Genomic DNA, 144,179 nt, shown 5'->3' with positions numbered 1-144,179 from the left:
CCTGTTGGGAAAGATAACTTTTGAGTTCACTTAACATGAAGGAGGGACCCTGATCAGAGTGGATGAAATTAGCCATGTCATTGATACATGCTAGTGGGTAGGCATCCAGGTCGGTATACTGGTTAATAGTTTGCGAGTAATCGATGCAAAGACGTTTCTTGTGTTGCTTCAGAGGATTTTTAACAATGACGACTTGAGCCCACCAGGAAGATGAAGATGGCTCAATGATACCATCAGCTAGAAGGCGAGAGATCTCTGCCTCGATAAAGGATAGATCATCTTGGCTGAAACGTCGTGATTTAGTGACTATGGGCTTACTTCGGTGGGAAAGATTGGCAAACAAGGAGGGCTTGTCGAGCGAAGCTGCCGAAAGCGCACAAAACGGTACTTTGGAAATAGTAAGCTCCGGCTTTGACCCTCCAAACTCGAAAGTGAGTCTTGTGTGTTGTTTCTGGAAATCCTGTCCCAGGAGCACATCACATCATAGGTTTTTTAGCACCCCAAGCCAGGTGGAAAAATAAGTGCGGCCATTGAGAATAAGGTTGACAAGACAAAAGCTGGAAGAGTTGGTGGTCAGTGTCGTCAGAGCCATTGCAATTTCCCTGTCCGAGGGGTAAATATGCAGTTTTAACTTACTGACAGCCTGCTCACTGATGAAGCTGTCAGAGCTACATGAGTCGATTAATGCACTCAAAATGTGTCCATTTACCGAAACCCTCGTGGCTGCATGGGACAGGCTTTGGGGAAAAACAGCTGTAACACTAGTAGTGGCTCTTGGGGGAGGAGCAGTTTTATAGATAGCAGCTGTAACACTAGTAGTGGCTCTTGGGGGAGGAGCAGTTTTATAGAGAGCAGCTGTAACACTAGTAGTGGCTCTTGGGGGAGGAACAGTTTTATATATAACAGCTGCAACACTAGTAGAGGTTCTTGACCGGCATACTTTAGAAAAGTGACCTTTCTGCAATGATTGCAGGTTGCATTACGAGCAGGACAAAATTTCCTATAATGGAATGCACCTCCACAGAAGAAACACTTTTTAAATTGCCAAGATGCCGCTAGGGTAGGGTCATCATCAGTGAGGGCTTCCTCCTGAGGCTTACCGGGGGAGTCACTAAAAGTGGTAGCAGCAGTCCGTGCATTTGGTAAAAAATAGGCATCTGAATTTTTTTGAGCTAAGTCCAGAGAATATGCCTGGTTATAGGCAGCTTGTAACCCGAGGGTTTTATTTTCCAACAGACGCTGGCGTATGAGGGGAGAAGCAATTCCGTTAATTGGGCAACTGGTAGAAGTGTTAGTAGGAGAGAATTTTGGTGACAGTGACCATAATTCGGTGAGAATTAAGGTAGTCATGGAAAAGGACAAAGATGGATCGGAAATAATAAAGGTTCTAAATTGGGGGAAGGCCGATTTTAATATGATAAGGCAGGATCTGGCCAAAGTGGACTGGGATCAGCTACTTGTAGGAAAATCCACATCAGAGCAGTGGGAATCTTTCAGAAAGGAAATAGAGAGAGTACAATGGCAACATGTTCCCGTAAAGGTCAAGGGTGGGACCAACAAGCCCAGAGAACCCTGGATGTCAAGGGATATACGAAAATGGATTAGGAAAAAAAGGGAGGCTTTTGGCAGATACAAAGGATTAAAAACAGTGGAAGCCCTAGAGGAGTATAGAAAGTGCAGGGGGGTACTTAAAAAAGAAATTAGGAGAGCGAAGAGGGGGCATGAAATAACACTGGCGGGCAAAATAAAGCAAAATCCCAAGGTGTTTTATAAGTATATTAAGGGCAAGAGGATAACCAGGGAAAGAGTAGGGCCCATTAGGGACCAAAGTAGCAATCTGTGTGTAGAGCCAGAAGATGTGGGTGAGGTTTTAAATGAATATTTTGCATCTGTGTTAACTATGGAGAAGGTCGATGTAGGCATAGAAATCAGGCAGGGGGATTGTGATATACTTGAACAAATTAGTATTGAGAGGGAGGAGGTACTAGTGGGTTTTAGCGGGCTTAAAAGTGGATAAATCTCCAGGGCCAGACGAGATGTATCCCAGACTGCTGTGTGAGGCAAGGGAGGAGATTGCAGGGGCTCTGACACAAATTTTCAGAACCTCTCTGGCCACAGGAGAGGTGCCAGAGTACTGGAGAACAGCTAATGTAGTACCATTATTCAAGAATTGTAGTAGGGATAAACCAGGGAATTACAGGCCAGTGAGCCTAACATCAATGGTAGGGAGATTATTGGAAAAAATTCTGAGGGACAGAATTAGTCTCCAATTGGAGAGGCAAGGATTAATCAAGGATAGTCAGCATGGCTTTGTCAGGGGGAGATCATGTCTGACCAATTTGATTGAATTTTTCGAGGGGGTGACTAGTTGTGTGGATGAGGGTAGTGCAGTTGATGTGGTCTACATGTACTTCAGTAAGGCTTTTGACAAAGTCCCGCATGGGGGACTGGTCAAGAAGGTTAGAGCTCATGGGATCCAGGGCAACTTGGCACATTGGATCCAAAATTGACTTAGTGGCAGGAGGCAGAGGGTGATGGTCAAAGGTTGTTTTTGTGACTGGAAGCCTCTGTCCAGTGGGGATCGCTACTGGGTCCTTTGCTGCTTGTAGTGTACGTTAATGATTTAGATATGAATGTAGGAGGTATGATCAATAAGTTCGCAGATGACACGAAAATTGGTGGAGTGGTAAATAGCGAGGAGGGAAATCTCAGGCTACAGGACGATATAGACGGGTTGGTCAGATGGGCAGAACAGTGGCAAATGGAATTTAACCCTGAAAAGTGTGAGGTGATGCATTTTGGGAGGACTAACAAGGCAAGGGAATACACAATGACTGGTAGGACCTAGGAAGGACAGAGGATCAGAGGGACCTTGGTGTGCATGTACATAGATCCCTGAAGGCAGTAGGACAGGTAGATAAGGTGGTTAAAAAGGCATATGGGATACTTGCCTTCATTAGCCGAGGCATAGAATATGAGAGCAGGGAGGTTATGATGGAACTGTACAGAACGCTAGTTAGGCCACAGCTGGAATACTGTGTGCAGTTCTGGTCGCCACATTATAGGAAGGATGTGATTGCATTGGAGAGGGTGCAGAGGAGATTCACCAGGATGTTACCTGGGCTGCAGTGCTTCAGCTATGAAAAGAGACTGGACAGGCTGGGGTTGTTTTCCTTAGAGCAGAGAAGGCTGAGGGGGGACCTGATTGAGGTGTACAAAATTATGAGGGGCATAGATAGGGTAGATAGAAAGGAACTTTTCCCCTTAGTAGAGGGGTCAATAACCAGGGGGCATAGTTTCAAGGTAAGGGGCAGGAGGTTTAGAGGGGATTTGAGGAAAATCTTTTTCACCCAGAGGGTGGTTGGAATCTGGAACTCACTGCCTGAAAGGGTGGTAGAGGCAGGAACCCTCACAACATTCAAGGAGCATTTAGATGAGCACTTGAAATGCCATAGCATACAAGGCTACGGACCAAGTGCTGGAAAATGGGATTAGAATAGACAGGGCTTGATGGCCGGCGCAGACACGATGGGCTGAAGGGCCTCTTTCTGTGCTGTATAACTCTATGACTCTATATTCTCTAGAGTTTAGAAGAATGAGAGGTGATCTCATTGAAACATACAAAATTCTTAAAGGGCTTGACAGAGTAGATGCAGGGAGGATGTTTCCCCTGGCTGGGGTGTCTAGAACCAGGGGTCACAGTCTCAGAATAAGGGGTCGGTCATTTAGGACTGAGATGAGGAGAAATTTCTTCACTCAGAGGGCGGTGAATCTTTGGAATTCTCTACCCCAGAGGGCTGTGGAGGCCCAGTCGTTGAATATATTCAACAACAACTTGTATTTATATAGCGCCTTTAACATAGTAAACGTCCCACGGCGCTGCACGGGAGTAGCTTAACACAAAAAAATTTGACACCAATCCACATAAGGATTAAATTAGGGCAGGTGACCAAAAGCTTGGTCAAAGAGGTAGGTTTTAAGGAGCGTCTTAAAGGAGGAAAGAGGTAGCGAGGCGGACAGGTTTAGGCAGGGAATTCCAGAGCTTAGGGCTTTGGCAACAGAAGGCACGGCCACCAAAGGTTGAGCGATTATAATCAGCGATCCTCAAGAGGGCAGAATTAGAGGAGATTGATAGATTTTTGAATATTAAGGGAATCAAGGGATATGGGGATAGTGCAGGAAAGTGGAGATGAGGTACAATGTCAGTCATAATCTTATTGAATAGCAGAGCAGGCTCGAAAGGCCAAATGGCCAACTCCTGCTCCTATTTCTTATGTTCTTACAACAGGTTACTGTCAGAGGAACGGAGGTTACTGAGACGGGAAGGAGTGAGGCTATGAAAGGATTTCAGCGCACAAACAGCTCCAGCTTCCACCTTTAATCTACATATTGACTGGGCAAATCAAATTACCACTAATGGTGTGGAGGATGAATTCTTGGAATGCATGCGAGATGGTTTCCTGGATCAGTATGTGGAGGAACCAACCAGGGAACAGGCTATTCTGGATCTGGTACTGTGTAATGAGAAAGGGCTAATCAATAATCTTGTGGTAAAAGGGCCTTTAGGGATAAGTGACCATAATATGATTGAGTTTTACATTAAGTTTGAAAGTGATGTAGTCCAATCTGAAACTAAGGTCTTCAATCTAAACAGAGGAAACTACAAGGGTATGAGGGACAAGTTGGCCATGGTAGATTGGGAGACTACACTAAAAGGTATGAAGGTGGACATACAATGGCTAACATTCAAGGAAATAATGCATAATTTGCAACAAACATATATTCCTCTAGGACATAAAAACCCAAAAGGAAAAGTGATCCAGCCATGGCTAACAAAAGAAATTAAAGCTAGTATTAAGTCAAAGGAGGAAGCTTATAAAGTTGCCAGAAAAAGCGGTCAGCCTGAGGATTGGGATCTTTTTAGAAATCAGCAAAGGGGGACCAAGAAATTGATAAAGAAAGGGAAAATGGAATATGAGCACAAACTAGCGAAAAATATAAAAACGGATTGTAAAACCTTCTATAGGTATGTGAAAAGGAAAAGATTAGCGAAGGTAAATGTAGGTCCTCTACAGTCAGAGATGGGAGAATTTATGGAACCTGTGGAATTCTCTACCACAGAAGGCAGTAGAGGCCAATTCATTAAATATATTCAAGAAGGAGTTGGATATATTTCTTAAGGCTAAAGGGCTCAAGGGGTATGGGGAGAAAGCAGGGACAGGGTACTGAATTTGGATGATCAGCCATGATCGCATTGAATGGTGGAGCAGGCTCGAGGGGCCGAATGGCCTACTCCTGCTCCTATCTTCTATGTTTCTATGTTATAGTGAGGAAATGGTATGGAAATTAAATAAATACTTTGTTTCTGTCTTCACGGAGGAAGACACAATAAACCTCCCAGAAATACGAGAAAACCAAGGGTGTGATGAGAATGAGGAACTTAAAGAAATTATCATTAGTAAAAAAACAGTACTAGCAAAATTAATGGGACTAAAAGTCGATAAATCCCAAGGACCGGATGACCTACATCCTAGGGTTTTGAAAGAGGTGGCCATTAGAATAGTGGACGCATTGGTTGTCATCTTCCAAAATTCTATAGATTCTGGAACGGTTCCTGCAGATTGGAGGATAGCAAATGTAACCCCGCTATTTAAGAAAGGAGGGAGAGAGAAAACGGGGAACTACAGACCTGTTAGCCTCACATCAGTAGTTGGGAAAATGCTGGAATCTATTATAAAGGATGCAATAACTGGGCACTTAGAAACTAATAGTAAGATTGGGCAGAGTCAACATGGATTTATGAAAGGGAAATCCTGTTTGACAAACCTATTGGAGTTCTTTGAGGATGTAACTAGTGGAGTAGACAAAGGGGAACTGGTAGATGTGGTGTATCTGGATTTTCAAAAGGCCTTCAATAAGGTCCCACACAAGAGGTTGGTGAACAAAATTAGGGCACATGGAATTGGGGGTAATATACTAGCATGGATTGAGAATTGGTTAACAGACAGGAAACAAAGTGTAGGGAGAAACGGGTCTTTTCAGGATGGCAGGCTGTGACTAGTGGAGTACCGCAATGATCGGTGCTTGGGCCCCAGTTATTCACAATCTATATCAATGATTTGGATGAGGGGACTAAATGTAACATTTCCAAATTTGCTGATGATACAAAGCTAGGTGGCAGTGTCAGTTGCGAAGAGGATGTGAAGAGGCTTCAAGGGGATCTCGACAGGCTCAGTGAGTAGGCGAGAACATGGCAGATGGAGTATAATGTGGATAAATGTGAAGTTATCCACTTTGGTAGAAAAAACAGAAAGGCAGAGTATTTCCTAAATGGTGAAAGATTGGGGAATGCAGATGCTCAAAGGGACCTGGGTGTCCTTGTACATGAGTCACTGAATGTGAATGCGCAGGTGCAGCAAGCCATTAGGAAGGCAAATGGTATGCTGGCCTTCATTACAAGAGGATTTGAGTACAGGAGTAAAGAAGTCTTACTCCAATTATATAGGGCCTTGGTGAGACCACACCCAGAGTACTGTGTACAATTTTGGTCTCCTTACCTAAGGAAGGATATACTTGCCATAGAGGGAGTGCAACAAAGGTTCACGAGATTGATTCCTGGGATGGCGGGACTGTCGTATGAGAAGAGATTGAGTAAACTAGGTCTGTATTCTCTTGAATTCAGAAGAATCAGAGGGGATCTCATTGAAGCATACAAAATTATTACAGGGCTTGATAGGGTGGATGCTGGGAGAATGTTTCCCTTGGCTGGGGAGTCTAGAACCAGGGGCCACAGCCTCAGGGTAAAGGGAAGGCCATTCAGGACTGATGAGAAGACATTTCTTCACACAGAGGGTGGTGAATCTTTGGAATTCTCTATCCCAGAGGGCTGTGGAGACTCAGTCATTGGGTATATTCAAAACAGAAGTTGATAGATTTTTGACTAGTAAGGGCATCAAGGGATATGGCAATAGGGCCGGTGAATGGAGTTGACGCAGATCAGCCATGATCTTATTGAATGGCGGAGCAGGCTTGAAGGGCCGAATGGCCTACTCCTGCTCCTATTTCTTATGTTCATCCCCAGTCTGTGCTGATGTCAGCTGGGAGGGGGTGGGTACAAGAATTTAGCGAAGCGGGTACAGGCACGGAGTGAGTGAGTGATGTTGCCTCCTTCTGCACTGTAACTTCTGTTTTCTGCAGATTGGCACCTTTGTCCCTGGTTAAAAGTAAGAAGTCACACAACACCAGGTTATAGTCCAACAGCTTTATTTGAAATCACAAGCTTTCGGAGCGCCGAAGGAGCAGCGCTCCGAAAGCTTGTGATTTCAAATAAAGCTGTTGGACTATAACCTGGTGTTGTGTGACTTCTTACATTTGTCCACCCCAGTCCAACTCCGGCATCTCCACACCTGGTTAAAAGGGAAGAGGGGTCCTGATCGTGATCAAGTGTGGCCCCTACTGCAAAGTGCATGTGTGGATGTCAGTTGAGGGCAGGATTATTGTCAGCTGTGAAGTCCTCCAAAGTTGAATAGCCCAAAGACAGTAGGCTCCCAATAAATACATAAGCAGTGGTTGACTCTTAATGCCCTTGGGGCAACTAGGGATGGGCACTAAATGCTGCCTTACCAGAGTTGCCCACATGCCAAGAGCAAATCTTGGGAAAAAGGTTTCGCAGGGCTATGGGAAAGAGCAGAGCAGTGGGCCTAATTGTGTAACTCTTTCAAAGAGCCGACACAGGCATGAAGGGCTGAATGGCCTCCTGTCCTGTATGATTCTATGAAATAAAACAAAGTTGGTTACATACCGACAAGCATCTAGGTCTCGAGAACCAGACAGCAGTGAGACATCACTGCATTAAAGAGCAGACGGGAGGAGATAAACTGGCAGAAAAACTATGTACTATATCCCGCCTCAGAGGAGCCAGGGCGTAGGCTGAGCTGCTGGAGGCAGCTTTCAGTTCTCCGGTTCCCACAAAGGCCCCACAGTTTGCCTCGGAGGCTCTGGCTCACCTGGCAGGCTGAGGTCCCACCCCTTCCGACAAGCTGCGGTTTCCTTCAGGGCCTTGAAGCGATCTGATCCAGCTTTCCAGCCTGTGGGTGCTGTCAGTCAGCAGCTGGGAGAGCCTTAGGTCTGTGAAAGGCAAAACCAGAGACGAGCTCCGTGCTGTTTCTGTATCTGAAGCTGTTCACAGAAACCCCACAGTGCAGATAGAGGCCATTTCGGCCCATCGAGCCTGCACCAACACATATCCCACCCGATCCCTGTAACCCCTACACCAACACATATCCCACCCTATCCCCATGAATTAATCCCCCTAACACTAAGGGTCAATTTATCATAGCCAATCAACCTAACTCGCACATCTTTGGACTGTGGGAGGAAACCGGAGCAAACCCACACAAACATGGGGAGAATGTGCAAACTCCACACAGACAGTCACCCGAGGCCGGATTCGACCCCGGGTCCCTGGCGCTGTGAGGCAACAGTGCTAACCACTATGCCACCGTGCCGTTGGGTTTGATAGTGTAGTGGTTCTGTTACTGCACTAGTAATCCAGAGGCCTGGACTAGTAATCCGGGTGAATGTTTAAATGCCACCAGTGCAGCCTGAGAATTTGAGTTCAGTTTAAAAAAATCTGCAAATAAAAAGCTGGTGTCAGTAAAAGTGACCATGAAGCTGTTGGATTGTCGTAAAAACCCAACTGGTTCACGAAAGTCCTTTAGGGAAGGAAACCTGCCGTCCTTACCCAGTTTGGTCTATATGTGACTCCAGTCCCACACCAATGTAGTTGAGTCTTAAGTGCCCTCTGAAGTGGCCGAGCGAGCCCCTCAGTTGTATGAAACTACTACGAAAAATTACCAACTGCCACTGCTAGGGTTGCAAAGGGGTGGAAAGTTTCCGGTAAATTTCCGGAAATTTTCCACGGGAAGTTTAGCTTGGGAATTTTGGGAACTTTGCTTAAAAAAGCACATGCTAGCATAATATTGTTTTTTTTGTATTTCTTTCTTTTTTTTTCCACAGGTCCTCTCTTAAAATTACTAACAGAGATGGAATCTTAATTATTAAGGAATTTCTTAATCAATATATGTTTATCTTCTTACTTGGCTTGTTTTAATAATTACAAGTTTTGTGTGTGACTGTGAACAAATGTGTCCTGATTGGGTGGATGAGTGATTAGCTCCCTCTATTTGTAATATTTGCATATCGAATTGTGATTGGCCTGCAGGCATCTGTAAGACTGCTATAGTTTTTTTAAGATCCAGGTTAGGGGTCCTGAGGGAAGTCATTTTGTTTTCTGCTGATGTTGTGATGATGCAGTAAGTAAATCAGACTTTATACCAAATAAACCAGTTACTTGTTGAACTCTGTTGTCCTTCAATTTAAAATATACAAAATAATACACTATTGGTGATGTAGCGTCGTGTGTGTACAGGTCATGCTTCCATCACATGGAGCATCAGCAAAAATGTACTCACCCTGTTGCAATCGTGCTGATCGACCGCAGTTCGACACAGAGATGAATGCCCTTTATTTCTCTGCATAGAACAATGCCACGTTTACCGTCGGATGTGTGGAAGCATTTTACCCCAGGCATTAAAGATGGAAAGACTGTGTACATGTGCAAACACTGTAGAAAGCCATATGTAAAGAATGCCACAAAGATGCAGCAGCATTTATCCAACGATCTTGGATCACAAAAGGTCTTTGCAGTAGTTACTGACAATGCTGCGAATATGAAGGCTGCTTGGGCTCAAGTGGAGGAGGCCTACCCTCATATTACGTCTATTGGGTGCGCAGCTCATGGGCTTAACCTGCTCCTCAAGGACATCATGGGTTTGAGAACCATGGAAGCACTGTACAAGAGAGCCAAGCAAGTTGTTAAGTATGTCAGGGGAAAACAGGTAGTTGCAGCAACCTACAACTCCAAGCAAATGACAAAGAACAAGAACACCACACTGAAGCTGCCCAACACTAGATGGGGTGGTGTTGTCATAATGTACAACAGCCTTCTGGAGGGTAAGGAGTCGCTGCAAGAAATGGCAATATCCCAGTCTGGGGATATGGAAACCACCATCAAGAAAATACTGCTGGATGATGTGTTTTGGGAGAGAGTGGTTAGCAGCCTTAAACTACTCTCACCAGTAGCATCTGCAATTGCTCAGATTGAAGGAGATGACGCTGTCTTGTCAGATGTTCTCAGGCTTTTTACTGATTTAAAAGAACAAATCAGCATTGCCCTACCCACATCCCTGCTGCTCAAAGCAGAGGAGAAGGCAATTGTTCAATTCATACAGACGCGTCAAGAATTTTGTGTCAAGCCGATTCATGCTGCAGCATACATGCTGGACCCAAAGCATGTTGGGAGACCAATACTTTCTGGAGAACAGATCAACAGCGCTTACAGTGTGATTTCTACCCTCTCACACCATCTCAATCTGGATGTGGGCAAAGTTCTGGGAAGTCTGGCAAAGTTCTCTACCAAGCAAGGTCTTTGGAATGGGGATGGGATATGGGAATCATGCAAGCATATCAGTGCACATACCTGGTGGAAGGGAATTTGTGCATCTGAGGCCCTGTCACCTATTGCATCGGTGATACTCCAAATCCCACCTTCATCAGCGGCCTCTGAACGAAACTGGTCACTTTTTGGGAATACGCATACAAAGGTGCGCAACAGGCTGACTAACAAGAGAGTGGAGAAACTGGTGGCTATCCGGGCGAACCTACAACTTATTGAGCCAGATACAGAAGTGTCCACCACACAGCTAGACACTGACACAGAGGAGGAAATGGACACGTCAGAGCCAGAGTCAGAGAATCAGGAGGAGCAATGAGGAGTAGAAGACTCAGAAGACTCATGAGTAGAAGACTCAAAGGGACAAAATAAGGACAAATTACAGGCTAAATAAGCTGACGCTCTTTTTATTTTATTTTAGATGGGTCTTTTTTGTGGGGGTTCAATAAAGTTCAAAATTATAACCTAAATAAAGTTTTGAAAGCCTGTTTTTATTTGTATGGAACAGTATGTCTATTTTGACGACAAAGATAATATAAGGGTCAGAGACAAAAACTATCAGTGTGCAAAAAAACTCAAAATTCCCATAAATTCCCAAAAATTCCCATGGAAAGTTTCCTCTTTTAAAAATTCCCAGAATTTTGCAACCCTAGCCACTGCAGTAGTTCAAGAAGAAGGCCATCATATTCTCTTTCACAATCTGACAGCTTCATGGTCACTTTTACTAATACCAGCTTTTTACTTCCAGATTTTTTAAACCAAATATAAATTCTCAAACTGCAAGGTGTGACTGGAACACCTTGTCTCTGTTGACAAATCATTCCATCGCCTCCCACCCATTTAATCTCCTACAGCCCATGTACACTCTACCCTCAGGCCTTTTGCAGCAGGATCTGGAGTGGGGCGATTCTCCTGGTGTGTGGGTTGCTCCAGCTGTTGCAGTGCTGAGTCATTCAGATCAAGAAGAAGGTTCCAGGTTTGCTCTCTGATTAGTGCCGAGTAAACCGAGCTCACTTGAATAATATTAGGGCCGCTACAATTGGCCTGAGCACATCTGGCTTCGGGTGGGGAAGTCGGCCAGGGTTCCCAGTCCTGGTCACCATCAAAGTGATCCCTACTGGACAGTGTGCGCGGACGTGGTGAAGACCTGATCATCTCAACTGTGACGCCCTTCACAGTCAAATAGCCTGCCCGCACTCACCGTCTAGGCCACTTGGGTGAGGTACCAGACGGGGTGCGGAGTCAACAGGGGCGGTAAAAAGAAAATAATGTGGGTCGATTGCCCTCGGCATTCCTTACTAATCCCGCAATGAACTGGACTCGGACACTTATGCTGAGACTGGGGTAGATCCGGGGGGTGGGGGGCATCTGATTGTTGTAGGTGGGCGTGGAGCTTAGGGCAACATTTCTCTTGTGGAGCTTGCATGGGCACTCCTGCTCTTCCTGGCCCCTGCAAAAATAATTCTGAACTGACTGTGTTTGCTCCACCGCCTGGTGCAACCGGGCAGAGGGTTGCTACGTCTACCCTATCAAACCCTTTCATAATCTTGCAGACCTCTATCAGGTCACCCTTCAATCTTCTCTTTTCTAGAGGAAAGAGTGCCAGCCTTTTCAATCTCTCCTGATAGGTATAACGTCTCAGCTCTAGCAAATATTTTTTGCTCCTTCTCCAGTGCCTCTGTATCCTTTTTATAATATGGGGACCTGAACTGTTCACAGTACTTCAAGTGTGGTCTAACCAAGGTTCTATACACGTTTAACAGAACCTCCCTGTTTTTCAATTCTATCCCTCCAGAAATGAACCCCAGTGCTTTGTTTGCTTTTTTTTATGGCCTTATTAACCTGCGTCGCTACTTTTATTGATTTGTGTATCTGTACCCCCCAGATCTCTTTGCTCCTCTACCCCATGTAGATTCTTATTTTCCAAGAGTATGTGACCTCCTTATCCTTCCTACTAAAATGCACTACCTCAAATTTCTCTAATATAAAAACAGAAAATGCTGGAAATATTCAGCAGGTCAGGCAGCATCTGTGGAGAGAGAAACAGAGTTAACGGTTCAGGTCGATGACCCTTCGTCAGAACCGGAAAAAGCTGGAGATGGAACAGGTTTTTAAGCAAGAGCAGGGGCCGGGAAAGGGGGAAGGGGCGGGAAGAACTTCTCTATATTGAAGTTCATTTGCCAATTACATGCCCATTCTGCAAGTTTATTAATGTCTTCCTGTCTTTTGTTGCAGTTCTCCTCTGTATTAACTACACCCCCATATTTGGTGTCATCCACAAATTTTGAAATTGTATTTCCGATTCCTGAGTCCAAATCGTTTATGTAAATGGTGAACAGCAGTGGTCCCAGCACCAATCCTTGTGTAACACCACTTCTCACCGTTTGCCAATCTGAGGAACTACCTTTAACCCCCACTCTCTGTTTCCTGTTTTGTAGCCAGCTCGCTCTCCATTCTGCTACTTGTCCCCTGACTCCACATGTTCTGACCTTAGTCATGAGTCTACTCTGAGGTAACTTATCAAAGGCTTTTGGAAATCCAAATATATTACATCTACTGCATTACTCTTACCTACCCTTTCTGTTACTTCAAAGAATTTAATAAGGTTGGTCAAATCTTTATTATATTTTCAGTTTCTAGATGTTTTATATGACATAATTGAGTAAGGATTTCATTATCTTTCCTACCACCGACATTAAGCTAATTGGTGTATAATTCCCTGAACTTGTTCTAACTCCCTTTGTAAATATAGGAATCACATTAGCTGTCCGCCAGTCCTCTGGCACTATTCCCTTTTCTAATGAATTTTTATATATATGATATAGTGCCTCTGCTGTCTCTACTCTAACTTCGATTAATATGCGTGGATGCAATCCATCTGGACCAGGGTTTTAGCCTCTCTAAGTTTGAGTAATTTATCAAGTATCTCACCCCTTTCTATCTTAAATGTCTTAATGGCCCAGAAATTCGGGTCTCCACGGGTGAGTACGCACGGGGTACTCACCCATAGGCCGAATGGAAGTGCCGGTTTTCTGCATGCACTGCGCATGCACGGGAAACCGGCACTTCCAATCCTCTGAACGAAGGGGTTCAGAGGTCAAACGCGCGCGCAGGAGAGGCTGCGCGTGCGCTTTGAACTTACATTTTTTTTGTAGGTTTTCCCGGGATCGTAAGCCTGCAGGATTTAGACATGTAAAAAGCAGGCGTAAGGCCTGCTTTTTACAAGGTAAGTGGTCAATTAATTAAAATTAAAGCATTTTTTCCACAGGTTTATTATTTTTAAATACTTTAAAGCAAGGTAAGTTTATTTTTAGCCCCGTTAGAATATAAAATTATTTTTTTCAAAAATTTAAATTATTGTTTAAAATAGTTATTTAATGTAATTTATAGTTTATATTTAAAAAGTGTGATTTAAAAAAAAAAATTATTTGAAGGTTTACTGCTATTTTGGGGCCGTAGTATTTATAAGTTTTGACAGGTCTTCCTGTCAAGGCTTATGAATGGGCTTTTCCCTCCTCTGATTGGCTGCCCATGGCTCACGTGATCCCAGGGGACGCATCGCACTAACTGCGCCCCTGGGATATGCAAGCACTGCGCGCCGGCAGCTGGGCCAGGCCCCGGAGTGGAATTCCACAGGGGCCCACAGCTCAACGGCCGGCGCGCAAGATAAGTGCAGGTCGGGGGCTTACACCCGCGGGAAGCCCCCAACCCGAATTTCTGGGCCATTATCTTTTTTAACCACTTCTTCGAGTGTCATGTAAACCATGTTGGTCTCCCTGGTAAACACTGAGGCAAAGTAATTACTTAATATTTCTGCCATTTCGCTGCGAGTTTATCATGTGTATCCCTAAGTGGCCCTATCCCTATCTTGATTTCGATTTGCTATTTATGTGTCTGTAAAATACTTCACTATTTCTTTTTATATCCCTTGCCATTCCTTCCTCGTTACTGGGTTAAAGTCCTGGAACTCCCTCCCTTCTCCACACGGACTGCAACGGTTCAAGAAGGTGGCTCTCCACCACCCTCTCAAGGGCAATTAGGGATGGGCAATAAATGCTGGCCTTGCCACTTCCACAACCCCGACGATCTCCGAAACTCTTCCGGCCCCCTCATCTCTCCGCGATCTCCAAACCCCGTACGATCTTCCCCGACCTTCTGTAATCTTTCACCACCCAGCAATCACCCCCCGACCCTCCCACCCACACTCTTCCACCCCCATCCCCCCTTCCCCCTCCCGCGATCTCTACCCCTAATAACCATGAAACTTATCTGGCCCTCAGATGTGGCCTTTTCTGAAGAACATTCCCTGCCCGACAGGCAGCCTAGCCTGTCAATGAGGCTGGCTTCCGGCTGGGGAATCTGCTTAAAAAGAAACAAACACACCATGGAATCAAAACTCCACGGCGTTCGGGGAAACCCGCTCTTCCAGGCCATGACTCCTCCCACCCCGCTCCGAATCTCCGTCTCAGTGAATATTGGGGCCAGTGTTTCCGTGAAACGGTGTGGGGGCTGGATGGGGTAAAGTGTGTGTGTGAGAGGGTGGGGGTTGGATGGGGTACAGTGTGTGTGAGGGTGGGGAGTTGGATGGGGTACAGTGTGTGTGAGGGTGGGGAGTTGGATGGGGTACAGTGTGTGTGTGAGGGTGGGGAGTTGGATGGGGTACAGTGTGTGTGAGGGTGGGGAGTTGGATGGGGTACAGTGTGTGTGAGGGTGGGGAGTTGGATGGGGTACAGTGTGTGTGAGGGTGGGGAGTTGGATGGGGTACAGTGTGTGTGAGGGTGGGGAGTTGGAAGGGGTACAGTGTGTGTGAGGGTGGGGAGTTGGATGGGGTACAGTGTGTGTGAGGGTGGGGAGTTGGATGGGGTACAGTGTGTGTGAGGGTGGGGAGTTGGATGGGGTACAGTGTGTGTGAGGGTGGGGAGTTGGATGGGGTACAGTGTGTGTGAGGGTGGGGAGTTGGATGGGGTACAGTGTGTGTGAGGGTGGGGAGTTGGATGGGGTACAGTGTGTGTGAGGGTGGGGAGTTGGTTGGGGTACAGTGTGTGTGAGGGTGGGGAGTTGGATGGGGTACAGTGTGTGTGAGGGTGGGGAGTTGGATGTGGTACAGTGTGTGTGAGGGTGGGGAGTTGGATGGGGTACAGTGTGTGTGAGGGTGGGGAGTTGGATGGGGTACAGTGTGTGTGAGGGTGGGGAGTTGGAAGGGGTACAGTGTGTGTGAGGGTGGGGAGTTGGATGGGGTACAGTGTGTGTGAGGGTGGGGAGTTGGATGGGGTACAGTGTGTGTGAGGGTGGGGAGTTGGATGGGGTACAGTGTGTGTGAGGGTGGGGAGTTGGATGGGATACAGTGTGGGTGAGGGTGGGGAGTTGGATGGGGTACAGTGTGTGTGAGGGTGGGGAGTTGGATGGGGTACAGTGTGTGTGAGGGTGGGGAGTTGGATTGGGTACAGTGTGTGTGAGGGTGGGGAGTTGGATGGGGTACAGTGTGTGTGAGGGTGGGGAGTTGGATGGGATACAGTGTGTGTGAGGGTGGGGAGTTGGATGGGGTACAGTGTGTGTGAGGGTGGGGAGTTGGATGGGGTACAGTGTGTGTGTGAGGGTGGGGAGTTGGATGGGGTACCGTGTGTGTGAGGGTGGGGAGTTGGATGCAATTACTATCCCACATCCAACCCCTCATCCCATCAGTACAGAGACACTGTACCCCATCCGACTCTCCACCCTCACACACACTGTACCCCATCCAACTCCCCACCCTCACACACACTGTACCCCATCCAGCTCCCCACCCGCACACACACTGTACCCCATCCAACTCCCCACCCTCACACACACTGTACCCCATCCAACTCCCCACCCTCACACACACTGTACCCCATCCAACTCCCCACCCTCACACACACTGTACCCCATCCAACTCCCCACCCTCTCACACACTGTACCCCATCCAACTCCCCACCCTCACACACACTGTACCCCATCCAACTCCCCACCCTCACACACACTGTACCCCATCCAACTCCCCACCCTCACACACACTGTACCCCATCCAACTCCCCACTCTCACACACACTGTACCCCATCCAACTCCCCACCCTCACACACACTGTACCCCATCCAACTCCCCACCCTCACACACACTGTACCCCATCCAACTCCCCACCCTCACACACACTGTACCCCATCCAACTCCCCACCCTCACACTCACTGTACCCCATCCAACTCCCCACCCTCACACACACACTGTGCCCCATCCAACTCCCCACCCTCACACACACTGTACCCCATCCAACTCCCCACCCTCACACACATACTGTACCCCATCCAACTCCCCACCCTCACACACACTGCACCACATCCAACTCCCCACCCTCACACACATACTGTACCCCATCCAACTCCCCACCTTCACACACACTGTACCACATCCAACTCCCCACCCTCACACACACTGTACCCCATCCAACTCCCCACCCTCACACACACTGTACCCCATCCAACTCCCCACCCTCACACACACACTGTACCCCATCCAACTCCCCACCCTCACACACACTGTACCCCATCCAACTCCCCACCCTCACACACACTGTACCCCATCCAACTCCCCACCCTCACACACACTGTACCCCATCCAACTCCCCACCCTCACACACACTGTGCCCCATCCAACTCCCCACCCTCACACACACTGTGCCCCATCCAACTCCCCACCCTCACACACACACTGTGCCCCATCCAACTTCCCACCCACACACACACTGTACCCCATCCAACTCCCCACCCTCACACACTCTGTACCCCATCCAACTCCCCACCCTTACACACACTGTACCCCATCCAACTCCCCACCCTCACACACACACTGTACCCCATCCAACTTCCCACCCACACACACACTGTGCCCCATCCAACTCCCCACCCTCACACACACTGTGCCCCATCCAACTCCCCACCCTCACACACACTGTACCCCATCCAACTCCCCACCCTCACACACACTGTACCCCATCCAACTCCCCACCCTCACACACACTGTACCCCATCCAACTCCCCACCCTCACACACACTGTACCCCATCCAACTCCCCACCCTCACACACACTGTGCCCCATCCAACTCCCCAACCTCACACACACTGTGCCCCATCCAACTCCCCACCCTCACACACACTGGAGCACATCCAACTCCCCACCCTCACACACACTGTACCCCATCCAACTCCCCACCCTCACACACACACTGTACCCCATCCAACTCCCCACCCTCACACACACACTGTGCCCCATCCAACACCCCACCCTCACACACACACTGTGCCCCATCCAACTCCCCACCCTCTCACACACTGTACCCCATCCAACTCCCCACCCTCACACACACTTTACCCCATCCAACTCCCCACCCTCACACACACTGTACCCCATCCAACTCCCCACCCTCTCACACACTGTACCCCATCCAACTCCCCACCCTCACACACACTTTACCCCATCCAACTCCCCACCCTCACACACACTGTACCCCATCCAACTCCCCACCCTCACACACACTGTACCCCATCCAATTCCCCACCCTCACACACACTGTACCCCACCCAACTCCCCACCCTCACACACACTGTACCCCACCCAACTCCCCACCCTCACACACACTTTACCCCATCCAACTCCCCAGCCTCACACACACTGTACCCCATCCAACTCCCCACCCTCACACACACTGTACCCCATCCAACTCCCCACCCTCACACACACTGTACCCCATCCAACTCCCCACCCTCATACACACTGTACCCCATCCAACTCCCCACCCTCACACACACTGTACCCCATCCAACTCCCCACCCTCACACACACTGTACCCCATCCAATTCCCCACCCTCACACACACTGTACCCCATCCAACTCCCCACCCTCACACACACTGTACCCCATCCAACTCCCCACCCTCACACACACTGTACCCCATCCAACTCCCCACCCTCACACACACTGTACCCCATCCAACTCCCCACCCTCACACACACTGTACCCCATCCAACTCCCCACCCTCACACACACTGTACCCCATCCAACTCCCCACCCTCACACACACTGTACCCCATCCAACTCCCCACCCTCACACACACTGTACCCCATCCAACTCCCCACCCTCACACACACTGTACCCCATCCAACTCCCCACCCTCACACACACTGTACCCCATCCAACTCCCCACCCTCACACACACTGTACCCCTTCCAACTCCCCACCCTCACACACACTGTACCCCATCCAACTCCCCACCCTCACACACACTGTACCCCATCCAACTCCCCACCCTCACACACACTGTACCACATCCAACTCCCCACCCTCACACACACTGTACCCCATCCAACTCCCCACCCTCACACACACTGTACCCCAACCAACTCCCCACCCTCACACACACTGTACCCCATCCAACTCCCCACCCTCACACACACTGTACCCCATCCAACTCCCCACCCTCACACACACTGTACCCCATCCAACTCCCCACCCTCACACACACTGTACCCCATCCAACTCCCCACCCTCACACACACTGTACCCCATCCAACTCCCCACCCTCACACACACTGTACCCCATCCAACTCCCCACCCTCACACACACTGTACCCCTTCCAACTCCCCACCCTCACACACACTGTACCCCATCCAACTCCCCACCCTCACACACACTGTACCCCATCCAACTCCCCACCCTCACACACACACTGTACCCCATCCAACTCCCCACCCTCACACACACTGTACCCCATCCAACTCCCCACCCTCACACACACTGTACCCCATCCAACTCCCCACCCTCACACACACTGTACCCCATCCAACTCCCCACCCTCACACACACTGTACCCCATCCAACTCCCCACCCTCCCACACACTGTACCCCATCCAACTCCCCACCCTCACACACACTGTACCCCATCCAACTCCCCACCTGTTAGATCCGTGATTCTGAGAGTATGATGTTTTTCAATAACCACACGGATGCTGTAACTTAACAATCAACAGGTATTTACTGGAGGAGGGTAGTCTCAAGACTGGGGTACAGAGGCATGCTCAAGGCTTATATACAGGTGTGGTCACTGCCGGTACTTACAGTATACAGGAGCTGTAAAAGTAGTTCTCTCTTAAAGGTACATACACTACAATTCCTCCCTTTTATATTAGTAGTACCCATAATATTCAAATAACAATTAACACTTTAACATGTACATTAAACAACAATAGTCCATTTATAAATTCAGTCTTTGGGGCGGCTTCCTGATCCTTTCGGGATAGCGCCTTTCCTGAGGTTCTTGTTCTTGGTGCGGAAGCGATTCTGGCCCCTTTTCGTCGGTTAGTTCATCGGGTTCCACTGCTACTGTTTCTGAGGTAGATGCTACCGGTATGTCGGGTTCATCCCCAGGTACACAAGACATGGGGTTGACTCGTTCCTTTGACGCTAAGATCTGATCAACGTGGCGTCTCACAATGTTCTCCCCGACATCCACTGTATACATTAATGGCCCCTGCCGTGTGCATATCGTTCCGGGTAGCCATTTCTCTGTTCGGTAGTCACGGGCCAAGACTGGTTGTCCTACATTGAAGCTCCTTGTCAGCTTCTCATTGATGTGCTGGAATTGTTTATCCTCAACATTTTTTCGCACATTTGGTCTAAGTAAGTCCAGACGAGATCGCAACCTTCGGTTAAAGAACATCATGGCCGGGGTCTGGTTGGTAACTGCATGTGTCGCGTTTCGGTAGGCTAATAAGAAATTGTCCACCTTATGCTGTAGTGGAATTTCATCGTCGCACATGGCCTTTATCGCCTTCTTAAAGGTTTGTACGAACCTCTCAGCCAATCCATTTGTGGCTGGACGATACGGGGCGGATGTGTAATGCCTTACCCCATTCCTTCTCATAAATTTTCAAAACTCTTCGGACACAAACTGTGGTCCATTATCAGAGCAAATCTGCTCTGGCAAGCCGTTTCTGGCAAATATGGTCCGTAGGACTGCAATCGTTTTCTCTGTAGTGGTTGAGGACATTTTTATCACCTCAGGCCACTTCGAATGAGCATCCACTGCTATTAAGAACATTGAGTCCATGAATGGACCAGCAAAATCAATATGCACCCGTTGCCATGGAGAGGAGGGCCACTCCCATGGGTGTAGAGGGGCACGTGGTGGTGCATTTTGGACCTTCTGGCATCCTGAGCAGCTCTTGGTTAGGTCTTCGATTTGTTGATCGATTCCCGGCCACCACACATAAGCCCTAGCAAGGCTTTTCATTTTCACTCCCCCCAGATGACCTTCATGTAGCTCATTTAGCACTCTCTCCCTTAACTTGGGTGGAATCACTACTCTGGATCCACACATCACTGTCCCCTGGCATACTGACAGCTGTTCTCTTCTGGATGAGAATGCTGGCAACAGTGAGTCGCCATGTGTTGGCCATCCCCTCACCGTCAAATCATATACCCGAGACAGCATCGGATCTTTGCGGGTCTCCTTCTCTATATCCGCGTTCGTTACTGGCAATCGTTCAATTATTGACGAATAAAATATCTCGATAGGGTCCACTGCTGGTGCTTCCTGCACAGTAGGCAGCGGCAGGCGCGATAGCCCATCAGCGTTTCCATGCTGTTTCGTGCCTTTATATTCTATTTCATATTGATTCGCCCCTAGAAACAGGGACCATCTTTGTAACCGTTGTGCCGTCATCACTGGAACGCCCTTCTTAGGATTAAAGATGGAGACAAGTGGTTGGTGGTCAGTCAGCAAGGTGAACTTCTGCCCATGCAAATAGTGGTTGAATTTTTTTATTCCCCATACTAGGCTGAGGGCCTCCCTGTCAATCTGGGCGTAGTTGCGCTCGGCTGAGGTTAGTGACCGAGACGCAAAGGCTACTGGCCTCTCCAACCCATCTGGGAATTTGTGCGACAGCACCGCTCCAATACCATAGGGTGATGCATCACATGCCAAACGAATTGGTAGTGCTGGGTTGAAATGGGCCAACACCTCTTTTGATGTGATCAATTCTTTACACTTCTGAAAAGCTCGTCTACGTTCGTCATTCCACTTCCATGGTACCCCTGTTTGCAGTAGGGTGTTCAATGGGTGTAATACCGTGGACAAATTTGGTAAGAACTTATGGTAGTAGTTTACCAGCCTGAGGAACGACCTCAGTTGTGACATTTTCCGGTGCTGGAGCCTTGACTACTGCCTCAATCTTTTCAGGGGACTTATGTAAATCCTCTTCATCGATGACGTGGCCACAATACGAGATCTACTTCTGGAAAAACTCGCACTTGTGGCGATTAGCTCGTAGCCCATATTCCTTTAATCTGGTGAGCACCTTCTCCAAGTTGGCGAGGTGATCACTGTCATTTTCGCCCGTGACCAGGATGTCGTCCAAATAACACTGGGTCCCTGGAATCCCTTGCAGGACTTGATCCATCGCCCTTTGCCAAATAGCCAGAGCCGATGCTACCCCGAACACCAGCCGGTTGTATTGATAAAGACCTTTATGAGTGTTAATCGTAAGGTATTGTTTCAAGGCTTCTTCTACCTCCATTTGCAAGTACGCCTGGGCTAGATCAATTTTGGTGAAACGTTTACCTCCAGATAGCGAAGCAAAAATATCCTCAATTCGTGGAAGCGGATATTGTACCGTGTGAAGGACTGGGTTCACTGTCACCTTAAAATCCCCACAGATGCGGACCTTCTTTGGTTCCCCAGGCATATTACTCAGCGACCTCTTCATTACAGGAACGATGGGTGTAGCCCACTCGCTCCAGTCCACTTTGGACAGTACTCCTGAACGTTCCAACCCTTCCAGCTCTGCTTCGACAGCTGGTCTAATCACATAAGGCACTGGTCTGGCCTTAAGAAACTTTGGGCTTGCATTTTCCTCTATTTTAATCATTGCTGTTATGCCTTTTAGTGTTCCTAGTCCCTCCTGGAACACTTCTTTTGCGTCAGTTAGCATTTTTGACAGTCGTCCAGGTGTGACATCGTCATCCTTTTTGGCCTCAACCTTCAGTGCCTGTATGGAATGCCAATCTAATTGTATCTTCCGGATCCATTCATGTCCTAGCAGTGGTGGTCCTCCATCTGGCAATACATATATATCCATTTTAGGTATTTCCTGGCCTTTATATATCACTTTCACCCTTATTTTTCCTTTGGGGTAGACTTTTTGCCCCGTGTACGTCTTCAAGACAATCTCTGTAGCTTTCAAGGGTATATGTGAAAATAGCCGCTTGTAGTCCCTTTGGTTTATGACTGTTAGGGCTGATCCAGTGTCCAATTCCATTTTCACTTGGACTCCGTCTATCTTGAGTGTAACCCAGATAGTCTGGTGATCCTCCATTTTGGTTACCTTATGTAGTTTCAGACAACCCAGCTCCTTGCTTCCGGAGTCTGTGTCACTTTTCTGTTGGTCTGAACTACTGTCCATTACCTGGTGTACCTTTTTGTACTTCTCCTGTGGAGATTTCTTACTGTTGGTTTTCTTCCCAGACCTGCAGACTCTTGCTATGTGTCCTGCTCTTCCACACTGTCTGCACACTTGGTCCTTGAACCAACAATCCTTCTGGTCATGTATTGTTCTGCCGCAGCGATAGCACTTCCCTGTTCCATAGAACATTTCATTGGTGCCATATTCTTGCGGTCTCTGCAGCACCCCTTGCGGCTGCTTCGTGTGATACTGCCATACTGAAAGCCTTGTCCAGCGTAAGATCCTTTTCTGATAGAAGCCGTTTCTGGGTTCCTTCACTTTGCAGCCCACACACAAACTTGTCCCTTAACGTATCTGCTAGTCCCGCTCCAAACTGGCAGTGTTTCGATAGCTTGCGCAGTTCCGTTAGGTACTTAGCATTGCTTTCATCTTTGTGTTGGTTCCTTTTATGGAACTTAAATTGTTCTGCTATCAGCAGCGGTGTGGGGTTTAAGTGGTCCTGTAGGATTTCTACTATGCTTTCGAAATTCTTGTTCACAGGCTTCTCTGGGGTTATTAGGTTTCGCAGTAACCCATAAGTTTCTGCACCCATGGAATTTAACAAAACCAGTGCTTTCCTAGCATCTGGCACTTCATTCGCCCTGCAGTACACCTCAATACGTTCCACATATGTCGCCCAATCTTCGACTTCATTGTCGAACGTAGAGATACTGCCACTCTTCGGCATCCCTGGGTGTGATTTAACTGTCAAAAATGGCGTCTCCCGCGCTTCCCCTTCTTCTCCGCTGGCACAAAATGGCGTCTCCCGCGCTTTCCTTCCTTCCCGCGCTTGCCCTTCTTCTCCGCTGCGGCTGCTAAAAATGGCGTCTCCCGCGCTCTTCCTTCTTCGCCGCGGCTCAATGGCGTCTCCCGCGCTCTCCCTTCTTCTCCCCGCGGACACTGTTCAGCCCTTGAGCCCTGGCTGTGCTCTGCGTGTTTTGTTTTTTTTGAGCGCCTTTCCCGTTTCCGCCGCTCGGTCCTGAACCCGGCTGTTGCTTTACCCTCTCGCTCTCCGTTTTGTTTTTCCTCGATGCTGCTCGGTTTTCAACCCCCGGCTGCGCCCTGTGCGCTTCACCCTCTGTCTTACCCCGTCGACGCTGCTCGGCTTTCTCTCCGCCGCCGGTCGGCTCCAGCCGCCGCTGTCCGGGAAGGGTCTGCGCTGTACCTGTCATCAGTCTATTGCTGATCGTCGTGGCTGGGGAACCAAGCCCGGCTCTCCACAGCCTCCCCTGCGATGTTCACTCTCTGCCGGACGACTGGGCGGTTGCTCGTGGTTGACGCCCGTGTTTCTGGCCTCGACTTTCTTACACCGCCCTCCCGGAGCGAATCCTCAAAGGGAAATGCAGAGTTGCAGGTAGATTCGAATCGCCACTCGTTGCCACTGTTAGATCCGTAATTCTGAGATTATGATGTTTTTCAATAACCACACGGATGCTGTAACTTAACAATCAACAGGTATTTACTGGAGGAGGATAGTCTCAAGACTGGGGTACAGAGGCATGCTCAAGGCTTATATACAGGTGTGGTCACTGCCGGTACTACAGTATACAGGAGCTGTAAAAGTAGTTCTCTCTTAAAGGTACATACACTACACCACCCTCACACACACACTGTACCCCATCCAACTCCCCACCCTCACACACACTGTACCCCATCCAACTCCCCACCCTCACACACACTGTACCCCATCCAACTCCCCACCCTCACACACACTGTACCCCATCCAACTCCCCACCCTCACACACACTGTACCCCATCCAACTCCCCACCCTCACACACACTGTACCCCATCCAACTCCCCACCCTCACACACACTGTACCCCATCCAACTCCCCACCCTCACACACACTGTACCCCATCCAACTCCCCACCCTCACACACACTGTACCCCATCCAACTCCCCACCCTCACACACACTGTACCCCATCCAACTCCCCACCCTCACACACACTGTACCCCATCCAACTCCCCACCCTCACACACACTGTACCCCATCCAACTCCCCACCCTCACACACACTGTACCCCATCCAACTCCCCACCCTCACACACACTGTACCCCATCCAACTCCCCACCCTCACACACACTGTACCCCATCCAACTCCCCACCCTCACACACACTGTACCCCATCCAACTCCCCACCCTCACACACACTGTACCCCATCCAACTCCCCACCCTCACACACACTGTACCCCATCCAACTCCCCACCCTCACACACACTGTGCCCCATCCAACTCCCCACCCTCACACACACTGTACCCCATCCAACTCCCCACCCTCACACACACTGTACCCCATCCAACTCCCCACCCTTTCACAGACTCCTCCTCCTCCTGTTAGCTGGCAGGCTGGGAATCTCTTTACGGAATATGAAAAGTTGTCCACTGTGGAGCGATGGGCGACCCAGCGACAGCAATTGACCAATCGCATGTCTAGATTCATACGCCACCGACCTTTGACTGCCAAATGCTCTTGCTCCAGATTAGGCTCTCAGTGCTTTGCACAGATCCCATTGCTAGCTTTGGTTCCTTAGACTCTTTCATTTCAGACCTTCAGATTAAAAATCCATAAATTAAGGAAATTAACTGATGGGCCCCAGGGCACTTCTGTAAACCATTTAAATCTTGGTTTGAGTTACTACCTCCTCTGCATATTTTATGCAATTGAACTAACTTCACAGTCGTGCTCCTTTCTGAATGAGAGAATGACACTTTTTGTATTTTCTCCCCCTCCTAGTTTAAAGACTCGAACTCTTGCTGAGTTCCATCAGCACTGACTGCCCTCGGGCACTGCCCCTCATGTGTGGGGTTAGACAGAGACTGCTGCAAGTCTGTTTGACCCTGGGGTCCACCACAGAGGACTCTAAACCTGTCCTCACCACATGCACCTTCCAGCAGGTTTCACTGGAGAAGAGCCCTGACTGATTCCCCCCCCCGCCAGGTGCTGAGGCCAACTATAGCGCGCCAATTCTGCTTTGGCTGGCAGCTCACTCAGCATCTACCAAGGGTCAAACCAGGCTGTACAGCTCCAGTGCTACTTCAACCATTAGGCACTCGAGGTGTGGGGAGGCAGGAGGTGTTTTTAGAAGCTGGCTATAGTGTCAGCTGTGGCTCAGTGGGTAGCTCTCTTGCCTCTGAGTCAGAAGGTTTAAGCCCCACTCCAGAGACTTGAGCACAAAATCCAGGCTGACACTTCCAGTGCAGTACTGAGAGACGGCTGTCGGAGGGTCAGTACTGAGGGAGTGCCACACTGTCGGAGGTGCCGTCTATCGGATGAGATGTTAAACCGGGGCCCCGTCTGCTCTCTCAGGTGGATCTCACATCACTATTTTGAAGAAGAGCAGGGGCATTAGAACAGTGAATACACTTCAAAAAAGTTCTGACGGAAGGTCATCGACCTGAAACGTTAACTCTGTTTCTCTCTCCACGGATGTTGCCTGGCCTGCTGAGTTTTTCCAGCGTTTTCTGTGGTTATTTCAAAAAGTACTTCATTGGTTGTAAAGCACTTTGGGGTGTCCTGAAGTTGTGAAAGGCGCTATGTAAATACGAGTTCTTTCTTTCTTTCTGAGGCACAAAATACAGAGTTTGTTATGAAGTGTGAATTGTTACAGTTCTAACTGACTGCTCGTTTGCACTGAGTTTGCTTATGGTCTGAATGCGGTTCTCAGGGAAAGATATTCTGATTGTGCTCCTACCTTGTACAGTATAAAGAATAAATTGCATATCCCATTTTTTTTATTCAGTCATGGGATGTGGGCACTTATTGCCCATCCCTAGTTGCCCCTTGAGAAGGTGGTGGTGAGCCACTGCCTTGAACCGCTGCAGTCCGTGTGGTGAAGGTGCTCCCACAGCGCTGTGAGGGAGGGAGTTCCAGGATTTTGACCCAGCAACGATGAAGGTATTTCCAAGCCAGGAAGGTGTGTGACATGGAGAGGAACTTAGAGGTGGTGGTGTTCCCATGCGCCTGCTGCCCGTCCTGGGTTGTAGAGGTCGCGGGTTTTGGAGATATAAAGCACTTATCAGACAGTAACAGTGACTACATTGAATAGGTACACTCCTTTATCATGCAATTCTCTAATTTAGACTTTGAGGAGAAAAATTCAAACATAGTAAAATGTAAATAGTCTATCTTCCAATCTTGGGTTTTTTAACTCTTTTTTTAAACGCTTAAGGATATTGAAATAAAAAATGGTTGTGTTCTTTTACTTAAATTGAATTAACCCAGGTCCCCTGCACGAGTGCCTTGACTCACTTATCGAAATGTTTAACATAACAAGACACTCAGTTGTATCCAACTGGCACCAGCAGTTCAGGAAGACCAGCCCAGCACCACCTTCTCAGGGCACTTAGGGCTGGGCAATAAATGCTGGCCTTGACAGGGACGCCCACATCCCAGGAACGAATATAAAAAACATTCCAAGTCTCCTTTTTTAATTGAGGTAATAATCCTTTAAAATAAATGTATTCACACTTTCACCAACAGAGGAAAGGTCAAAAAAACTTGCAATAATATGACACAATTTTAGAGTTATGGTAAATGACACGTTACTGTGTGGCGCCCAATCTTAACCATTCCACGTAAAAGTTACACTTGCATGAATATCAAGCTAGTTGGCGCCAAAGATCAATTTTAAAAACATAACGAGAGAGAAAGAAAGTACAGGAATTTGAGCTGCAGGTAACTGGGATTGCTTTCTGTACAGCACAACTCAGGAACAAACTTGTTCCACTTTTACACAATGCGCGGGGAGAAGGAGGGGAGGCGAAATCATTCATTAAATAGCGTGGCAACCTTTGCAAAAACAGGGTTTTTTTTGGGGTGGAGTGGGGGAGCTTTACATTTTTTTAAATTCCAATTTGCAATGTCATTACTTCGAATGCAAAGTTATTATAATAGAGTGTAGAAGGGACGCGAAAAGTGGGAGGAAAAGTTTTATTTTTTTGCAAATATATGAAGACGAGAAAACATTAACAATAATATATATATATAGAGAGAGAGAGAGAGAGCGAGAGGGGAGAAGAAAAATCTTTGTGTCTAGTTTTTAAAAGAAACAAAGCAATTGAGGCCAATCGCCGGCGGAGCTCCCTGAGAAATGTTGGAGGCAGACATCGAGCTATAATTGAAATGGCGCTTGCCGCCGGGGGCAAGTTGCGAGGGCGCTTTTTACAATAGAAGAATGCATGAGGATTCACGTCATTGGGATTTAATGGCCGGCAGGAAATTTGGCATTGCAGATATTAGAAAAATGCACACAGACATTTATATATATATATATTAATAAAACTGCAGATGCAACCCCCCCACAGCAAGTCCCCACTATTCCTGTGAACCAAGCTGGGTAAAGATTGCAGGAAATGTGTCCTGTGTTACTTATTTCCCTCAGAACTGAAAATTTATGCCTAGTTGAAAGTGCCTGGGGGAATATTACATCAGAAGGAATGACAATGATTAAAATCAGCTCTATTTTTTGGGAGGGGGGGGGGGTTGGTTGGTGGTTGTAAAATGTATTAAGAGTCTGTGACAGAAGCATCTGATTAAAACCGTTATCCCGGGCAGTGTGTGGAGGAGGGGGCAGAACCGTTAGCAAGAGAAAGGGGCAACAATAATCATCCCAGCACCGAGGGCTCGGGCTGCAGACTGTTTCAGTAGGACAGGAAAAAAAATCTCTTGGATTTTCATCTGGAAATGAGGCAGGGAGCGATTTAATCGGAGCCCTGTCCTTGCCCGGCGGCTGTTGCACAGCCCGGAGGCACAATTCAGCTGGTTTTTTTCCTTTTTCGCCTCCCTGTGTTATTTAGAGACTGATTATTGGTTTTCTGTCTCTCTCTCTCTCTCTCCTCTCTTATCCTGCAACAGATCCCAATCTGCTTTTAACACAGAAACAAGCCAGCCAGAGAGAGAGAGACAGAGGAACCCACAAATTGCATCGATTGGATTCCGGGAAGAAGAGAAGAAAAAAAGAGAGAAAAAGGAGAGAAAGAAGGAGGTTTGATGTTCACGGTAAGATTTTCCTGGTATGTGTCACGGTGTCTGACCAGTCTCTGCATCTTTTATTCATTCATCATCAGCCTAACTTGCAGCGTCCAGGCTGTTGATACTTTGGGAATGTTGGTGTTCCAGCCCCCGGTACCGACTCCGGCTCTCCTCCCCCGGTACCGACTCCGGCTCTCCTCCCCCGGTCCCGGTACCGACTCCGGCTCTCCTCCCCCGGTACCGACTCCGGCTCTCCTCCCCCGGTCCCGGTACCGGCTCTCCTCCCCCGGTACCGGCTCCGGCTCTCCGCCCCCGGTCCCGGCTCTCTCCTCCTCCAGCTCCGGCACCGATCCTGGCTCCAGCCCCCGGTACCGGCTCTCTCCTCCCCCGGTCCCGACTCCAGCTCCGGCTCTCCTCTCCCCCGGTCCCGGCTCTCCTCTCCCCCGGTCCCGGCTCTCCTCTCCCCCGGTCCCGGCTCTCTCCTCCCCCGGTCCCGGTCCCGGCTCTCCTCTCCCCCGGTCCCGGCTCTCTCCTCCCCCGGTCCCGGCTCTCTCCTCCCCCGGTCCCGGCTCTCTCCTCCCCCGGTCCCGGCTCTCTCCTCCCCCGGTCCCGGTCCCGGCTCTCCTCTCCCCCGGTCCCGGCTCTCTCCTCCCCCGGTCCCGGCTCTCTCCTCCCCCGGTCCCGGCTCTCCTCTCCCCCGGTCCCGACTCCAGCTCCGGCTCTCCTCCCCCGGTCCCGGTCCCGGCTCTCTCCTCCCCCGGTCCCAGCTCCGGCTCTCCTCTCCCCCGGTCCCGGTCCCGGCTCTCTCCTCCCCCGGTCCCGGCTCCAGCTCCGGCTCTCCTCTCCCCCGGTCCCGGCTCCAGCTCCGGCTCTCCTCCCCCAGCTCCAGCTCCGGCACCGATCCTGGCTCCAGCCCCCGGTACCGGCTCTCCTCTCCCCCGGTCCCGGCTCTCTCCTCTCCCCCGGTCCCGGCTCTCCTCTCCCCCGGTCCCGGCTCCAGCTCCGGCTCTCCTCCCCCGGTACGGAGCCCCGCTCTTCTTCCTTCCCCGGTCCCGACTCTCTCCCTCCCACGGCACTGATCCGGGATCTCTCCCGGGCCCGAGCCCCGCTCTCCCCGGGTTACTCCGTGTTATTTGGTTGGTTTCTGTTGCCAGGGGCCACAGCAGCTCCCACGCCCAGACCAGAGCGTAGGAGCCCGGGGAGAGGGAGCAGGGCGAGCCGCTGAAACCCTGCCTGGAAACTCCCTTTTAAACACAATCTGCTCTTGTCTTAGTGGATTGTTTTTTTGAAAGCTGAGTTTATTATTCTGCTGTTATTGGGTTGTGTAAACATATTGCTGCACCTCGATGGCCCCGGGCAGAAGCTTTGGGTGTGAGATTGGAGGAGAAAGGGGAAAAGTTCGGTGTGGGGATTGAAGGAGTGTCGCTTTGTTTAAAGTTGGAATGAATGGACGGGGCTCCGGGAGAAGTTAAAACAAGTTCACAGAGCATCCACAAGCAAACTGGAAGGTTTGCATTACAAGAGGAATAATTATTGGGGAAATCTAACTCCCCAAACGGCCTGTGATCTGGTTCCCGTCTCCCCGCGGCTTATCAGACCCGCTCCAACTGGTCCAGGTCCAGGTCCAGGTCCCCTTGCTGGCTGTGGGACTCCGCGCAGGTGTCCACCACCAACATCTTCACTAGTTCAACAGCGACCAACATCTTCACTAGTTCAACAGCGATTGTGACAATCATCTTGTAAACCAAAAGGAATCCGTTTTACCTATCTATCAGATTATCACTAAAAATAGCGATGCTGGTTAATAAGGCCATTAAAAAAAAACAAAGCACTGGGGTTCGTTTCTAGAGGGATAGAATTGAAAAGCAGAGGTTATGTTAAACGTGTACAGAACCTTGGTTAGACCACACTTGGAGTACTGTGCAAAGTTCTGGTCTGGACATAGAGGCGCTGGAGAAGGTGCAAAAAATTATTTATTAGAATGACAATGGAACTGAGAGGTTATACCCATCAGGAAAGATTGAACATGCTGGGGCTCTTTTCTCTGGAAAAGAGAAGGCTGAGGGGTGACCCGATGGAGGTCCGTAAGATTATGAAGGGGGTTTGATAGGGTAAGCGTAGAGAAAATGTTTCCACTCGTGGGGAGACCTGAACTAGGGGCCATAAATATAAGATAGTTGCTAATAAATCCAGTGGGGAATTCAGGAGAAACTTCTTTACCCAGAGAGCGGTGAGAATGTGGAACTCGCTCCCACAGGGAGTGGTTGAGGCGAATAGTATCGATACATTCCAGGGGAAGCTCGATAAACACATGAGGGAGAAAGGAATAGAAGGATATGTTGATAGGGTTTAATGAGGTAGGGTGGGAGGAGGCTCGTGTGGAACATAAACACCGGCACGGACCAGTTGGCCCGAATGGCCTGTCTGTGCTATAAATACTGTGTAATTATCTATTAGCTGTGTCAGCTGTGGCTCAGTGGGCAGCACCTTCGCCACTGAGTCAGAAGGTCGTGGGTTCATAGTCCCACTCCAGAGACTTGAGGACAAAAATCTAGGCTGACACTCCAGTGCAGTACTGAGGGAGTGCTGCACTGTCGATAGGTGCTGTCTTTCAGATGAGACGTTAAACTGAGGCCCCGTCTGCTCTCTCAGGTGGATGTAAAATATCTCACGGCCACTATTTGGAAGAAGAGCAGGGGAGTTCTCCCCGGTGTCCTGACCAATATTTATCCCTCACTCAACATCACTAAAAAAAACAAGTATCCGGTCATTATCACATTGCTGTCTGTGGGAGCTTGCTGTGCGCAAATTGGCTGTCGCGTTTCCTACATTACAACAGTGACTACACTTCAAAAGTACTTAATTGGTTGTAAAAGCCTTTTGAACATCTTGAGGTCATGAAAGGTGCTATACAAATGCAAATCTATTATTTGTCAGATTATCTACTAAATTAGACTTTTTAATAGACCACCTGTCAATCACATTATCAGATTGCTTGGCTATCATATTATTTATGAGATCTGTTTATCAGATGATCTGTCAGATTACCTCTCAGATTACGTGTTTACCAGGTTATTTATCAGATTATCCATGTACTGGTTGTGTATCTACCTGTCTATCTACCAACCTATCATTTTTCAGTTTCTATCTATCTCCCTGTCTGTACCTCATTTTGCCCATCTATCCATTGTCTGCCCTCCATCTGTCTATTGATCTCTCCAATGTTGTAGGCAAGGGCTGAGGCTGTGGAATGGATGGTGCCTCTTTCAACCCAACTGCTTCACGCTCAGAATGTTACCCGGAGTCCATTATTAAGCAGCTGCCAGTTACGCAAGTCATTAACCCATTTCTGCCTCCAGCACTTGTGTCTCAGTGAACAGAACTGGACATGGTGCTCAAGGTGGGTCTGACCAGAACTGGACACACTGCTCAAGGTGGGTCTGACCAGAACTGGACACAGTGCTCAAGGTGGGTCTGACCAGAACTGGACACAGTGCTCAAGGTGGGACTGACCAGAACTGGACACAGTGCTCAAGGTGGGTCTGACCAGAACTGGACACAGTGCTCAAGGTGGGTCTGACCAGAACTGGACACCGTGCTCAAGGTGGGACTGACCAGAACTGGACACAGTGCTCAAGGTGGGACTGACCAGAACTGGACACAGTGCTCAAGGTGGGACTGACCAGAACTGGACACAGTGCTCAAGGTGCGGTCTGACCAGAACTGGACACAGTGCTCAAGGTGGGTCTGACCAGAACTGGACACTGTGCTCAAGGTGGGTCTGACCAGAACTGGACACAGTGCTCAAGGTGGGTCTGACCAGAACTGGACACCGTGCTCAAGGTGGGTCTGACCAGAACTGGACACAGTGCTCAAGGTGAGTCTGACAAGAACTGGACACTGTGCTCAAGGTGGGACTGACCAGAACTGGACACAGTGCTCAAGGTGCGATCGGACCAGGACTGGACACAGTGCTCAAGGTGGAACTGACCAGAACTGGACACAGTGCTCAAGGTGCGGTCGGACCAGAACTGGACACTGTGCTCAAGGTGGGACTGACCAGAACTGGACACAGTGCTCAAGGTGCGATCGGACCAGAACTGGACACAGTGCTCAAGGTGAGTCTGACCAGAACTGGACACAGTGCTCAAGGTGGGTCTGACCAGAACTGGGCACAGTGCTCAAGGTGGGACTGACCAGAACTGGACACAGTGCTCAAGGTGGGTCTGACCAGAACTGGACACAGTGCTCAAGGTGGGTCTGACCAGAACTGGACACAGTGCTCAAGGTGGGTCTGACCAGAACTGGACACAGTGCTCAAGGTGGGTCTGACCAGAACTGGACACAGTGCTCAAGGTGGATCCTGACCAGAACTGGACACGGTGCTCAAGGTGGGTCTGACCAGCACTCTATACAGTTTGAGTGTGACTTCCGCTGGCTTATAGTCTACTGTTTTGGCCATGTAGCTCAACATTCTATTGGCTTTATTAATCGCTGCTATGCACTGGGTGGCAATTTTGAGTGTCAAGTCTACTAAAACACCTAAGTCTCCACATTCTACTCTGTACCTAATCCGTGCTGTATCTGCCCTGGGAGTGTTTGATGGGACAGTGTAGATGGAGTTTTACTCTGTATCTAACCTGTGCTGTACCTGCCCTAGGAGTGTTTGATGGGACAGTGTAGAGGGAGCTTTATTATGTATCTAACCCGTGCTGTACCTGCCCTGGGAGTGTTTGATGGGACAGTGTAGAAGGAGCTTTACTCAGTATCGAACCCGTGCTGTACCTGCCCTGGGAGTGTTTGATGGGACAGTGTAGATGGAGTTTTACTCTGTATCTAACCTGTGCTGTACCTGCCCTAGGAGTGTTTGATGGGACAGTGTAGAAGGAGCTTTACTCTGTATCTAACCCGTGCTGTACCTGCCCTGGGAGTGTTTGATGGGACAGTGTAGAGGGAGCTTTACTCAGTATCGAACCCGTGCTGTACCTGCCCTGGGAGTGTTTGATGGGACAGTGTAGAGGGAGCTTTACTCAGTATCGAACCCGTGCTGTACCTGCCCTGGGAGTGTTTGATGGGACAGTGTAGAGGGAGCTTTACTCAGTATCTAACCCGTGCTGTACCTGTTGTATCCGTGTGTTAATGGAGACACGGAATGCAGGAGTTGGTTTCACAGGTGTTTACTGAACAAAGTCTGGAGGTGAACTAACAGATACAAGACACTATACAGGCTTATATAGCCCGAGTGGCCATTACCGGCATTACAGTACACAGGGGGCTCTTAAAGGCACATACACCACAATTCCTCCCCTTTTAGACAACCAGTACATAACATTTTAAGTAATCATTAATTAACATGTTACAAGAACAATAATCTACACATTTGCTGCAGTTAATCAATTATAAGTCAGTCTCTCTGGAGGCTTCCTGACTCGGTCCAGATAACGCCTTGGTGGTGTAGTAGTTTTTGGTGGTGTAGTAGGTTCTTTTGGCAAGGCTGATTCGGCTTGAATGCCAGTGTCGGGTTCATCTGGTTCCAGTATCACCGGATCGGAGGTAGATACTATGGGTATCTCTGCTTCCTCATTAGGTGTATAGAGTTGTGGTGTAGGTTGTCCCTTTTCGGATGACTCTATGATCTGGTCAGCATGGCGCCTTATTATGCTTTCTCCAATGTCCACGGTATACATCAGCGGTCCTAGTCGTGTGCAAATAGTTCCAGGCTGCCATTTCTCGGTACGGTAGTCCCGGGCCAAAACTTGTTGACCTATCTGGAAGGTTCTAGTTGGCCTTTCATTCATGCCTTGAAATTGCCGGTTCTCCACGTCCCTTCTGATGTTTGGCTTGATCAAATCCAGCCGGCATCTTAGGCTTCTATTGAAGAACATCATGGCGGGAGTTTGGTTTGTAACCACATGTGTTGCATTCCTGTATGCAAACAAGAAGTTATCTACCTTATGCTGTAGATTTATGTCTTCATTACCCATGGCCTTTATGGCCTTCTTGAAGGTCTGGACAAACCTTTCAGCCAATCCATTGGTGGCGGGATGGTATGGGGCGGACGTGTAGTGCTTAACCCCATTGTTTTTTAAGAACTTCCTGAATTCTTCGGACACAAATTGCGGTCCATTATCAGAACAGATCTGTTCAGGCAGCCCATTCCTGGCAAATATGGTCCTTAATACTGTGATGGTTTTTTCCGTGGTGGTGGAGGACATCTTTATTACCTCCGGCCACTTGGAGTGTGCATCAACCGCGATTAAGAACATTGAGTCCATAAATGGACCAGCAAAGTCGATGTGTACCCTTTGCCATGGAGATGAGGGCCACTCCCATGGATGTAGAGGGGCTTGTGGTGGGGCGTTTTGGACCTTCTGGCATCCTAGGTAGATCTTGGTCATTTCTTCGATGTCTCCATCGATACCTGGCCACCACACAAACGCTCTGGCTAGGTTCTTCATTTTCACTCCACCCAGATGCCCCTCGTGAAGCTCCTTTAGCACTTTATCCTGGAGTTTGGGTGGAATCACCACTCTGGATCCACACATTAAGGTTCCTCAGCACACTGACAGCTGTTCTCTTCTTTGCGAGAATGCTGGCAACAGTGGTTCGCCATGTGCTGGCCATCCCTTCACCGTTAAATCGTAGACTCGTGAGAGAGTCGGGTCATTTCTCGTTTCCTTCTCAATGGCAGAATTTGTTACTGGTAGACATTCCACTATGGTTGAGTGGAACATCTCCACTGGGTCCACTGTAGGTGCCTCTTCTACCGTCGGCAACGGTAGGCGCGATAAACCGTCAGCATTCCCATGCTGTTTTGATCCTTTGTATTCTATGTCATATTGGTGTGCCCCTAGGAAAAGGGACCACCTCTGTAGCCTTTGCGCTGTCATAATGGGAACACCCTTTTTAGGGTTGAATATGGAGACGAGGGGTTGATGGTCAGTCAACAAGGTAAATTTTTGTCCGTGTAGGTAATGGTTGAATTTCTTCACTCCCCATACCAGGCTGAGTGCTTCCCTGTCGATCTGGGCATAGTTACGCTCAGCTGAGTTCAATGAGCGTGACACAAAAGCTATCGGCGCTCCGAGCCATCAGGGAATCTATGCGATAATACCACTCCTACGCCGTAAGGGGATGCATCGCACACCAGTCTGATTGGCAGTGATGGGTTGTAATGAGCCAAAACTTCCTTGGACGTGATCAAGCCTTTGCATTTATGGAAGGCACGTTTACAGTCTTCGCTCCATTTCCAAATTACTCCCGTTTGTAGCAGTTCATTAAGAGGGTGCAGAAGAGTTGACAAGTTTGGTAAAAATTTATGATAGTAATTTATCAATCCCAGGAACGACCTTAATTGTGAGACATTTTCAGGTGCTGGGGCTTTTATGACTGCTTCAATTTTTTCAGGTGACTTATGCAACCCTTCCTCGTTAATTATGTGGCCACAATATGATATTTGTTTCTGGAAAAATTCGCACTTGGGGCGATTTGCTCGTAGGCCCCGTTCTCTCAGCCTAGTGAGCACCTGCTCCAAATTGGCAAGGTGCTCGTTGTCGTTTTCTCCTGTTACAAGGATGTCGTCTAGGTAGCATTGAGTCCCCGGAATCCCTTGGAGGACTTGCTCCATAGCTCTTTGCCAGATAGCTGGAGCGGATGCTACTCCGAAAACTAGTCGATTGTACTGGTACAGGCCTTTGTGTGTATTTATCATGAGATACTTTTTAGAGGCCTCTTCAACCTCCATCTGTAGATATGCCTGTGCCAAGTCAATTTTGGTGAAACGTTTCCCTCCGGATAGTGAGGCGAAAATATCTTCTATCCTCGGAAGAGGATACTGTACCGTGTGAAGGACCGGGTTTACAGTCACCTTGAAGTCACCACAGATGCGAATTTTTCTCTGTTCTTCAGGTTTATCATTATTCAACGTTTTCTTCATGACCGGGACGATGTGTGTTGCCCACTCGCTCCAATCTATCTTGGATAATACGCCTGCCTTTTCCAAATTCTCCAGCTCTGCCTTGACTGCTGGACGAATTGCGTATGGCACCGGCCTTGCCTTAAAAGACTTGGGAATTGCCGCATCTTCCACTTTTATTGAGGCGGTGACGCCTTTAAAGGTTCCTAGTTCCTGTTGAAACACTTCCTTGGCGTTGGCCAAGATGTCTTTTAATCGTTCAGGTATGACGTCATCATCATTTTTTTTCTTACTGGTCACCATCAGTGCCTGAATGGAGTGCCAGTCTAAACGTATCTTCCTGATCCATTCACGTCCCAACAGCGGTGGACCACCATCTTGCAGAACGTATAAATACAACTTCTGTATTTCCTTGCCGTTGTATACAACAGGCACCCTTATTTTCCCTGTGGGGTATACTTTCTGCCCCGTATATGTTTTCAAGATAATGGATGTGTCTTTCAAAGGTATATGCGGAAATAGCCGCTCGTAATCCCGTCGACTTATGATGGTCAGAGCTGATCCTGTATCTAGCTCCATTTTAACTGGGGACCCCGCTATCGTGAGGGTAACCCAAATGGTCTGGTAATCTTCTTTGGCAATTACATTATGTAATTTGAGACAACTTAGTCTCTTGTTTCCGGAGTCGCTATCGCTCTTCTGGTCTTTGGAGCTACTGTCCGTCATCATTTGTACCTTTCTGTACTTTTCCTTATTGATTTTTTTCCTGTCCGTGGATTTTTTGTTTCCAGATCGGCATACACGTGCAATGTGTCCAATCTTTCCGCATTGCCTGCATGCTTTGTCCTTGAACCAGCAGTCCCTCTGGTCATGGGTGGATCTGCCGCAGCGATAACATCTCTCGAAACCCTGTGTCATTTCATGGGCGCCGAAGTCCTGTGGCTTTTGCTGTATCTCTGCAGCTCCTCTTGCGGCTGCTTCGTATGATACAGCCACACTGAAAGCCTTGTCCAGTGTCAAATCTTTCTCAGAAAGTAGCCTTTTCTGTGTTCCTTCACTTAGGAGACCACAGACGAATTTGTCTCGAAGAGAATCTGCCAGTCCGGCCCCGAATTGGCAGTGCTTTGACAGCTTCCTTAATTCGGTGAGGTAATCAGCGTTACTTTCATTCTTGTGCTGATTCCTCCAGAAGAATTTGAATCGTTCCGCTATCAGCAGCGGTGTTGGGTTTAAATGCTCCTGTAGGGTATCAACAATCTCCTTAAAATTCTTGTCCTTCGGTTTGGCTGGAGTGATTAAGTTTCGTAACAGCCTGTATGTCCTTGCGCCCATTGGATTTAGAAGTACTGATGCCTTTTTATCATCCTCTATTTCATTTGCTGTGCAATATACCTCCACTCTTTCCACATATGTGGTCCAATCCTCTATATCACTATCGAAAGCAGTAATATTGCCAGTCTTAGGCATCTTGAAAAAAAAATGGCGCCTCCCGCACTTTCCTTTCTTCCCCGCAGAAAAAAATGGCGCCTCCCGCGCTTTCCCACCGCTGCCACTGGTGACAACGCTGTTCTCCGCGGTTTTTATTTACATAAGTATTTTTAATAGGTGGAGACTCGTTCCCGCCGGACTCTCTGGGACTTTTCCCTCCCTCTGCTTGGTCCGAACGCCGACCTGCTTTGCAGCACCAGCCGTCTCCCGAGTGCTCCACCCTCTGTCTCTGTTTGCCTCCGCCTTCCGACTCGCTGCTCGGCCCCGCTGCAGAGCCAGTCGATGGAGCCCCAGCCCGCCGCCCAGGAAGGATTATTGCAGTACCTGCCACCAGCTCGGCTAGCTGGTGAAACCACAGTTTTTTTTTTTTCTTTCTTGTTTTTCTTTGACTTTCGTCTGAGGAATCGATCTCCTTGAGGTGCTGCCGAATTGCAGGTAAGTCCGTTTGCAATTCGTCGCCACTGTTGTATCCGTGTGTTAATGGAGACACGGAATGCAGGAGTTGGTTTCACAGGTGTTTACTGAACAAAGTCTGGAGGTGAACTAACAGATACAAGACACTATACAGGCTTATATAGCCCGAGTGGCCATTACCGGCATTACAGTACACAGGGGGCTCTCAAAGGCACATACACCACAGTACCTGCCCTGGGAGTGTTTGATGGGACAGTGTAGAGGGAGCTTTACTCTGTATCTAACCCGTGCTGTACCTGCCCTGGGAGTGTTTGATGGGACAGTGTAGAGGGAGCTTTACTCTGTATCTAGCCTGTGCTGTACTTGCCCTGGGAGTGTTTGATGGGACAGTGTAGAGGGGGCTTTACTCTGTATCTAGCCTGTGCTGTACTTGCCCTGGGAGTGTTTGATGGGACAGTGTAGAGGGGGCTTTACTCTGTATCTAGCCCGTGCTGTACTTGCCCTGGGAGTGTTTGATGGGACAGTGTAGAGGGAGCTTTACTCTGTATCTAACCCGTGCTGTACCTGCCCTGGGAGTGTTTGATGGGACAGTGTAGAGGGAGCTTTACTCTGTATCTAACCCGTGCTGTACCTGCCCTGGGAGTGTTTGATGGGACAGTGTAGAGGGAGCTTTACTCTGTATCTAACCCGTGCTGTCCCTGCCCTGGGAGTGTTTGATGTCACTCAGTAATCCCTCCCCACTGAGGCCAATAATAGCAGCCTAAGCGCTGATCCAGCTGAGACCAGCTAACTCCGTACAGACCAGGACTGAAGTGTGGATGGACCAGCCTGTGCAGCTCAGTACCACAGCCCGTGGTACAGTTCCCTACTGACCTGTGGTCCCTAGCACTGAATGGGCTCATTTAAAATTATGAAAGCGTTCAATAGGGTAGACGTAGAGAAGATATTTACACTTGTGGGGGAATGCAAAACCAGTGGCCATCATTAAGATAGTCACTAATAAATCAAATAGGAAATTCAGGAGAAACTTCTTCACCCAGAGAGTGGTGAGAATGTGGAACTCGCTACCACAGGGAGTGGTTAAGGTGAATAGCATAGATACATTTAAGAACAAGCTAGATAAACACATGAGGGAGAAAGGAATAGAAGGCGTTAGATGAAGTAGGGTGGGAGGAGGCTCGCGTTGAGCATAAACACCGGCACGGACCAGTTGGGCCGAATGGCCTGTTTCTGTGCTGTAAATTCTATGTAATTTGGAGAAAAAGTCACTGGGAATTTTTTGTACTTCCAAAAAATTTCCAAGTCGGGGGGGGGTGTCGGGTGGGGGAGGGGGGTAAAGCAATAAAAAGGTATTCTGTTTTTGGAAACAACGTAATATATTAAAAATTGATTATACCTACCTGCTAGTAGTACAGGCACCTAGTGGGCTGTGTTCGCTTTGAAGCATTTAGTTGAATATTATATCGCCATCTGTGTACTCCTTTGCTGTGTTATTACATTCTTGCCTTGAGTCAAGATCTGGTTTTATTGGACGAAGTTCCTGCGAGGTGGGGGAAGAGTTGAACGTTTTTCCACTTTAAAAAGAAAAGACGAGGGAACTAGATGTAATATCTCCAAGTTTGCAGACGACACAAAGCTGGGTGGGCGTGTGTGCTGTGAGGAGGATGCAGAGAAACTCCAGTATAATTTGGACAGGTTGGGCGATTGGGCAGATGTATGGCAGATGCAGTATAATGTGGATAAATGTGCGGTTATCCACGTCGGTGGCAAAAACAGGAAGGCAGGTTATTATCTGAACAGCAATAGATTGGGAAAAGGGGAAGTGCAACGAGACCTGGGTGTCCTTGTGCACCAGTCGCTGAAGGTAAGCATGCAGGTGCAGCAGGCGGTTAAGAAGGCAAATGGTATGTTGGCCTTCATAGCGAGAGGATTCGAGTACAGGAACAAGGATGTCTTGCTGCAGTTGTACAGGGCCTTGGTGAGACCACATCTTGAGTATTGTGTGCAGTTTTGGTCGCCTTATCTGAGGAAGGATGTTCTTGCCATGGAGGGAGTGCAGCGAAGATTCACCAGGCTGATACCTGGGATGGCAGGAATGACGTACCAGGAGAGATTGGGTCGATTAGGCTTATATTTGCTAGAGTTTAGAAGAATGAGAGGGGATCTCATTGAAACTTATAAAATTCTAACAGGACTGGACAGACTAGATGCAGGAAGAATGTTCCCGATGGTCGGGGAGTCTAGAACCAGGGGTCACAGTCTAAGGATAAGGGGTAATCCATTTAGGACAGAAATGAGGAGGAATTTCTTCACCCAGAGAGTGGTGAACCTGTGGAATTCTCTACCACAGAAGGCAGTTGAGGCCAATTCATTAAATATATTCAAGAAGGAGTTGGATATATTTCTTAAGGCTAAAGGGATCAAGGGATATGGGGAGAAAGCAGGGACAGGGTACTGAGTTTGGATGATCAGCCATGATCTCATTGAATGGCGGAGCAGGCTCGAGGGGCCGAATGGCCGACTCCTGCTCCTATCTTCTATGTTTCTGTGTTAAAAAGAAAGATTTGCATTTCTATAACGCCTTTCACCACCTCCAGACATTCCAAAACACCTCACAGCCAATAGAGTAGTTTTGAAGTGTAGTCACTGTTATAATATAGGAAACGTGGCAGCAATCTGCGCACAGCAATATGATAATGACTGGATAATCCGTTGGTTGAGGGATCAATGTTGGCAAGAACACGCTGCGTCCATAGTCACCTCTCCTGAAGGATGGGGGTGCCCCACTGCTGCTCTCACCAAGCGCTGAGCAGCAGTTTCCTGCTTTGAGAGCAAGTCGGTGGTTCTGGTCTGCATTGCAAATCTGGGTCGCGGCAATCAGTCGTTTGTCCGTTAGCGCCAGTGTTTCCCAATCCCTATCTCATCTGTCGTTGGGTTCAGGAAGGGGAGAGTTGGCCGCCGTTCCTGTTGTGAATCACAGACCAACGGAAAGTGCGTGTGCCCAATCACCGGGTGTGGTCAGGATTGGATCCGATTGTGAAGTCTTGCCCCACTGTGGTAGAATAGTCTGCCCACAGTCAAATTCTACGCTCATGTGTTAGGGCATCCCCACTGAGTTGGGCGAGGAGGATGTTGTGGTTGATCGTGTTAAATACTACGGAGAGTTCGAGGAAGTTCAAGCGGTAGTGCACCACGTTTACAATCACAAAGAATGCCCTTCGCGATCGTGTCAGAGGCTATGCAAAGGGTGAAGGTCGGGCTGGAGGGGTCCAGTTTCCTGATATCTGCTCCCAGCTGCGAACATACATTGATAAAATCTGCCCTTTGCAGAATGGCCTCTTGGGTAAGATACTGGAGGATCTCCAGAGCTCAGGAGAGTCAGTGCCCGTGGAACAGTTCCCCAACGAGAGTCCGCATCTTCAGGAACTGTACCCCAGTGAGAGTCAGCACCTTCAGGAACTGTACCCCAGTGAGAGTCGGCACCTTCAGGAACTGTACCCCAGTGAGAGTCAGCACCTTCAGGAACTGTACCCCAGTTAGAGTCAGCACCTTCAGGAACTGTACCCCAACGAGAGTCGGCACCTTCAGGAACTGTACTCCAGTGAGAGTCAGCACCTTCAGGAACTGTACCCCAGTGAGAGCACCTTCAGGAACTGTACCCCAGTGAGAGTCGGCACCTTCAGGAACTGTACCCCAGTGAGAGTCAGCACCTTCAGGAACTGTACCCCGGTGAGAGTCAGCACCTTCAGGAACTGTACCCCAGTGAGAGTCAGCACCTTCAGGAACTGTACCCCAGTGAGAGTCAGCACCTTCAGGAACTGTACCCCAGTGAGAGTCAGCACCTTCAGGAACTGTACCCCAGTGAGAGTCAGCACCTTCAGGAACTGTACCCCAGTGAGGGTCAGCACCTTCAGGGACTGTACCCCAGTGAGAGTCAGCACCTTCAGGAACTGTACCCCAGTGAGAGTCAGCACCTTCAGGAACTGAACCCCAGTGAGAGTCAGCACCTTCAGGAACTGTACCCCAGTGAGAGTCGGCACCTTCAGGAACTGTACCCCAGTGAGAGTCAGCACCTTCAGGAACTGTACCCCAGTGAGAGTCAGCACCTTCAGGAACTGTACCCCAGTGAGAGTCAGCACCTTCAGGAACTGTACCCCAGTGAGAGTCAGCACCTTCAGGAACTGTACCCCAGTGAGAGTCAGCACCTTCAGGAACTGTACCCCAGTGAGAGTCAGCACCTTCAGGGACTGTACCCCAGTGAGAGTCAGCACCTTCAGGAACTGTACCCCAGTGAGAGTCAGCACCTTCAGGAACTGTACCCCAGTGAGAGTCGGCACCTTCAGGAACTGTACCCCAGTGAGAGTCAGCACCTTCAGGAACTGTACCCCAGTGAGAGTCAGCACCTTCAGGAACTGTACCCCAGTGAGAGTCAGCACCTTCAGGAACTGTACCCCAGTGAGAGTCAGCACCTTCAGGAACTGTACCCCAGTGAGAGTCAGCACCTTCAGGAACTGTACCCCAGTGAGAGTCAGCACCTTCAGGAACTGAACCCCAGTGAGAGTCGGCACCTTCAGGAACTGTACCCCAGTGAGAGTCAGCACCTTCAGGAACTGAACCCCAGTGAGAGTCGGCACCTTCAGGAACTGAACCCCAGTGAGAGTCGGCACCTTCAGGAACTGTACCCCAGTGAGAGTCGGCACCTTCAGGAACTGTACCCCAGTGAGAGTCAGCACCTTCAGGAACTGTACCCCAGTGAGAGTCAGCACCTTCAGGAACTGTACCCCAGTGAGAGTCAGCACCTTCAGGAACTGAACCCCAGTGAGAGTCAGCACCTTCAGGAACTGTACCCCAGTGAGAGTCAGCACCTTCAGGAACTGTACCCCAGAGAGAGTCAGCACCCTCAGGAACTGTACCCCAGTGAGAGTCAGCACCTTCAGGAACTGTACCCCAGTGAGAGTCAGCACCTTCAGGAACTGTACCCCAGTGAGAGTCAGCACCTTCAGGAACTGAACCCCAGTGAGAGTCAGCACCTTCAGCAACTGTACCCCAGTGAGAGTCAGCACCTTCAGGAACTGTACCCCAGTGAGAGTCAGCACCTTCAGGAACTGTACCCCAGTGAGAGTCAGCACCTTCAGGAACTGAACCCCAGTGAGAGTCAGCACCTTCAGGAACTGAACCCCAGTGAGAGTCGGCACCTTCAGGAACTGAACCCCAGTGAGAGTCAGCACCTTCAGGAACTGTACCCCAGTGAGAGTCAGCACCTTCAGGAACTGTACCCCAGTGAGAGTCAGCACCTTCAGGAACTGTACCTCAGTGAGAGTCAGCACCTTCAGGAACTGTACCCCAGTGAGAGTCAGCACCTTCAGGAGCTGTACCCCAGTGAGAGTCAGCACCTTCAGGAACTGTACCTCAGTGAGAGTCAGCACCTTCAGGAACTGAACCCCAGTGAGAGTCAGCACCTTCAGGAACTGTACCCCAGTGAGAGTCAGCACCTTCAGGAACTGTACCCCAGTGAGAGTCAGCACCATCAGGAACTGTACCCCAGTGAGAGTCAGCACCTTCAGGAACTGTACCTCAGTGAGAGTCAGCACCTTCAGGAACTGAACCCCAGTGAGAGTCAGCACCTTCAGGAACTGTACCCCAGTGAGAGTCAGCACCTTCAGGAACTGTACCCCAGTGAGAGTCAGCACCTTCAGGAACTGTACCTCAGTGAGAGTCAGCACCTTCAGGAACTGAACCCCAGTGAGAGTCAGCACCTTCAGGAACTGTACCCCAGTGAGAGTCAGCACCTTCAGGAACTGTACCTCAGTGAGAGTCAGCACCTTCAGGAACTGTACCCCAGGGAGAATCAGCACCTTCAGGAACTGTACCCCAGTGAGAGTCAGCACCTTCAGGAACTGTACCCCAGTGAGAGTCAGCACCTTCAGGATCTGTACCCCAGGGAGAATCAGCACCTTCAGGAACTGTACCCCAGTTAGAGTCAGCACCTTCAGGAACTGAACCCCAGTGAGAGTCAGCACCTTCAGGAACTGTACCCCAGTGAGAGTCAGCACCTTCAGGAACTGTACCCCAGGGAGAATCAGCACCTTCAGGAACTGTACCCCAGTTAGAGTCAGCACCTTCAGGAACTGAACCCCAGTGAGAGTCAGCACCTTCAGGAACTGTACCCCAGTGAGAGTCAGCACCTTCTGGAACTGTACCCCAGTGAGGGTCAGCACCTTCAGGAACTGTACCCCAGTGAGAGTCGGCACCTTCAGGAACTGAACCCCAGTGAGAGTCAGCACCTTCAGGAACTGAACCCCAGTGAGAGTCAGCACCTTCAGGAACTGTACCCCAGTTAGAGTCAGCACCTTCAGGAACTGTACCCCAGTGAGAGTCAGCACCTTCAGGAACTGAACCCCAGTGAGAGTCAGCACCTTCAGGAACTGAACCCCAGTGAGAGTCAGCACCTTCAGGAACTGAACCCCAGTGAGAGTCAGCACCTTCAGGAACTGTACCCCAGTGAGAGTCAGCACCTTCAGGAACTGTACCCCAGTGAGAGTCAGCACCTTCAGGAACTGTACCCCAGTGAGAGTCAGCACCTTCAGGAACTGAACCCCAGTGAGAGTCAGCACCCTCAGGAACTGTACCCCAGTGAGAGTCAGCACCTTCAGGAACTGTACCCCAGTGAGAGTCAGCACCTTCAGGAACTGCACCCCAGTGAGAGTCAGCACCTTCAGGAACTGAACCCCAGTGAGAGTCGGCACCTTCAGGAACTGTACCTCAGTGAGAGTCAGCACCTTCAGGAACTGTACCCCAGTGAGAGTCAGCACCTTCAGGAACTGTACCCCAGTGAGAGTCAGCACCTTCTGGAACTGTACCTCAGTGAGAGTCAGCACCTTCAGGAACTGTACCTCAGTGAGAGTCAGCACCTTCAGGAACTGTACCCCAGTGAGAGTCAGCACCTTCAGGAACTGTACCCCAGTGAGAGTCAGCACCTTCTGGAACTGTACCTCAGTGAGAGTCAGCACCATCAGGAACTGTACCCCAGTGAGAGTCAGCACCTTCAGGAACTGAACCCCAGTGAGAGTCAGCACCTTCAGGAACTGTACCCCAGTGAGAGTCAGCACCTTCAGGAACTGTACCCCAGTGAGAGTCAGCACCTTCAGGAACTGTACCCCAGTGAGAGTCAGCACCTTCAGGAACTGTACCCCAGTGAGAGTCAGCACCTTCAGGAACTGTACCCCAGTGAGAGTCGGCACCTTCAGGAACTGAACCCCAGTGAGAGTCAGCACCTTCAGGAACTGTACCCCAGTGAGAGTCAGCACCTTCAGGAACTGTACCCCAGTGAGAGTCAGCACCTTCAGGAACTGAACCCCAGTGAGAGTCAGCACCTTCAGCAACTGTACCCCAGTGAGAGTCAGCACCTTCAGGAACTGTACCCCAGTGAGAGTCAGCACCTTCAGGAACTGTACCCCAGTGAGAGTCAGCACCTTCAGGAACTGTACCCCAGTGAGAGTCGGCACCTTCAGGAACTGAACCCCAGTGAGAGTCAGCACCTTCAGGAACTGTACCCCAGTGAGAGTCAGCACCTTCAGGAACTGTACCCCAGGGAGAATCAGCACCTTCAGGAACTGTACCCCAGTTAGAGTCAGCACCTTCAGGAACTGAACCCCAGTGAGAGTCAGCACCTTCAGGAACTGAACCCCAGTGAGAGTCAGCACCTTCAGGAACTGTACCCCAGTGAGAGTCGGCACCTTCAGGAACTGAACCCCAGTGAGAGTCAGCACCTTCAGGAACTGAACCCCAGTGAGAGTCAGCACCTTCAGGAACTGTACCCCAGTTAGAGTCAGCACCTTCAGGAACTGTACCCCAGTGAGAGTCAGCACCTTCAGTAACTGAACCCCAGTGAGAGTCAGCACCTTCAGGAACTGAACCCCAGTGAGAGTCAGCACCTTCAGGAACTGAACCCCAGTGAGAGTCGGCACCTTCAGGAACTGAACCCCAGTGAGAGTCGGCACCTTCAGGAACTGTACCCCAGTGAGAGTCAGCACCTTCAGGAACTGCACCCCAGTGAGAGTCAGCACCTTCAGGAACTGAACCCCAGTGAGAGTCGGCACCTTCAGGAACTGTACCTCAGTGAGAGTCAGCACCTTCAGGAACTGTACCCCAGTGAGAGTCAGCACCTTCAGGAACTGTACCCCAGTGAGAGTCAGCACCTTCAGGAACTGTACCCCAGTGAGAGTCAGCACCTTCAGGAACTGTACCTCAGTGAGAGTCAGCACCTTCAGGAACTGTACCTCAGTGAGAGTCAGCACCTTCAGGAACTGAACCCCAGTGAGAGTCAGCACCTTCAGGAACTGCACCCCAGTGAGAGTCAGCACCTTCAGGAACTGTACCCCAGGGAGAGTCAGCACCTTCAGGAACTGTACCTCAGTGAGAGTCAGCACCTTCAGGAACTGAACCCCAGTGAGAGTCAGCACCTTCAGGAACTGCACCCCAGTGAGAGTCAGCACCTTCAGGAACTGTACCCGAGGGAGAGTCAGCACCTTCAGGAACTGTACCCCAGTGAGAGTCAGCACCTTCAGGAACTGTACCCCAGTGAGAGTCAGCACCTTCAGGAACTGTACCCCAGTGAGAGTCAGCACCTTCAGGAACTGTACCCCAGTGAGAGTCGGCACCTTCAGGAACTGTACCCCAGTGAGAGTCAACACCTTCAGGAACTGTACCCCAGTGAGAGTCAACACCTTCAGGAACTGTACCCCAGTGAGAGTCAACACCTTCAGGAACTGTACCCCAGTGAGAGTCAGCACCTTCAGGAACTGTACCCCAGTGAGAGTCAGCACCTTCAGGAACTGTACCCCAGTGAGAGTCAGCACCTTCTGGAACTGTACCCCAGTGAGAGTCAGCACCTTCAGGAACTGTACCTCAGTGAGAGTCAGCACCTTCAGGAACTGTACCCCAGTGAGAGTCAGCACCTTCAGGAACTGTACCCCAGTGAGAGTCAGCACCTTCAGGAACTGTACCCCAGTGAGAGTCAGCACCTTCAGGAACTGTACCCCAGTGAGAGTCAACACCTTCTGGAACTGTACCCCAGTGAGAGTCAGCGCCTGTGGAACTGTACCCCAGTGAAAGTCAGCACCTTCAGGAACTGTACCCCAGTGAGAGTCAACACCTTCTGGAACTGTACCCCAGTGAGAGTCAGCGCCTGTGGAACTGTACCCCAGTGAAAGTCAGCACCTTCAGGAACTGTACCCCAGTGAGAGTCAGCACCTTCAGGAACTGTACCCCAGTGAGAGTCAACACCTTCTGGAACTGTACCCCAGTGAGAGTCAGCACCTTCAGGAACTGTACCCCAGTGAGAGTCAGCGCCTGTGGAACTGTACCCCAGTGAGAGTCAACACCTTCAGGAACTGTACCCCAGTGAGAGTCAGCACCTTCAGGAACTGTACCCCAGTGAGAGTCAGCACCTTCAGGAACTGTACCCCAGTGAGAGTCAGCGCCTGTGGAACTGTACCCCAGTGAGAGTCAGCACCTTCAGGAACTGTACCCCAGTGAGAGTCAGCACCTTCAGGAACTGAACCCCAGTGAGAGTCAGCGCCTGTGGAACTGTACCCCAGTGAGAGTCAGCACCTTCAGGAACTGTACCCCAGTGAGAGTCAGCGCCTGTGGAACTGTACCCCAGTGAGAGTCAGCACCTTCAGGAACTGTACCCCAGTGAGAGTCAACACCTTCAGGAACTGTACCCCAGTGAGAGTCAGCACCTTCAGGAACTGTACCTCAGTGAGAGTCAGCACCTTCAGGAACTGAACCCCAGTGAGAGTCAGCACCTTCAGGAACTGAACCCCAGTGAGAGTCAGCACCTTCAGGAACTGTACCTCAGTGAGAGTCAGCGCCTGTGGAACTGTATCTGGGATTTGTTTCTCCCTGCCTACAAAGGCCGTTCAGAGTGGTGCAGGAAACGTGTCATCAAAGTCTCTGAGTCACAGTGAGTTTCATCACTGCAAAAATGCAGCACTCCCAGCTCAAGGCTCCGAGCCCCAGGCAGCAACTCCCAGCAGCAACTGCCTTTGTTCGTTGGATTATGGTTAGAATAACAGGCGGAGAAGGAGTCGGCTTCACTGTACTTGGCACCGCGGTGACCCAGTGAGACTGTACTCGGCTGCAGGGCTGGTATCAGTGAAACAACAGCTGGGCGAAAAATCTGCAACAAATAGAAAAGCCATGCGCCTATGCCCCCCTGACCACATCTCCCTCAGCACCCCCGACCGCATCTCCCTCAGCACCCCCGACCACATCCTCTCCGCCCCCCCCCCACGTCCACCCTAAAACTTCCCCCAGCGTCCCTCACCACATCCCCCAAGGCAGTGCCCCCCCCCACCGCATCTCTCCCCACCCCCATCGCTTCCCCCCACTGATTCCCCCCCCCACAGCCCCGCGCACCCCACTGCATCCCCCAGCGCAAAACCCCCGCCCACCCCCTGCAACTATCTGACTCAGTGAGGAGAGTGCTACCCACTGAGCCAAGCTGACATGTGAGAGAGCAGTGATAATGTTTATAACCCCACACATTTCCCTACATTACAACAGCGACCACACTTCAAATGCACTTCATTGGCTGTGTAGTGCTTTGGGATGTCCTGAGGTTGTGAAAAGTGCTATATAAATGCAAGTCTTTCTTTCTTTCACACATTCTCGTGGGTACATAATGGGCGTGAAAGGGCAGTAATACTGTCTACAGCATGTGTCTTATTGCGTGCACATTAACTAAGAACTGATGCACGTGACCGTGATGGCAATAACTGAGTACCACACGGAACATTTTTCCTTGTGATGCTTCTGTGGTTTCAAATGTAGGAGAGAGAGATTCCTTCAGCCAATCTCCAAGGAATTAGTTCAAATCCCCAAATTACCAAAAAACAAGTTATTGTTCTCATTGTGTTCATTTGAAAGACTAGAGAAACTGGGGTCGTTCTCCTCAGTGCAGGGAGATGGAAGTGTTCAAAATCATTCCGTTCCCTAGCCACCGACTCCATCCCTCTCACTAGCATCTGTCTGAGGCTGAACCACACTGTTTGCAACCTTGGTGTCATATTTGACCCTGAAATGAGCTTCCGACCACATATCCGCAGCATAACTAAGACCGCCTATTTCCACCTCCGTAACATCGCCCGTCTCCGCCCCTGCCTCAGCTCATCCGCTGCTGAAACCCTCATCCATGCCTTTGTTACCTCTAGACTTGACTATTCCAACGCACACTTGGCTGGCCTCCCATATTCCACCCTACGTAAACTTGAAGTCATCCAAAACACGGCTGCCCGCGTCCTAACTCGCACCAAGTCCCGTTCACCCATCACCCCTGTGTTCGCTGACCTACATTGACTCCTGGTTAAGCAACGCCTCGATTTCAAAATTCTCATCCTTGTTTTCAAATCCCTCCATGGCCTCGCCCCTCCCTATCTCTGTAACCTCCTCCAGCCCCACAGCCCCCCGAGATATCTGCGCTCCTCTAATTCTGCCCTCTTGAGCATCCCTGATTATAATCACTCCACCATTGGTGGCCGTGCCTTCTGTTGCCTGGGCCCTATGCTCTGGAATTCCCTGCCTAAACCTTTCTGCCTCACTACCTCTCTTTCCTACTTCTTTGACCAAGCTTTTGGTCACTTGCCCATATTTCTCCTTATGTGGTGCCAAATTTTTTGCCTTAAAATACTCCTGTGAAGCGCCTTGGGGCGTTTTACTATGTTAAAGGCGCTATATAAATACAAGTTGTTGTTGTTGAACCGTTTTGATAGAGTAAATAAGGGGAAACTGTTTCTAGTGGCTGAAGGGTCAGTAACCAGAGGACACAGATTTAAGGTACTTGGCAAAAGAACCAGAGGTGACATGAGGAAAAAAAACTTGCACAGCGAGTTGTTGTGATCTGGAATGCGCTGTCTGAAAGGGCGGTGGAAGCAGATTCAACAGTAACTTTCAAAAGGGAATTGGATAAATATTTGATGTGGAAACATTTGCAGGGCTACGGGGAAAGAGCAGGCCAGTGAGACTAATTGGAGAGCTCTACCGAAGAGCTGTCACTGACATGATGGGTCAAATGGCCTCCTTCTAATGCTGTATCATTCTATGATTCTAAGTATCACAGAAACATTTGTCTGTATGGTTGAAGTCTTGCACCGAGTGGGTCCTAGGGTGTCACACCTCCCAAAGCTGTCAGGTGTCTATAGGGCAATAAATTATGATTGGCTCAAATAAGCACCGTCTGTTAAATTGGTTGAGAGGAGTGTTGGGAGTGTCCAGGGTGCAAAGGATCAGGAATGAAATAATATGAAACTGACTCGGACAAGAAACAGCACTTATACAGAAGATCCAAGAAAGAAGACTGCGATGGTTTTGGGGAACTTTTGAAGAATGGAACGAGCTAGAAGGGTGTAAAGATAAACCCAGTAACTACAGGCCAGTCAGTTTAACCTCGGTAGTGGGGAAGCTTTTAGAAACAATAATCGGGGACAAAATTAACAGTCACTTGGACAAGTGTGGATTAATTAAGGAAAGCTAGCACGGATTTGTTAATAGCAAATCGTGTTTAACCAATTTGATTGAGTTTTTGGATGAGGTAACATAGAGGGCTGATGAGGGCAATGCGGTTGATGTGGTGTACATAGATTTCCAAAAGTCTTTTGACAAAAGTGCCACATAATAGGTTTGCCAGTAAAGTTGAAGCCCATGGAATAAAAGGGACAGTGGCAGCATGGATACGAAATTGGCTAAGTGACAGGAAACAGAGAGTAGTGGTGAACGGTTGTTTTCCGGACTGGAGGAAGGTATACAGTGGTGTTCCCCAGGGGTCGGTTCTAGGACCACTGCTTTTCTTGATATATATTAATGACTTGGACGTGGGTGTACAGGGCACAATTTCAAAATCTGCAGATGACACAAAACTTGGAAGTATAGTGAACAGTGAGGAGGATAGTGATAGACTTCAGGAAGACATAGACAGGCTGGTGGAATGGGCGGACACGTGGCAGATGAAATTTAACGCAGAAAAGTGTGAAGTGATACATTTCGGTAAAAAGAATGAAGCGAGGAAATATAAACTAAAGGGTACAATCCTAAACAGAGAGACTTGGGGGTATATGTGCACAAATCGGTGAAGGTGGCAGGGCAGGTTGAGAAAGCAATTAAAAAGGCTTACGGGATCCTGCACTTCATGAACAGAGGTATAAAGTACAAAATGTGGAAATTATGATGAACCTGTATAAAACACTGGTTTGGCCTCAACTGGAGTATTGTGTCCAATTCTGGGCACCGCACTTTAGGAAGGATGGGAAGGCCTTAGAGAGGGGCAGAAAAGATTGACGAGAATCATTCCAGGGATGAGGGACGTCAGTTACGTGGATAGACTGGAGAAGCTGGGGTTGTTCTCCTTGGAGCAGAGAAGGTTGAGAGGAGATTTGATAGAGGTGTTCAAAATCATGAGGGGGCTAGACAGAGTAGATAGAGAGAAACTGTTCCCATTGGCGGAAGGGTCGTGAACCAGAGGACACAGATTTAAGGTGATTGGCAGAAGAACCAAAGGCGACATGAGGAAAAACTTTTTTACTCAGCGAGTGGTTAGGATTCAATTGTGGCTTTCAAAAGGGAGTTGGATAACTACCTGAAGGAAAGAAATGTTCAGGGCTACGAGGGAAAGGTGGGGTAGTGGGACTAGCTGAAGTTCTCTTGCAGAGAGCTGGCACAGGCTCGAATAGCTGCCTTCCGTGCTGTAACCATTCTATGATTCTAAGCCCTTTCTTGGCACAGAGGAACATGGAACAAGAGGCTGAGGAAGACCAAGGAAGCGCTGGACAGACAATGTCAAGAGTGACTGGTCGCAGAAAGGGATACAGGGGACTGAGATGGCCAGGCTAGTCCAGGACCGACAACAGTGGAGTGAATTCACTTGGCCCTATCGTCGCTGCTGAGCTGGCGGATGGGAATTTAGTCATAGTAGTGAAGTAAGAAAGTGTAATCGCTGTTGTAATGTAGGAAACATGGCAGCCAATTTGTGCACAGCAAGCTCCCACAAACAGCAATGTGATAATTACTAGATAATCTGTTTTTACTGATGTTGGTTGAAGGATAAATATCAGCCAGTATACCGGGGAGAACTCCCCTGCTCTTCTTTGAAATACTGCCATGGGATCTTTACGAGAGGGCAGACAGGGCCTCGGTTTAACGTCTCATCCAAAAGACAGCCCCTCCGACAGTGCAGCACTCCCTCAGTACTGCCCCTCCAACAGTGCGGCGCTCCCTCAGTACTGCCCCTCCGACAGTGCGGCGCTCCCTCAGTACTGCCCCTCCGACAGTGCGGCGCTCCCTCAGTACTGCCCCTCCGACAGTGCGGCGCTCCCACAGTACTGCCCCTCCGACAGTGCGGCGCTCCCTCAGTACTGCCCCTCCGACAGTGCGGCGCTCCCTCAGTACTGCCCCTCCGACAGTGCGGCGCTCCCTCAGTACTGCCCCTCCGACAGTGCGGCGCTCCCTCAGTACTGCCCCTCCGACAGTGCGGCGCTCCCTCAGTACTGCCCCTCCGACAGTGCGGCGCTCCCTCAGTACTGCCCCTCCGACAGTGTGGCGCTCCCTCAGTACTGCCCCTCCGACAGTGCGGCGCTCCCTCAGTACTGCCCCTCCGACAGTGCGGCGCTCCCTCAGTACTGCCCCTCCGACAGTGCGGCGCTCCCTCAGTACTGCCCCTCCGACAGTGCGGCGCTCCCTCAGTACTGCCCCTCCGACAGTGCGGCGCTCCCTCTGTATTGCACTGGAGGGTCAACCTGGATTATAGTAGTAAAGTTGACTTTTATGATTGATCTCAGTTTATCTAATGTGATATCTGAGACATTGAAAAATCCATTTCCAGCCACTCCAGAGGTAAGGAAAGCTGCCAGTCACAATGATCAAAACCCTTTCAAACTGCTTGTTCTCTTTTCAGTGTTATTTTCGAACTAGCTGGTGCCACAAATTGCTGAACCAATTGACTTCAAGCCCCTCCTCGTGGCCACGTTTATAGCATAAGTAATGCATCAAAAATGTCATAAATCTAGGAAAAATCTTACCTATTAGGTTAGCCATCATATGTTAGAAATAAGCAGAGATAGCGCCTAATGACAAATGCTGTCTGGGAGTGAGAGGGAGTGAGCGAGAGAGAATGAGAGTGAGATGATGGGAGCTGTAGTTCCTGCCTTATACCTGAGAAACTACAGTGACCAGAACAATTAGAAAGGCTAATGGGATGCTGGCTTTATGTCAAGGGGGCTGGAATACAAAGGAAGTGATGTTTCAGCTGTACAGAGCCTCGGTCAAAGCCCATCTGGAGTAACTGGGTTCAGTTCTGGGCACCGCCCCTCAGGAAGGATATACTAGCCTTGGAGGGGGTGCAGCGCAGATTCACCAGAATGATACCGGGGCTTAAAGAGTTAAATTCTTCTTCTTCTTCTTAGGCAGTCCCTTGGAACCGAGGATGACTTGCTTCCACATTAAAAATGAGTTCTCAGGTGACTGATGAGTCCAATGCGGGACCTACAGTCTCTGTCACAGGTGGGGCAGACAGTGGTTGAAGGGGCGGGTGGGTGGGGTGCTTGGGTTGATGTGCGCTCCTTGCGCTGCCTGTGCTTGGCTTCCGCTTGCTCCTGGCGAAGAGACTCGAGGTGTTCGGCGCCTTCCCGGATGCTTCTCCTCCACTTTGTGCGGTCTTGGGCCAGGGATTCCCAGGTGTCGGTGGGGATGTTACACATTTTCAAGGAGGCTTTGAGGGTGTCCTTGAAGCATTTCCTCTGCCCACCTGGGGCTCTCTTGCCGTGCCGGATTAAATTATGAGGACACTTGTACCACAAGCTGACATAGTGAAAGGTTCACCAAACAATTTTCCCCAGGAATAACTGTTGCTGTTTAATTTATAAATCAGATAGACAATTCTGTGTGTGTATATATATTATACACAGCAGATAGATTATCCCGTTTCCTTTTTTAAAAAATTAATTCCCGAGTTGTGGACATCACCGGCAAGGCCGCCATTTATTGCCCATCCCTAGTTGCCCCTTGAGAAGGTGGTGGTGAGCTGCCTTCTTGAACCGCTGCAGTCCGTGTGGTGAAGGTGCTCCCATGGTGCTGCTAGGGAGGGAGTTCCAGGATTTTGACCCAGCGACGATGAAGGAACGGCCGATATATTTCCAAGTCAGGATGGTGTGTGACTTGGAGGTGGTGGTGTTCCGACGCGCCTGCTGCCCTTGTCCTTCTAGGTGGAAGAGGTCGTGGGTTTGGGAGGTGCTGTCGAAGAAGCCTTGGCGAGTTGCTGCAGTGCATCTTGTAGATGGTACACACTGCAGCCACGGTGTGCCGGTGGTGGAGGGAGTGAATGTTTAAGGTGATGGATGGGGTGCCGATCAAGCGGGCTGCTTTGTCCTGGATGGTGTCGAGCTTCCTGAGTGTTGTTGGAGCTGCACTCAAGGCAAGTGGAGAGTCTGGTGCTGATGCCTTAGTTAATTTGAAAAAGTGCTTGGAAGTTGAATTGCTAGATTTATATTAGCTGGAGAAGGTATTTGTCACACCGTAAGAAATTTAGTATCTGTGGCCATTCATTAGAATTCTTTACATTGCTGGTTTGGCCCTCACCACGTATGTTGTTTTTTGACTTTGTAATTCCAATAAGCAGTTCTTCTTTTCTCTCTTTGAGGTGTTTTGTAGTAAGACAGCTGGATTCAAATGCCCTTAATTACAGCTGTGTCAGCCTCAATGTGTTTCCTGAATATTCGGGCGGACACTTGTGTCTCAGAGGCTACATCAGCACCTGACGATCGCAGCTGTCAGTGACGATTAACCGCTCTGGAGCTGCCGAGATGTAAAGTTCAGGTTCCTCAAATGAAATCAGAATTACCCTCTCAATTTTCCAAGGTAATATACCTTCTGCCTTCCAGTGTTCTTCCCATCATCTCCTGACTCATTGCTGGGGTCCAAGGCGTTGGACATCTTCCTCTTGCCGTGAGCCCAATCAAGGACCAGGGTTGGATGTATTTCTGGAGGCCTCCAACTGCCCCGGCCCCACACTCCCGCCATTGGTCGCCCAACGCGCCCATCTTTGCAACACCCTATCTTCCCACACCAAGTGTAAAGTGAAAAGACGCTTTGTTACTCGATTAGATGATTCGTGACTGTCAGTCAAACAGCCAATTTCCCCATCTCCAATATTTTTATGACTAATAAATGAAAGTGTTTGAAACATAGAAACATAGAAGATAGGAGCAGGAGTAGGCCATTCGGCCCCTCGAGCCTGCTCCGCCATTCAATGAGATCATGGCTGATCATCCAAACTCAGTACCCTGTCCCTGCTTTCTCCCCATATCCCTTGATCCCTTTAGCCTTAAGAAATATATCCAACTCCTTCTTGAATATATTTAATGAATTGGCCTCAACTGCCTTCTGTGGTAGAGAATTCCACAGGTTCACTACTCTCTGGATGAAGAAATTTAACATAAGAACATAACATAAGAAATAGGAGCAGGAGTAGGCCAATCGGCCCCTCGAGCCTGCTCCGCCATTCAATAAGATCATGGCTGATCTGATCCTAACCGCCAATCTACTATCACAGAACCATCTCCTGAATCTAACAGAATTAGACACACGAAATAGGAGCAGGATCAGGCTACACGGCCCCTGGGCCCGCTCCGCTACCCACAGGGCCATGTCCGATCCGAACCTAGACTCATGTCCAAATTCCTGCCCGCTCCCCGTAACCCTTAATTCCCTTTACTTCTAGGAAACTGTCTATTTCTGTTTTAAATTTATGTAATGATGTAGCTTCTCCTCATCTCAGTCCTAAATGGCTTACCCCTTATCTTTAGACTGTGACCCCTGGTTCTGGATTACCCGGCCATCGGGAACATCCTTCCTGCATCTAGTCTGTCTAGTCCTGTTAGAATTTTATAAGTTTCAATGAGATCCCCTCTCATTCTTCTAAACTCCAGCGAATATAAGCCCAATCGACCCAATCTCTCCTCATACGTCATTCCTGCCGTCCCAGGTATCAGTCTGGTGAATCTTCGCTGCACTCCCTCCATGGCAAGAACATCCTTCCTCAGATAAGGCGACCAAAACTGTACACAATACTCAAGGTGTGGTCTCACCAAGGCCTTGTACAACTGCAGCAAGACATCCTTGCTCCTGTACTCAAATCCTCTCGCTATGAAGGCCAACATACCATTTGCCTTCTTAACCGCCTGCTGCACCTGCATGCTTACCTTCAGCGACTGGTGCACAAGGACACCCAGGTCTCGTTGCACTTCCCCTTCTCCCAATCTATTGCTGTTCAGATAATAAACTGCCTTCCTGTTTTTGACACCAAAGTGGATAACCTCACATTTATCCACATTATACTGCATCTGCCATGCATCTGCCCAATCACCCAACCTGTCCAAATCATACTGGAGTTTCTTGGCATCCTCCTCACAGCACACACGCCCACCCAGCTTTGTGTCGTCTGCAAACTTGGAGATATTACATCTAGTTCCCTCGTCTAGCTCATTAATATATATTGTGAATAGCTGGGGTCCTAGGACCGATCCCTGCGGTACCCCACTAGTCACTGCCTGCCACTCAGAAAAAAAAACGTTTATTCCAACTCTTTGCTTCCTGTCTGCCAACCAGTTCTCTATCCAAGTCAGTACCTTACCCCCAATCCCATGTGCCTTAACTTTACACGCTAATCTCTTATGCGGGACCTTATCGAAAGCCTTCTGAAAGTCCACTGGTTCTCCCTTATCTATTCTACCAGTTACATCCTCAAAAAATTCCAGTAGAGTAGTCAAGCACGATTTACCTTTTGTAAATCCATGTTGAATTTGTCCGATCCTGTCACTGTTTTCCAAGTGCTCTGCTATTACATCTTTTATAATGGACTCTAGCATTTTCCCCACTACCAATGTCAGGCTTATAATTCCCCGTTTTCTCTCTACCACCTTTTTTGAATACTGGGGTTACATTCCAATCCATGGGTACTGTTCCAGAGTCTATAGAATTTTGGAAGATGACCAGCAATGCATCTATTATTTCTAGGGCCACTTCCTTAAGCACCCTAGGATGTAGATTATCAGGCCCTGGGGATTTATCGGCCTTCAATCCCGTCAATTTCCCTAACACCATTTCCCTACAAATACGGATTTCATTCAGTTCCTCTCATTAGACCCTATGTTCCCCGACATCTCTGGGAGGTTATTTGTGTCCTCCTTTGTGAAGACAGAACCAAAGTATATATTTAATTGGTCTGCCATTTCTTTGTTCCCCATTATAAATTCCCCTGATTCTGACTGCAAGGGACCTACGCTTGACTTCACCAATCCTTTTCTCTTCACATATCTATAGAAGCTTTTACAGTCAGTTTTTATGTTCCCTACAAGCTTACTCTAATACTCTATTTCCCCCTCTTAATTAATCCCTTTGTCCTCCTTTGTTGAATCCTAAACTGCTCCCAATCCTCAGGTTTGCTGCTTTTTCTGGCCAATTTATATGTTCTCTCCTTGGATCTTATGCTATCCCTAATTTCCCTTGTTAGCCACGGTTGAGTCATCTTTTTTGTTTTATTTTTATGCCAAACATGAAGAAAATTAAAAGAACATACAATTTATCTGGCAGCTGTGTCCTGGAGACTAATCTTCAATTCTTGGAGACTCCAGGGCAATCCTGAAGTGTTGGCAACCTGTTTGACTCAGGAATGTATTGTAGCCGAGTCTGATCCTGTCTTCTCCCAATGTCCACCTACACCTTCCAGGAGAGATCACAGGATAGCTGAAAGGATCAGGGACCCTCCATAGCAGAGTTTTGTAGGTCAGTTGAGGTCAGTGTGATCACCACAGATTGGGTATTGAATCTGGAGTGACCCAGTCTTTATAGCTCAACACTGTACCGGGCAGTGTCGTTATCAACAATGCCACTGCGTTTCTCTAAAGTAGTATAATATTGAGATTATACTGGTGGACTTCCCGCGATGTTCTTTGCACAATGAATGTTATATTATGGTGTGCACAATGTATTATTCTGCTACGGTGGAGCTGATTCTGTTTAAGGTCACAAAATCTAACTTGTTGGGAAAACAGAAGCTGAGATCTCTCAAAATAGTTGTTTGGTCATGGAGTTAGCAGATTCTAATGTCCCTGTCCATTTGACACTGCAGCTCAGAAGCACTTAGCGTTTAGCGTCTGCAACAAAGTGTGACATTAGTATCTGTTACTGCGAGATCTCCCGTGACACTGTCGGGAAAGTCAGGGGATAGCCTGATCTCGGGCAGGAATGTTATACCAAGTATTTTCCAACATGATAAACTGGTACCAGACTGCATGTGTGTATTCCTTTAGCATTACAAGGTGTAATTACTGTGAATTTTTAAAATCAATAGTGGGGTCAATTACAGGGTCAGGCTGGTTTTCTTTTTCTATTGATGGCCACGAAGTCTACTTGTTAAGTAAACAAGAGAATCCGAGTTTAATTGTTGATTGGTCAGGGAATTGTGCAGATTGGAAAGTTCTCGTCAACATCAAGTGAGGAGTGTGACACCTGAGGTGTGACGTCTTTGTGTTTCTCTTTCTCTTTAAAATCTTATCATTTTCTAACCATGAACAAAACACCGCTGATGGTAATCAGAGCCTTTTTGTTTGCCTGAGAACTTTTCAAAACTCAACTCATTTGTGGGAAAAGAGAAAAAGAACTAAAATGAGGATGAAGAGACTGCCTGGGAATTTCCTGCTGGTGATGGGACGACGGCGGTGCGGAGTGTCCAGTCCTGATCCTCCGGCCGGCCATCATGAGGTGTGGGGCAGGCTTGAAGGACCAGCTGGTCTTTTCCTGCCCGTCATTTTCATATGTCCGTAACATCACCAGGTGCATGCTGTGTAATCGGAGTTACCGACACACTTGCGGCCAAGTTATGGCACCAGAACCTTCGTTACTCGATTGCATGGTTCTTGACTGTCAGTCAAATCCGCCTTTTTTGCAATTTCCATATTCTTATAACTAATAGAAAGAAAAGAAAGACTTGCATTTATACAGTGCCTTTCACGACCAGTGAATGTCCCAAAGTGCTTCACAGCCAATGATGTAATTTTTTGAAGTGTAGTCACTGTTGTAATGTAGGAAACGCGGCAGCCAATTTGCGCACAGCAAGCTCCCACAAACAGCAATGAAATAAATGACCGAATAATTTTTTTTTTTAGTGATGTTGGTTGAGGGATAAATATTGGCCAGGACACCAGGGATAACGCCCCTGCTCTTCTTCAAATTAGTGCCATGGGATCTTTTATGTCCACCTTAGAGAGCAGACGGGGCCTCGATTTAAGGTCTCACCCAAAAGACGGCACTTCCGACAGTGCAGCATTTCCTCAGTACTGCACTGGAGTGTCAGCCTGGATTTTGTGCTCAAGTCTCCGGAGTGGGACTTGAACCCACAACCTTCTGACTCAGAGAATAAATAAAAGTGTTCAAAGAAAATGGGGAAAACCCCACTCTTTTTTAAACACCCCTATGATTTCTCTCCCGGGTTTTTGCTCGCAGCAGTGTCCTGCAGATTAACCTTTAATTCCTGGAGACCCCAGGACAATGTGGGAGTGTTGGTCACCCCTAACTGGGATCCACGTTCCCACTGATCAGCTGGATGGCTGGTCAAACGCCAGCTCCTGAAAGCCCCGAGAGAGAGAGTGGAATTTGCTGCCCCAGAAAGCTGTGGAAGCTACATCATTAAATAAATTTAAAACAGAAATAGATAGTTTCCTAGAAGTAAAGGGAATTAAGGGTTACGGGGAGCGGGAAGGAAATTGGACATGAGTCTAGGTTCGGAATGGTCATGGCCCTGTGGGTGGTGGAGCGGGCCCAGGGGCCGTGTAGCCTGGTTCTGCTCCTACTTCTTGTGTTCTAATTCTGTGTTAGATTTCAGGAGATGGTTTTATTCCTGTTCCTGGCTGGGGTGGAGATCGCCTTTACAGAAGGTAAGTACTGTAGAAAATATAGGGACAGAGTGATCTCCTGGATGAGTTTCGATCGCCTAGATGGGTCGGAGAGGAATTTCCCAGATTTTTTCTCCCAAATTGGCCATTGGGTCTTTTATCTGGTTTTTCGCCTCTCCCGGGAGATCACATGGGTTCGGGTGGATGGAGAGTGATAGAAGATTTGAGGTTAGGATCAGATCAGCCATGATCTTATTGAATGGTGGAGCAGGCTCGAGGGGCCGATTGGCCTACTCCTGCTCCTATTTCTTATGTTCTTAGAGTGGCCTGCATCGCGAGTGTCAGCGTCTGGAATGCAGGCTTCTGTCTGTCTCTCCACCCACTGCCACCAGAGCCGCAGTCTGTGCTGCCGTGGGGATGGAGGCACTGACTAGACTGGGACCTCTTGTTAGCTGGGAGTCTGCAGAAGATTCCAATGAAGCAGCCACACAATCCAATGATGTTTGCAATAAGCTTCACCAATGTGGCCGCAATTGCGAGCTGTAGACTCCTGAGTCATGCCTGCAGTTGCCACACATCCTCGGAGCCTGCACGAAGCTACAATGTTCCCAGTATTTCTCATTGGAGTACTTACTGACCCATGCCATTTTGTTTCCTATGCCCCTTTGTCTCAATGTGTGGCCAAGGTTCTCTGATAAGCAGGCAGGCCAATACTCGAACAGAAAATAATGTCTTTGTTATTTTTATTCTGCCTGTGTTTTGTTTCCAGGAAGGAAGAACAATGTCGCGCCTCTCTCTGACCCGCTCCCCTGTGTCTCCGGTGACGTGTCAGGGCATCCCACTGCCAGCTCAGCTCACCAAGTCCAACGCTCCTGTTCACATTGATGTCGGAGGACACATGTACACCAGCAGCCTAGCGACCTTAACAAAATACACCGACTCCCGGTAAGAGCGTAACTGGATCAGCACAACACACACACTCAACGTCAGCAGAGTCAAAGCTTCGAACACGGACAGGGTTTCAAACCAGCTCTCACTGATGGTCAGCATCCATCTCCTCCCACTGATGGGATGACATGCCCGTCTCACTACAAATCTCACTCAGAAAGACTGGGAAATGGAGATGGCAGACTGACATAGGAGAGGGCACAACTCAGAGTTGAGTTTGCCATTTGGGAAGTGCTTCCAGCTTCTGCATCTGCCCTGGGAGTGTTTGATGGGGCAGAGTAGAGGGAGCTTTACTCTGTATCTAACCCATACTGTACCTGCTCTGGGAGTGTTTGATGGGACAGTGTAGAGGGAGCTTTACTCTGTATCTAACCTGTGCTGTACCTGCCCTGGGGGTGTTTGATGGGACGGTGTAGAGGGAGCCTTACTCTGTATCTAACCCGTACTGTACTAGCCCTGGGAGTGTTTGATGGGACAGAGTAGAGGCAGCTTTACTCTGTATCTAACCCGTGCTGTACCTGCCCTGGGAGTGTTTGATGGGGCAAAGTAGAGGGAGCTTTACTCTGTATCTAACCCGTACTGTACTAGCCCTGGGAGTGTTTGATGGGACAGTGTAGAGGGAGCTTTACTCTGTATCTAACCCGTGCTGTACCTGCCCTAGGAGTGTTTGATGGGGCAGTGTAGAGTGAGCTTTACTCTGTATCTAACCCGTGCTGTACCTGCCCTGGGAGTGTTTGATGGGGACAGTGTAGAGGGAGCTTTACTCTGTATCTAACCCGTGCTGTACCTGCCCTGGGAGTGTTTGATGGGACAGTGTAGAGGGAGCTTTATTCGGTATCTAACCGGTACTGTACCTGCCCTGGGAGTGTTTGATGGGACAGTGTAGAGGGGGCTTTACTCTATATCTAATCCATGCTGTACCTGCCCTGGGAGTGTTTGATGGGACAGTGTAGAGGGGGCTTTACTCTATATCTAATCCATGCTGTACCTGCCCTGGGAGTGTTTGATGGGACAGTGTAGAGGGAGCTTTACTCTGTATCTAACCCGTGCTGTACTTGCCCTGGGAGTGTTTGATATGAGTGTAGAGGGAGCTTTACTCTGTATCTAACCCGTGCTGTACCTGCCCTGGGAGTGTTTGATGGGACAGTGTAGAGGGAGCTTTACTCTGTATCTAACCCGCGCTGTACCTGCCCTGGGAGTGTTTGATGGGACAGTGTAGAGGGAGCTTTACTCTGTATCTAACCCGTGCTGTACCTGCCCTGGGAGTGTTTGATGGGGCAGTGTAGAGGGAGCTTTACTCTGTATCTAACCTGGGCTGTACCTGCCCTGGGAGTGTTTGATGGGACAGTGTAGAGGGAGCTTTACTCTGTATCTAACCCGTGCTGTACCTGCCCTGGGAGTGTTTGATGGGACAGTGTAGAGGGAGCTTTACTCTGTATCTAACCCGTGCTGTACCTGCCCTGGGAGTGTTTGATGGGACAGTGTAGAGGGAGCTTTACTCTGTATCTAACCCGTGCTGTACCTGCCCTGGGAGTGTTTGATGGGACAGTGTAGAGGGAGCTTTACTCTGTATCTAACCCGTGCTGTACCTGCCCTGGGAGAGTTTGATGGGACAGTGTAGAGGGAGCTTTACTCTGTATCTAACCCGTGCTGTACCTGCCCTGGGAGTGTTTGATGGGACAGTGTAGAGGGACAGGATGTGGGGTGTGGGCTTGTCTGTACTGCCCCTCCCTCCGTCTCACTGGGGGACGGGTTCATGAACCCCAATCACCTACTAGTCCCTCACCCCATGGATGTTCTTCACCTGTCAGTCTGGACAGTGAGTGTCCACAAAATGCCTGCTCTGATCTTTAGCACCGTGCCTGTGCTTTTTATTCAGTGTCTGGTGGTATTGGGAGCGACACAGAGACAAAGCAGGAATATAAAACCCCAGGCATATAAGGGGCTGCTTATTGATTGCGTAAAGTGTTTAGCATCGATTTCTCAGAGTCCTTGCATCTCTGGAGAAATGTTCCTCTGGTCAGACACTATTGCCTGTAAAGTACCAGCCCCTGGTGTAGAGAGGCAGCAAGGCCATTAACTCCCACTGGACTCATTGTGGCTACAGTTTTAAATGAGATATTGGATTTAATCAGGGCCCCTGCATGATGTGGTTGTCATGGTTTCAGCCCCATGCTCTGTGTTGGGTTTATATAGGATATTGTCATATAAGCCTATTCCCTGGTGTGGAGGTATTATAGGATTACATAGAATTTACAGCACGGAAACAGGCCATTCGCTCTAACTGGTCTGTGCCGGTGTTTATGCTCCACACGAGCCTCCTCCCACCCTTCTTCATCTCACCCCATCCACATATCCTTCTATTTCCTTCTCCCTCATATGCTTCTCTAGCTTCCCCTTAAATGTATCGATACTATTCGCCTCAGCCACTCCCTGTGGTAGCGAGTTCCACATTCTCACCACTCTCTGGGTAAAGAAGTTTCTCCTGAATTCCCGATTGGATTTATTAGTGACTATCTTATATTGATGGCCCCTAGTTCTGGTCTCTCCCCCACAAGTGGAAACATCTTCTCTATGTCTACCCTATCGAACTGTTTCATAATTTTAAAGACCTCGATCAGGTCACCCCTCAGCCTTCTCTTTTCTAGAGAAAAGAGCCCCCGCCTGTTCAGTCTTTCCTGATAGTTAGAACCTCTCAGTTCTGGTATCATCCTTGTAGATATTTTTTGTACCTTCTCCAGAGCCTCTATATCATTGTTGTATTATGGAGACCAGAAGAGTTCACAGTACTCCATGTGTGAAATTGTCAAACATCCTTTACCTCAAATACGTTTGAAGACTAGGAAACACGGAAGCGCCTGGTTAATACTTTTTACTAAATCAAGTCAATGAGATAATGAAACACAATCCCTTAGATCGGTATTGTCACTCACATACCAAGGACTCCTTTAGGAGGTCGCAAGTGTGTCGTTTTGACCGCTTACGCTAATTTCAGCAAGACTAGATTGAAATTCCCCAGGAGCTGCAGTGTGTTTCTTTTATAGGTTTAATTAGGTAGGACTGATGTGGGTACAGTATGTTGTCACATTCTGTGTGTATACTGTTGACGCGTAAGCTCATTTAGTGTTAAGGTTAGCTGTTACCATTTGTTGTGCAGGTCTTTGGTTGTTTATTAAACTCCGGCCATTCCACATGAGTGCTCGTTAGTTCTTTGTAGCATTCAAAGTCTCATATAGCCATTGCAGAATGAGTTACAATACGTGGTTATATATTTTTTGTACACTTATTATGGCAATCCTACCTGGTACACCTGTACTTACACTCTGTTCTCAGGATAGGACGCCTTTTCAATGGGATGGAGCCCATCGTCCTGGACAGTTTAAAGCAGCACTACTTCATCGACCGGGACGGAGAGATTTTCCGATACATCCTAAGTTTCCTCAGGACGTCGAAGCTCCTGCTTCCGGAGGATTTCAAGGTGAGGGCGCAACATAAGAACATAAGAAATAGGAGCAGGAGTCGGCCATTCGGCCCTTCGAGCCTGCTCCGCAATTCAATAAGATCATGGCTGATCTTCTGCCTCAACTCCATTCACTGGCCCTATCGCCATATCCCTTGATGCCTTTACTGGTCAGAAATCTATCGACTTCTGTTTTGAATATACCCAATGACTGAGCCTCCACAGCCCTCTGGGGTAGAGAATTCCAAAGATTCACCACCCTCTGTGTGAAGAAATTTCTTCTCATCTCAGTCCTGAATGGCCTACCCTTTATCCTGAGGCTGTGGCCCCTGGTTCTAGACTCCCCAGCCAAGGGAAACATTCTCCCAGCATCTACCTTATCAAGCCCTGTAATAATTTTGTATGCTTCAATGAGATCCCCTCTCATTCTTCTGAATTCAAGAGAATACAGGCCTAGTTTACTCAATCTCTTCTCATACAACAGTCCGCCATCCCAGGAATCAATCTCGTGAACCTTCGTTGCACTCCCTCTATGGCAAGTATATCCTTCCTTAGGTAAGGAGACCAAAATTGTACACAGTACTCCAGGTGTGGTCTCACCAAGGCCCTATATAATTGGAGTAAGATTTCTTTACTCCTGTACTCAAATCCTCTTGTAATGAAGGCCAGCATACCATTTGCCTTCCTAATGGCTTGCTGCACCTGCACATTCACTTTCAGTGACTCATGTACAAGGACACCCAGGTCCCTTTGAGCATCTGCATTCCCCAATCTTTCACCATTTAGGAAATACTCTGCCTTTCTGTTTTTTCTACGAAAGTGGATAACTTCACATTTATCCACATTATATTCCATCTGCCATGTTCTCGCCCACTCACTGAGCCTGTCGAGATCCCCTTGAAGCCTCTTCACAACTGACATGATACGCAACGATATTTAATTAATTAATTTCCCTTTCTCGCTTATTTCTCTGTTGTTTCCAATTGGTGATCTGCTCAAAGTTGCTGCCTCGTGCTGGGATGTGGATTCCACAAAAAAAGAAAAAGAACTTGCATTTCTATAGCGCTTTTCACCACCTCAGGATGCCCCAAAGCACTTTACCGCCAATGAAGTACTTTTTAAGTGCAGTCACTGTTGCAATGAGTGGTGCGCCAGCTATTTGACCATGGAATGCCACAGCCCAACCCCATCCTGTCCTTACTCACATGGACTCGTTCTCTGGCAGAGGTCAGGAGGGGGAACCTTGGCTGATTTCTCACTCTATCACCCCCAGGGACTCTGAGACAGACTAAGCACCCACTGCCGAGCTGATATCTGCTAACTCAGTACCGGAGACTTTAATTGTTATTGTTTCAGTCACCCACTTCCAACTTGCACTTGTATAGAATCCTAGAATCTTACAGCACCGAGTGAGGCCATTTGGCCCATCGTGCCTGTGCCGGCTCTTTGAAAGAGCTCTCCGATTAGTCCCATTCCCCCCTGCTCTTTCCCCACAGTCCTGAGAATTTTTTCCCTTCAAGTATTTACCCAATTCTCTTTTGAAAGTTACCATTGAATCTGCTTCCCCCGCCCTTTCAGGCAGCGCAGTCCGGATCATCATAACTCACTGCGTAAAAAAGTGTTTCCTCATCTCCCCTCTGGTTCTTTTGCCAATCACCTTAAATCTGTGTCCTCTGGTTATTGACCCTTCCACCACTGGAAACAGTTTCTCCTTATTTACTCTATCAAAACCATTCTTGATTTTAAACACCTCTGTCAAATCCCCTCTTAACTTAACTTTCTCTGCTCTAAGGAGAACAACACCAGCTTCTCCAGTCTATCCACGTAACTGAAGTCCCTCATCCCTGGTACCATTCTAGTAAAACTCTTCTGCACCCTCTCTAAGGCCTTCACATTACAACTGTATACCTCCCGTTATAGCACGTTTAACATAGTAAAACATCCCAAGGCGCTTCATGGGAACGTTAACAAACAAGAATTATGTCATAGAGTCTTTATGGCACAGAAGGAGGCCATTCGGCTCATCGAGCCCGTGCCGGCTCTCTGTAGAGCAATCCAGTCAGTCCCATTCCCTCGCTCTATCCCCGTAACCCTGCAAGTTTATTTCCATCAAGTGCCGTTCCCATTTCCTTTTGAAATCATTGATCATCTCCGCTTCCACCACCCTTGGTTGCAGCGAGTTCCAGATCCTCACCACTCGCTGCGTAAAAAAGTTTTTCCTCACATCCTCCCTGTATCTCTTGCCCAAAACCTTAAATCTGTGTCCCCTAATCCTTGTACCATAATTTAAGGGGTACAGCCTTTCTATGTCTACCTTATCCAAATCCATCATAATCCTGTGGGTTAGAGAGAGACAGACTAGGGAGAGAGAGAGTGAGAGAGACTGGGGAGAGAGAGAGAGACTGGGGAGAGAGAGAGAGAGACTGGGGAGAGAGAGAGACAGGGGTGAGAGAGAGAGACTGGGGGTGAGAGAGAGAGACTAGGGAGAGAGAGAGTGAGAGAGAGTGGGGAGAGAGAGACTGGGGGAGAGAGAGAGAGACTGGGGGGGAGGGAGAGAGAGAGACACGGGTGGAGAGAGAGAGAGAGAGACGGGGGAGAGAGAGAGACTGGGGGGAGAGAGAGAGACTGGGGTTGAGAGAGAGAGACTAGGGAGAGAGAGAGTGAGAGAGACGGGGGAGAGAGAGAGAGACTGGGGGGAGGGAGAGAGAGAGAGACTGGGGTGGAGAGAGAGAGAGAGGGAGACGGGGGGAGAGGGAGATGGGGGAGAGAGAGAGGGAGACGGGGGGAGAGAGAGAGGGAGACGGGGGGCTGCTGTGTGAGGCAAAGGAAGAGATTGCGGGGGCTCTAACACATATATTCAGAACCTCTCTGGCCACATGGGGATGTGCCAGAGGACTGGAGAACCACTAATGTAGTACCATTATTCAAGAAGGGGAGTAGGGAAAAACCGGGGAACTACAGGCCAGTGAGCCTAACATCAGTGGTAGGAAAATTATTGGAAAAAATTCTGAGGGACAAAATTAGTCTCCACTTGGAGAGGCAAGGATTAATCAGGGATAGTCAACATGGCTTTGTCAAGGGAAGATCATGTCTGACTAATTTGATTGAATTTTTTGAGGGGGTGACTAGGTGTGTGGATGAGGGTAACGCAGTGGATGTGGTATACATGGATTTCAGTAAGGCCTTCGATAAAGTCCCGCACAGGAGACTGGTCAAGAAGGTAAGAGCCCATGGAATCCAGGGTGCCTTGGCACATTGGATACAAAACTGGCTTAGTGGCAGAAGGCAGAGGGTGATGGTCGAAGGTTGTTTTTGTGACTGGAAGCCTGTGGCCAGTGGGGTACCACAGGGATCGGTGCTGGGTCCCTTGCTGTTTGTGGTCTACATTAATGACTTGGATATGAATGTAAAAGGTATGATCAGTAAGTTCGCAGATGATACAAAATTTGGTAGGGTGGTAAATAGCGAGGAGGGTAGTCTCAGTCTGCAGGACGATATAGATGGGTTGGTCAGATGGGCGGAACAGTGGCAAATGGAATTTAACCCGGAAAAGTGCGAGGTGATGCACTTTGGGGGGGCTAACAAGGCAAGGGAATACACAATGAATGGTAAGACCCTAGGCAAGACTGAGGGTCAGAGGGATCTGGGTGTGCAAGTACACAGATCCCTGAAGGCGGCGGAACAGGTGGATAAGGTGGTAAAAAAGGCATATGGGATACTTGCCTTCATTAGCCGAGGCATAGAATATAAGAGCAAGGAGGTTATGATGGAGCTGTATAAAACACTGGTTAGGCCACAGCTGGAATACTGTGTGCAGTTCTGGTCGCCACACTACAGGAAGGATGTGATAGCTTTGGAGAGGGTGCAGAGGAGATTCACCAGGATGTTACCAGGGCTGGAGCGCTTCAGCTATGAAGAGAGACTGGGCAGATTGGGTTTGTTTTCCTTGGAGCAGAGGAGGCTGAGGGGGGACATGATTGAGGTGTACAAAATTATGAGGGGCATAGATAGGATGGATACTAAGGAGCTTTTTCCCTTAGTAGAAGGGTCAATAACTAGGGGGCATAGATTCAAGGTAAAGGGCGGGAGGTTTAGAGGGGATTTGAGAAAGAACTTTTTCACCCAGAGGGTGGTTGGAGTCTGGAACTCACTGCCTGAAAGGGTTGTGGAGGCTGGAACCCTCACAACATTCAAGAAGCATTTGGATGAGCACTTGAAATGCCATAGCATACAAGGCTACGGACCAAATGCTGGAATATGGGATTAGATTAGACAGGGCTTGATGGCCGGCGCGGACACGATGGGCCGAAGGGCCTCTATCCGTGCTGTATAACTCTATGATATGAGAGGGAGACGGGGGGGAGAGAGAGAGGGAGACGGGGGGAGAGAGAGGGAGACGGGGGGAGAGAAAGGGAGACAGGGGGAGAGAGAGAGGGAGACGGGGGAGAGAGAGAGGGAGACGGGGGAGAGAGAGAGAGAGAGAGACTGGGGGGAGAGAGAGAGAGAGAGACTGGGGGGAGAGAGAGAGAGAGACTGGGGGAAGAGAGAGAGAGAGACTGGGGGAAGAGAGAGAGACTGGGGGGAGAGAGAGAGAGACTGGGGGGAGAGAGAGAGAGACTGGGGGGAGAGAGAGAGACTGGGGAGAGAGAGAGAGACTGGGGGGAGAGAGAGAGACTGGGGGGAGAGAGAGAGAGACTGGGGAGAGAGGGAGAGAGAGACTGGAGAGAGAGAGAGAGAGAGACTGGGGAGAGAGAGAGAGACTGGGGAGAGAGGGAGAGAGAGAGAGAGAGAGACTGGGGGAGAGAGAGAGAGACTGGGGGAGAGAGAGAGAGAGAGACTGGGGAAGAGAGAGAGAGACTGGGGAAGAGAGAGAGAGAGAGAGACTGGGGAGAGAGAGAGAGAGACTGGGAGAGAGAGAGAGAGACTGGGAGAGAGAGAGAGAGAGACTGGGGAGAGAGAGAGAGACTGGGGAGAGAGGGAGAGAGAGAGAGACTGGGGGAGAGAGAGAGAGAGACTGGGGAAGAGAGAGAGAGAGAGAGACTGGGGAGAGAGAGAGAGAGACTGCCGTGGCATCTGTGTCAACAGTTGTCTAGGGAAGTTATTCTGCAGTATTCTAAATAGCAGATTACTGGATTTTCTTAATAAACACAATATCCTTAGAAAAAATCAAATAGGCTTCCTTCCAAAACACCGCACCACCGACCATATCTATACCCTTCACACTCTCATTGAAAAACATATACACCAAACAAAAAATGGGAAAATATTCGCCTGTTTCATTGACTTCAAGAAAGCCTTTGACTCTATTTGGCACGAAGGGCTGTATTACAAACTTCTTCAGTGTGGAATAGGGGGCAAAGTCTATGACCTTATTAAATCGATGTATCTGAAAAATAAATGCGGTGTCAAAATTGGAGACAAACGCACCGGTTTCTTCACCCAGAGAAGAGGCGTCTGGCAGGGTTGCAACTTGAGTCCGACCCTGTTCAACATATACATAAATGAGTTAGCAGACAAGCTGGAGCAAAGCGAGTCACCGGGTCTCTTTCTCCTAGATGGGGAAGTGAAATCCCTGTTCTATGCGGACGACCTGGTTCTGCTGTCTCCCACAGAACAGGGATTACAGCAACATTTAGACCTACTCGACAAATACTGCCAAAATTGGGCCCTGACAGTAAATCTAAAGAAAAACCAACATCATGATTTTTCAAAAAAGGCCCAGATGTCAGGAAAACAAATACCAGTTTACTCTCAGTGATACCATCATAGGACACACTATGAGCTACACTTACCTTGGTCTAACCATTACAGCATCAGGGAGCTTCAACATAGCAGTGAATGCACTAAAAGAAAAAGCCCGAAGAGCCCTATATGCAATAAAAAGAAAATTCTACAACATCCAAATTCCAATCAAAATCTGGCTCAAAATATTTGATAGTATAATCCTGCCCATTGCGCTGTATGGTAGTGAAGTATGGGGCCCACTCAATCACCATAGCTACACTAAATGGGAAAAACACACAATAGAAGCGCTACATGCAGAATTTTGCCGAAGCATTCTTCGCACCCAAAGGAAAACACCAACAAATGCATGTAGAGCCGAACTAGGCAGATACCCACTGATAATAAACATCCAAAAACGAGCACTAAACTTTCTAAATCACCTCAAATCTAGTTCCCCAGACACCCTTCATTTTAAAGCCCTCCAGACCCAAGAGCTGAACCCAGAAACGAGTCCCCTGAGTCAGTTGTTACTGAAACTAAGTTCTCCTACCCAGCCGGACCCTGACCAGTCCCAGACCAACACTGCTCCCCAAACACCAATCCGAGTGAACCAAATCATTAAACAATGCAAAGAAACCTACCTGGAACATTGAAACACAATAACCAAAAGCCAAAGCAGATTAGAATGCTACCGGGCCCTAAAAAGAGAATATAAACTGGCAGACTATCTCTCGACCATCAGAGACACAAAACAGAGACAGACCCTCACCAGATACAGACTAAGCGACCACCAACTGGCAATTGAAAAAGGAAGATACAAGAAATCCTGGCAACCTAAAGAAAATAGATTATGTGATCACTGTCTGGCCGGCGAGGTTGAGACAGAGGTGCACTTCCTCCTAAAATGCGAAAAATTCAACGAGACAAGAAACATATATTTTGACAAGCTCAGCCTTACACCCCAGATTTCAAAGAATTGGATGACCTGTCAAAATTAAGAATAGTCCTGGGGGAGGGAGACAGACCATATCTTGGTGCCCAATATGTAACAACATGTCACAACCTGAGGAACATTGAGTGACTAACGAGCACACCCATAGCATATATACGCTAAAAATGTTTAAATCAATACCGAATGTACCCAACGACTGTTTTAAATTAATACTGAATGCACCCAACGAGGGTCAACGACTGTTTAAATTAATACTGTCTGTACCCAACGAGGGTCAAAAACGTTTGACACCTACAGAATGTTGGAAACCTGTACTTTTTGTTATGTAAGCTTTGGCAACATGGTTCCCTGTAAACTTTCATGCCAATAGAGCATTTGAATTGAATTGAATTGAATTGAATTGAATTGAATTGAATTGACTGGGGAGAGAGAGAGAGACGGGGGAGAGAGAGAGAGACTGGGGAGAGAGAGAGAGAGAGACTGGGGAAGAGAGAGAGAGAGAGAGACTGGGGGGAGAGAGAGACTGGGGGAGAGAGAGAGACTGGGAGAGAGAGAGAGAGAGACTGGGGAGACTTTTTTCAAAAAAGGCCCAGATGTCAGGAAAACAAATACCAGTTTACTCTCAGTGATACCATCATAGGACACACTATGAGCTACACTTACCTTGGTCTAACCATCACAGCATCAGGGAGCTTCAGCATAGCAGTGAATGCACTAAAAGAAAAAGCCCGAAGAGCCCTATATGCAATAAAAAGAAAATCCTACAACATCCAAATTCCAATCAAAATCTGGCTCAAAATATTTGACAGCATAATCCTGCCGATTGCGCTGTACGGTAGTGAAGTATGGGGCCCACTCAATCACCATAGCTACACTAAATGGGAAAAACACACAATAGAAGCCCTACATGCAGAATTTTGCCGAAGCATTCTTCGCACCCAAAGGAAAACACCAACAAATGCATGTAGAGCCGAACTAGGCAGATACCCACTGATAATAAACATCCAAAAACGAGCACTAAACTTTCTAAATCACCTCAAATCTAGTTCCCCAGACACCCTTCATTTTAAAGCCCTCCAGACCCAAGAGCTGAACCCAGAAACGAGTCCCCTGAGTCAGTTGTTACTGAAACTAAGTTCTCCTACCCAGCCGGACCCTGACCAGTCCCAGACCAACACTGCTCCCCAAACACCAATCCGAGTGAACCAAATCATTAAACAATGCAAAGAAACCTACCTGGAACATTGAAACACAATAACCAAAAGCCAAAGCAGATTAGAATGCTACCGGGCCCTAAAAAGAGAATATAAACTGGCAGACTATCTCTCGACCATCAGAGACACAAAACAGAGACAGACCCTCACCAGATACAGACTAAGCGACCACCAACTGGCAATTGAAAAAGGAAGATACAAGAAATCCTGGCAGCCTAGAGAGAATAGAATATGTGATCAATGTCTGGCCGGCGAGGTTGAGACAGAGATGCACTTCCTCCTAAAATGCAAAAAATTCAACAAAACAAGAAACATATATTTTGACAAGCTCAGCCAAACAACCCCAGATTTCAAAGAATTAGATGACCTGTCAAAATTAAGATTAGCCCTGGGAGAAGGAGACAGACCATACCTTGGTGCCCAATATGTAACAACATGTCACAACCTGAGGAACAGTGAGGGACTAACGAGCACACCCATATAGCATATATAAACATTAAGAATGTTTAAATCAATACCGAATACGACTGTTTAAAAATTAATACTGAATGTACCCAACGAGGGTCAACGACTGTTTAAATTAATATTGTCTGTACCCAACGAAGGTCAAAATTGTTTGACACCTACAGAATGTTGGAAAACTGTACTTTTTGTTATGTAAGCTTTGGCAATATGGTTCCATGTAAACTTTCATGCCAATAAAGCATTTGAATTGAATTGAAATTGAAATTGATTGAGAGACTGGGGAGAGAGAGAGAGAGACTGGGGAGAGAGAGAGAGAGACTGGGGAGAGAGAGAGAGACGAGAGAGAGAGAGAGACTGGGGAGAGAGACTGGGGGGAGAGAGAGAGAGAGAGACTGGGGAGAGAGAGAGAGAGAGACTGGGGAGAGAGAGAGAGAAAGACTGGGGAGAGAGAGAGAGACTGGGGAGAGTTCTGCTGTCACCAACTAAGGAGGGTCTACAGCAGAACCTGGATCTGCTGGAGTCGTTCTGCCAGACCTGGGCCCTGACAATAAATCCCAAAAAAACCAAAGTCCTTGTGTTCCAGCAAAGATCCAGACATCAGGGACCCAAAATAAATTTCACACTAGGAACAACCAAAATTGAACAAACCACTAACTACACATACTTGGGCTTAAAAATCAGTTCTACAGGAAATTTTCATCTGGCTGTGAATGAACTGAAAGAGAAAGCAAGAAGGGCTTTCTATGCCATTAAAAAATCAATCCAAATAGAAATCCCAATTAGCATTTGGCTCAAAATTTTTTAATCAGTAATTGAACCAATTGCACTCTATGGCAGTGAGGTGTGGGGACCGCTAACACAACAAGAATTTGCAAAATGGGACAAACACCCAATTGAGATCCTACATGCAGAATTCTGTAAAAGTATCCTCCGGACTCAAAGGAAAACCGTAAACAATGCATGCAGGGCAGAACTAGGCCAATATCCATTAATAATCACTATCCAAAAAAGAGCCACCAAATTTTGGAAACACCTAAAAATGAGCAACCCCCACTGCTATCATTACGAAGCCCTGAAATGCCAAGAGAGGACCATAAAGAAGAATACCCTCAGTCAACTAGTCCTGGGACTCAGTGAAGTAACTACTAACACTACTAACAATAACCAGCCCCAGGACAGTGACAGCGTAACACAAAGAATTCGACCCAACACAATCGTCACTAAGCAAAAGGAAAAATATCTGTCATATTGGGCAGAAACAACAAAAACCCAAAACAAACTCAATTGCTACTTGGCCCTAAACAGACAATACAACATGGCTGATTACCTGACCATGGTAAAGGATAGCAAACTGAGAAAAACCTTGACAATGTACAGACTTAGTGAACATAGCCTGGCGATCGAAAAAGGTAGACACAGGCAGACCCGGCTACCAAGAGAGGACAGGATATGCTCTCACTGCAGTCAGGGAGTGGTGGAGACAGAGATGCACTTCCTCACAGCTTGTAGAAAATATCAGGGCATAAGGGAGAATTTCTACCCAAAATTCACAAAAATATGCCCGGAATTCAGAAATTTGAATGACGACCAAAAACTCCCATACCTACTAGGGGAAGAGAGAAATTGTGTAACCTTAGCAGCACACTATGTTACAGCTTGCCATAAACAGAGGGACAACCACTAAATATAAGAAAAGAGTATATACAAATTATATGAATGTATATTTATACACTCAGGGATATATCTGTTTATACACTGTATGGATAGATCTGTGTTTATGTGTTCAACCATGAATGTTTTTCGATGCTTTGGCAACATAAGATGTAACTTGTCATGCCAATAAAGCGATTTGAATTGAATTGAATTGAATTGAGAGAGAGAGAGACTGGGGAGAGAGTGAGAGAGACTGGGGAGAGAGTGAGAGAGACTGGGGAGAGAGGGAGAGAGACTGGGGTGAGAGAGAGACTGGGGAGAGAGTGAGAGAGAGACTGGGGAGAGAGAGAGAGACTGGGGAGAGAGAGAGAGAGAGACTGGGGAGAGAGAGAGAGACTGGGGAGAGAGAGAGAGAGACTGGGGAGAAAGAGAGAGACTGGGGCGAGAGAGAGAGAGAGACTGGGGAGAGAGAGAGAGAGAGACTGGGGAGAGAGAGAGAGACTGGGGAGAGAGAGAGAGACTGGGGAGAGAGAGAGAGAGACTGGGGGGAGAGAGAGAGACTGGGGAGAGAGAGACTGGGGAGAGAGAGAGAGACTGGGGAGAGAGACTGGGGAGAGAGAGAGAGACTGGGGAGAGAGAGAGAGAGACTGGGGAGAGAGAGAGAGAGACTGGGGAGAGAGACTGGGGAGAGAGAGAGAGAGAGAGACTGGGGAGAGAGAGAGACTGGGGAGAGAGAGAGACTGGGAGAGAGAGAGAGAGACTGGGAGAGAGAGAGACTGGGGAGAGAGAGAGACTAGGGAGAGAGAGACTGGGGGGAGAGAGAGAGACTGGGGAGAGAGAGAGAGACTGGGGAGAAAGAGAGACTGGGGAGAAAGAGAGAGACTGGGGAGAGAGAGAGAGAGAGAGACTGGGGAGAGAGAGAGACTGGGGAGAGAGAGAGAGAGAGACTGGGGGGAGAGAGAGAGAGAGAGACTGGGGAGAGAGAGAGAGAGAGAGACTGGGGAGAGAGAGAGAGAGAGACTGGGGACAGAGAGAGAGAAAGACTGGGGAGAGAGAGAGAGACTGGGGAGAGTTCTGCTGTCACCAACTAAGGAGGGTCTACAGCAGAACCTGGATCTGCTGGAGTCGTTCTGCCAGACCTGGGCCCTGACAATAAATCCCCAAAAAACCAAAGTCCTTGTGTTCCAGCAAAGATCCAGACATCAGGGACCCAAAATAAATTTCACACTAGGAACAACCAAAATTGAACAAACCACTAACTACACATACTTGGGCTTAAAAATCAGTTCTACAGGAAATTTTCATCTGGCTGTGAATGAACTGAAAGAGAAAGCAAGAAGGGCTTTCTATGCCATTAAAAAATCAATCCAAATAGAAATCCCAATTAGCATTTGGCTCAAAATTTTTTAATCAGTAATTGAACCAATTGCACTCTATGGCAGTGAGGTGTGGGGACCGCTAACACAACAAGAATTTGCAAAATGGGACAAACACCCAATTGAGATCCTACATGCAGAATTCTGTAAAAGTATCCTCCGGACTCAAAGGAAAACCGTAAACAATGCATGCAGGGCAGAACTAGGCCAATATCCATTAATAATCACTATCCAAAAAAGAGCCACCAAATTTTGGAAACACCTAAAAATGAGCAACCCCCACTGCTATCATTACGAAGCCCTGAAATGCCAAGAGAGGACCATAAAGAAGAATACCCTCAGTCAACTAGTCCTGGGACTCAGTGAAGTAACTACTAACACTACTAACAATAACCAGCCCCAGGACAGTGACAGCGTAACACAAAGAATTCGACCCAACACAATCGTCACTAAGCAAAAGGAAAAATATCTGTCATATTGGGCAGAAACAACAAAAACCCAAAACAAACTCAATTGCTACTTGGCCCTAAACAGACAATACAACATGGCTGATTACCTGACCATGGTAAAGGATAGCAAACTGAGAAAAACCTTGACAATGTACAGACTTAGTGAACATAGCCTGGCGATCGAAAAAGGTAGACACAGGCAGACCCGGCTACCAAGAGAGGACAGGATATGCTCTCACTGCAGTCAGGGAGTGGTGGAGACAGAGATGCACTTCCTCACAGCTTGTAGAAAATATCAGGGCATAAGGGAGAATTTCTACCCAAAATTCACAAAAATATGCCCGGAATTCAGAAATTTGAATGACGACCAAAAACTCCCATATCTACTAGGGGAAGAGAGAAATTGTGTAACCTTAGCGGCACACTATGTTACAGCTTGCCATAAACAGAGGGACAACCACTAAATATAAGAAAAGAGTATATACAAATTATATGAATGTATATTTATACACTCAGGGATATATCTGTTTATACACTGTATGGATAGATCTGTGTTTATGTGTTCAACCATGAATGTTTTTCGATGCTTTGGCAACATAAGATGTACCTTGTCATGCCAATAAAGCGATTTGAATTGAATTGAATTGAATTGAGAGAGAGAGAGACTGGGGAGAGAGTGAGAGAGACTGGGGAGAGAGGGAGAGAGAGACTGGGGTCATAGAGTCATAGAGTTTTACAGCACAGAAAGAGGCCCTTCGGCCCATCGTGTCCGCGCCGCCCATCCATCCCTGTCCTGTCTAATCCCATTTTCCAGCATTTGGTCCATAGCCTTGTATGCAATGGCATTTCAGGTGCTCATCCAAATGCTTCTTGAATGTTGTGAGGGTTCCTGCCTCTACCACCCTTTCAGGCAGTGAGTTCCAGATTCCAACCACCCTCTGGGTGAAAAAGTTCCTCCTCAAATCCCCTCTAAATCTCCTGCCCCTTACCCTGAATCTATGCCCCCTTGTTATTGACCCCCCTACTAAGGGGAAAAGTTCCTCTTTATCTACCCTATCTATGCCCCTCATCATTTTGTACACCTCAATCAGGTCCCCCCTCAGCCTTCTTTGCTCCAAGGAAAACAACCCCAGCCTGTTTAGTCTTTCTTCATAGCTGAGGCGCTCCATCCCAGGTAACATCCTGGTGAATCTTCTCTGCACCCTCTCCAAAGCAATCACATCCTTCCTATAGTGAGGCGACCAGAACTGCACACAGTACTCCAGCTGTGGCCTCACCAGCGTTTTGTACAGCTCCATCATAACCTCCCTGCTCTTATATTCTATGCTTCGGCTAATGAAGGCAAGTATCCCATATGCCTTTTTAACCACCTTATCTACCTGTTCCGCTGCCTTCAGAGATCTATGTACATGTACACCAAGGTCCCTCTGACCCTCTGTACTTCCTAGGGTCCTACCACTCATTGTGTATTGCCTTGCCTTATTTGTCCGTCCAAAATGCATCACCTCGCACTTTTCAGGGTTGAATTCCATTTGCCACTTTTCCGCCCATCTGACCAACCCGTTTATATCGTCCTGTAGCCTGAGGCTTTCCTCCTCGCAATTTACCACCCCACCAATTTTCGTGTCATCTGCGAACTTACTGATCATACCTTTTACATTCTCATCCAAATCATTTATGTAGATCACAAACAACAAGGGACCCAGCACCGATCCCTGAGGTACCCCACTGGACACAGGCTTCCAGTCACAAAAGCATCCTTCGACCATCACCCTCTGCCTCCTGCCACTCAGCCAGTTTAGGATCCAACGCGCCAAGGCACCCTGGATCCCATGGGCTCTTACCTTCTTGACCAGTCTCCTATGCGGGACTTTGTCAAAAGCTTTACTGAAGTCCATGTAAACCACATCCACAGCATTTCCCTCATCCACCCCCCTAGTCACCCCCTCGAAAAATTCAATCAGATTTGTCAGACATGATTTACCCTTGACAAAGCCATGCTGACTATCCCCGATTAATCCTTGCCTCTCCAAGTGGAGACTAATTTTGTCCCTCAGAATTTTTTCCAATAATTTCCCTACCACAGATGTTAGGCTCACTGGCCTGTAATTCCCTGGTTTATCCCTGCTACCCTTCTTGTATAATGGTACTACATTAGCTGTTCTCCAGTCCTCTGGTACATCCCCTGTGGCCAGAGAGGTTCTGAAAATTTGTGTCAGAGCCCCTGCAATCTCCTCCTTTGCCTCCCACAGCAGCCTGGGATACATCTCGTCCGGGCCTGGGGATTTATCCACTTTTTGGCCTGCTAAAACCGCTAGCACCTCCTCCCTCTCGATGCTAATATGTTCAGAGAGAGAGTGGGTGAGAGAGAGACTGGGGAGAGAGTGAGAGAGAGAGTGAGAGAGAGAGAGACTGGGGAGAGAGAGAGAGAGAGACTGGGGAGAGAGAGACTGGGGAGAGAGAGACTGGGGAGAAAGAGAGAGACTGGGGAGAGAGAGAGAGAGAGACTGGGGAGAGAGAGAGAGACTGGGGAGAGAGAGAGAGACTGGGTAGAGAGGGAGCGAGAGACTGGGGAGAGAGAGAGAGAGAAAGAGACGGGAGAGAGAGAGAGAGACTGGGGAGAGAGAGAGAGACTGGGGAGAGAGAGAGAGAGAGACTGGGGAGAGAGAGACGGGAGAGAGAGAGAGACTGGGGAGAGAGAGACTGGGGAGAGAGAGACTGGGGAGAGAGAGACTGGGGGGAGAGAGACTGGGGAGAGAGAGAGAGACTGGGGAGAGAGAGAGAGACTGGGGGGAGAGAGACTGGGGAGAGAGAGAGAGACTGGGGGGAGAGAGACTGGGGGGAGAGAGACTGGAGAGAGAGAGACTGGGGAGAGAGAGACTGGGGGGAGAGAGACTGGGGAGAGAGAGAGAGAGAGAGACTGGGGGGAGAGAGGCTGGGGAGAGAGAGAGAGAGAGAGACTGGGGGGAGAGAGAGAGACTGGGGAGAGAGAGAGAGACTGGGGAGAGAGAGAGAGAGAGAGACTGGGGGGAGAGAGACTGGGGGGAGAGAGACTGGGGAGAGAGGGAGCGAGAGACTGGGGAGAGAGAGAGAGAGAAAGAGACGGGAGAGAGAGAGAGAGACTGGGGAGAGAGAGAGAGACTGGGGAGAGAGAGAGAGAGAGACTGGGGAGAGAGAGACGGGAGAGAGAGAGAGAGACTGGGGAGAGAGAGACTGGGGAGAGAGAGAGAGACTGGGGAGAGAGAGACTGGGGAGAGAGAGAGAGACTGGGGAGAGAGAGAGAGAGAGAGACTGGGGGGAGAGAGACTGGGGAGAGAGAGAGAGACTGGGGGGAGAGAGACTGGAGAGAGAGAGACTGGGGAGAGAGAGACTGGGGAGAGAGAGACTGGGGGGAGAGAGACTGGGGAGAGAGAGAGAGAGACTGGGGGGAGAGAGACTGGGGAGAGAGAGAGAGAGAGACTGGGGGGAGAGAGACTGGGGGGAGAGAGACTGGGGAGAGAGAGAGAGAGAGAGACTGGGGGGAGAGAGACGGGGAGAGAGACTGGGGAGAGAGAGACTGGGGGGAGAGAGACTGGGGAGAGAGAGAGAGACTGGGGGGAGAGAGAGAGACTGGGGAGAGAGAGAGAGAGAGAGACTGGGGGGAGAGAGACTGGGGGGAGAGAGACTGGGGAGAGAGAGAGAGAGAGAGACTGGGGGAGAGAGACGGGGGGAGAGAGACTGGGGAGAGAGAGACTGGGGCGAGAGAGACTGGGGAGAGAGAGACTGGGGAGAGAGAGACTGGGGGGAGAGAGACAGGGGGAGAGAGACTGGGGAGAGAGAGAGAGAGAGACTGGGGGGAGAGAGACTGGGGGGAGAGAGACTGGGGAGAGAGACTGGGGAGAGAGAGACTGGGGAGAGAGAGACTGGGGAGAGAGAGACTGGGGAGAGAGAGACTGGGGGGAGAGAGACTGGAGAGAGAGAGACTGGGGGTAGAGAGACTGGGGGTAGAGAGACTGGGGGGAGAGAGACTGGGGGGAGAGAGACTGGGGGGAGAGAGACTGGGGAGAGAGAGACTGGGGGGAGAGAGACTGGGGAGAGAGAGACTGGGGAGAGAGAGACTGGGGGGAGAGAGACTGGGGGGAGAGAGACTGGGGAGAGAGAGAGAGACTGGGGAGAGAGAGAGAGAGAGAGACTGGGGGGAGAGAGACTGGGGAGAGAGAGAGAGACTGGGGGGAGAGAGACTGGGGGGAGAGAGACTGGAGAGAGAGAGACTGGGGAGAGAGAGACTGGGGGGAGAGAGACTGGGGAGAGAGAGAGAGAGAGAGACTGGGGGGAGAGAGGCTGGGGAGAGAGAGAGAGAGAGAGACTGGGGGGAGAGAGAGAGACTGGGGAGAGAGAGAGAGACTGGGGAGAGAGAGAGAGAGAGAGACTGGGGGGAGAGAGACTGGGGGGAGAGAGACTGGGGAGAGAGGGAGCGAGAGACTGGGGAGAGAGAGAGAGAGAAAGAGACGGGAGAGAGAGAGAGAGACTGGGGAGAGAGAGAGAGACTGGGGAGAGAGAGAGAGAGAGACTGGGGAGAGAGAGACGGGAGAGAGAGAGAGAGACTGGGGAGAGAGAGACTGGGGAGAGAGAGAGAGACTGGGGAGAGAGAGACTGGGGAGAGAGAGAGACTGGGGAGAGAGACTGAGAGAGAGAGACTGGGGGAGAGAGACTGGGGAGGAGAGAGACTGGGGGGAGAGAGACTGGAGAGAGAGAGACTGGGGAGAGATGAGACTGGGGAGAGAGAGACTGGGGGGGAGAGAGACTGGGGAGAGAGAGAGAGAGAGAGAGACTGGGGGGAGAGAGAGACTGGGGAGAGAGAGAGAGAGAGACTGGGGGGAGAGAGACTGGGGGGAGAGAGACTGGGGAGAGAGAGAGAGAGAGACTGGGGAGAGAGAGACGGGGGAGAGAGACTGGGGAGAGAGAGACTGGGGGAGAGAGACTGGGGAGAGAGAGACTGGGGGAGAGAGACTGGGAGAGAGACTGGGGAGAGAGAGAGAGAGAGACTGGGGAGAGAGAGACTGGGGGGAGAGAGACTGGGGAGAGAGAGAGAGAGAGAGACTGGGGAGAGAGACTGGGGGAGAGAGACTGGGGAGAGAGACTGGGGAGAGAGAGACTGGGGAGAGAGAGACTGGGGGGAGAGAGACAGGGGGAGAGAGAGACTGGGGAGAGAGAGAGAGAGAGAGACTGGGGGAGAGAGACTGGGGAGAGAGAGACTGGGGAGAGAGACTGGGAGAGAGAGACTGGGGAGAGAGAGACTGGGGAGAGAGAGACTGGGGGGAGAGAGACTGGAGAGAGAGAGACTGGGAGAGAGAGAGACTGGGGGGAGAGAGACTGGGGGGAGAGAGATGGGGAGGAGAGACTGGGGAGAGAGAGACTGGGGAGAGAGAGACTGGGGAGAGAGAGACTGGGGGAGAGAGAGAGAGAGACTGGGGGAGAGAGAGACTGGGGGGAGAGAGACGGGGAGAGAGACTGGGGAGAGAGAGACTGGGGGGAGAGAGACTGGGGAGAGAGAGACTGGGGGAGAGAGAGACTGGGGGAGAGAGAGAGACTGGGGAGAGAGAGACTGGGGAGAGAGAGAGACTGGGGGAGAGAGAGAGAGAGACTGGGGAGAGAGAGACTGGGGGAGAGAGAGAGCTGGAGAGAGAGACTGGGAGAGAGAGAGACTGGGGAGAGAGAGACTGGGGAGAGAGAGAGACTGGGGAGAGAGAGACTGGGGAGAGAGAGACTGGGGAGAGAGAGACTGGGGAGAGAGAGACTGGGGAGGAGAGAGAGACTGGGAGAGAGAGAGACTGGGGAGAGAGAGACTGGGAGAGAGAGAGAGACTGGGAGAGAGAGAGAGACTGGGGGAGGAGAGAGAGACTGGGAGGAGAAGAGAGAGAGAGAGACTGGGGAGAGAGAGACTGGGGAGAGAGAGACTGGGGGAGAGAGGACTGGGAGAGAGGAGAGACTGGGGGAGAGAGAGACGGGGGGAGAGAGAGACTGCGGGAGAGCGAGAGAGACTGGGGAGAGAGAAGAGAGATAGAGACTGGGGAGAGAGAGACTGGGAGAGAGAGACTGGGGAGAGAGAGACTGGGGGAGAAGACCTGGGGAGAGACGAGAGAGACTGGGCGAGAGACGAGAGACTAGAGAGAGAGAGAGACTGGGGAGAGAGAGACTGGAGAGAGAGACTGGGGAGAGAGAGACTGGGGAGAGAGAGACGGGGGGAGAGAGACTGGGGAGAGAGAGAGAGACTGGGGAGAGAGAGACTGGGGAGAGAGAGACTGGGGGGAGAGAGACTGGGGAGAGAGAGACGGGGGAGAGAGACTGGGGGGGGAGAGAGAGACTGGGGGGAGAGAGAGAGAGAGAGACTGGGGAGAGAGAGACTGGGGAGAGAGAGACTGGGGAGAGAGAGACTGGGGAGAGAGAGACTGGGGGGAGAGAGATTGGGGAGAGAGAGACGGGGGGAGAGAGACTGGGGAGAGAGAGAGAGACTGGGGAGAGAGAGACTGGGGAGAGAGAGACTGGGGAGAGAGAGACTGGGGAGGGAGAGACTGGGGGGAGAGAGACTGGGGAGAGAGAGACTGGGGGCAGAGAGACTGGGGAGAGAGAGAGACTGGGGAGAGAGAGACTGGGGAGAGAGAGACTGGGGGGAGAGAGACTGGGGAGAGAGAGACTGGGGGCAGAGAGACTGGGGAGAGAGAGAGAGACTGGGGAGAGAGAGACTGGGGGGAGAGAGAGAGAGAGACTGGGGAGAGAGAGAGACTGGGGGGGGAGAGAGAGACTGGGCGGAGAGAGAGAGAGAGAGAGAGACTGGGGAGAGAGAGACTGGGGAGAGAGAGAGAGACTGGGGAGAGAGAGAGACTGGGGGGGGAGAGAGAGACTGGGGGGAGAGAGAGAGAGAGACTGGGGGGAGAGAGAGAGACGGGGGAGAGAGAGAGAGAGAGACTGGAGAGAGAGAGACTGGGGAGAGAGACTGGGTGGGGAGAGAGAGAGACTGGGGAGAGAGAGAGACTGGGGGGAGAGAGAGACTGGGGAGAGAGAGAGAGAGACTGGGGAGAGAGAGAGAGAGACTGGGGAGAGAGAGAGACTGGGGAGAGAGAGAGAGACTGGGGAGAGAGAGCGAGAGAGAGAGAGACTGGGGAGAGAGAGAGAGAGAGACTGGGGAGAGAGAGAGAGAGAGAGACTGGGGAGAGAGAGAGAGAGAGAGAGAGAGACTGGGGAGAGAGAGAGACTGGGGAGAGAGAGAGAGAGACTGGGGAGAGAGAGAGAGAGAGAGACTGGGGAGAGAGAGAGAGAGTGGGAGAGAGAGACTCACATATTCCTCAACTCTTGGGTCTAGTGTGGTGGATTATACAATCACTGACCTGGACCCATGCGATATCAACGCATTCACTGTCAGGCAGCAATCCCCCCTCTCAGACCATAACCAAATAAATGTGTACCTTAAACTTTCTGCCCAAACTACAGACACAAAAAAGGAACCCAGTAAGCTCCATAAAATAAACCAGACATACAGATGGGCCCCAGACGGTGGAGATAAATTCATCACAGCACTAAATTCACCTGATCTCACAAGTAAAATATCAAAATTTAAAGAAAATCTATATGAGATCACCAGAGATGGTGTAAACATGGCCATAGATGATATAAATATGATCTTCCATGAGGCAGCTGTAAAAGCCGACCTTGTGAAACAGAAGAGGAAACGTTACAAAAGACAAAATAAAAATGAGAAATGGTTTGACCACGAATGCAAAAATGCCAGAAAAGACCTGAGAAAAATATCAAACCAAAAGCATCGCCAACCAAACAATCCAGACCTACGTATTAGATACAATGAGACCCTCAAAAGATATAAACACACCATTAGGAAAAAAACACAAAATTATACCCACAAAATACTCGAAGAAATTGAAAACTCCATTAATCCAAATCAATTCTGGGATATGTGGAATAACCTGAGCACAACACAATTGCAAGCATTACCAATCCAAGATGGCGACATCTGGAGAACACATTTTGAAAACCTCTACAAAGACATCCCAATAAACGAAACAAACCCAAGTCAACATCATATCACAGAAAAACTCTACACATTAGAAGCAACAATTAAAGACAACCAAAACCCTCTAGACTCCCCAATCACATGGAAAGAACTAGCCACAAAAACAAAATCTCTCCACCTAAAGAAAGCCTGTGGTCCAGACAACATCAAAAATGAAATGCTCAAGTTCAGCAATATGGAGATGCAGGGTGCTGTACTCAAGTTATTCAACATCATATTACGTTCAGGCTGTTTTCCCGATATCTGGTGCCAAGGACTCATCTCTCCCATATATAAAAGTGGAAACAAATCAGACCCAAATAACTACCGCGGCATCTGTGTCAACAGTTGTCTAGGGAAGTTATTCTGCAGTATTCTAAATAGTAGATTACTGGATTTTCTTAACAAACATAATATCCTTAGAAAAAATCAAATAGGCTTTCTTCCAAAACACCGCACCACCGACCATATCTATACCCTTCACACTCTCATTGAAAAACATATACACCAAACAAAAAATGGGAAAATATTCGCTTGTTTCATTGACTTCAAGAAAGCCTTTGACTCTATCTGGCACGAAGGGCTCTATTATAAACTTCTTCAGTGTGGAATAGGGGGCAAAGTCTATGACCTTAGTAAATCGATGTATCTGAAAAATAAATGCGGTGTCAAAATTGGAGACAAACGCACCGGTTTCTTCACCCAGAGAAGAGGCGTCCGGCAGGGCTGCAATTTGAGCCCGACCCTGTTCAACATATACATAAATGAATTAGCAGACATGCTGGAGAAAAGCGAGTCACCGGGTCTCTGTCTCCTGGATGGAGAAGTGAAACCCCTGTTCTATGCGGACGACCTGGTTCTGCTGTCTCCCACAGAACAGGGATTACAGCAACAACTAGACCTACTCGACAAATACTGCCAAAATTGGGCCCTAACAGTAAATCTAAAGAAAACCAACATCATGATTTTTCAAAAAAGGCCCAGGTGTCAGGAAAACAAATACCAGTTTACTCTCAGTGATACCATCATAGGACACACCATGAGCTACACTTACCTTGGTCTAACCATTACAGCATCAGGGAGCTTCAGCATAGCAGTGAATGCACTAAAAGAAAAAGCCCGAAGAGCCCTATATGCAATAAAAAGAAAATTCTACAACGTCCAAATCCCAATCAAAATCTGGCTCAAAATATTTGACAGCATAATCCTGCCCATTGCGCTGTACGGTAGTGAAGTATGGGGCCCGCTCAATCACCATAGCTACACTAAATGGGAAAAACACACAATAGAAGCCCTACATGCAGAATTTTGCCGAAGCATTCTTCGCACACAAAGGAAAACACCAACAAATGCATGCAGAGCCGAACTAGGCAGATACCCACTGATAATAAACATCCACAAACGAGCACTAAACTTCCTAAATCACCTCAAATCTAGCCCCCCAGACACCCTTCATTTTAAAGCCTTCCAGACCCAAGAGCTAAACCCAGAAAAGAGTCCCCTGAGTCAGCTGCTACTGAAACTAAGTACTCCTACTCAGCCGGACCCTGACCAGTCCCAGACCAACACTGCCGTCCAAACACCAATCCGAGTGAACCAAATCATTAAACAATGCAAAGAAACCTACCTGGAACATTGGAACAATGTAACCAAAAGCCAAAGCAGATTAGAATGTTACCGGGCCCTAAAAAGAGAATATAAACTGGCAGACTATCTCTCGACCATCAGAGACACAAAACAGAGACAGACCCTCACCAGGTACAGACTAAGCGACCACCAACTGGCAATTGAAAAAGGAAGATACAAGAAATCCTGGCAGCCTAGAGAGAATAGATTATGTGATCAATGTCTGGCCGGCGAGGTTGAGACAGATGCATTTCCTCCTAAAATGCGAAAAATTCAACACAACAAGAAACATATTATTTGACAAGCTCAGCCAAACAACCCCAGATTTCAAAGAATTGGATGACCTGTCAAAATTAAGATTAGTCCTGGGAGAAGGAGACAGACCATACCTTGGTGCCAAATATGTAACAACATGTCACAACCTGAGGACTGTTTAAAATTAATACTGAATGTACCCAACGATGTTCAACGACTTTAAATTAATATTGTTTAAACTAATATTGTATGTACCCAACGAAGGTCAAAATTGTTTGACACCTACAGAATGTTGGAACACTGTACTTTTTGTTATGTAAGCTTTGGCAATATGGTTCCCTGTAAACTTTCATGCCAATAAAGCATTTGAATTGAATTGAATTGAATTGAATTGAGACTGGGGAGAGAGAGAGAGAGACTGGGGAGAGAGAGAGAGAGAGTGGGAGAGAGAGACTGGGGAGAGAGAGAGTGGGAGAGAGAGAGAGCCTTTTGCCTGTTCCGCCATTAAATTAGATCATGGCTGATCTGTATCCTAACTCCATCCACTCGCCTTGGTTCCACATCCCATCCCTTAATACCCTTACCCAACAAAATCTATTGATTGCAAATTTCCAATTGACCCCCAGCCTCCACAGCTCTTTGGGGGAGAAAGTTCCAGATTTCCACGACCCTTTGTGTGAAGAAGTGCTTCCTGACATCACCCCTGAACGGCCTGGCTCTAATTTTAAGGTTCTGCCCCCTTGTTCTGGACTCCCCACCAGGGGAAATAGTTTCTCTCTATCTCCCCTATCAGCACCTTTAATCATTTTAAACACCTCGATTAGATCACCCCTGAATCATCCATACTTGAGAACACAAGCCCAGTCTGGGCAACCTGTCCTCATAATTTAACCCTTTTAGCTCCGGTATCATTCTGGTGAAGCTGCGATTGATAGATTTTTGTTGGGTAAGGCTGTCAAGGGATAGGGAGCAAAGATGAGTAAATGGAGTTGAGGAACAGATCACCCATGATCTAATTGATAAGATTAGATGAAGCAGGGTGGGAGGAGGCTCGTGTGGAGCATAAACACCGGCACGGCCCAGTTGGGCCGAATGGCCAGTTTCTGTGCTGTACATGCTATGTAATTGAATGGCGGAACAGGCTCGAGGGGCTGAATGGCCTCCTCCTGTTCCTATCTGAGCAAGAAACACAGAAAGAAAAACAAGACATGAACTGAAATGACTCTTGTTGCAGGATTTCAGTTTGTTATATGAAGAAGCGAAGTATTACCAGCTACAGCCCATGGTGAGGGAACTGGAGAGGTGGAAACAGGAAAAGGAATATCGAAAGTGCTCGCAGCCCTGTGAGTGTCTGGTGCTGAGGGTGACCCCTGACCTGGGAGAGCGCATCAGTCTGAGCGGAGAGAAATCACTAATAGAGGATATTTTCCCCGAGACTGGGGACGTCATGTGCAACTCTGTAAATGCCGGGTGGAACCAGGATCCTACGCACGTCATACGATTTCCAATCAATGGATACTGCCGACTCAACTCAGTCCAGGTAAGACCTGGTCTCTGACCCTCGATCCCGGACTCTCGGTCTCTGACTCTCAATCCCGGACTCTCGGTCCCGGACTCTCGATCCCGGACTCTCGGTCCCGGACTCCCGGTCTCGGACTCCCGATCCCGGACTCCCGATCCCGGACTCCCGATCCCGGACTCTTGATCCCGAACTCTCAATCCCGGACTCTCGGTCTCTGACTCTCAATCCCGAACTCTCAGGGCTGGATTTTCTCAATGGAGGCGCGTTGGGGGCGGGACTGCTGGTTTTCGGGTTTCAGTCCCGCCCCCAGCGATGTCTGACCTACCCACGCTATTTTCCCTTGATTGGCCTTGCCTGCGGGCTTACCGGCCAATCAAGGGAAAGCCGGTGACGGAGAACATCAGCGTACGATGCTTCATCTGTCGAAATGTTTTTGGCAGATGAATTGTCAGCGTTTGACAGCTTTGAGAAGCTGTTAAACACCGACAATCTCTGTTCTAAGGTGAGCCCTTGCACACAGGCTCACCAAGACCTCTCTCCTCAGCAGAAAGCAGATGGGTGCTGCATCTGAGAATGCAGCAGCCATTTTGTCATCTTTGCCATTGAGATGAGGCACCTCCGGATCCTCAAATGTTGAAGCCTGCAGAAAGAAGTAAAGGTAAGGAAACTTTTTCCAACACTTTACACTCACCTCTCATACTTACCTATCCACCCTTGCACCCATCACTCACCTCTACAGCTGACATTTCGACCCCTCTCACCCCCGTAGACCCACTGCTCGCCTCGCTGACCCTGGTGAGGTTCGCGACCATCGGGAAGCCCACAATTGCAGGCGTAAAATGGGGTTAAGCCTCAAAACTGTCTGTTAACTAACTTAGCAGGCAGTTAATTGGCTGTAATCCCCTTCCCACCTTGAGGAGACGGGTCCCTGCGCGACTTGGGGACCCGCCACCCGGGAAGATGGCACAGAGGCGGGTTGGGAGCGGGGTCAGTACCCGCTCCCAGTTTCTGCCATTTTCCCGGCAGTCCCGCCTCCCCAGGGCTGGGAAAATTCCCGTCTCGGACTCTCGGTCTCGGACTCTCGGTCCCGGGCTCTCGGTCCCGGACTCTCGGTCTCGGACTCTCGGTCCTGGGCTCTCTGTCTCGGACTCTCGTTCTCGGACTCTCGGTCTCGGACTCTCGGTCCCGGACTCTCGGTCCCGGACTCTCGGTCTCGGACTCTCGGTCCCGGACTCTCGGTCTCGGACTCTCGGTCTCGGACTCTCGGTCCCGGACTCTCGGTCTCGGACTCTCGGTCCCGGACTCTCGGTCCCGGACTCTCGGTCCCGGACTCTCGGTCTCGGACTCTCGGTCTCGGACTATCGGTCTCGGACTCTCGGTCCCGGACTCTCGGTCCCGGACTCTCGGTCTCGGACTCTCGGTCTCGGACTCTCGGTCTCGGACTCTCGGTCCCGGGCTCTCGGTCTCGGACTCTCGGTCCCGGACTCTCGGTCTCGGACTCTCGGTCTCGGACTCTCGGTCTCGGACTCTCGGTCCCGGACTCTCGGTCTTGGACTCTCGGTCTTGGACTCGGTCTCGGACTCTCGGTCTCGGACTCTCGGTCCTGGACTCTCGGTCCCGGACTCTCGGTCTCGGACTCTCGGTCCCGGACTCTCGGTCCCGGACTCTCGGTCTCGGACTCTCGGTCCCGGACTCTCGGTCCCGGACTCTCGGTCTCGGACTCTCGGTCTCGGACTCTCGGTCTCGGACTCTCGGTCTCGGGCTCTCGGTCTCGGACTCTCGGTCTCAGACTCTCGGTCTCGGACTCTCGGTCTCGGACTCTCGATCCCAGACACTCGATCTCGGACTCACGGTCTCAGACTATTGGTCCCGGGCTCTCGGGTTTTCTTTTTGGTAATCTCAAACCTTACAAATGCTGGGGTTGGGCGGTTCTGTCTCTGCTCCAGCAACTTGCCGAGGCTGAGTGTGTGTGCGCGCACCTGAAGAATGGCCTCTTGAGAGAGGGACAAGAAGGCTGACAGCACTGGGCTTCATACAGTGATTGAAATGGGCAGAGTAGAATAATGATCAGGAAATATACAAGGTCTCTCAGTCAGAGATATCTGGGCACATACACAGGGCACTGTAACACCAGTGTGTCAGAGATACATACACTATAGTGACCAGAGCACTGTGACACCAGTCACTTTGGGATAGATTTTGTGCATTAGCTCCGTGAGCAGAGTTTCACACTTAGCGATTTTGGGTTCCGAGGTTGGCGCACCCACTTTTGTAAAACCTATCAGTGCTCCTGCGATCCCAGTACTCAAAGGAGGCACAGCACAATCGCACCGATTTCCCCTCCCAACACACCAACCCCACCCCCCACCCCAATATCCACTGGGAGCTCCGAATTTTCCCAGCCACTTCCTTTCACCGAGAAATTCTCTGGGAAGCCCGGTAACTCGACCAGGTGTGGCATCACGCTCTGCTGTGAGACGGATGGTTGTGTGTGTTTTTCACGCAGCGCTTGAAGTTGTTCCATTGGTGGGTTTGTATTGACTCCATCTGTTCCATCTTTGAACCATGTACCAAATGTTAAGCAGATGTCGAACAGCTCTGAGAGGAAACGGGAGTTTGCCAAACTAAATACCACTTAATGGTGCCCTCCAGCTCTTGAGTGCACACAGATCCCTTGATGTGAATGTATAGAATGTACAACTACCATCGTGTAAATCCGACACTGTATGAATCAGGAGCCCCTTCATTACCAATTCACTGATCAGTGGAAATGATCACTTTAGTATTTACCCTCTCAATCCTTTCCTTAACTTTCCTCTTAACATTCTCTGCACAAAGGACACAGCCCTGGTTTTAAGTCTCTCATACTAACTCCACCCTCCCATCCCTGGTACCCACTCAGTGAATCTTCACTGCAGCTTTTCCATGGTTCCAATGTCCTTTGTATAATGGGGTGACTCACCACAGCACAGTGCGATGGATCACCCTGCTTGCTTTTATATTCAGTGCCCCTGCCTATAAAACCCAGAACTGGGATTACAGCCTAAACTGCCCCGAATTTGGCATTAACTATATTAAATTGGCATTCTTATTCCAGGGGGTGGATGGTGTGAGAAATATCAACATGTCACACTGGTGCAATACAGGGCGTTGTGAAGTTGGGCAGAGAATAATTATTCAGCAGTGTAGAGGGAGCTTTACTCTGTATCTAACCCGTGCTGTACCTGCCCTGGGAGTGTTTGATGGGACAGTGTAGAGGGAGCTTTACTCTGTATCTAACCCGTGCTGTACCTGCTCTGGGAGTGTTTGATGGGACAGTGTAGAGGGAGCTTTACTCTGTATCTAACCCGTGCTGTACCTGCCCTGGGAGTGTTTGATGGGCCAGTGTAGAGGGAGCTTTACTCTGTATCTAACCCATGCTGTACCTGCCCTGGGAGTGTTTGATGGGACAGTGTAGAGGGAGCTTTACTCTGTATCTAACCCGTGCTGTACCTGCCCTGGGAGTGTTTGATGGGACAGTGTAGAGGGAGCTTTACTCTGTATCTAACCCGTGCTGTACCTGCCCTGGGAGTGTTTGATGGGACAGTGTAGAGGGAGCTTTACTCTGTATCTAACCCGTGCTGTACCTCCCCTGGGAGTGTTTGATGGGACAGTGTAGAGGGAGCTTTACTCTGTATCTAACCCGTGCTGTACCTGCCCTGGGAGTGTTTGATGGGACAGTGTAGAGGGAGCTTTACTCTGTATCTAACCCGTGCTGTACCTGCCCTGGGAGTGTTTGATGGGACAGTGTAGAGGGAGCTTTACTCTGTATCTAACCTGTGCTGTACCTGCCCTGGGAGTGTTTGATGGGTGATGCGCTATCAATAACTCAAAAGACTGAGATTAAGCGAGTAATTAACAGGCTTTTATTAACAAGAGAATGAAGGTGTGCCTCGAGTGGTCGACCGGTCCAGAATACAGAGGGACTGTGGAGCAGTCACCTTTATACCTGGACTCGTGGGTGGAGTCAGCCGAGACATGTACAGGCATGTACACAGTGGAATACAAACAGTGGTTTACCACATTCACCCCTTGTTTAAAAATGAGTCCGGCGGGGTGAAGTGAATTAAAAGTTAGTGTATTGGAGTCTCTCCGGAGGTCTTGTCTGCCGCTGTGATCAACGTGGCGACGGCAGAGGTAGTGAAGCTTCCGGCGTCGAGTCCCGCGTAGGCTGGGGCACTGGTGTGTAGTCCTCGTAGGTGTCGAGCGGGTCGCAGGGCCCAGGCCCGCCGTCTGCTGGGGCTGGATATCGGGTCGTGGGGGGGGGTGGTAGTGGGTAGTGGGTTACTGCGGCCCCCGAGGGTGCGAGGTCTCGTATGGAGACTGTGTCCTCCCGCCCGTCCGGGTACGCAATGTAAGCATACTGGGGGTTGGCGTGGAGGAGGTCGACCCTTTCGACCAGGGGGTCCGTTTTATGGGTCCTCACGTGTCTTCTCAGTAGGACCGGCCCTGGGGACGTCAGCCATGGCGGTAGCGATGTCCCCGATGTGGACTTCCTTGGGAAGACAAACATTTTCTCATGAGGGGTGGCGTTAGTGGCAATGCAGAGCAGTGACCGAATAGAGTGGAGCGCATCGGGAAGCACATCCTGCCAGCGGGAGGTCGGAAGGCCCCTAGACTTTAAGGCTAGCAGGGCGGCCTTCCAAACTGTCGCATTCTCTCTTTCCCCCTGTCCGTTCCCCCGGGGGTTGTAACTGGTGGTCCTGCTTGTGGCAATACCCCTAGCGAGCAGGTACTGACGGAGTTCGTCGCTCATAAACGATGAGCCCCGGTCGCTATGGATATAGCTGGGGAAACCGAACAGGGTGAAGGGGTCGTTCAGACATTTAATGACCGTGGCACTGGTCATGTCCGGGCAGGGGATGGCGAACGGGAAACGGGAGTACTCATCAATAATGTTGAGGAAGTACACATTGCGGTCGGAGGAGGGGAGAGGCCCTTTAAAATCAACACTCAGGCGCTCGAAGGGGCGAGTGGCTTTTATCAGGTGAGCCCTGTCTGGTCTATAAAAGTGCGGTTTGCACTCAGCGCAGACTTGGCAGTTCCTGGTCATGGTCCTGACCTCCTCAATGGAGTAAGGCAGGTTGCGGGCCTTGATGAAGTGGAAGAACCCGGTGACCCCCGGGTGGCAGAGGTCATTGTGGAGGGCCCGCAGTCTATCGATCTGCGCGCTGGCGCAGGTGCCACGCGATAGAGCATCCGGGGGTTCATTGAGCTTCCCGGGCCGGTACAAGATCTCGTATTTGTAGGTGGAAAGTTCGATTCTCCACCTCAAGATCTTGTTGTTTTTGATTTTGCCCCTCTGCTTGTTGTTAAACATAAACGCAACTGAACGCTGGTCAGTGAGCAGGGTAAATCGTTTTCCGGCCAGGTAGTGCCTCCAATGACGCACAGCCTCCACAATAGCCTGGGCCTCCTTCTCAACGGCGGAGTGTCTGGTCTCCGGGCCCTGGAGGGTTCGTGAAAAGAAGGCCACGGGTCTCCCCGCCTGATTGAGGGTAGCGGCCAGGGCAAAGTCGGACGCGTCGCTTTCCACCTGGAAGGGGATGGATTCGTCCACTGCGTGCATGGTGGCTTTGGCAATGACTTCCTTGATACGGTGGAAGGCTAAGCGGGCCTCTGCCGTCACGGGAAAAGAGGTGGACTTGATCAGCGGACGGGCCTTGTCCGCATAGTAGGGGACCCACTGGGCGTAATAAGAGAAAAACCCTAGGCACCTCTTCAGGGCCTTGAGGCAGTGGGGCAGTGGGAGTTCCATAAGGGGACGCATCCGGTCGGGGTCGGGACCGATGACTCCGTGTTCCACAACACAGCCAAGGATGGCGAGGCGGGTTGTGCGGAATATGCACTTCTCCTTGTTATACGCCAGGTTGAGGAGTTTGGCGGTGCAGAGGAATTTTTCGAGGTTTGCGTCATGGTCCTGCAAGTCATGGCCGCAGATGGTCACATTGTCCAGATATGGGAAGGTGGCCTGCAACGCATTTTGATCGACCATCCGGTCCATCTCCCTTTGGAAGACGGAGACCCCGTTGGTGACGCCAAAGGGAACCCTAAGGAAGTGATAGAGGCGGCCGTTTGCCTCAAAGGCAGTATACTGGCGGTCCTCAGGGCGGATGGGGAGCTGGTGGTATGCTGATTTCAGATCAATGGTCGAGAAGACGCGGTACTGCGCGATCTGGTTGACCATATCAGCTATACGGGGGAGTGGGTAAGCGTCCAGCAGGGTGTAGCGATTTATTGTCTGGCTGTAGTCGATGACCAGGCGCTGCTTCTCGCCGGTCTTAACGACCACAACCTGGGCTCGCCAGGGGCTGGTGCTGCCCTCAATAATCCCCTCCTTCAGGAGCCGCTCCACTTCGGTTTTAATGAAAACCCTGTCCCCGGCACTGTATCGCCTGCTCTTTGTGGCGATGGGCTTACAGTCGGGGGTGAGGTTAGCAAACAGTGGGGGGGGAGGTGACTCTGAGTGTGGAGAGGTTGCACCTGGTGCGCGGCGGGCAATTTGGAAGCTGCTGGCTGCGGACTGTGAGTGGGGGGAGGGGTCCACCGTACGCCATCGTAACACTTTTAAGGTGGCACTGAAAATCGAACCCCAGTAGAACGGCAGCGCAGAGGTGGGGCAGGACCAGAAGTTTAAGATTATCGTACACAGTCCCGTCTACTACGAGTGTCACCACGCAGTAGCCGCCAATGTCCGCCGACTGGGACTCAGAGGCCATAGAAATCCGCTGGTGCGCAGGCAGGACTGGGAGAGAGCAACGCCGCACCGTGTCGGGGTGGATGAAGCTCTCCGTGCTCCCAGAGTCAAAAAGGCAGATTGTTTCGTGACCATTTACCTTAATGTCCATTGTGGACCAGGCCAGCTGGTGCGGTCTCGCTTGGTCCAGCGTAACGGATGCCAGCGTAGGGGTCGGTGTGTCGCTGCGGGTATCAGATGAGGCGGTGTTGGGGGCCTGCTGCGTCCCGGCTGTCGTCCAAGATGGCGGCGTCCATGATCCCCATGTGGCTGGAGGCGTCCAAAATGGCTGCTGTTCTGGTGGTTCGCACATGGCTGGGGAGGCCCAAGATGGCGGCCCGCACGGCCCACACGCGGCGCTGCTGGGGTTCGGGGTGGCTTTGGCCCTGCAGATGCTGGTGTAGTGTCCTTTCTTCCCGCAGCCCGAGCAGATCGCATTTTTCGCCGGGCAGCGCGCTCTGGGGTGTTTGGCCTGGCCACAGAAGTAGCATTTCTGGCCTTGGGGCACTGCTGTCTGGCCTTGGGACACTGCTGCGGTAGTTGGGCCGTTGCTGGGATGTGGCTGGGGTGGCACGGCGCTATGAGACGGTCCTACCGTGTCCCAGGCTGTCGTTCCCCGCGGCGTCCACGGTGCAGAGGAGTAGGCGTCCATGCCCCGGTAGGCTGCGTCCAATGATAGTGCGAGTTCAGAGGCCTTGTTGAGATCGAGGTCACTCTGCTCCAACAGTCGCTGTCGGGTGTAATTGGACCTGTGGCCCGCTACAAAAGCGTCCCGGATAAGTTCCTCTGTGTACACGGCGGCCTTTACATCCTTACAACCACAGGCCCAGCCAAGCACAAACAGTGCCTGAAGGTATTCCTCGGTCGATTCCCCAGGTTGTTGTTTACGACTCCCCAGGAGGTGCCTAGCGTACACCTCGTTCACTGGGTGCGTGTACTGGTCCTTGAGGAGCTTGATAGCATCCGCGTACGAGGTCGCGTCCTGGATGACCGAGTACACTCGGTGGTTCACTTTGGAGGTCAGGACATCCAGTTTGTCCTCGTCCGATTTGACCGTTTCAGCGGAGGCGATCAGAAATTTTTCAAAACCCCTAAGCCAGTGAGTAAACTTGGTGGATGAGTCCGCCTCCCGATGATCTAAGTCCAGGCATGCTGGTGTGAGGATCTTCTCCATTATAAAAATCTTGTTAATAAAATTGATGCGCTATCAATAACTCAAAAGACTGAGATTAAACGAGTAATTAACAGGCTTTTATTAACAAGAGAATGAAGGTGTGCCTCGAGTGGTCGACCGGTCCAGAATACAGAGGGACTGTGGAGCAGTCACCTTTATACCTGGACTCGTGGGAGGAGTCAGCCGAGACATGTACAGGCATGTACACAGTGGAATACAAACAGTGGTTTACCACAATGGGACAGTGTAGAGGGAGCTTTACTCTGTATCTAACCCGTGCTGTACCTGCCCTGGGAGTGTTTGATGGGACAGTGTAGAGGGAGCTTTACTCTGTATCTAACCTGTGCTGTACCTGCCCTGGGAGTGTTTGATGGGACAGTGTAGAGGGAGCTATACTCTGTATCTAACCCGTGCTGTACCTGCCCTGGGAGTGTTTGATGGGACAGTGTAGAGGGAGCTTTACTCTGTATCTAACCCGTGCTGTACCTGCCCTGGGAGTGTTTGATGGGACAGTGTAGAGGGAGCTTTACTCTGTATCTAACCCGTGCTGTACCTGCCCTGGGAGTGTTTGATGGGACAGTGTAGAGGGATCTGTACTCTGTATATAACCCGTGCTGTACCTGCCCTTGAAGTACAAACATACGAAAACAAAGGACAGCAGGAGAGCAGCAAGCCTGACCATGGAGTAACTTCTGTGCACCATCATCATCACCACTTCCTCCCCCCACCCAACATCTTGGGGTGGGGGGGGGGGAAATGAAAAAAACTTCAGCCAGTTTATGAAAATTCATCTCCAACTCCTGAAAGTCATCAAACGAGTTCCAGGAGATCACCGTGACTGGGAGACATGGCGCCTACCTTGTATTCATCACATTGGCCATAATCAGGAACATAAAAACATAAGAAATAGGAGCAGGAGTCGGTCATTTGGACCCTCGAGCCTGCTCCACCATTCAATAAGATCATGGCTGATCTGATCTTGGTCTCAACTCCACTTTCCCGCCCGCTCCCCATAACCCTTGACTCCCCTGTAGCTCAAATATCTGTCTATCTCCGCCTTGAATATATTCAGTGACTCCGCCTCCACAGCTCTCGGGTGGAGAATTCCAAAGATTCACGACCCTCTGAGAGAAGAAATTCCTCCTCATCTCCGTCTTAAATGGGCGACCCCTTATTCTGAAACTATGCCCCCGAGTTCTAGATTCCCCCACGAGGGGAAACATCCTCTCTGCATCCACCCTGTCGAGCCCCCTCAGTATCTTATAAGTTTCAATAAGATCCCCTCTCATTCTTCTAAATTCCAATGACTATAGGCCCAACCTGCTCAACCTTTCTTCATAAGACAACCCCTTCATCTCCGGAATTAACCTCGTGAACCTTCTCTGAACTGCCTCTAATGCAAGTATATCCCTCCTTAAATAAGGAGACCAAAACTGTACGCAGTACTCCAGGTGTGGTCTCACCAACGCCCTGTACAGTTGTAACAGGACTTCCCTACTTTTATACTCCATCCCCCTTGCAATAAAGGCCAACATTCCATTTCCCTTCCTAATTACTTGCTGTACCTGCTAACTTTTTGTGTTTCATGTACGAGGACCCCCAGATCCCTCTGTACCACAGCATTCTGTAGTCTCTCTCCATTTAAATAATAATTTGCTTTTTTATTCTTCCTACCAAAGTGGATAACCTCACATTTTCCCACATTATAGTCCCTCTGCCAAATTTCTGCCCACTCACTTAACCTATCTATATCCCTTTGGAGATTCTTTGTGTCCTCCTCACAATTTGCTTTCCCACCTATCTTTGTATCATCAGCAAACTTGGCTACAGTACACTCGGTCCCTTCATCCAAGTCATTAATATAGATTGTAAATAGTTGAGGCCCCAGCACTGATCCCTGTGGCACCCCACTAGTTACCAATTGCCAACCGGAAAATGACCCATTTATCCTGACTCTCTGTTTTCTGTTAGTCAATTCTCTATCCATGCTAATATATTACCCCCAACACAGTGAGCTCTTATCTTGTGCAGTAACCTTTTATGTGGCACCTTATCGAATGCCTTCTGGAAATCCAAATACACCACATCCACTGGTTCCCCTTTATCCACCCTGCTCGTTACATCCTCAAAGAACTCCAGCAAATTTGTCAAACACGATTTCCCTTTCATGAAACCATGCTGACTGACTCTGCTTGATTGTCTTATGATTTTCTAAATGTCCCGCTACTACTTCCTTAATAATTGATTCCAGCATTTTTCCAATGACTGATGTTAGGCTAACTGGTCTATAGTTTCCTGCTTTCTGTCTCCCTCATTTCTTGAATAGGGGAGTTACGTTTGCGGTTTTCCAATCCGCTGGGACATCGCCAGAATCCTGGGAATTTTGGTAGATTACAACCAATGCATCCACTATCTCTGCAGCCACTTCCTTTAAGACCCTAGGATAAAGACCATCAGGTCCAGGGGACTTGTCAGCTTTTAGTCCCATTAGTTTGCCTAGTACTTTTTCTCTAGTCATGGTGATTGTTTTAAGTTCCTCCCTCCCTATAGTCCTTCGATTATCTATTATTATTGGGATGCTTTTAGCGTCTTCTACCATGAAGACCGTTACAAAATATTTGTTCAAAGTCTCTGACATTTCTGTTTCCCATTATTACTTCCCTAGTCTCATCCTCTAAGGGACCAACATTTACTTTGTAAGAAGTCACACAACACCAGGTTATAGTCCAACAGTTTTATTTGAAATCACAAGCTTTCGGAGCACTGCTCCTTCGTCAGGTGCAGCGAAGGAGCAGCACTCCGAAAGCTTGTGATTTCAAATAAAACTGTTGGACTATAACCTGGTGTTGTGTGACTTCTTACATTTGTACACCCCAGTCCAACACTGGCATCTCCACACCATGGCTAACATTTACTTTAGATACTCTCTTCCTTTTTATATATCTGTAGAAGCTCTTACTGTCTGTTTTTATATTTTTTGCTAGTTTACTCTCATAGTCGATCTTCTCCCTCTTTATTTTTTTAGTCATCCTTTGCTGATTTCTAAAAATTTCCCAATCCTCTGGCCTACCACTAATCTTCGTAACATTGTATGCCTTTGTTTTCAATTTGATACCATCCTTAACTTCCTTAGTTAGCCATGGATGGCTCATCCTTCTCGTAGAGTCTTTCCTTCTCACTGGAATAAACTTTTGCTGGGAGTTATGAAATATCTCCTTAAATGTCTGCCACTGCTTATCTACCATCTTACCCTTTAATCTATTTCCCCAGTCCACTTTAGCCAACTCTGTCTTCATACCTTTGTAATTGCCTTTATTTAAGTTTAGGACACTAGTTTCAGACCCAAGTTTCTCACCCTCAAACTGAATTTGAAATTCTATTATGCTATGATCACTCTTCCCTGGAGGATCCTTTACTATGAGATCATTAATTAATCCTGTCTTATTACACATTACCAGATCTAAAATAGCCTGTTCCCTGATTGGTTCCACAATGTATTGTTCTAAGAAACCATCCCGAATACACTCTTTGAACTTGTCCTCAAGGCTACCTTTGCCAATTTAATTTGTCCAATCTATATGAAGATTAAAATCGCCCACGATTATTGCAATACGTTTCTTACAAGCCCCCATTATTTCTTGATTTATACTCTGTCCTACAGTGTAGCTACTGTTAGGGGGCCTATAGACCACTCCCACCAGTGACTTCTTTCCCATACTATTTCTTATCTCTACCCAAACTGATTCTACATCTTGATCTTCTGAGCCAATATCATTTCTCACCAATGCACTGATCTCATCCTTTATTAACAGAGCTACCCCAACTCCTTTTCCTTTCTGCCTGTCCTTCCGAAATGTCAAATACCCCTGAATATTCAGTTCCCAGCCTTGGTCACCTTGCAACCACCTCTCTGTAATGGCTATCAGATCATACCCATTTATTTCTATTTGTGCCGTCAACTCATCTATCTTGTTCAGCTCCTGTCTGAACGCTTGCAGCGAATCAGCACTCACTGCTGGCTCGAGCAACTTGTTCCAGAGTTTGACTCTGCAAAAAGCAGTACATCCTGACATATAACCTAGTTCTATATGTGTATTACCTTAAACTTGTGTCCAATGTTCCCTCTAATTTTTTTGGGGTGCGTGGCCCTTTCACAGATGGGCGAAACTTACCATTGGAAAAGCTGGTCCCAGGCTGCGTAGGACTGGCAGAGATCTGCGCAGATGTGTAGCTTAGAGGGAACGTTGCTCATGTCCCCACGTCTTCCTTAACCTATCTCACTTGAATAGCCTGTCCACATGAATAGAATAGAATCATTTCATTACTTAAAGACCTCAATCAAATCTCCCCTGAAGCCCCAGCTCTCTAAACCTAAAGTGATAAATCAGGGTCCTTAAAGTTGGTCTCAATCCAGTGTCCCTCCCCTGAACCTGTTCCTGGGCCTCTATATAACCCACCACGCACGGGGATCAGGACTGGACATGGTGCTTGAGTAATGTTCCTTTCTCTGCCAATCTAACGGAGACATTTGAACAAAAGCCAGTCATTTGTAGCATTTCACCCACCGACGGTGAATTGGAGGCTGAGTTCTGTCTGGTGTCTGCATCTATTCCTATTACTGCTCCCTGTCTCTCTCTAATATCTCCGTGTGTTTGGTGTCTTTAATTGGGCCCTCGGGGTGTCGGTGAAACGAAGCTTCGGAAGCCAGAGGGAGGTTACCTCGGGTCACATAGCCTCTTAATAAGTCTCTTCAGACGGGTTTGGTTTCTGCACAGGAGACTGTGTGGTCCCAGTGACTCCTGGCTCTCCATTACTGCCCCAACAGCGCAGTAGCCAAGTGGCAGAGCTTTTTATTTACTGCTTTTGATTTTAATTGATCATAACTAATTTTCTTTTTCAGATTTAACACATTTTATTCCAGGCCCTTTACAATTTTGTTCTGTTCACGGGTTCTGACTGTCCAGCAGCCGGCATCAACACTCAGTTGTTCTATTTACATTATATTCATTGGCCTCCCTGCAGATCATAGAATGATACAGCACAGGAGGAGGCCATTTGGCCCATCGTGCCTGTGCTGGCTCTTTGAACGAGCTCTCCAATTAGTCCCACTCCCCCTGCTCTTTCCCCACAGCCCTGCAGATTTTTCCGTTTCAAGTATTTATCCAATTCCCTTTTGAAAGTTACTATTGAATCTGCTTCCACCATTGTGTCCATTTCTGGGCACCGCACTTTAGGAAGGATGTGAAGGCCTTAGAGAGGGGCAGAAAAGATTTACGAGAATGATTCCAGGGATGAGGGACTTCAGTTACGGGGATAGACTGCAGAGGCTGGGGTTGTTCTCCTTGGAGCAGAGAAGATTGAGAGGAGATTTGATTGAGGTGTTCAAAATCATGAGGGGTCTGGACAGAGTAGAGAGAAACTGTTCCCATTGGCGGAAGGGTCGAGAACCAGAGGACACAGATTTAAGGTGATTGGCAGAAGAACCAAAGGCAACACGAGGAAAAACTTTTTTACTCAGCGAGTGGTTAGGATCTGGAATGCACTGCCTGAAAGGGTGGTGGAGGCAGATTAAATCGTGGCTTTCAAAAGGGAGTTGGAGAAGTATCTGAAGGAAAAAAAATTCACAGGGCTACGGGGAAAGGGCGGGGGAGTGGGACTAGCTGGAGTGCTCTTGCAGAGAGACGGCACGGGCTCGAGGGGCCGAATGGCCTACTTCTGTGCTGTAACCATGCTGTGTATTTGTGAACAGCATGGTCCTACATAGAGCAACGTGACAATGACCAGATAATCTGTTTTAGTGATGGTGGTGGAGGGTTAAATATTGCCTATGATGTCCTCCACTCAGGTAGATTTACCTGTTATTTGATTACCTAGGTGCACCTCCTGCAGTAGAGCCAGGCGGGAGGGATCACACACCCATTTACAAGCGCACGTGGTCTTCTGCCCATTAATTAGGATATCAAGAGTCAACCATGTTGGTGTGGGATTGGAGTCACGTGTAGGCCAGACCGGGTAAGGGCGGCAGGTTCCGTTCCCTGAAGGACATCAGTGAACCAGTTCGGTTTTATGACAATCTGTGCTGGCAGTCCAGAAATTACCAGATTTATTCAATTCAACTTCACAAAAATGGCGGAATTTGAACTCCTGTTATTAGTCCAGTGCAGGGTACAGAGTAAAAGTGACCATGAAGCTGTTGGATTGTCGTTAAAAACCCAACTGGTTCACTCATGTCCTTTAGGGAAGGAAATCTGTCGTTCTTACCTGGTCTGGGCCTATATGTGACTCCAGTCCCATACCAACTTGGTTGACTCTTATCTGCCCTCTGTCTTGCTAGACCACTTCAATCAGTTGGATCAATCTGCTACAAAGAAAATATGGACTGCAGCGGTTCAAGAAGAACATAAGAAATAGGAGCAGGAGTCGGCCATTTGGCCCTTCAAGCCTGCTCCGCCATTCAATAAGATCATGGCTGATCTTCTATCTCATCTCCACTTCCCTGCACTATCCCCATATCCCTTGATTCCCTTAATATCCAAAAATCTATCGATCTCTGTCTTGAATACACTCAACGACTGAGCCTCCACAGCCCTCTGGGGTAGAGAATTCCAAAGATTTACCACCCTCTGTGTGAAGAAATTTCTCCTCATCTCAGTCATAGAGTTATACAGCACAGAAAGAGGCCCTTCGGCCCATCGTGTCTGCGCCAGCCATCAAGCCTGCCTATTTTAATCCCATTTTCCAGCACTTGGTCCGTAGCCTTGTATGCTATGGCGTTTCAAGTGCTCATCTAAAGTCCTATATGGCCGACCCCTTATTCTGAGACTGTGACCCCTGGTTCGAGACTCCCCAGCCAGGGGAAACATCCTCCCTGCATCTACCCTGTCAAGCCCTGTAAGAATTTTGTATGTTTCAATGAGATCACCTCTCATTCTTCTAAACTCCAGAGAATATAGGCCCAGTCTACTCAATCTCTCCTCATAGGACAATCCCCCCATCCCAGGAATCAGTCTGGTGAACCTTCGTTGCACTCCCTCTATGGCAAGTATATCCTTCCTTAGGTAAGGAGACCAAAACTGTCCACAATACTCCAGGTGTGGTCTCACCAGGGCCCTATATAATTGCAGTAAGATGTCTTTACTCTTATACTCAAATCCTCTTGTAATAAAGGCCAACATACCATTTGCTTTCCTAATTGCTTTCTGTACCTGCACGTTAACTTTCAGTGATTCGTGTACAAGGACACCCAGGTCCCTCTGAACACCAACATTTCCCAATCTCTCACCATTTAAAAAATACTCTGCTTTTCTATTTTTCTTACCAAAGTGGATAACTTCACATTTCTCCACATTATATTCCATTTACCATGTTCTTGCCCACTCACTTAGCCTGTCTATATCCCCTTGAAGCCTCCTTGCATCTTCCTCACAACTTACATTCCCACCCAGCTTTGTATCAGCATCAAACTTGGATATATTACATTTGGTCCCCTCATCCAAATCATTGATGTAGATTGTGAATAGCGGAGGCCCAAGCACTGATCCTTGCGGTACCCCACTAGTTACAGCCTGCCAACCCGATAATGACCCGTTTATTCCTACTCTCTGTCCGTTAACCAATCCTCAATCCATGCTAGTATATTACCCCCAATCCCATGATCCCTAATTTTGTTTAATAACCTCTTGTGTGGCACCTTATCGAATGCCTTCTGAAAATCCAAATACACCACATTCACTGGTTCCCCTTATCGATTCTGCTAGTTACAACCTCAAAAAACTCTTAACAGATTCGTCAAACACGATTTCCTTTCCATAAATCCGTGTTGACTCTGCCCAATCCTATTATTATTTTCTAAGTGCCCTGTTACCATGTCCTTAATAATAGATTCTAGCATTTTCCCTCCTACTGATGTCAGGCTAACTGGTCTGTAGTTCCCCGTTTTCTCTCTCCCTCCTTTCTTAAATAGCGGGGTTACATTTGCCACCTTCCAATCCACGGGAACCTTTCTAGAATCTATGGAATTTTGGAAAATGACAACCAATGCCTCCACTACCTCTATAGCCACCTCTTTCATACCTACGTAGTTAGCTTGGTTTAGATTTAAGACCCTAGTTTCGGATATAACTAAATCACTTTCAAACTCAATATAAAACTCTATCATATTATGGTCACTCTTCCCTAAAGGCCCCTTTACTACACCAGCACCTTTGCAAGGCTAACTAGGGATGGGTAATAAATACTAGTGATGTCAACATCCCGAGAATTCATTTTTAAAAACTACCGTGCCACGAAAGCTGTAGGGGCTGTGATCGGGGAAGAAATCAAGGCCTTGGAGAGGGTGCAGAGGTGATTTACCAGAATGGTACCAGGGCTTCAGTTATGTGTCAAGACTGGAGAAGCTGGGATTATTCTCCTTAGAGCAGAGAAAGTTAAGGGGCGATTTAATAGAGTTGTTCAAAATTAAGAGGGGTTTTGATAGAGTAAATAAGGAGAAACTGTTTCCAGTGGCAGGAGGGTCGGTAACCAGAGGACACAGATCGAAGGCGACTGGCAAAAGAACCAGAGGAGAGATGAGGAAACATTACTCTACGCAGCGAGTTGTTGTGATCTGGAACGCGCTGCCTGAAAGGGCGGTGGAAGCAGATTCAATAGTAACTTTCAGAAGGGAATTGGATAAATACTTGAAAGGGGGAAAATGTGCAGGGCTCTGGGGAAAGAGCGGGGGGGAGTGGGACTAATTGGAGAGCTGTTTCAAAGAGCCAGCATGGTGGGCCGAATGAGTCTTTTGTCCGATGACTAATTTACCGATTGTTTCCCCACAGGTTCTTGAACGATTGTTACACAAGGGATTTCGAGTGGTGGCGTCCTGTGGGGGCGGTGTGGATTCCTCGCAGTTCAGCGAATACGTGCTGTATCGTCAGGACAAGCGGTTACAGCTCACACCAACAACACTCAGAATAAAACAGGAGCCCCTGGATTAGCGCGAGCACAGTCCCTCCTCCCCCACTTTCAAGGCTTTTTTTTGTTGTGTTTTTTTTCTCCCTTGTCTCCCCGTTTCGATTTAGTTGCTGGACTCGAGGACGAGCGTCTGTCGAAGGGACAGATCTGTCGTCGAGGATATTTTTCGATGGGTTGGATTAGCTACATTCCCGTCTGCCATTGTGTGTACGGAATCCTGATGTCTCTAATCGTCTCGTCAAAACCTTTCGACACAGGGGAGCAGAGAAGAGAAGCAAATGAGAAAGGGCATCGGTGGACTTTGGGCATATCCATGGAAACCATGTCCTAATATAATGCGGCCGAGAGCGAGGATCGCGCTGCAATAATCCTAAACCGACGTCACAAATCGACTTCTACACCATTCGACTACACACTGTAAAATGTTCTTCTGTCTCATCCTGTCCTCCAGCTGAGCACTGCAGGGCACTTAACCCCAACCCGGCACATCCCCTTCCCCAACACCCGGCACATCCCCCTCCCCAACACCCGGCACCCCCCCTCAACACCCGGCACCCCCCCTCAACACCCGACACAGCCCCTCCCCAACAACCGGCACATCTCCCCAACACCCGGCACAGCCCCTCCCCAACACCCGGCACAGCCCCTCCCCAACACCCGGCACAGCCCCTCCCCAACACCCGGCACAGCCCCTCCCCAACAACCGGCACAGCCCCCTCCCCAACACCCGGCACAGCCCCTCCCCAACAACCGGCACAGCCCCTCCCCAACACCCGGCACAGCCCCTCCCCAACACCCGGCACAGCCCCTCCCCAACAACCGGCACATCCCCCTCCCCAACACCCGGCACAGCCCCTCCCCAACACCCGGCACAGCCCCTCCCCAACACCCGGCACAGCCCCTCCCCAACAACCGGCACAGCCCCTCCCCAACAACCGGCACATCCCCCTCCCCAACAACCGGCACATCCCCCTCCCCAACAACCGGCACAGTCCCTCCCCAACTACCGGCACATCCCCCTCCCCAACACCCGGCACAGCCTCCAACACCCGGCACACCCCCTCCCCCCCTTGACACCCGGCACATCCCCCCCTGCCCTCAACACCCAGCACACACCCCCAAACATCCACACCTGGGACACTCAGTCCTGTTACATACACACACAGTCAGTGCTGGGACACTCTGTCCTGTTACACACACAGTCAGTGCTGGGACACTCGGTCCTGTTACACACACAGTCAGTGCTGGGACACTCTGTCCTGTTACACACAGTCAGTGCTGGGACACTCGGTCCTGTTACACACACACAGTCAGTGCTGGGACACTCGGTCCTGTTACACACACAGTCAGTGCTGGGACACCCAGTCCTGTTACACACACAGTCAGTGCTGGGACACTCTGTCCTGTTACACACACAGTCAGTGCTGGGACACTCGGTCCTGTTACACACACAGTCAGTGCTGGGACACTCTGTCCTGTTACACACAGTCAGTGCTGGGACACTCGGTCCTGTTACACACACAGTCAGTGCTGGGACACTCAGTCCTGTTACACACACACACAGTCAGTGCTGGGACACTCAGTCCTGTTACGCACACAGTCAGTGCTGGGACACTCGGTCCTGTTACACACACAGTCAGTGCTGGGACACTCGGTCCTGTTACACACACACACAGTCAGTGCTGGGACACTCAGTCCTGTTACGCACACAGTCAGTGCTGGGACACTCGGTCCTGTTACACACACAGTCAGTGCTGGGACACTCTGTCCTGTTACACACACAGTCAGTGCTGGGACACTCGGTCCTGTTACACACACACAGTCAGTGCTGGGACACTCAGTCCTGTTATACACACACACAGTCAGGGCTGGGACACCCAGTCCTGTTACACACACAGTCAGTGCTGGGACACTCAGTCCTGTTACACACACAGTCAGTGCTGGGACACTCAGTCCTGTTACACACACACACAGTCAGTGCTGGGACACTCAGTCCTGTTACACACACAGTCAGTGCTGGGACACTCAGTCCTGTTACACACACAGTCAGTGCTGGGACACTCGGTCCTGTTACACACACACAGTCAGTGCTGGGACACTCAGTCCTGTTATACACACACACAGTCAGGGCTGGGACACCCAGTCCTGTTACACACACAGTCAGTGCTGGGACACTCAGTCCTGTTACACACACACACAGTCAGTGCTGGGACACTCAGTCCTGTTACGCACACAGTCAGTGCTGGGACACTCAGTCCTGTTATACACACACACAGTCAGGGCTGGGACACCCAGTCCTGTTACACACACAGTCAGTGCTGGGACACTCAGTCCTGTTACACACACACACAGTCAGTGCTGGGACACTCAGTCCTGTTACGCACACAGTCAGTGCTGGGACACTCGGTCCTGTTACACACACAGTCAGTGCTGGGACACTCGGTCCTGTTACACACACACAGTCAGTGCTTGGACACTCAGTCCTGTTACACACACACAGTCAGTGCTGGGACACCCAGTCCTGTTACACACACAGTCAGTGCTGGGACACTCAGTCCTGTTACACACACAGTCAGTGCTGGGACACTCAGTCCTGTTACACATACAGTCAGTGCTGGGACACTCAGTCCTGTTACACACACAGTCAGTGCTGGGACACTCAGTCCTGTTACACACACAGTCAGTGCTGGGACACTCAGTCCGGTTACACACAGTCAGTGCTGGGACACTCAGTCCTGTTACACACACAGTCAGTGCTGGGACACTCAGTCCTGTTACACACACAGTCAGTGCTGGGACACTCAGTCCTGTTACACACACAGTCAGTGCTGGGACACTCAGTCCTGTTACACACACACAGTCAGTGCTGGGACACTCAGTCCTGTTTTACACACACAGTCAGTGCTGGGATACTGATTTGTTTTAAAGAGTTCTTCTAATAAGTCTGTGACACTACACAATGACATCGCACACAGAAGATCATTGGTCACCCAACACAGTGATTATCATAACTATTGGGTCACAGTAGTGTCACCCCTGTTCCTCCCCTCCCCACTGTAAGGAGCCTCTGTCCTCCACCCCTACCTCTCCTGTCCCCTCCTCCGTTATTGCCCTCGCCCATCCCTCACCTCACACTCAGGGCAGGGGCCAAGGCCCAGGACACATTCAGCAGCTAACATTAAATTACAATTTATTAAAAACTGAAGAGAAAGCAGTTGAATTTTTTTTATTATAAATAAAATAAGATGTTTACCTGCAACCTGTCGGTGCTTTTTTACTTATAAATGCCTCACACTTTCAGGGTCTAATCAACAAGGTTCGTAAAGCATAACTTATTCTAATGAGTCAGCCGTGGCTCAGTGGGGGTCGCACTCTCGCCTCCGAGTCAGAAAGTTCTGGTAGTGAGACTTTAACTTAAAAAATCCAGCCTGACAATCCCTGTGCAGTACGGAGGGAGCGCCGCACTGTCGGAGGGACAGTACTGAGGGAGCGCCGCACTGTCGGAGGGGCAGTACTGAGGGAGCGCCGCACTGCCGGAGGGGCAGTACTGAGGGAGCGCCGCACTGTCGGAGGGTCAGTACTGAGGGAGCGCCGCATTGTCGGAGGGGCAGTACTGAGGGAGCGCCACACTGTCGGAGGGGCAGTACTGAGGGAGCGCCGCACTGTCGGAGGGGCAGTACTGAGGGAGCGCCGCACTGTCGGAGGGGCAGTACTGAGGGAGCGCCGCACTGCCGGAGGGGCAGTACTGAGGGAGCGCCGCACTGTCGGAGGGTCAGTACTGAGGGAGCGCCGCATTGTCGGAGGGGCAGTACTGAGGGAGCGCCACACTGTCGGAGGGGCAGTACTGAGGGAGCGCCGCACTGTTGGACGGGCAGTACTGAGGGAGCGCCGCACTGTCGGAGGGGCAGTACTGAGGGAGCGCCGCACTGTCGGAGGGACAGTACTGAGGGAGTGCCGCACTGTCGGAGGGTCAGTACTGAGGGAGTGCCGCACTGTCGGAGGGACGGTACTGAGGGAGCGCTGCACTGTCGGAGGGGCAGTACTGAGGGAGTGCCGCACTGTCGGAGGGACGGTACTGAGGGAGTGCTGCACTGTCGGAAGGGCAGTACTGGGAGCGCCGCACTGTCGGAGGGGCAGTACTGAGGGAGTGCTGCACTGTTGGAAGGGCAGTACTGAGGGAGCGCTGCACTGCCGGAGGTGCCGTCTTTCAGATGAGACGTTAAACCGAGGCCCCTGCCTGCCCTCTCAGCTGGATGTAAAAGATCCCATGGCACTATTCGAATTAGAGCAGGGGATTTCTTCCCGATGTCCTGGCCAAAATTTATCCCTCAATTCGAGGTTCTTACTCCCTGTGTGGACAGGAGCAGGGACTGCAGGGAGGATGAGCAACCTGGCCACAGCACCGTGGAACGGGGGGCCATTCAAGAGGGGGGAGTAAATAGAAATGTTGTAGTGGTAGGGGATAGTATTATTAGAGGGATAGATAGAGTTCTCTGCAGCCAAGAGCGAGAGTCCCGTAGGCTGTGTTGCCTCCCCGGTGCCAGGGTTAAGGACATCTCCTCTGGGCTGGAAAGAAACTTGCAGTGGGAGGGGGTGGATCCAGTCGTTGTGGTCCATGTTGGTACAAACGACGTAGATAGGACTAGGAAGCCGGTTCTGTTAAAGGAGTATGAGCAGCTAGGGGTCAAATTAAAAAACAGAACCTCAAGGGTAATATTACCTGAGCCACGAGCGAATTTGGCTAGGACAAATAAAATTAGAGAGTTAAATGCGTGGCTCAAAGACTGGTGTAGGAGAAATGGGTTTTGCTTCCTGGGACACTGGCACCAGTACTGGGGCAGGAGGGAGCTGTTCCGTTGGGACGGGCTTCACTTGGCCAGTGCTGGGACTAGAGTCCTGGCAGATCATATAGCTCGGGCTGTAGAGAGGGCTTTAAACTAACTAGTGGGGGGGAGGTTCCTAGAGAGCAAATAATAAAAATGACAACAGAGAAGGTCATAGACTTAGGTAGCAGTGGGAAAATTAAAAACCAGAGTGTGTCAGGAAGGGGCAGAAGGTATGGAGTAAAAGGTAAAGTAATAAAAAGGGCAAAAGCAGGAACTAAGTGTCACAAAACATATTTGAAAGTTCTCTATCTGAATGCACGTAGCATTCGTAACAAAATAGACAAGTTAATGGCACAAATAACTACATATGGGTATGATCTTGTGGCCATTACAGAAACATGGCTGCAAGGTGACAATGCCTGGGAATTAAACATACCAGGTTATTTAACGATCAGGAAGGACAGGCAGGAAGGAAGGGGAGGTGGGGTGCTCAAGGAATGTGCTGATCAGCTGGCTGATGTCTTCACCGCCATCTTCAACCTGTTATTGGCCCAGGCAGTAGTCCCTACATGCTTCAAGACCGCCACCATCATTCCTGTGCCTAAACAAGCGGCTGTGACGTGTCTGAACAACTATCGACCTGTCGCACTCACACCCATCATAATGAAGTGTTTCGAGAGACTGGTCTTAGCCCACATCAAAGCCAGTGTTCCTGCCTCCCTTGACCAACACCAGTTTGCCTATCGGGCAAACAGATCAACGGAGGATGCAATCACAACTGCTCTACACTCGGCACTGAATCACCTAGATGGTAAGGAGACCTACATCAGAATGTTGTTTATAGACTACAGCTCAGCATTCAACACTATCGTCCCCAACAAGCTGGCCACCAAACTCCAAACTCTTGGCCTGAACACTTCCCTCTGCAACTGGACCCTGGACTTCCTAACAAACAGACCCCAGTCTGTCAAATTAGGCAACCACACCTCCCCCCCCCGCTGACCCTGAACACGGGGGCCCCACAAGGATGTGTGCTGAGCCCCCTCCTCTACTCCCTCTTCACCCACGACTGTGTGGCTGTTAATGGTTCCAACACCATCATCAAGTTTGCAGATGACACCACGGTAGTAGGCCAGATCACCAACAACGATGAGTCAGCCTACAGGGAGGAGGTCCAGCATCTCGTGAAGTGGTGCGCCGACAACAACCTGGCCCTTAACACCAAGAAAACAAAGGAAATAATTGTGGACTTCAGGAAGTCCAAAGGCGGAAGTCACACCCCCATCCACATCAATGGGGCGGAGGTGGAAAGGGTGGCCAGCTTTAAGTTCCTCGGAGTCCACATCACGGAAGACCTCTCCTGGTCCCTCAACACCTCCTCTCTGGTGAAGAAGGCCCAGCAGCACCTATATTTCTTGAGGAGGCTGAAGGGATGTAATCTGTCACCCCTGATCCTCTCTAACTTCTACCGCTGCACTATAGAAAGCATCCTGACAAACTGTATCATGGTATGGTATGGCAGCTGTAGCTCCCATGACCGGAAAGCCCTGCAGCGGGTAGTCAAAACTGCCCAACGCATTACCGGCACCCGGCTACCGACCATAGAACATATATATCAGAAACGCTGCCTACGGAGGGCACGGTCCATCATCAAAGACCCTACCCACCCCAGCCACAGTCTGTTCGCCCTCCTACCATCTGGAAGACGCTACAGATGCATTCGCACCCGTACGACCAGATTTAGGAACAGCTTCTTTCCCAGGGCTGTCATCCTACTGAACTCCACAAATAAACACTAAAGCCTGCACATCTGCCGATGCACTTTATTATGGTCATATTTATGCTAATATATATGTACAAATGTATGTTGAAATGTTTAAGTGTCCTAATCCAAATTGTACACTCTCGGGAGCCGCAAGCCTACATTTCGTTGTACTGCACTTGTGCACTAACAATGACAATAAAAGTTGATTTGATTTGATTTGATTTGATATGTTAATAAAGGAAGGAATCACTGTAATACAGAGAAATTATATTGGGTCAAAAGATCAGGATAATGAAACAGTTTGGGTGGAGGTAAGGAATAATAAGGGGAAAAAAACACTAGTGGGCGTAGTCTATAGGCCTCTGAACAGTTGCAACTCGGTTGGACGGAGTATCAATCAGGAAATAGTTGAGGCTTGTAATAAGGGAACATCTATAATTATGGGGGATTTTAACTATCATATTAATTGGACAAATCAAATTGGGCAGGGCTGCCTTGAGGATGAGTTCATTGAGTGTATTAGGGATGGGTTTCTTGAGCAGTATGTAACTGAACCGACCAGGGGGCAAGCAACCTTAGATCTGGTCCTGTGTAACGAGACAGGATTAATTAAAAATGTCCTAGCAAAGGATCCCCTTGGAATGAGTGACCATAACATGGTTGGATTCCATATTCAATTAGAGGATGAGAAGGTTGGATCTCAAACAAGCGTGCTAAGCTTGAATAAAGGAGACTATGAAGGTATGAGAGCGGAATTGAGTAGAGTGGATTGGGAAAATAGATTAAAGGGTAAGACGATACATGATCAGTGGTGTACATTTAAGGAGTTATTTTACAACTTCCAAAAAATATATATTCCACTGAAAAGAAAAGGGTGTAAAAGAAAAGACAGCCATCCGTGGCTAAGTAAAGAAATTAAGGATAGTATTCAACTAAAAACAAGGACATATAAGGTAGCCAAACCTAGTGGGAGGATAGAGGATTGGGAAAACTTTAAAAGACAGCAAAAAATAACAAAAAGATTGATTAAGAAAGGGAAGATAGATTATGAAAGTAAATTAGCAAAAAATATAAAAACAGATAGTAAGAGTTTTTATAGTTATATAAAAAGAAAAAGGGTGGCTAAAGTAAATGTTGGTCCCTTAGAGGATGAGACCGGGAAATTAATGGTGGGAAATATGGAGATGGCAAAAATACTGAATGAGTATTTTGTATCAGTCTTTACAGTAGAGGACACTAAGAATATCCCAACACTGGACAAACAGGGGGCTATAGGGGGGGAGGAGCTAAACACGATCAAAATCACTAAGGAAGTGGTACTCGGTAAAATAATGGGACTCAAGGCGGATAAATCACCTGGACCTGATGGCTTACATCCTAGGGTCTTGAGGGAAGTGGCGGTAGGGATTGTGGATGCATTGGTAATAATTTTCCAAAACTCCCTGGACTCAGCAAAGGTCCCGGCAGACTGGAAAACTGCTAATGTAACACCCTTATTTAAAAAGGGCAGTAGACAGAAGGCTGGAAACTATAGACCGGTTAGCCTAACATCTGTGGTAGGTAAAATGTTGGAGTCCATTATTAAGGAGACAGTAACAAGACATTTGGATAATCATAATTTAATAGGACAAAGTCAGCATGGTTTTATGAAGGGGAAGTCATGTTTGACAAATTTGCTGGAGTTCTTTGAGGAAGTAACATATAGGGTGGATAAAGGGGAACCAATGGACGTAGTGTATTTAGACTTCCAAAAGGCATTTGACAAGGTGCCACACAAAAGATTATTGCTTAAGATAAAAAATCATGGGATTGGGGGTAATATTCTGGCATGGATAGAGGATTGGCTATCTAACAGAAGGCAGAGAGTTGGGATAAATGGTTCATTCTCAGACTGGCAATCAGTAACTAGTGGTGTTCCGCAGGGGTCAGTGCTGGGTCCCCAACTCTTGACAATCTATATTAACGATTTGGAGGAGGGGACCGAGTGTAACATATCAAAGTTTGCAGATGATACTAAGATGGGAGGGAAAGTAGTGAGTGAGGAGGACATAAAAAACCTGCAAGGGGACATAGACAGGCTAAGTAAATGGGCAGAGATTTGGCAGATGGAATACAATACTGGAAAGTGTGAGGTTATGCACTTTGGCAGGAAAAATCGTAGAGCAAGTTATTATCTTAATGGCAAGAAACTGGAAAGTACTGAAGTACAAAGGGATCTGGGGGTCCTGGTGCACGAAACTCAAAAGGTTAGTATGCAGGTGCAGCAAGTGATTAAGAAGGCCAATGGAATGTTGGCTTTCATTGCTAGGGGGATAGAATATAAAAATAGGGAGGTATTGCTTCAGTTGTACAAGGTATTGGTGAGACCGCACCTGGAATACTGCATACAGTTTTGGTGTCCATACTTAAGAAAAGACATACTTGCTCTCGAGTCAGTACAAAGAAGGTTCACTCGGTTAATCCCGGGGATGAGGGGATGGACATATGAGGAGAGGTTGAGTAGATTGGGACTCTACTCATTGGAGTTCAGAAGAATGAGAGGCGATCTTATTGAAACACATAAGATTGTGAAGGGGTTGGATCGGGTGGATGCGGGGAGGATGTTCCCGATGATGGGTGAAACTAGAACTAGGGGGCATAGTCTTAGAATAAGGGGCTGCTCTTTCAAAACTGAGATGAGGAGGAACTACTTCACTCAGAGGGTGGTAGGTTCATGGAATATGCTGCCCCAAAAAGCTGTAGAAGCTACATCATTACATAAATTTAAAACAGAAATAGACAGTTTCCTAGAAGTAAAGGGAATTAAGGGTTACGGGGAGCGGGCAGGAATTTGGACATGAGTCTAGGTTCGGATCGGTCATGGCCCTGTGGGTAGCGGAGCGGGCCCAGGGGCCGTGTAGCCTGATCCTGCTCCTATTTCATGTGTCTAATTCTGTTAGATTCAGGAGATAGTCCTGTGATAGTAGATTGGCGGTTAGGATCAGATCAGCCATGATCTTATTGAATGGTGGAGCAGGCTCGAGGGGCCGATTGGCCTACTCCTGCTCCTATTTCTTATGTTCTTATCTTCTTATCACTAAAACAGATTACCTGGTCATTTATCACATTGCTGTTTGTGGGAGCTTGCTGTGTGCAAATTGGCTGCTGCGTTTCCTACATTACAACAGTGACTACACGTCAAAAAAGTACTTCGTTGGTTGTAAAGCGCTTCGGGACGGCCTGAAGTTGTGAATAACACTAGAAATGTGAGTCCTTTTTTGATTATAAAACCATGCTGACTGCCCTCTATGACACCTCTGCTCTTTAATGTACTGTCTCATAGACTACCCATTTCCCCCACTATGGATGGTCAGCTAACTGGCCTGTAATTACTCAATTTGTGCCTTACTCCTTTATTGCAATCCTCCAGTATTTCAATTCCTCGAGGATTCTAGGTTATGTCCCATCTGGCCCGGGAACTGCGTGGGTATTTCATTCTTGCAGTTTCTGTAGAATAGATTATTTGGTAACTTTGACATATGCTATGGATTCTTCAGCCCCAGTTACTCGGACGGCAATGTGTTTACAGTCTTTTTGTCAATCTATGCGAGGAATCCTTTCCATACATCTGCCATAACCCGATCATCTGGAACGTTTTACCTAATTTCTCCTTTATGGACCCATCTGTACTTTGACATTCCTTCTATTATCATAATTGTAAAATTATTTTGGGTCCCTCACTGCCTTTGTGATTTATCTCTACTTCTCATTAACTTTAGCTCCTCGGTTGCAGGACTCTCAATCTTTCTCTCCTTGGATCTTTGAAACCATTTCGCTCATTTTTAATGTTCTTTCTAACCCTCCAATTAACCTTTTTTGCTCTAACTAGGCTTTTTCATTTAGAATATATACTTTCCACATCCTCCAGAACAGCCTTAAATGCATTCCACGTTTCTTCTGTTCCATTTCACATCTGGTTTCCCAAATAATATCACTCAAGACTCCAGCTTCAAAATCTGCTTTTCTAAAGTCTTGTTCCCTCACTTTATTGTTAGGTTTTATGTCACTCTCAATTCTAACAATACAATGATTGTTGGATCGCACGACTCACCAAACTCCAGGTTACAATCCAGCTCGTGGATTGTTAAACACCAAATCCAATGCGGCCTCTGCTCCAGTTACATTGTGCCTCAATGTGCTTTTTTTCATTCCTACCTTCATTTATAACATTTCACCATGAATAGTGCATTAGTGTATTCTGTAGCCCCCTTCTGTCCAAGCAGCTCTCTGCTTACCTTGTGCTGGTGCTTCTAACAGTTACCAATTAATGTAGCACCTTTATCATTACCCAGCGTTCTCCATACAACATGTATTTATATAGCTCCCTTAACGTAGTAAAACATCCCAAGGCGCTTCACAGGAGCATTATCAAACAAGATTTGAGCGGAGCCACATAAGCGGATATCAGGGCACATAAGAGGTGGGTTTTAAGAAGCGTCTTAAAGGAGGAGAGAGAGGCAGAGCGGTTTAGGGAGGGAATTCCAGAGCTTAGGGCCTTGGCAGCTGAGATTACAGAGATAGGGAGGGGCGAGGCCATGGAGGGATTTGAAAACAAGAATGAGAATTTTAAAATCGAGGCATTGCTTAACTGAGAACCAATGTAGGTCAGCGAGCACAGGGGTGATGGGCGAACGGGACTTGTTGCGAGTTAGGACACGGGCAGCAGAGGTTTGGATTAACTCCGTTATATGGAGGGTGGGTGATGGGAGGCCAGCTAGGAGTGCATTGGAATAGTCAGATCTAGAGGTAAAAGGCACGGCTGAAGGTTCCAGCAGCAGATGATCAGAGGCAGCAGCAGTGTCGGGCAATGTTCCGGAGATAGAAATAGGCGGTCTTAGTGACGGAGCAGATATGTGGTCGGAAGTTCATTTCAGGGTCAAATATTTTTCTTTTATTCGTTTTTATGGGATGTGGGCGTCGCTGGCCAGGCCAGCATTTATTGCCCATCCCTAATTGCCCTCGAGAAGGTGGTGGTGAGCCGCCTTCTTGAACCGCTGCAGTCCGTGTGGTGAATGTACTCCCACAGTGCTGTTAGGGAGGGAGTTCCAGGATTTTGACCCAGCGACGATGAAGGATCAGCGATATATTTCCAAGTCAGGATAGTGTGTGACTTGATGGGGAACTTGGAGGTGGTGGTGTTCCCATGCGTCTGCTGCCCTTGTCCTTCTAGGTGGAAGAGGTCGCGGGTTTGGGAGGTGCTGCCGAAGAAGCCTTGGCGAGTTGTGGTGCATCTTGTAGATGGTACACACTGCAGCCACGGTACGCCGGTGGTGGAGGGAGTGAATGTTTAAGGTGGTGGATGGGGTGCCAATCAAACGGGCTGCTTTGTCCTGGATGGTGTCGAGCTTCTTGAGTGTTGTTGGAGCTGCACTCATCCAGGCAAGTGGAGAGTATTCCATCACACTCCTGACTTGGTAGAAAGGCTTTGGGGAGTCAGGAGGTGAGACACTCGCCACAGAATACCTAGACTCTGACCTGCTTTTGTTGCCACAGTATTTATGTTGCTGGTCCAGTTAAGTTTCTGGTCAATGGTGACCCCCAGGATGTTGATGGTGGGGCATTCGGCGATGGTAATGCCATTGAATGTCAAGGGGCGGTGTTTAGACTCTCGCTTGTTGGAGATAGTCATTGTCTGGCACTTCTGTGGAGCGAATGTTACCTGTCACTTATCAGCCCAAGCCTGAACATCGTCCAGGTCTTGTTACATGTGGGCATGGACTGCTTCATTATCTGAGGAGTTGTGAATGGCACTGAACATTGTGCAGTCATCAGTGAACATCCACATTTCTGACCTTATGTTGGAGGGAAGGTCATTGATGAAGCAGCTGAAGGTGGTTGGGCCTAGGACACTGCCCTGAAGAACTCCTGCAGCGATGTCCTGCGGCTGTGATGATTGGCCTTCAATCACCACAACCATCTTCCTTTGTGCTAGATATGACTCCAGCCAGTGGAGCGTTTTCCCCCCCCGATTCCCATTGACTTCAGTTTTACTAGGGCTCCTTCATGCCACACTCGGTCAAATGCTGCCTTGATGTCAAGGGCAGTCACTCTCACCTCGCCTCACCAAGATTGCAAACAGTGTGGTTCAGCCTCAGACTGATGCCAGGGAGAGGGATGGAGTTGGTGGCTAGGGAACGGAGATTGTGGCAGGGGCCGAAGACAATGGCCCCGATTTTCTGACAGCTGTTGGGCGGCTTTTCGTGCGGCCGGGGTCCGAAAATCGCTGAAAAAGCGGGTCAGGACCCCCCCTGCCGCCTGATTCCCCGTCCCATCCGACTTTCGGACCGCCGTTTCTCTGTCACCCACTTCAGTCCCGCCCGCCGCTGGCGGGACTGCTCATCAGAGCACTAATCACCAATGATCACCTTGTTAAGGATGATTTTCCCGTGCCGTTGCGACTTTGGGGCTTTCCCCACATGAAACACGCCTGCGGGGAACCCCGCCGATGAGAGCTGGCTTGAAAACAGTTGGCTTGCTTGCTTGCAGCAGCAGGTTGCTGAGGGCTGAAGATATTTAAAGAGGCAGCATTTGCAGGCTGCAGGACCTTGTTGATCAAGGCTTGGGGGAACTATTTGAAGCCTTAGGAGCAGCTGTAGAAAGTTGGAGCCTCACACACTTCTCCAGTGTGAGCTCCTGGGAAGCCCCTCTCACCACTCTAACTCAGCGCCCCCTCAACGGAGGCATCTGCCAGAAGCATGGGAGGCCTTTGGGTACCTTCCCTTCCTGGCATTAGAGGATCTCCAACAGCAGAGGCGGCAGCAGCAGAACCAGGAACAGCAGGATGAGCACCAGGAGCACCAGGCTGCTGCTCACTCACCTGAAGCTGCACAGGCCAGAAGGGGCCAGCACTTGGAAGTGGCTTGACAGCATCTTGCTGCGCTTTAGGGGGCCAGTGGGACCCGTTTCTGCACTGGCAGTCCTACTCAGAAGGACTTCCATGAAGATCTGGTTTCTCTGTTCAACAGATGGCCAATGCTCCTCAAGAGATGTCATTCTCTTATGAGCACTCACCATGTTTTCCGTACCCTGGCGAGTTATCTCCTGCATGGAGGTTGCCAACCTTTCCATGGTGATGCGTTCATGCGCCAATGACTCCACAAAGGCTCTGCTCATGGTCGCTATGGACTCCTCCATTCGCTCCACACTCGCAGCGACCCTGGAGACAAAACCTGCCAGAGACTCCTGCATCTGTGCATGGAGATCCATCACCTCTTCTCTTGCGGATGGACCCAGAGACAGAGGTTTTTTTTTAATTCATTGATGGGATGTGGGCGTCGCTGGCTAGGCCTGCATTTAGTGCCCATCCCTAATTGCCCTTGAGAAGATGGTGGTGAGCCACCTTCTTGAACCGCTGCAGTCCATATGGTGTAGGTACGCCCACAATGCTGTTAGGAAGGGAGTTCTAGGATTTTGGCCCAGCGACAGTGAAGGAACGGCGATACAGGTCCAAGTCAGGATGGTGTGTGGAGGGGAACTTGTAGGTGGTGATGTTCCCATGCGCCTGTTGGCCTTGTCCTTCTAAGTGGTAGAGGTCGCGGGTTTGGAAGGTGCTGTTGAAGGAGCTTTGGCGAGTTGCTGCAGTGCATCTTGTAGATGGTACACACTGCAGCCACAGTGCGCCGGTGGTGGAGGGAGTGAATGTTGAAGGTGGTGGATGGAGTGCCAATCAAGCGGGCTGCTTTATCCTGAATGGTGTCGAGCTTCTTGAGTGTTGTTGGAGCTGCACTCATCCAGGCAAGTGGAGAGTATTCCATCACACTCCTGACTTGTGCCTTGTAGATGGTGGAAAGGCTTTGGGGAGTCAGGAGGTGAGACACTCTCCGCAGAATTCCCAGCCTCTGGCCTGCTCTTGTAGCCACAGTATTTATATGGCTGGTCCAGTTCAGTTTCTGATCAATGGTAACCCCCAGGATGTTGATAGTGGGGGATTCAGTGATGGTAATGCCACTGAATGTCAAGGGGAGATGGTTAGAGTCTCGCTTGTTGGAGATGGTCATTGCCTGGCACTTGTGTGGTGCGAATGTTACTTGCCACTTGTCAGCCCAAGTCTGAATGTTGTCCAGGTCTTGCTGCATATGGACACGGACTGCGTCAGTATCTGACCAGTCTCGAATGGTGCTGAACAGTGTGCAATCATCAGCGAACATCCCCACTTCTGACCTTATGATGGAGGGAAGGTCATTGATGAAACAGCTGAAGATGGTTGGGCCTAGGACACTGCCCTGAGGAACTCCTGCAGTGATGCCATGTGATTGAGATGAATGACCTCCAACAACCACAGCCAACTTCCTTTGTGCTAGGTATGATTCCAACCAATGGAGAGTTTTCCCCTTGATTCCCATTGACTTCAGTTTTGTTAGGGCTCCTTGATGCCACACTCGATGAAATGCTGCCTTGATGTCAAGGGCAGTCACTCTCACCTCACCTCTTGAGTTCAGCTCTTTTGTCCATGTTTGGACCAAGGCTGTAATGAGGTCAGGAGCTGAGTGGCCCTGGCGGAACCCAAACTGGGCGTCAGTTAGCAGGTTATTGCTGAGTAAGTGCCGCTTGATAGCACTGTCGACGACACCTTCCATCACTTTGCTGATGATTGAGAGTAGACTGATGGGACGGTAATTGGCCGGGTCGGATTTGTCCTGCTTTTTGTAAACAGGACATACTTGGGCAATTTTCCACATTGCCGGGTAGATGCCACATTGCCGGGTCGACATGCAGCGCAGCTGAGCTGAGCTGGCAGAGTCCTGCGCCCTCTGACGAGGACTCTCCACTGCTGTCCCTGTCTCCAGAATCTGCTGAGGCTCACTTGTCAGCTGTGAAACACCAGGTGACAACACTACTCTATGTCCCGAAGGTTCCCCCGAGGTGTGAGTGTCTGCGCTAGTGCTGGGTGCACTTACTTCTGCTGACGCTGCGCCCTCAGAGGTTGGAGCTTCCTCTGAGGAGTCTGGCTGCACAGCCTCTTCCTCCTCCACAGTGAGGACGGGGGCTCTGGATGGTACTGTGGGGGAGTAAAGGAAGGAGTTAGAGATGTGATGCCAAGGTTCTTCTGGTGACTCCCAGCGAGTTGGCATCTTCTGACACCTGCATCCGTGCAGCATTGGTCTCAGTGGGAGGCCTCTTCCTCCCTGACCTAGGGAAGAGGACCTCCCTGTGGGCACTTACCCCATCCAATAATGCCTGCAGTGAAGCCTCGTCGAATTTGGAGGTAGCTCGGGGTCTGGCACTGGCCACAGCTGCTGCAGGCTCCTCTGCCATCCTGTATGGTTCGTTTGGAAGCCTTCAGAGGATGCAGTGCTTGCTATGGACCTTGAAAGCACCACGAATGATGACATCATACTGTGGGGATTTCTGACTCGAATTGGACAATTAGCAAGGCTTCCCACATGTTGGGAATTAATTGGCCACTTGAGGGAAAATTGCGTGGAGCTGGCTGACACTTTTTTATGTGTGTCAGAAACCCCACATTCGGGGAAATCCGACCATTCCCCACACAAGCCGAAAATCGGGGCCAATGGCTTCGGTCTTCCCAATATTTAGTTGGGGGAAATTGTTTCAACCTTAGCCCCTTCTGCTATCCCCTTTCTACAGCTGCTTTTTCATTCCTTATCCCCTTCTCCAATCAGACCATGGGACTCAATGTATCAAATTATGAAACAAGTTTATTAAAGGTAAGAAGCAACAATAAAGCCAGTGAGGATATTGGCTTGTTCACAACACTAACTCACAGTGCCTCAAAGTTGCTGCAGTTCTCAGTAGCTCCACCTCTGGTGTGGACCAGGCGAACACGCTGGGAAGTTTGGAAGACGGAGTTCCTATCAAGTCTTTTGTTGACGTCCATTTGCAAAATGAGTAGAGTGGGGAACTAGGATAAGTGTGCGGTACATGTGAGGTAGGACTCAGGCTGCAGATTTGGCAATCAAAAGTCTTCTAATATGGCCGGATAAATCTTCCTTTCAGAATCTCATCTCCGCCTGTTCTACCCAGTGTTGTGAGGCTGTTAAACAAAACCTCCTGTTGAGACAGACTTCACTTTGAAAACCTGCCATAGTAGCAAATTAAATGGAGTGGAAATATGGGAATATCGGGGCCGGGTTTCCCCCATTTTGGTTACCTGGGTGGGCTGTGAGACTTGCCTGTAGGGCAGTATGACCTACTCCTGCTCCTAATTCTTATGTCTCACTTGTTAAGCAATGACGTGAAGGGATACCCGTGCCCCAGAGCTGGTCTCAGTCTTACATAAAGCCCCAAAAGGAATTAAAGGCACCAGCGGAAAAAAGAAACCCAAAGTTATACTACTTAAACAGATCGGAGCCACTGTTGTTGAAATCCGGGTCCAGATATGCGTATTTCATCTAGGCAGGAAGGAGCAAGTTCCATGGCTGTGGGGAGAATGTGGGACTGACTGGACATATCTTTCAAAGAGCCGGCAGAGGTACAATGAGGCAAATAGATCCCTCTTCCATGCCTTTGTTACCTCCAGACGCGACTATTCCAATGTTCTCCGGGCCGGCCTCCCACATTCCACCCTCCGTAAACTTGAGCTTCTCCAAAATTCTGCTGCCTCGTGTCCTAACTCGCACCCAGTCCCGTTCACCCATCACCCCCTGTGCTCACTGCCCCGTGACCCAGCTCACACCCAGTCCCGTTCACCCATCGCCCCTGTGCTCACTGCCCCGTGTCCTAAATCGCACCCAGTCCCGTTCACCCATCACCCCCTGTGCTCACTGCCCCGTGTCCTAACTCGCACCCAGTCCCGTTCACCCATCACCCCCTGTGCTCACTGCCCCGTGTCTTAACTCACACCCAGTCCCGTTCACCCATCACCCCCGTGCTCACTGCCCCGTGTCCTAACTCACACCCAGTCCCGTTCACCCATCACCCCCTGTGCTCACTGCCCCGTGTCCTAACTCGCACCCAGTCCCGTTCACCCATCACCCCCTGTGCTCACTGACCCGTGTCCTAACTCACACCCAGTCCCGTTCACCCAACACCCACTGTGCTCACTGCCCCGTGTCCTAACTCGCACCCAGTCCCGTTCACCCATCACCCCCTGTGCTCACTGCCCTGTGTCCTAACTCACACCCAGTCCCGTTCACCCATCACCCCCTGTGCTCACTGCCCCGTGTACTAACTCACACCAGGTCCCGTTCACTCATCTCCCCCTGTGCTTACTGCCCCGTGTCCTAACTCGCACCAGGTCCCGTTCACCCATCACCCCCTGTGCTCGCTGACCCGTGTCCTAACTCGCACCCAGTCCCGTTCACCCATCACCCCCTGTGCTCACTGCCCCGTGTCCTAACTCGCACCGAGTCCCGTTCACCCATCACCCCCTGTGCTCACTGCCCCGTGTCCTAACTCGCACCAGGTCCCGTTCACCCATCACCCCCTGTGCTCACTGCCCCGTGTCCTAACTCGCACCGAGTCCCGTTCACCCATCACCCCCTGTGCTCACTGCCCCGTGTCCTAACTCACGCCCAGTCCCGTTCACCCATCACCCCCTGTGCTCACTGCCCCGTGTCCTAACTCGCACCGAGTCCTGTTCACCCATCACCCTCTGTGCTCACTGCCCCGTGTCCTAACTCACACCCAGTCCCGTTCACCCATCACCCTCTGTGCTCACTGCCCCGTGTCCTAACTCACACCCAGTCCCGTTCACCCATCACCCCCTGTGCTCACTGCCCCGTGTCCTAACTCACACCCAGTCCCGTTCTCCCATCACCCGCTGTGCTCACTGCCCCGTGTCCTAACTCACACCCTGTCCCGTTCACCCATCACCCCCTGTGCTCAGTGCCCCGTGTCCTAACTCACACCCAGTCCCGTTCACCCATCACCCCCTGTGCTCACTGCCCCGTGTCCTAACTCACACCCAGTCCCGTTCACCCATCACCCCCTGTGCTCACTGCCCCGTGTCCTAACTCACACCCAGTCCCGTTCACCCATCAACCCCTGTGCTCACTGCCCCGTGTCCTAACTCACACCCAGTCCCGTTCACCCATCACCCCCTGTGCTCACTGCCCCGTGTCCTAACTCACACCCAGTCCCGTTCACCCATCACCCCCTGTGCTCACTGCTCCGTGTCCTAACTCACACCCAGTCCCGTTCACCCATCACCCCCTGTGCTCACTGCCCCGTGTCCTAACTCACACCCAGTCCCGTTCACCCATCACCCTCTGTGCTCACTGCCCCGTGTCCTAACTCACACCCAGTCCCGTTCACCCATCACCCCGTGCTCACTGCCCCGTGTCCTAACTCACACCCAGTCCCGTTCACCCATCACCCCCTGTGCTCACTGCCCCGTGTCCTAACTCACACCCAGTCCCATTCACCCATCACCCCCTGTGCTCACTGCCCCGTGTCCTAACTCACACCCAGTCCCGTTCACCCATCACCCCCTGTGCTCACTGCCCCGTGTCCTAACTCACACCCAGTCCCGTTCACCCATCACCCCCTGTGCTCACTGCCCCATGTCCTAACTCACACCCAGTCCCGTTCACCCATCACCCCCTGTGCTCACTGCCCCGTGTCCTAACTCACACCCAGTCCCGTTCACCCATCACCCCCTGTGCTCACTACCCCGTGTCCTAACTCACACCCAGTCCCGTTCACCCATCACCCCCATGCTCACTGCCCCGTGTCCTAACTCACACCCAGTCCCGTTCACCCATCACCCCCTGTGCTCACTGCCCCGTGTCCTAACTCGCACCCAGTCCCGTTCACCCATCACCCCCTGTGCTCACTGCCCCGTGTCCTAACTCGCACCCAGTCCCGTTCACCCATCACCCCCTGTGCTCACTGCCCCGTGTCCTAACTCACACCCAGTCCCGTTCACGCATCACCCCCTGTGCTCACTGCCCCGTGTCCTAACTCACACCCAGTCCCGTTCACCCATCACCCTCTGTGCTCACTGCCCCGTGTCCTAACTCGCACCAGGTCCCGTTCACCCATCACCCTCTGTGCTCACTGCCCCGTGTCCTAACTCACACCCAGTCCCGTTCACCCATCACCCCCTGTGCTCACTGCCCCGTGTCCTAACTCACACCAAGTCCCGTTCACCCATCACCCCCTGTGCTCACTGCCCCGTGTCCTAACTCACACCCAGTCCCGTTCACCCATCACATGTGTGCTCAATGCCCTGTGTCCTAACTCACACCCAGTCCCGTTCACCCATCACCCCCTGTGCTCACTGCCCCGTGTCCTAACTCACACCCAGTCCCGTTCACCCATCACCCCTTGTGCTCACTGCCCCGTGTCCTAACTCGCACCCAGTCCCGTTCACCCATCACCCCCTGTGCTCACTGCCCCGTGTCCTAACTCACACCCAGTCCCGTTCACCCATCACCCCCTGTGCTCACTGCCCCGTGTCCGAACTCGCACCCAGTCCCGTTCACCCATCACCCCCTGTGCTCGCCGCCCCGTGTCCTAACTCACACCCAGTCCCGTTCACCCATCACCCCTTGTGCACACTGCCCCGTGTCCTGACTCGCACCAGGTCCCGTTCACCCATCACCCCCTGTGCTCGCTGCCGCGTGTCCTAACTCACACCCAGACCCGTTCACCCATCACCCCCTGTGCTCCCTGCCCCGTGTCCTAACACTCACCCAGTCCCGTTCACCCATCACCCCCTGTGCTCACTGCCCCGTGTCCTAACACACACCCAGTCCCGTTCACCCATCACCCCCTGTGCTCACTGCCCCCTGTCCTAACACACACCCAGTCCCGTTCACCCATCACCCCCTGTGCTCACTGCCCCGTGTCCTAACTCACACCCAGTCCCGTTCACCCATCACCCACTGTGCTCACTGCCCCGTGTCCTAACTCACACCCAGTCCCGTTCACCCATCACCCCCTGTGCTCACTGCCCCGTGTCCTAACTCACACCCAGTCCCGTTCACCCATCACCCCCTGTGCTCACTGCCCCGTGTCCTAACTCGCACCCAGTCCCGTTCACCCATCACCCCCTGTGCTCACTGCCCCGCGTCCTAACACGCACCCAGTCCCGTTCACCCATCACCCCGTGCTCACTGCCCCGTGTCCTAACTCGCACACAGTCCCGTTCACCCATCACCCCCTGTGCTCACTGCCCCATGTCCTAACTCACACCCAGTCCCGTTCACCCATCACCCCCTGTGCTCACTGCCCCGTGTCCTAACACGCACCCAGTCCCGTTCACCCATCACCCCGTGCTCACTGCCCCGTGTCCTAACTCACACCCAGTCCCGTTCACCCATCACCCCCTGTGCTCACTGCCCCGTGTCCTAACACGCACCCAGTCCCGTTCACCCATCACCCCCTGTGCTCACTGCCCCGCGTCCTAACTCACACCCAGTCCCGTTCACCCATCACCCCCTGTGCTCACTGCCCCGTGTCCTAACTCACACCGAGCCCCGTTCACCCATCACCCCCTGTGCTCACTGCCCCATGTCCTAACTCACACCAGGTCCCGTTCACCCATCACCCCCTGTGCTCACTGCCCCGTGTCCTAACTCGCACCCAGTCCCGTTCACCCATCACCCCCTGTGCTCACTGCCCCGTGTCCTAACTCGCACCCAGTCCCGTCCACCCATCACCCCCTATGCTCACTGCCCCGTGTCCTAACTCGCACCCAGTCCCGTTCACCCATCGCCCCCTGTGCTCACTGCCCCGTGTCCTAACTCACACCCAGTCCCGTTCACGCATCACCCCCTGTGCTCACTGCCCCGTGTCCTAACTCACACCCAGTCCCGTTCACCCATCACCCTCTGCGCTCACTGCCCCGTGTCCTAACTCGCACCAGGTCCCGTTCACCCATCACCCCCTGTGCTCACTGCCCCGTGTCCTAACTCACACCCAGTCCCGTTCACCCATCACACGTGTGCTCAATGCCCTGTGTCCTAACTCACACCCAGTCCCGTTCACCCATCACCCCCTGTGCTCACTGCCCCGTGTCCTAACTCACACCCAGTCCCGTTCACCCATCACCCCCTGTGCTCACTACCCCGTGTCCTCACTCACACCCAGTCCCGTTCACCCATCACCCCCGTGCTCACTGCCCCGTGTCCTAACTCACAACCAGTCCCGTTCACCCATCACCCCCTGTGCTCACTGCCCCGTGTCCTAACTCACACCCAGTCCCGTTCACCCATCACTCCCTGTGCTCACTGCCCCGTGTCCTAACTCACACCCAGTCCCGTTCACCCATCACCCCCTGTGCTCACTGCCCCGTGTCCTAACTCACACCCAGTCCCGTTCACTAATCACCCCCTGTGCTCACTGCCCCATGTCCTAACTCGCACCCAGTCCTGTTCACCCATCACCCCCTGTGCTCACTGCCCCGTGTCCTAACTCACACCAGGTCCCGTTCACCCATCACCCCCTGTGCTCACTGCCCCGTGTCCTAACTCACACCCAGTCCCGTTCACCCATCACCCCCTGTGCTCACTGCCCCGTGTCCTAACTCGCACCCAGTCCCGTTCACCCATCACCCTCTGTGCTCACTGCCCCGTGTCCTAACTCGCACCAGGTCCCGTTCACCCATCACCCCCTGTGCTCACTGCCCCGTGTCCTAACTCACACCCAGTCCCGTTCACCCATCACCCCCTGTGCTCACTGCCCCGTGTCCTAACTCGCACCCAGTCCCGTTCACCCATCACCCCCTGTGCTCACTGCCCCGTGTCCTAACTCACACCCAGTCCCGTTCACCCATCACCCCGTGCTCACTGCCCCGTGTCCTGACTCACACCCAGTCCCGTTCACCCATCACCCCCTGTGCTCACTGCCCCGTGTCCTAACTCACACCCAGTCCCGTTCACCCATCACCCCCTGTGCTCACTGCCCCGTGTCCTAACTCGCACCCAGTCCCGTTCACCCATCACCCCCTGTGCTCACTGCCCCGTGTCCTAACTCGCACCAAGTCCCGTTCACCCATCACCCCCTGTGCTCCCTGCCCCGTGTCCTAACTCACACCCAGTCCCGTTCACCCATCACCCCCTGTGCTCACTGCCCCGCGTCCTAACTCGCACCCAGTCCCGTTCACCCATCACCCCCTGTGCTCACTGCCCCGCGTCCTAACTCACACCCAGTCCCGTTCACCCATCACCCCCTGTGCTCACTGCCCCGTGTCCTAACACTCACCCAGTCCCGTTCACCCATCACCCCCTGTGCTCACTGCCCCGTGTCCTAACACACACCCAGTCCCGTTCACCCATCACCCCCTGTGCTCACTGCCCCGTGTCCTAACACACACCCAGTCCCGTTCACCCATCACCCCCTGTGCTCACTGCCCCGTGTCCTAACTCACACCCAGTCCCGTTCACCCATCACCCCCTGTGCTCACTGCCCCGTGTCCTAACTCGCACCCAGTCCCGTTCACCCATCACCCCCTGTGCTCACTGCCCCGCGTCCTAACACGCACCCAGTCCCGTTCACCCATCACCCCCTGTGCTCACTGCCCCGTGTCCTAACTCGCACCCAGTCCCGTTCACCCATCACCCCCTGTGCTCACTGCCCCGCGTCCTAACTCACACCCAGTCCCGTTCACCCATCACCCCCTGTGCTCACTGCCCCGTGTCCTAACTCACACCGAGCCCCGTTCACCCATCACCCCCTGTGCTCACTGCCCCATGTCCTAACTCACACCAGGTCCCGTTCACCCATCACCCCTGTGCTCACTGCCCCGTGTCCTAACTCGCACCCAGTCCCGTTCACCCATCACCCCCTGTGCTCACTGCCCCGTGTCCTAACTCGCACCCAGTCCCGTTCACCCATCACCCCCTGTGCTCACTGCCCCGTGTCCTAACTCGCACCCAGTCCCGTTCACCCATCACCCCCTGTGCTCACTGCCCCGTGTCCTAACTCGCACCCAGTCCCGTTCACGCATCACCCCCTGTGCTCACTGCCCCGTGTCCTAACTCACACCCAGTCCCGTTCACCCATCACCCTCTGTGCTCACTGCCCCGTGTCCTCACTCGCACCAGGTCCCGTTCACCCATCACCCCCTGTGCTCACTGCCCCGTGTCCTAACTCACACCCAGTCCCGTTCACCCATCACCCCCTGTGCTCACTGCCCCGTGTCCTAACTCACACCAAGTCCCGTTCACCCATCACCCCCTGTGCTCACTGCCCCGTGTCCTAACTCACACCCAGTCCCGTTCACCCATCACACGTGTGCTCAATGCCCTGTGTCCTAACTCACACCCAGTCCCGTTCACCCATCACCCCCTGTGCTCACTGCCCCGTGTCCTAACTCACACCCAGTCCCGTTCACCCATCACCCCTTGTGCTCACTGCCCCGTGTCCTAACTCGCACCCAGTCCCGTTCACCCATCACCCCCAGTGCTCACTGCCCCGTGTCCTAACTCACACCCAGTCCCGTTCACCCATCACCCCCTGTGCTCACTGCCCCGTGTCCTAACTCGCACCCAGTCCCGTTCACCCATCACCCCCTGTGCTCGCCGCCCCGTGTCCTAACTCACACCCAGTCCCTTTCACCCATCACCCCTTGTGCACACTGCCCCGTGTCCTGACTCGCACCAGGTCCCGTTCACCCATCACCCCCTGTGCTCGCTGCCGCGTGTCCTAACTCACACCCAGACCCGTTCACCCATCACCCCCTGTGCTCACTGCCCCGTGTCCTAACACTCACCCAGTCCCGTTCACCCATCACCCCCTGTGCTCACTGCCCCGTGTCCTAACACACACCCAGTCCCGTTCACCCATCACCCCCTGTGCTCACTGCCCCGTGTCCTAACACACACCCAGTCCCGTTCACCCATCACCCCCTGTGCTCACTGCCCCGTGTCCTAACTCACACCCAGTCCCGTTCACCCATCACCCCCTGTGCTCACTGCCCCGTGTCCTAACTCGCACCCAGTCCCGTTCACCCATCACCCCCTGTGCTCACTGCCCCGCGTCCTAACACGCACCCAGTCCCGTTCACCCATCACCCCCTGTGCTCACTGCCCCGTGTCCTAACTCGCACCCAGTCCCGTTCACCCATCACCCCCTGTGCTCACTGCCCCGCGTCCTAACTCACACCCAGTCCCGTTCACCCATCACCCCCTGTGCTCACTGCCCCGTGTCCTAACTCACACCGAGCCCCGTTCACCCATCACCCCCTGTGCTCACTGCCCCATGTCCTAACTCACACCAGGTCCCGTTCACCCATCACCCCCTGTGCTCACTGCCCCGTGTCCCAACTCGCACCCAGTCCCGTTCACCCATCACCCCCTGTGCTCACTGCCCCGTGTCCTAACTCGCACCCAGTCCCGTTCACCCATCACCCCCTGTGCTCACTGCCCCGTGTCCTAACTCGCACCCAGTCCCGTTCACCCATCACCCCCTGTGCTCACTGCCCCGTGTCCTAACTCGCACCCAGACCCGTTCACCCATCACCCCCTGTGCTCACTGCCCCGTGCCCTAACTCGCGCCAGGTCCCGTTCACCCATCACCCCTGTGTTCACTGCCCCGTGTCCTAACTCACACCCAGTCCCGTTCACCCTTCAACCCCTGTGCTCACTGCCCCGTGTCCTAACTCACGCCCAGTCCCGTTCACCCATCACCCCCTGTGCTCACTGCCCCGTGTCCTAACTCGCACCAGGTCCCGTTCACCCATCACCCCCTGTGCTCACTGCCCCGGGTCCTAACTCACACCAAGTCCCGTTCACCCATCACCCCCTGTGCTCACTGCCCCGTGTCCTAACTCACACCCAGTCCCGTTCACCCATCACCCCCTGTGCTCACTGCCCCGTGTCCTAACTCGCACCCAGTCCCGTTCACCCATCACCCCCTGTGCTCACTGCCCCGTGTCCTAACTCACACCCAGTCCCGTTCACCCATCACCCCGTGCTCACTGCCCCGTGTCCTGACTCACACCCAGTCCCGTTCACCCATCACCCACTGTGCTCACTGCCCCGTGTCCTAACTCACACCCAGTCCCGTTCAACCATCACCCCCTGTGCTCACTGCCCCGTGTCCTAACTCGCACCCAGTCCCGTTCACCCATCACCCCCTGTGCTCACTGCCCCGTGTCCTAACTCGCACCAAGTCCCGTTCACCCATCACCCCCTGTGCTCCCTGCCCCGTGTCCTAACTCACACCAAGTCCCGTTCACCCATCACCCCCTGTGCTCACTGCCCCGCGTCCTAACTCGCACCCAGTCCCGTTCACCCATCATCCCCTGTGCTCACTGCCCCGCGTCCTAACTCACACCCAGTCCCGTTCACCCATCACCCCCTGTGCTCACTGCCCCGTGTCCTAACACTCACCCAGTCCCGTTCACCCATCACCCCCTGTGCTCACTGCCCCGTGTCCTAACACACACCCAGTCCCGTTCACCCATCACCCCCTGTGCTCACTGCCCCGTGTCCTAACACACACCCAGTCCCGTTCACCCATCACCCCCTGTGCTCACTGCCCCGTGTCCTAACTCACACCCAGTCCCGTTCACCCATCACCCCCTGTGCTCACTGCCCCGTGTCCTAACTCGCACCCAGTCCCGTTCACCCATCACCCCCTGTGCTCACTGCCCCGCGTCCTAACACGCACCCAGTCCCGTTCACCCATCACCCCCTGTGCTCACTGCCCCGTGTCCTAACTCGCACCCAGTCCCGTTCACCCATCACCCCCTGTGCACACTGCCCCGCGTCCTAACTCACACCCAGTCCCGTTCACCCATCACCCCCTGTGCTCACTGCCCCGTGTCCTAACTCACACCGAGCCCCGTTCACCCATCACCCCCTGTGCTCACTGCCCCATGTCCTAACTCACACCAGGTCCCGTTCACCCATCACCCCTGTGCTCACTGCCCCGTGTCCTAACTCGCACCCAGTCCCGTTCACCCATCACCCCCTGTGCTCACTGCCCCGTGTCCTAACTCGCACCCAGTCCCGTTCACCCATCACCCCCTGTGCTCACTGCCCCGTGTCCTAACTCGCACCCAGTCCCGTTCACCCATCACCCCCTGTGCTCACTGCCCCGTGTCCTAACTCGCACCCAGTCCCGTTCACGCATCACCCCCTGTGCTCACTGCCCCGTGTCCTAACTCACACCCAGTCCCGTTCACCCATCACCCTCTGTGCTCACTGCCCCGTGTCCTCACTCGCACCAGGTCCCGTTCACCCATCACCCCCTGTGCTCACTGCCCCGTGTCCTAACTCACACCCAGTCCCGTTCACCCATCACCCCCTGTGCTCACTGCCCCGTGTCCTAACTCACACCAAGTCCCGTTCACCCATCACCCCCTGTGCTCACTGCCCCGTGTCCTAACTCACACCCAGTCCCGTTCACCCATCACACGTGTGCTCAATGCCCTGTGTCCTAACTCACACCCAGTCCCGTTCACCCATCACCCCCTGTGCTCACTGCCCCGTGTCCTAACTCACACCCAGTCCCGTTCACCCATCACCCCTTGTGCTCACTGCCCCGTGTCCTAACTCGCACCCAGTCCCGTTCACCCATCACCCCCAGTGCTCACTGCCCCGTGTCCTAACTCACACCCAGTCCCGTTCACCCATCACCCCCTGTGCTCACTGCCCCGTGTCCTAACTCGCACCCAGTCCCGTTCACCCATCACCCCCTGTGCTCGCCGCCCCGTGTCCTAACTCACACCCAGTCCCTTTCACCCATCACCCCTTGTGCACACTGCCCCGTGTCCTGACTCGCACCAGGTCCCGTTCACCCATCACCCCCTGTGCTCGCTGCCGCGTGTCCTAACTCACACCCAGACCCGTTCACCCATCACCCCCTGTGCTCACTGCCCCGTGTCCTAACACTCACCCAGTCCCGTTCACCCATCACCCCCTGTGCTCACTGCCCCGTGTCCTAACACACACCCAGTCCCGTTCACCCATCACCCCCTGTGCTCACTGCCGCGTGTCCTAACTCACACCCAGTCCCGTTCACCCATCACCCCCTGTGCTCACTGCCCCGTGTCCTAACTCGCACCCAGTCCCGTTCACCCATCACCCCCTGTGCTCACTGCCCCGCGTCCTAACACGCACCCAGTCCCGTTCACCCATCACCCCCTGTGCTCACTGCCCCGTGTCCTAACTCGCACCCAGTCCCGTTCACCCATCACCCCCTGTGCTCACTGCCCCGCGTCCTAACTCACACCCAGTCCCGTTCACCCATCACCCCCTGTGCTCACTGCCCCGTGTCCTAACTCACACCGAGCCCCGTTCACCCATCACCCCCTGTGCTCACTGCCCCATGTCCTAACTCACACCAGGTCCCGTTCACCCATCACCCCCTGTGCTCACTGCCCCGTGTCCCAACTCGCACCCAGTCCCGTTCACCCATCACCCCCTGTGCTCACTGCCCCGTGTCCTAACTCGCACCCAGTCCCGTTCACCCATCACCCCCTGTGCTCACTGCCCCGTGTCCTAACTCGCACCCAGTCCCGTTCACCCATCACCCCCTGTGCTCACTGCCCCGTGTCCTAACTCGCACCCAGACCCGTTCACCCATCACCCCCTGTGCTCACTGCCCCGTGCTCTAACTCGCGCCAGGTCCCGTTCACCCATCACCCCTGTGTTCACTGCCCCGTGTCCTAACTCACACCCAGTCCCGTTCACCCTTCAACCCCTGTGCTCACTGCCCCGTGTCCTAACTCACGCCCAGTCCCGTTCACCCATCACCCCCTGTGCTCACTGCCCCGTGTCCTAACTCGCACCAGGTCCCGTTCACCCATCACCCCCTGTGCTCACTGCCCCGGGTCCTAACTCACACCAAGTCCCGTTCACCCATCACCCCCTGTGCTCACTGCCCCGTGTCCTAACTCACACCCAGTCCCGTTCACCCATCACCCCCTGTGCTCACTGCCCCGTGTCCTAACTCGCACCCAGTCCCGTTCACCCATCACCCCCTGTGCTCACTGCCCCGTGTCCTAACTCACACCCAGTCCCGTTCACCCATCACCCCGTGCTCACTGCCCCGTGTCCTGACTCACACCCAGTCCCGTTCACCCATCACCCACTGTGCTCACTGCCCCGTGTCCTAACTCACACCCAGTCCCGTTCAACCATCACCCCCTGTGCTCACTGCCCCGTGTCCTAACTCGCACCCAGTCCCGTTCACCCATCACCCCCTGTGCTCACTGCCCCGTGTCCTAACTCGCACCAAGTCCCGTTCACCCATCACCCCCTGTGCTCCCTGCCCCGTGTCCTAACTCACACCAAGTCCCGTTCACCCATCACCCCCTGTGCTCACTGCCCCGCGTCCTAACTCGCACCCAGTCCCGTTCACCCATCATCCCCTGTGCTCACTGCCCCGCGTCCTAACTCACACCCAGTCCCGTTCACCCATCACCCCCTGTGCTCACTGCCCCGTGTCCTAACACTCACCCAGTCCCGTTCACCCATCACCCCCTGTGCTCACTGCCCCGTGTCCTAACACACACCCAGTCCCGTTCACCCATCACCCCCTGTGCTCACTGCCCCGTGTCCTAACACACACCCAGTCCCGTTCACCCATCACCCCCTGTGCTCACTGCCCCGTGTCCTAACTCACACCCAGTCCCGTTCACCCATCACCCCCTGTGCTCACTGCCCCGTGTCCTAACTCGCACCCAGTCCCGTTCACCCATCACCCCCTGTGCTCACTGCCCCGCGTCCTAACACGCACCCAGTCCCGTTCACCCATCACCCCCTGTGCTCACTGCCCCGTGTCCTAACTCGCACCCAGTCCCGTTCACCCATCACCCCCTGTGCTCACTGCCCCGCGTCCTAACTCACACCCAGTCCCGTTCACCCATCACCCCCTGTGCTCACTGCCCCGTGTCCTAACTCACACCGAGCCCCGTTCACCCATCACCCCCTGTGCTCACTGCCCCATGTCCTAACTCACACCAGGTCCCGTTCACCCATCACCCCCTGTGCTCACTGCCCCGTGTCCTAACTCGCACCCAGTCCCGTTCACCCATCACCCCCTGTGCTCACTGCCCCGTGTCCTAACTCGCACCCAGTCCCGTTCACCCATCACCCCCTGTGCTCACTGCCCCGTGTCCTAACTCGCACCCAGTCCCGTTCACCCATCACCCCCTGTGCTCACTGCCCCGTGTCCTAACTCGCACCCAGTCCCGTTCACGCATCACCCCCTGTGCTCACTGCCCCGTGTCCTAACTCACACCCAGTCCCGTTCACCCATCACCCTCTGTGCTCACTGCCCCGTGTCCTAACTCGCACCAGGTCCCGTTCACCCATCACCCCCTGTGCTCACTGCCCCGTGTCCTAACTCACACCCAGTCCCGTTCACCCATCACCCCCTGTGCTCACTGCCCCGTGTCCTAACTCACACCAAGTCCCGTTCACCCATCACCCCCTGTGCTCACTGCCCCGTGTCCTAACTCACACCCAGTCCCGTTCACCCATCACACGTGTGCTCAATGCCCTGTGTCCTAACTCACACCCAGTCCCGTTCACCCATCACCCCCTGTGCTCACTGCCCCGTGTCCTAACTCACACCCAGTCCCGTTCACCCATCACCCCTTGTGCTCACTGCCCCGTGTCCTAACTCGCACCCAGTCCCGTTCACCCATCACCCCCTGTGCCCACTGCCCCGTGTCCTAACTCACACCCAGTCCCGTTCACCCAACACCCCCTGTGCTCACTGCCCCGTGTCCTAACTCGCACCCAGTCCCGTTCACCCATCACCCCCTGTGCTCGCCGCCCCGTGTCCTAACTCACACCCAGTCCCGTTCACCCATCACCCCTTGTGCACACTGCCCCGTGTCCTGACTCGCACCAGGTCCCGTTCACCCATCACCCCCTGTGCTCGCTGCCGCGTGTCCTAACTCACACCCAGACCCGTTCACCCATCACCCCCTGTGCTCACTGCCCCGTGTCCTAACACTCACCCAGTCCCGTTCACCCATCACCCCCTGTGCTCACTGCCCCGTGTCCTAACACACACCCAGTCCCGTTCACCCATCACCCCCTGTGCTCACTGCCCCGTGTCCTAACACACACCCAGTCCCGTTCACCCATCACCCCCTGTGCTCACTGCCCCGTGTCCTAACTCACACCCAGTCCCGTTCACCCATCACCCCCTGTGCTCACTGCCCCGTGTCCTAACTCGCACCCAGTCCCGTTCACCCATCACCCCCTGTGCTCACTGCCCCGCGTCCTAACACGCACCCAGTCCCGTTCACCCATCACCCCCTGTGCTCACTGCCCCGTGTCCTAACTCGCACCCAGTCCCGTTCACCCATCACCCCCTGTGCTCACTGCCCCGCGTCCTAACTCACACCCAGTCCCGTTCACCCATCACCCCCTGTGCTCACTGCCCCGTGTCCTAACTCACACCGAGCCCCGTTCACCCATCACCCCCTGTGCTCACTGCCCCATGTCCTAACTCACACCAGGTCCCGTTCACCCATCACCCCCTGTGCTCACTGCCCCGTGTCCCAACTCGCACCCAGTCCCGTTCACCCATCACCCCCTGTGCTCACTGCCCCGTGTCCTAACTCGCACCCAGTCCCGTTCACCCATCACCCCCTGTGCTCACTGCCCCGTGTCCTAACTCGCACCCAGTCCCGTTCACCCATCACCCCCTGTGCTCACTGCCCCGTGTCCTAACTCGCACCCAGACCCGTTCACCCATCACCCCCTGTGCTCACTGCCCCGTGTCCTAACTCGCGCCAGGTCCCGTTCACCCATCACCCCTGTGCTCACTGCCCCGTGTCCTAACTCGCACCAGGTCCCGTTCACCCATCACCCCCTGTGCTCACTGCCCCGTGTCCTAAGTCGCACCAGGTCCCGTTCACCCATCACCCCCTGTGCTCACTGCCCCGTGTCCTAACTCACACCCAGTCCCGTTCACCCTTCAACCCCTGTGCTCACTGCCCCGTGTCCTAACTCACGCCCAGTCCCGTTCACCCATCACCCCCTGTGCTCACTGCCCCGTGTCCTAACTCACACCCAGTCCCGTTCACCCATCACCCCCTGTGCTCACTGCCCCGTGTCCTAACTCACACCCAGTCCCGTTCACCCATCACCCCCTGTGCTCACTGCCCCGTGTCCTAACTCACACCCTGTCCCGTTCACCCATCACCCCCTGTGCTCACTGCCCCGTGTCCTAACTCACACCAGGTCCCGTTCACCCATCACCCCCTGTGCTCACTGCCCCGTGTCCTAACTCACACCCAGTCCCGTTCACCCATCACCCCCTGTGCTCACTGCCCCGTGTCCTAACTCGCACCCAGTCCCATTCACCCATCACCCCCTGTGCTCACTGCCCCGTGTCCTAACTCACACCCAGTCCTGTTCACCCATCACCCCCTGTGCTCACTGCCCCGTGTCCTAACTCACACCCAGTCCCGTTCACCCATCACCCCGTGCTCACTGCCCCGTGTCCTAACTCACACCCAGTCCCGTTCACCCATCACCCCGTGTGCTCACTGCCCCGTGTCCTAACTCACACCCTGTCCCGTTCACCCAACACCCCCTGTGCTCACTGCCCCGTGTCCTAACTCGCACCAAGTCCCGTTCACCCATCACCCCCTGTGCTCCCTGCCCCGTGTCCTAACTCACACCCAGTCCCGTTCACCCATCACCCCCTGTGCTCACTGCCCCGTGTCCTAACTCGCACCCAGTCCCGTTCACCCATCACCCCCTGTGCTCACTGCCCCGTGTCCTAACTCACACCCAGTCCCGTTCACCCATCACCCCCTGTGCTCACTGCCCCGTGTCCGAACTCGCACCCAGTCCCGTTCACCCATCACCCCCTGTGCTCGCCGCCCCGTGTCCTAACTCACACCCAGTCCCGTTCACCCATCACCCCTTGTGCACACTGCCCCGTGTCCTGACTCGCACCAGGTCCCGTTCACCCATCACCCCCTGTGCTCGCTGCCGCGTGTCCTAACTCACACCCAGACCCGTTCACCCATCACCCCCTGTGCTCCCTGCCCCGTGTCCTAACACTCACCCAGTCCCTTTCACCCATCACCCCCTGTGCTCACTGCCCCGTGTCCTAACACACACCCAGTCCCGTTCACCCATCACCCCCTGTGCTCACTGCCCCCTGTCCTAACACACACCCAGTCCCGTTCACCCATCACCCCCTGTGCTCACTGCCCCGTGTCCTAACTCACACCCAGTCCCGTTCACCCATCACCCACTGTGCTCACTGCCCCGTGTCCTAACTCACACCCAGTCCCGTTCACCCATCACCCCCTGTGCTCACTGCCCCGTGTCCTAACTCACACCCAGTCCCGTTCACCCATCACCCCCTGTGCTCACTGCCCCGTGTCCTAACTCGCACCCAGTCCCGTTCACCCATCACCCCCTGTGCTCACTGCCCCGCGTCCTAACACGCACCCAGTCCCGTTCACCCATCACCCCCTGTGCTCACTGCCCCGTGTCCTAACACGCACCCAGTCCCGTTCACCCATCACCCCCTGTGCTCACTGCCCCGCGTCCTAACTCACACCCAGTCCCGTTCACCCATCACCCCCTGTGCTCACTGCCCCGTGTCCTAACTCACACCGAGCCCCGTTCACCCATCACCCCCTGTGCTCACTGCCCCATGTCCTAACTCACACCAGGTCCCGTTCACCCATCACCCCCTGTGCTCACTGCCCCGTGTCCTAACTCGCACCCGGTCCCGTTCACCCATCACCCCCTGTGCTCACTGCCCCGTGTCCTAACTCGCACCCAGTCCCGTCCACCCATCACCCCCTGTGCTCACTGCCCCGTGTCCTAACTCGCACCCAGTCCCGTTCACCCATCACCCCCTGTGCTCACTGCCCCGTGTCCTAACTCACACCCAGTCCCGTTCACGCATCACCCCCTGTGCTCACTGCCCCGTGTCCTAACTCACACCCAGTCCCGTTCACCCATCACCCTCTGCGCTCACTGCCCCGTGTCCTAACTCGCACCAGGTCCCGTTCACCCATCACCCCCTGTGCTCACTGCCCCGTGTCCTAACTCACACCCAGTCCCGTTCACCCATCACCCGCTGTGCTCACTGCCCCGTGTCCTAACTCACACCAAGTCCCGTTCACCCATCACCCCCTGTGCTCACTGCCCCGTGTCCTAACTCACACCCAGTCCCGTTCACCCATCACACGTGTGCTCAATGCCCTGTGTCCTAACTCACACCCAGTCCCGTTCACCCATCACCCCCTGTGCTCACTGCCCCGTGTCCTAACTCACACCCAGTCCCGTTCACCCATCACCCCCTGTGCTCACTACCCCGTGTCCTCACTCACACCCAGTCCCGTTCACCCATCACCCCCGTGCTCACTGCCCCGTGTCCTAACTCACAACCAGTCCCGTTCACCCATCACCCCCTGTGCTCACTGCCCCGTGTCCTAACTCACACCCAGTCCCGTTCACCCATCACTCCCTGTGCTCACTGCCCCGTGTCCTAACTCACACCCAGTCCCGTTCAACCATCACCCCCTGTGCTCACTGCCCCGTGTCCTAACTCACACCCAGTCCCGTTCACCCATCACCCCCTGTGCTCACTGCCCCATGTCCTAACTCGCACCCAGTCCTGTTCACCCATCACCCCCTGTGCTCACTGCCCCGTGTCCTAACTCACACCAGGTCCCGTTCACCCATCACCCCCTGTGCTCACTGCCCCGTGTCCTAACTCACACCCAGTCCCGTTCACCCATCACCCCCTGTGCTCACTGCCCCGTGTCCTAACTCGCACCCAGTCCCGTTCACCCATCACCCTCTGTGCTCACTGCCCCGTGTCCTAACTCACACCCAGGTCCCGTTCACCCATCACCCCCTGTGCTCACTGCCCCGTGTCCTAACTCACACCCAGTCCCGTTCACCCATCACCCCCTGTGCTCACTGCCCCGTGTCCTAACTCGCACCCAGTCCCGTTCACCCATCACCCCCTGTGCTCACTGCCCCGTGTCCTAACTCACACCCAGTCCCGTTCACCCTCACCCCGTGCTCACTGCCCCGTGTCCTGACTGACACCCAGTCCCGTTCACCCATCACCCCCTGTGCTCACTGCCCCGTGTCCTAACTCACACCCAGTCCCGTTCACCCATCACCCCCTGTGCTCACTGCCCCGTGTCCTAACTCGCACCCAGTCCCGTTCACCCATCACCCCCTGTGCTCACTGCCCCGTGTCCTAACTCGCACCAAGTCCCGTTCACCCATCACCCCCTGTGCTCCCTGCCCCGTGTCCTAACTCACACCCAGTCCCGTTCACCCATCACCCCCTGTGCTCACTGCCCCGCGTCCTAACTCGCACCCAGTCCCGTTCACCCATCACCCCGTGCTCACTGCCCCGCGTCCTAACTCACACCCAGTCCCGTTCACCCATCACCCCCTGTGCTCACTGCCCCGTGTCCTAACACTCACCCAGTCCCGTTCACCCATCACCCCCTGTGCTCACTGCCCCGTGTCCTAACACACACCCAGTCCCGTTCACCCATCACCCCCTGTGCTCACTGCCCCGTGTCCTAACACACACCCAGTCCCGTTCACCCATCACCCCCTGTGCTCACTGCCCCGTGTCCTAACTCACACCCAGTCCCGTTCACCCATCACCCCCTGTGCTCACTGCCCCGTGTCCTAACTCGCACCCAGTCCCGTTCACCCATCACCCCCTGTGCTCACTGCCCCGCGTCCTAACACGCACCCAGTCCCGTTCACCCATCACCCCCTGTGCTCACTGCCCCGTGTCCTAACTCGCACCCAGTCCCGTTCACCCATCACCCCCTCTGCTCACTGCCCCGCGTCCTAACTCCCACCCAGTCCCGTTCACCCATCACCCCCTGTGCTCACTGCCCCGTGTCCTAACTCACACCGAGCCCCGTTCACCCATCACCCCCTGTGCTCACTGCCCCATGTCCTAACTCACACCAGGTCCCGTTCACCCATCACCCCCTGTGCTCACTGCCCCGTGTCCTAACTCGCACCCAGCCCCGTTCACCCATCACCCCCCTGTGCTCACTGCCCCGTGTCCTAACTCGCACCCAGTCCCGTTCACCCATCACCCCCTGTGCTCGCTGCCCCGTGTCCTAACTCGCACCCAGTCCCGTTCACCCATCACCCCCTGTGCTCACTGCCCCGTGTCCTAACTCGCACCCAGTCCCGTTCACGCATCACCCCCTGTGCTCACTGCCCCGTGTCCTAACTCACACCCAGTCCCGTTCACCCATCACCCTCTGTGCTCACTGCCCCGTGTCCTCACTAGCACCAGGTCCCGTTCACCCATCACCCCCTGTGCTCACTGCCCCGTGTCCTAAGTCACACCCAGTCCCGTTCACCCATCACCCCCTGTGCTCACTGCCCCGTGTCCTAACTCACACCCAGTCCCGTTCACCCATCACCCCCTGTGCTCACTGCCCCGTGTCCTAACTCACACCCAGTCCCGTTCACACCATCACACGTGTGCTCAATGCCATGTGTCCTAACTCACACCCAGTCCCGTTCACCCATCACCCCCTGTGCTCACTGCCCCGTGTCCTAACTCACACCCAGTCCCGTTCACCCATCACCCCTTGTGCTCACTGCCCCGTGTCCTAACTCGCACCCAGTCCCGTTCACCCATCACCCCCTGTGCTCACTGCCCCGTGTCCTAACTCACACCCAGTCCCGTTCACCCATCACCCCCTGTGCTCACTGCCCCGTGTCCTAACTCGCACCCAGTCCCGTTCACCCATCACCCCCTGTGCTCGCCGCCCCGTGTCCTAACTCACACCCAGTCCCGTTCACCCATCACCCCTTGTGCACACTGCCCCGTGTCCTGACTCGCACCAGGTCCCGTTCACCCATCACCCCCTGTGCTCGCTGCCGCGTGTCCTAACTCACACCCAGACCCGTTCACCCATCATCCCCTGTGCTCACTGCCCCGTGTCCTAACACTCACCCAGTCCCGTTCACCCATCACCCCCTGTGCTCACTGCCCCGTGTCCTAACACACACCCAGTCCCGTTCACCCATCACACCCTGTGCTCACTGCCCCGTGTCCTAACACACACCCAGTCCCGTTCACCCATCACCCCCTGTGCTCACTGCCCCATGTCCTAACTCACACCCAGTCCCGTTCACCCATCACCCCCTGTGCTCACTGCCCCGTGTCCTAACTCGCACCCAGTCCCGTTCACCCATCACCCCCTGTGCTCACTGCCCCGCGTCCTAACACGCACCCAGTCCCGTTCACCCATCACCCCCTGTGCTCACTGCCCCGTGTCCTAACTCGCACCCAGTCCCGTTCACCCATCACCCCCTGTGCTCACTGCCCCGCGTCCTAACTCACACCCAGTCCCGTTCACCCATCACCCCCCTGTGCTCACTGCCCCGTGTCCTAACTCACACCGAGCCCCGTTCACCCATCACCCCCTGTGCTCACTGCCCCATGTCCTAACTCACACCAGGTCCCGTTCACCCATCACTCCCTGTGCTCACTGCCCCGTGTCCCAACTCGCACCCAGTCCCGTTCACCCATCACCCCCTTTGCTCACTGCCCCGTGTCCTAACTCGCACCCAGTCCCGTTCACCCATCACCCCCTGTGCTCACTGCCCCGTGTCCTAACTCGCACCCAGTCCCGTTCACCCATCACCCCCTGTGCTCACTGCCCCGTGTCCTAACTCGCACCCAGACCCGTTCACCCATCACCCCCTGTGCTCACTGCCCCGTGTCCTAACTCGCGCCAGGTCCCGTTCACCCATCACACCTGTGTTCACTGCCCCGTGTCCTAACTCACACCCAGTCCCGTTCACCCATCACCCCCTGTGCTCACTGCCCCGTGTCCTAAGTCGCACCAGGTCCCGTTCACCCATCACCCCCTGTGCTCACTGCCCCGTGTCCTAACTCGCACCCAGTCCCGTTCACCCATCACCCCCTGTGCTCACTGCCCCGTGTCCTAACTCGCACCAGGTCCCGTTCACCCCATCACCCCCTGTGCTCACTGCCCCGTGTCCTAACTCACACCAAGTCCCGTTCACCCATCACCCCCTGTGCTCACTGCCCCGTGTCCTAACTCACACCCAGTCCCGTTCACCCATCACCCCCTGTGCTCACTGCCCCGTGTCCTAACTCGCACCCAGTCCCGTTCACCCATCACCCCCCTGTGCTCACTCCCGTGTCCTAACTCACACCCAGTCCCGTTCACCCATCACCCCGTGCTCACTGCCCCGTGTCCTGACTCACACCCAGTCCCGTTCACCCCATCACCCCCTGTGCTCACTGCCCCGTGTCCTAACTCACACCCAGTCCCGTTCACCCATCACCCCCTGTGCTCACTGCCCCGTGTCCTAACTCGCACCCAGTCCCGTTCACCCATCACCCCCTGTGCTCACTGCCCCGTGTCCTAACTCGCACCAAGTCCCGTTCACCCATCACCCCCTGTGCTCCCTGCCCCGTGTCCTAACTCACACCCAGTCCCGTTCACCCATCACCCCCTGTGCTCACTGCCCCGCGTCCTAACTCGCACCCAGTCCCGTTCACCCATCACCCCCTGTGCTCACTGCCCCGCGTCCTAACTCACACCCAGTCCCGTTCACCCATCACCCCCTGTGCTCACTGCCCCGTGTCCTAACACTCACCCAGTCCCGTTCAACCATCACCCACTGTGCTCACTGCCCCGTGTCCTAACACACACCCAGTCCCGTTCACCCATCACCCCCTGTGCTCACTGCCCCGTGTCCTAACACACACCCAGTCCCGTTCACCCATCACCCCCTGTGCTCACTGCCCCGTGTCCTAACTCACACCCAGTCCCGTTCACCCATCACCCCCTGTGCTCACTGCCCCGTGTCCTAACTCGCACCCAGTCCCGTTCACCCATCACCCCCTGTGCTCACTGCCCCGCGTCCTAACACGCACCCAGTCCCGTTCACCCATCACCCCCTGTGCTCACTGCCCCGTGTCCTAACTCGCACCCAGTCCCGTTCACCCATCACCCCCTGTGCTCACTGCCCCGCGTCCTAACTCACACCCAGTCCCGTTCACCCATCACCCCCTGTGCTCACTGCCCCGTGTCCTAACTCACACCGAGCCCCGTTCACCCATCACCCCCTGTGCTCACTGCCCCATGTCCTAACTCACACCAGGTCCCGTTCACCCATCACCCCCTGTGCTCACTGCCCCGTGTCCTAACTCGCACCCAGTCCCGTTCACCCATCACCCCCTGTGCTCACTGCCCCGTGTCCTAACTCGCACCCAGTCCCGTTCACCCATCACCCCCTGTGCTCACCGCCCCGTGTCCTAACTCGCACCCAGTCCCGTTCACCCATCACCCCCTGTGCTCACTGCCCCG

At 51.3% G+C, this 144,179-nt stretch overlaps 1 protein-coding gene across 2 annotated transcripts; it reads left to right on the top strand.

The window, feature by feature from the left end:
- Positions 1 to 28,524: 28,524 nt before the first annotated feature.
- Positions 28,525 to 105,901, top strand: kctd15b (potassium channel tetramerization domain containing 15b). 2 transcript variants are annotated; one of them, XM_085991899.1, is made up of 5 exons: positions 28,525 to 29,026; positions 61,524 to 61,699; positions 65,036 to 65,180; positions 88,155 to 88,460; positions 105,211 to 105,901. In XM_085991899.1, exons 1-5 carry the CDS (start codon positions 29,018 to 29,020, stop codon positions 105,367 to 105,369), a joined length of 795 nt encoding a protein of 264 aa, XP_085848025.1. In that variant the 5' UTR covers positions 28,525 to 29,017; the 3' UTR covers positions 105,370 to 105,901. The 2 variants fall into 2 exon arrangements, with proteins under 2 accessions (XP_085848025.1, XP_085848026.1); XM_085991900.1 differs by having other exon boundaries at positions 28,978 to 29,040.
- The last annotated feature ends 38,278 nt before the right edge of the window (positions 105,902 to 144,179 follow it).

This window comes from Somniosus microcephalus, chromosome 6 (genome assembly GCF_052327205.1).
Source record: "Somniosus microcephalus isolate GS21.2 chromosome 6, FLI_Smic_1.0, whole genome shotgun sequence".
Taxonomy (NCBI): Eukaryota; Metazoa; Chordata; class Chondrichthyes; order Squaliformes; family Somniosidae; genus Somniosus; species Somniosus microcephalus.
The sequence above is the reverse complement of the archived record's forward strand: the minus strand, read 5'-3'. Positions and strand labels throughout refer to the sequence as shown.

Excerpts from the sequence above, each read along its gene's own strand:
- kctd15b (XM_085991899.1), top strand. Across the intron at positions 61,700-65,035 it reads ACAAAATACACCGACTCCCG|GATAGGACGCCTTTTCAATG; the intron begins GTAAGAGCGTAA and ends CTCTGTTCTCAG. Across the intron at positions 88,461-105,210 it reads GCCGACTCAACTCAGTCCAG|GTTCTTGAACGATTGTTACA; the intron begins GTAAGACCTGGT and ends GTTTCCCCACAG.